Genomic DNA, 120587 nt, shown 5'->3' on the forward strand with positions numbered 1-120587 from the left:
CATCTACCACCCACATTTCTGTTCTACTTTTCAAATCCACCTGTGTGCTTTTGTGGCAAACACAATACATTCCTTTAAAAGCGCCCACTGAACTCGGTCAGTTTGTCATTATGTGCTCTCTGGCAGTGAATGCTAAAAGTTCAGCTACTATCGGGTTAGGGGAGGTCTGATGATATTTTTTCATATTTAAAGTGGGCCCGTGTGGTCACACAGGCTGGGAACCGCTGCACTATGGGATATGTGGGCGCTGTGGGAGTAGCACTGAGCTCTCTGGCTCTTAGTTTTCTTGTCTGTCAAATGGAGGTAAATCATAACTGCCTCTTTTTCTAAGGGCAAGAAACAGAATGTTCTGTATTCATGAGGAGACATGGAGGTGTGCCCTTGTGATTCTTGTCAACATGCGGCGGGGGGGGGGGAGGGCTGCTGTGAGGATCAGATGAGATAATAAATAGGCGGAGACAGGGAGAGGGAGCATTATTGCTGCTGTTTCTCTTTTTCTTTTCCTTGTTCCAGCTCCAGCTGGACCAGCCGAGGCCAGAACCCTAAAGCCTGGGAAGATCTTTCCAGGAGCAATGTGTTCTTCTGCCTTTACCCACCCCTAGTTGTTTTTCTGTGGGATGACAACAACGAGCTGTTCCTTTATGTGACTAACAAACAGCCACAGAAGTTCCTCTTATCTGCTCTAGCAACCGCTGTGGCCACCGAAGTGGCAGTGTTTGTCTCTGTTTAGTTGGGGTTGCCTAGGAAACAAAGCTGTTCTCTCTTTCCCACTATGTGACTGGGCAAGTCTTTTTCCCCTTTCTTGTAGGGAAGACGTGGATCACCAGAGAGGGCTGTGTGTTTGCTGGGCCATCTTCTGAGCTTCCTTTTTGCATCTGTTAGCTCTTGTTTGGCTGAAAATCACATGTGAGGAGTCTATAGAAGAGCTGAAGACTGAAAAAGTCCCTCAGCTCATCTTGAAAGGGGGAGTGTTTGGGAGTTAAGTGGGGACTGAGGATAGCCCGTCCACGTCAGGGGTGGCTGACTGGTCCAAAGTTGGCATCCGTTCAGTAGGTGTGAAATCTGGACACCATGACAAAATTGGCAGATGTAGACAATGAACTTGGCATCATGAGAAGGGAGGTTAGGAGTGGGTGGGAAATTGGGATTTGAGAGGCCACTAAGCAGGGGTTTGCAACACTCTGAAGAAGAGTTTTGCTGATTAGAAAAGAACAGGCCAACATGTATGAGCTTTACAGTAGAGGAAGCATGACATTTTGAATATACTTAGGCCATCATTGGCGCAAAGGATGGCGCCAAGACCCCCTGGTATCTGAGGTTTGTGGTTCACGAAAGTCCAGGTGTTCTGTTCAATTGCAAGGGGCAAAAGAATAGGTATATATGCTATGGGAAGCTGAGATCGAACAGGTCACTCACAGGTGTGCTAACCTCCACTGGGAACACAGTGGGCCTAGAACACAGCTAAGGGTCCAGGGTGGCTCCGGGTTAGGGTGTGGTAGACACCGAATGCTCATCGACAGCCAATGAGAGAAATGGCAGGACTCCGGCTGCCAGAGGACACGGGGCTTTGAAAGGGTGATGGGTGAGGACGAACACCAGAGAGGCAGAGAAAGGAAGCTAAAGTCAGGATCCTTACAGTTGGTCTTGCCCACACGACTGCTGGGTTTTGTGAGCGAACTTCCAGCAGTGACAAGTGGAACAGCAGGGACTGAGAGCAACTTTCCTCAGAGGAGAGAGATGGGGTTTTGGCCACCGCATACACTTTGCGTCCTTTTCTCACTAACGTCCTTTTAATCCTTTGCCAAGGTCGAGGGTCCCGTGTGGATTGGTATTAAGGCAAGTGTACTACGTGATCCCAATGATGATTTTCGAAGCAGAAAGAGGCCGACTCGTGCTTATCTGCTTCTTCTCTTCTTGCTCCCTCACACGTATACCCTGCCCTTTTCTTTTGGGACTTCTTGGGGTAGACTTCCTCCCATGTCAGCCCCTCAAGCTGAGGTTGTGTGTTATAAGTCACCTTGCCACTCACTCTGAACACGTCATATGAAAGCAGGGGTGTGACAGAGAGGGATGGAAGTACGGTTGAGTCCAATTTGCCCTAATGGCTGTGTGACTTTGGACAAGTGACTTAAACTGACTCTGTTTCCTCACTCGTACAAGTGGGGGTACTGTGACGGTTACAGAAGATCAGGGAGGTGGCACAGGCCTGCCCCTGAGGGGTTGCTGCCGAGTGGTCAGTGAGTCAGGAAACAGTGCTCCCAACCGTGCAAGGGGCCTTTACCACCCACTCCATTTATACTCAGTCAGACAACAGGTTTATTTTTAGAAAAAAAAAGAGCAAAGTTTATTGAAACTTCAAGCTACAACTGAAAAATCCAAATCCAAATCCTGGAGACATACGTCAGGATAAGGTGTCAGAAAGTGGAAAGTGTTCACTGCCTCAGAACCCCTCTCAGACAAGCTCCCTGAGCACATCGCCCAGGCACCGTCGGGTCAAAGCCATTCTCTTGTCCTTCCCTTGTCCACAAAAGGACACCAGGAAGCCAATCGTTCTCTTCACTCGAAAGTTTTCCACAAACATTTTAAAAATAAAGTTTTCGAATGACAATGTGAAGTCCCAGCTGATCTCTCAACCCCATTCTATGTAGTCAGCACCAGTGAATGGTGGGTTTGGCATTCAAAAGAGGACCTCACATGTTTTCAGGGGGCAGGTGGGGCAAGGGCTGCAGCAGCAAGGCATCCATGGCTGCATTCAGAGGCTGGCCCCCTCCCTGCCTTTACTCTTTAGTCTTACCTAACCTAGAGGACAAACTCGATCAATTTGGTAAACGAACACAGTCAAAGAATTAGCCTTAAGAGATAAGGGACCGGTCAATACTCCCAAAGCTGGTTAGGCCCTTCAACATGTAGGTGTATGTGTATATGAATACATCGCTACACTAAAGATATAGATCTAGCCCTATGGGTGTATATATACGCATGTATGGCTATATAGAAAACCTATGCCATTACTAACCAAACAGAACTTTGTAAGCAGTCATCCCAAAGCCGTAATCCCACACTGGGCTGTGCACAAAGCCATGCATTATACCGTATGAACCAACAGAAGGCTGATTTGGCTCAATCTCTCCCATCTGTGGCACTGCCTTGGCGAGGCAGGGGAGACAAGAGAGGTTGCCTCTGCTTAAAACACAAGTGGCTTCTTCATAGGAACAGTTGTTAGGTGAAGCTGTTGAAGATGTCCATGGAAATGAAAAGCAGAACCCCTTATGCTTTCTGGAGCAAACTGGCATCACATCTCAAACTACCTTTCTCCTTTGCCAGTAGCAGCTAAGTTGCCTGGGCCCTGGGAGCCCCCAGGGCGCGGTGGCATTAGAGGCTCACTGGCTTGGGGTGACGAAGCCCCATGCAACTCAGCCTTCAAAGACCTGCTCTTTGTCAGGGGTCTGTCACTGGAGTGGACCCAGGTGGCCATGTCCTTGGGACATCTCTTGGCACCAGCTATGCTAGGTGTAAAGTTCTCCACGTGAGATGATGCTTGGGGAGCCAAAAACAAACTGGAAAGAACTAGGTAGAACAAGTTTAGTGGCTCTGCCCACCCTGAGGACAGAGCCACTTACACCGCAGAACCACCAGGGGCCTCAGGCGATTGTGGGGTTTCGGGAGCCGGCTCTTCAGGGCTCAGCCGGGACTGGAACTTCTCCAGCTGCTCTGGGCTCGCCAGGGTCTTCAGGAGGGTGTTCTCACGCTCTAGCTGGGAGTTCTTCTCCACCAGCTCTCGGATCTGCTCCTTCAGGATCTCCACCTCCTCTCTCACAGCGTACATCAGATGATTCTTCACCAGATCCTGTCAGAAGAAATGACAACGAAGACATTCGTGAGCCGGCACGGTACCTCCGCAGCCCTTTCACCTCGCCGTCCAGGTGCCTGGGCTGTCCCTCATGCCACCGACCCCCAACTTTCCCTCAGCAGCCCCTCAGCATGCTGACCTTGCAGCCCCAGTCGTCCTGCACCCGTCTCGCTCAGGAGGGCTGAACGATCAAAGCCCCGCCTGAGTTGGGAGGCCCAGCTTTGGGCTACACAGGATCTTCCTTGCAAATTGCTTATCACTTCCAAAGCTGGCCGCTTAGGAACTTTCTGGGTGAGACTGCTGCTGGTTGCTGGTGGTGGTTATATCCCCACTGCCACGTAAAGTCCTGCTGCTGGCCCAGATCCCAGGGAGGACCTGCAACGCACCCCATGGCCCCACGCTGTTTGTCTGCTTTACACATCTTCACCGAGACAATAAAATTGGCCATTTTGGAGTCTCCTCCTCTCCACATGACCCAGCACACTGAGTTGCAGCTGTCCTGCAGCCTGGCACGACAAGACACTGGCCCTGGGGGAGGTACTGGATCGCTGCATCCTCTCAGAATTTGATGATTGCACTGGGGGAAGGGAACTGTGCCATTAGGCTCCAGGGCACAATTAAGTGGTTGCTAACTGCTGGATGCCTTAACCCCTTGCAGCCATGATGGATGCTGGGTAGAACATGCCCTCCACCTGGTGAGGAGACCAGGAGGGGTGGGGTGCTTTGTTTCCTGTTCTCTCCCAACTCCTGACCCCAGCCCAGGCTCTGCAGAAGCACTGCAGTGCGGCTGCATCCAATGAGCTCTGGCCCCTGCCAAATGTGAGATGCAGACAAATGCAAGTGTCTGAGCACACTGCCCTGAAAGAGGCCTGGGAGGGAGCCAGAGGCTGCTACGAAGTCCGGGGATGGGCAAGGGAGGGCGAAAGGAAGGAGCCAAGCGAGAGTAGACTGGAACTGCCCTCAGAGGTGCCACTCTGATGGGACTCTACTCAAGGCCTCCCCGGGAGAGGAAGCAGGCGCTTGGCTATGGGCTTTTCCATGCACCCCCTCAGTTCTGCCCTGAGTTACATAAGCAGCAGCCAGGTCTAGGGATGGGCATGACGCAGTGATGCCACTCACCATGGCCTGCTCAATCTTGTTGTCTATGGCCACCACGCTGGCTCCGGAGGCACTGCCAAGACAAAAAGCAAAGCGACCCGGTTACCCACTGCGTTCCACTCTGAGTACCTGGCAGCTGTGGCCAAAGTCCTCCATCTGCCCCCAGCTCTTCCTCTCCTCTGCCTCCGTGGCCCGCAGTTCCGGGCACCTTGTCCCCAGGTCCCTTCCTGGCCCCAGCAGGAAGCTGCACCTCCCCACCCGGGCTGGCTCCGCGCCGCCACCGCCGCCACCGCCCAGAGCTGGGCGTGCCGCAGCGCGCGGGTCCCGGGGCGCAGGGGCCGGCGTGGCCTGCTCAACAGCCCGGGCGACAGGCAAACAATGGGGGCTCGCGGCCCAGGGAGGCCCCCGCCGCCAGCCCGTTGCAGCGCTGGCCCAGAAGGTCCTGGGCAAACCTACCAAGCTCCGAAGCTAGCCAGGAATTCCCTCTCGGCTTGGAAGCTTCAGGCCTGCTCCCCAGCGGCGCCCAGCCCCCTGCCCAGCCCGGTCCGCCGCCCCTCTGCCTCCGCCTCCGCCTCGGGCTGCAGCTGCTCGTTCTCACGGCGCAGCGGCCGCAGGGACGCTCCGACCGCGGATCCCAGCGCGGCGGTGACCGCCCCTCCCTGCGTCCCCTACCCCCGCCCCTTCCCAGGATGCTGCACAGCGGGGAACCGGGACCGGCGGCGCGCGGCTCGCTCTGAGATCCTGCTAGCAGCTCATCCCCCGCCGGCGCCCGCTCTGGAGCTGCGGCCAGTGGTTACCTGTTATCCAGCTTAACGGAAACCACATCCCCTCCAAGCAGGGAAGAGAAGAAGGAGATGTTGAAATTGTGCAGCTGATAGACCGCCACCTCCATGGGGGTCTGATACATTTCGGTGTTCATAGCTGGGCTGCTAGGGAGCTCTGGCCGGGCTGGGCAGGCGGGAATGCTGAAGCGCTGCGCCGGGCTGGGCTGTGCGCGTCCGGCCCTGGGGTCAGGAAGGGGCGAAGGCTGCCGAACGTACCCAAAGCTAGGCAAGCACGCCGGACTTGAAGGGAAGTGAGTCGAGGGGTGTCACCTAATGTGTCACAAACTCCACAGCCTCCAGTCCAACCCAGACTCAGAGATATTTCGGCTCCTGCTTCGTTATATAGGAGCCGGTTGCGTCACATGGCGTCAGGGGCCATGCAAATGAGCCGTGTACTGGGCTTTGTGGCCCAGTGAAACCACATCCCCTCCCTGAACCTGAGGCTGGGACTGTAAACAGTTCAGCACTTTCTTGTGCCAACTGGCATCTCCGCAGAGGGCTCTGGAGATTGGTGAAAACCAAACTGGAGCTGATTTCTTAGAGAAATAAATACAAATGCCATAACAGGAGGAAGAAAGTGTGCAGTAGAGGGCAGCGCCGGTTTTAAAACCTCCTCTTCAGGGCTCAGCCAGCATACCCCCATGGTTTTGCAAGCTAACACACGCCACACTCCCTGGACACCACCCTCACCACCAGGAGCCCGGTCTTCTTCCCACCGCCTGCCTTCTCAGCCTCCCTCCTGCATGCATACTTTGTCACCCGCATGTCCCCTCACCCAGTCAGCTGGCCCTCTGGCCCGCCCTGACCCCAGCACCTATCCACTCAGCTCCTCCTTTGGATGCGCGTGTCTGTGTACTGACACACGCGCAGATCTGTGACACGCACGGGATGTGTGCACGGGTCTGAGCTACTCTGTGTGTACCAATGTGCATGCGTGAGCGAGAGAGTGTCCGGAGCTCGGATGAGCGGGGAAACACATACAGGGAGCAGCAGGGGCCTGGGTGGATGACAGGAGGCGGGGAGGAGGAGGGAGGGCCGTGAGCCCTGCAGTGACCACAAGATGCCAGCCCTTTTCTCTTGGGTCTCCCCACCCTACTCTGCAAAGAACACACCTTCAACATTATCCAGGATCTCATGTACCTATTTTTAAAGACAAGATTTTGTTACTTTCCTATAAACAGCAAAAGACAACAGCACTACAAACCAAACCATCCCAGGAAAACACCTACCCCGTGTTGGGTCCAGGCATACATAGGGTTAGAGGGTACTTCAGACACAAACAGATTTCCATGTCACAAGGACAATGAGATGAGCGTTGCCTCATATATGTAACTCTTAGTAGGCAACGCTCATCTCCATTGTCCTTGTCCTCACACGTATACACACACACATACATATATATATATATATATATATATATATATATATACATATATACATATACATACATATACATACATATATATATATTTCCATCAAAACATGTTTTCATTCTTTTCAGCCACAAGCCTAAAAAAAAATAAAAATCAGAGGCTTGAGGTCCTTTTCTCTGGCTCCTTCCTATGTGAGGCCACCTGGTGGACAGACGCAGAATTGCAGCCAGAAGGAGCAACCCGGGCATAATAAGGGACAGGTGATGCAACTGCGAGTACTATTTACACCAAGTCAGGGCCATAAGGAGACACTGGGTTCCGCCACATATACAGTAATTTGGTTGAAGTTAAGGCCAGTACCCGTGAATCGGGTTGTGATTTAGGCTGTGGTCCAAAGAAATCCCTTAATGTAATCTTGCTATTGGAAAAGTACTGTGGCTCTCTTATCAGCACAGAAGGTAATTATTACTTGCTTCGGGATATTTCTCCTAACCAGGTGCCTGGCACTGACACCCTGGCCAAGGCCCCGGCTAAGCCCAGTCTGAAGGCCTTGACGTTCTCTAGGCTGCCAGTGCAGTTATTCCACCGGACAGCCAACATTTTTTCACTTTGACGTGGGGCTCCCATTGGACCCCACTGGTGGTAATGCGTGAACAAGGGTCATTCTGTTTGCGAAGGGATGACAAATAGAACTATCCAAGCAAACCTACTGTACTAGGCCGGGGTGGTGTTTTTCTTTACCCCCGTTTAGGTGGGAGACAATCCCAATTTCAGAACATTAGGTTACGTTTTGGTCCCAAGCTGCCTGAACATTGCTGTTTGCACTGAGACCCATGTGTACTACACAGAACAAAGTGCAGACTATATTTACAGGCCATCAAGCACATTAGCTGAGAAAAAAACCACAAAACCTTTAATAAGGAGCTAAGTTGCTATTGGAATCTCCTGATACATTAGTCTGCCCTCAGTACCACATAGAGCTTTCTTGGTTCAGGAAGAGTGTCTCAGTTGATCTTTCACTGGCTTGTAAGTATTTCCTAAACTAACTATTGCTACCCACCCTGAGGTTCTGAGGGAGATGATGAAAAGAAAAAGGGAGAGAGAAATAAATTGGGTTGGCAGGGGAAAAAAAAAAAAAACCCAGCAGGAAAACAGGGCATAGGACCGAAGAAAAATTAGCTCCTTCAGGGGGGCCTCCTTTACATGGAGACAGAGGCAGAGAAATCCAGGTAGTTTGGGGAGGGAAAAGACAAGAGGTTAAGTTTGCTAGCTAGGCTGTGTTTGAACTGTATGCTAATTATACTATAAAATAAGCTGAGTTTGAGACTCGCTGACAAGAATAGCGACCATTAACCAAGCACCATCGGCTGTGCTGGCTGCGCCACAAACCCTGCGCGTGTAGGCGCTGTCACCATCACTTCAGAGAGGAAGAAACCGAGGGTCTGAGAGGCTATCTTGCCCAAGGTGGCGCAGCTAAGAAATTGTTGAACCGGGAGTCCAGCCCACATCTTCCTGACTGTGAGACCAAGCTCGTTCCTACTATACTTAACTAGTCCTCGTGGGGCAGGGAGTAGGTTTGTTAAATGAGTGAGTCCAGGCAGTTGGGGGATGGGTTGGAGGTGCCAGGAAAGTGGCGAGGAGGCAAGATAGGGTGAAGGGCAGAAGGACCTGTGGGACGCCTGCAGCACTAACTACTATTAGAGAGAGGTCCAGAGGCCGCCTCTGAGTTCCACGAGTGTAGCGGGCTTTTCTGACACTCACGGGAAGGGCGAGCAGCATCGGGGCACAGGAAGAATATCCAGAGTCCAATTTTTCCATAAGAGGGCTGTGCGCACCCACATCATTTGAAAGGCAGCCATGCAGGCCTCAAAGAAAGCGCTCTGTCTAGGGAATGGGAAACATTAATGCGACCGGGTGGCTTGCAAAATGGAGTACATCGTCCTGGGGTACAGGGTATCCCAAATAAGGCCTGAGTCTTGGAGTAATCCGCAGTCCAGTCAGATCTCCTGTTCCTAGGGCCCAGTAACTGGCACCTTAATGAATTCTTCCCCCCGCCCCATTCCTGCTATGCTCAGCTTTGAAGAGAATGAAGCCAACAACAAGAAAACAAGCTCATGTCAGGGGTTCAGTTGAAAACAACAACTTTGAGGGGATGCCCCAGGCTCAGCCACACTCTGGCATTCGCTCTACACCTCTGCTTTGCCAGGCGCCAGCAAGTGATCACTTCTTGGGGTCCTCCCTCGTCAAACAGGGGCTGGGTCCCAGGATCCCAGGGCTTGCTTAGGGTAAGAAAATGGACGCAGATGTCCCCATAGAAAATTTTTAAAATAAAGGAAGGTAGGAGGAGGAGACAAGAAGGAAGAACCCAAAAGGTTTTTTTCTGCTGAATGCTCAACGCACGAGAAAATTCCTCTGCCTGGAATAGCTGCGTCAAACCTTGCAGTGAGTCCTGTACGAGACAGATATCTATGATCTGATCTAACTTTTCTGAGTCAAGTGCAGATCCGTGAGGCTCTCAGCATCCTTATGTCTTGTGCATTTCGAGGTGAGCCCCAGGCAGAAAACAGTGGCCTAGGAATTCAACAGCCTGGCAACCTTGTGTAAATGTGTCCAAACTCCCTATGTCCCATCCTCCATTTACAAGGTAGGCTGGACCCAGAACCAGCCCAGCAAGAGCACCCAGCTGACGAGCCAGGTCCTTTGCTGGCTCTCAGATCTAGCCCTACGGCTCCGGGATTCAGCAATAACACAGACACAGCTAACCCTTCCTCTCTCAGGGGCGACCTTCTAGACGGAGGGTGGCATAATGAGGACCAGAACTACTTCCTCCATTTCAGGAGGCCCTGACAGCCAACTTGTCCCCTTGGAGCTGGAAGAAGTGTCTCAGCATTCCCACTGATCTGTTCCACTTCAAAAGCCAGACTCTCTAGACAAGAGCCCTTCCTGCTTTGGGTTCCCATGGGACAGTGGGACGGATACTGGGCAGCCAGGACCACTGAACCCGTGCGTAGGATCTCAGCCCGCTGCCAAAGGGTGGGGGGAGCAGACTCCGGGTGGGTGCGGTAGATAGGGGGTGGCGATGAGGGGGAACATCTTACTTCCCTCTTTGTCACACTCGGAGCATTGTGTACCATGCAGCCCAAAGGAAACTATTTATAGGCAGGTCTTCCTTATTTTCTACAGGGAATGTTCCACCCAAAGATTCAGTACCGTTGCCAGCAAAATACAGGGTCTAGTGTCAGGAGAAGCGGAAAAAGACACGATGTGAGAGGTGTGAGACAAGCCAGAAAGCAATCACTGGGTTAGGCACTGAAAAAGGAAATCCAAAAGGATATTGAGCATGGGAGCGTTAGCACAGTTAATGGGATACGGGATGGCTGCGAAACAGCCCTCCCCACTTACTCCTCCATGGAGGCCCCCTCCTGGCTGAAGCTCTGTCTACTTCTAATTACTTACTTGTCCCTTTTTCTGAAGAGGCTGGGGGAATAAGGAGGCTGAAACGCCATCGTTTAGTTTGTCCTTGCTTCTCTCTTATCTTCTCTCTTCCCCTCTGGTTCCACTCCAGTGTGGAAGACTATAGACGGGAAGACTGCTGCCACTTACATCGTAACTTTGGCTTTGTGGAAAATCCCCAAAGTCCAGAAGGAGGGAAGCAAGAAGGAAAGACTGTGACAGAGAAAGTGCCTTGTCCTCTGTGGGTCATGTGAGTGTCCCTGCATGACCAAGGCCAAGAACCCCAACTTTGGGGGGCAGGAGAACAGGGAGGAGATTGCGGACACAGATGCAGAAGGCGATGGTGGGAGGGAGCCCAAGGAGAACCCTGGCGGAGATGGACACGCTCTCTGGGAAAAGCAGCTGTAGCACCCGATTTGGGCCAAACCCTGGCACTGAGTGATGGCAGGAGCAATGAATTGTGCCTTTCAGCTCCGTCCCGGATAGGGTCCCATGTGAGCTTCACAAACAATCTCTGAGTGACACCAGGGATGACAGGCAGAACCAAACCCCATTTGGACCAGGCATTCTACCCCACTCACCCTCGTTCAGAGAAGTGAAAAAGGTGCTCTTGTCAAATCACCTTTGTCACCCCAACTTTGGTGGCTAACTATGGGAAGTTTGTCCCGGCGTCTCAGCAAGACTAGAAGAATTGGCAATGTGATCCGGAATGCAGTTTAGCTCCGGGGACCTTCAACTGCATGAACCTTGTGTCAATATTTATGCCTGTCTCCCTTCCCCTTATGTCTTGCAGCTGGGAAAATTTACCTCCATAATTTTTCCAAGCCCTCTCCTTTCTCATTTCCCACCCTCCCCATTACCCATCCACAAGTATGAAATAGATATTCCTGAAAAAGTGATTGTAAAAGTAACCCCCATAAATGGAATAACTTCCTCCCTGCTCCCCACACTGGTTGTCATTATTCAATTCAATTCAGTTCAACTCAATTCAATTCAAAGTTGCTGAAATGCCTATTCAAAGTGCAAGGTACATTTTAGGAAAGTCAAAAACAAACAAACTGGTAGTATAAGTCAAAAATCGTGCTTCCTTGCAGAATACCCTGGGCCTGTGACAACCTCAGAAGTCTCCCTACTGGTTAGATCTCAGTGAAATGTGTGCTTCAGGACAAAACCTAGGGCATAGGGGTGCTTGGGAGGGCAGTCCGGGCTTTGGGAGGACCACGCCACTGGCCCCGCTGGGCATCAGCTCCTTCTTCTGAATTGGGAGTGCTTTTTTTTCTCCCGCCCTGCCCTTTGGCCCTTGCCTGTCCAGATGGGGATAACACAGCAGCCACAAAGCTTAGAGTTGCTCTGGGACCTAAGGCTCCTCTGACATTGTGGCTGGTAGTGCCAGGGTCCCCGACTCCCATTTCCTTCCTTAACCCCTGGGGTTTGTCAACCAAGAGAAGGAGGCACATGTGTTTGTTCTTTGAGTTGCTAGTTCCTTCCTTCTGAGAAGGGAGTCTATGTTTAGTGCAGGAGTCACTTCTACCTACGAACGTCTTGGCCTCCCTTCTGTGGCCAGCTCCTCATCTTACTCTTGTTTCATCTCGCCCTCCCAGACCAGCAAGCATCTTTAGATGAGTAAACAGTCCCCCTCGTTCATGGCTCACACTCTGGGAACGCTCGCCCACTGCCGCCTTCCCAGAGAGAGGCTGGGAAAGAAAGCGGCAGGACCATGGCCGCTGCATACTTGCCTGCACCAGCCCTCCACCAGACAATCCGGGCCTCTCCCCAGCTCCTCTGCTCTATGGAGCAGTCCCAAGAGCCAAAATTCAAAGCCATTTTTTTCTGGCAGTTGTCAAGGTTACTCTGGGTGGTATGTGAAGGACGTGGGGCTATTGGCAATACTTGGAAGACAAGAGGCAGGAGGGCCTTGTCGGGGACATGAGGCCAGCAGACAAGGGGACTGTGGGAGGCCAGGGCCACTTTGGGTGACATCTGCAGTAGTACAGGTCCCCTGGAGAACAAAACCACGGTAATACGCCAGCCTTTTCAGGCCCTCGGGCTCCTGGGCCATGATGGGTAAGCGGGCTGAGGCTCCCAGCGCTCTCACACGGTACCACGAGGCGCTCTGAGGCTCTCGCTTACCTTACAGCAGAGCGACTCAGCGGGGCTCACTGGAGGACGCTCCTTGGTCCTCTGCTGTGGGACTCTGTGACTTGTGAAGAGGGGCTATGCAATGACAAGGGGCCTCTGGCCCTCTAGCACCAACCCCACCTGGGGCTTCCTGGGTGGAGAGAAGGCAGCCCAGCTGGGAGGCAGTGGCAGGAGTGGGCAGGAGACACACTACTCCCAGAACAGAAAGAAAGGAGAGAAATAAGGCCAGCTCCTCCCGGGGCAGCACGCCCCCCCCTTCCCCGCTCCAGCCATGGGAACAGTGCCAGGGAGCTCAGAGGAGTTCTGGGAGGGGTTAAGGAAGGCCTCCTGGCCCGGTTTGAGAATTGCTGACAGGGAATACACACACCTTATCAGGAAGAAAGAGAAGCATGAAAGCACACACACATTTATGCAAACACAGAAACAGGAAGGCAGAAAGGCATCATTCTCTCTCTCTCTCTCTCTCTCTCTCTCTCTCTCTCTCTCTCTCTCTCTCTCTGTCGCTCTCTCAGTCTCTCTCTCTCTTGCCAGCTTCCCTGTGACCCCAAAGGGGTAGTGAGGCAACAGGACACGGGAAAATAGCAAGGCAGGACACTCTAGACAAGGCCGTGAGTATCAAAAGTCACGGCCTCTGCTCTCTCTGACGTCCACAGCTGGCTGTGTGCTGTGCAGGGGTCAGAGGTGACAGGGTCCTAAGGGAAGCTTGGAGTGGCAGTCAGGTGGGCACGGGGGAGACAGCTTGCAGCCTTACGCTGTATACCAGGAACAGGAAGCCCTGGTGCTGCCAGGCCCACAGCATTCAAAGATGTCAATCACACATTAAAATGAAAGGGAAGTAAAAACAAGCGGCACTCGTGCACAATCAATCATATGAAGGCCTAAGAAATGATTCCCACAGGCTGCTGGTGAGGACAGCTTTAACTGGAGTCAGTCCCTGCGTAGATGCCATATGCGACTGGCTACCTGAGAAGTGTGATTTGAAGGGCACTGAGAATACATTCCTCTCAGCCCAAGCACTGGCCGACCTGACTCTGACATGCCTACAGACATCAGCCTCTGACTCACATCTTTGGGGTCTGACGAAACTTTTCACACTTTGAGGAATTAGAAATGCAAAAAGCCCTGGGAAAGTGCCACATTCTGCCATCAATAGTCACAAATACTTAACTATGAGCTAAATTATCGTATGACTTTCAAGAGTAGTCATCGGCAAATCAGTATCAGACTACTGGACACACAGCGGGTAAACTTTGTGGTGGGCTCTGGGGGGAGAGAAATGAGGTTCTTAACATCAGGATGGAGGAGGGGAGCTGGTGGAAAGTGCAGCTGTCCTGGGCTCAAGCCCCAGGACACCTAGTGGAATAAGTGTGTGGTGTGGGGGGGCATATTCAGGCACTAGGGATGCAGCTCTTCCGGCCCTGGTCTGTGGAAGTCCCTCTGGGAATCACTGGCCTGAAGGTGAGCCCCCCTAGTGCCACCGTCACCAAGACCCACTTTGGATGACACACCATGATGGGGTGCAGCATATTCTGGGCCGAATGTCTGTTTGGCCATCTCTTTTCCTTTCACTCCTGAACTTGATCAGAACATGAATGAGAGCTGCTTTTAGAAGGAAACTTCAAACTTGCTCTGATTTATAAATTAATCTTTGGCAAATTTGGCCCCTGTTATGAGGAACACATCGCTTTTACTTCACAGCTGTCGGTGGCCTGGGAGCTTGGGGACATGAGGGAGGGCATCACAGGGCAGGTAGGAAGAAGAACCTGGGGAGAAGGCGAGAACTGGGAGGGGCTGATTCCTCTTCACTGCACCAGCCCTGCCTATCTTCTACAAACGCTAGCCCTCCTCCGGGCTGGTGGCTGTCACTACCCGGTCAAATGTGGGTCCATTTTGAGATTGGCTGCAAAGTTGGGACTCATTCCCCTTCAGGAACCTGCTGGAGCTGACTACATGCCCATCCCCACCCTGATTCAAGCCTTGCACTCCTCTGCCCCTGCCATCCTTACCCCATCCCTTGGCTTGTGAGCACCCCCCTTGCCAGGAGGCCCCAATGCTCGCAGACCCCTCTCCCAGGGGACTGCAGAAGGGGAATTCGCTGCTCCCTGTGGTACACATCCAGCCTGCATTTTGTTATTTTATTTTATTTTATTTTATTTTGATGTTTAATTTATACTGCCTGCTAGGTTTGGGGCTTAAATAAACAAAGTCTATGCCTCCCCCAAGGCCTGGACTTCCTGGTTGCCTGTCAGCAACACAATGACCCTTTTAACCTCTCCTCTGGTCCTTGAGACAGGCAGTGTTGGGGGTGGGGCTGGAAAAGGACCATATTTTGAGCAAAAAGCCGGGAAATTCTCAGTGCCAGCCTAAAATACAGCCCCTCGTCCCCTTCTTGACAACATCAATGTTAATTCCTGATGCCACCTTACCAAGTATAGACTTCTTTTAAAGGCCACGGCAAGACCTTAAGGGTAAAACACAGAAATGTAAAATTCAAAGTGTTTGTATTTATTTTTTGTTGTTGTTGAAAAATCTACTTACAGATGTCTTTGTACCACTAAGCAAAGACAGAAGGGTCCAGGTCTTTGGGGGCAGAGCTGTGGCAGCAAAGTGGTCTTCCAGGCTTACAGCCTAAGCTGAGAGTGGTGGGCCTGCCCGGGAAAGGCCTCCTGCCAAAGCTCAGACACCTTCCAAATTAAGTGAAACACTGGCCCCTATGTCCCGGGACAGTGCTCTAACAGCAAAGTAATGAATCCTGGTCAACTGTTCTGACATCCTGTTATTTGCTAAAACTAATAATACCATGGAGTTTGTTGACAGAATTGCAGAAGAGCTAAAGTAAATATGGAAACTGAGGAATGGCCAAGTACGACAGTTACTAGCTCAGCAGGTGAGAAGAAGGGAGTTTCACAGCTACTCCTTGGGCGTCTTGCAGCACCAGGGCCTGAGCACGGCTGGGAGATAATTCAGAGGCATGTGCCATGTCACCCAGCAATCTCTCTCTGACAATACACTGCTGCAGTAGCCGGCTTGGCCCCTGGAGCTGGTCCTGAGCTCTCAGACAGAACTTACAGGCATGACGCATTTTACTGCCCTTCGCAGATAGTACATTTTTTACAAATTGAATGTCTGTGGCAACCCTGTGTCGACCAAGTCTATGGTGCCATTTTCCAGCCGGCTCAGATGATGGTTAACATTTTTTAGCAATAAAGTACTTTTTTAATTAAGGTATGTGCATTGTTGTCTTAGACCTAATGCTCTTGTTCACTGAATAGACTACAGTATACTGTAAACATACTTTGATATGTACTCGGGAACGACAAATTTGTGTGACTCTCTTTATTGTGATATTCACTTCATTGTGGCAATGGAACTGAACCTGCAATATGTCTGAGGTATACCTGTAATGATAAGAAGAACTGAGAGAGATTCCCCTAGTGCATATGCCAGGGGAGGTGCTGCCTGAGAAACACAGCTCTAGCACCCATTCTAAATGAACTTGGTTAAGTGGGAAGAAAATATGTTCTTTTTCCAACTTGGGCACTAGCCAGCTTGGGGTGGGGGGTGGGGGGGTGCTGCTAAGAGAGTTTCTAAAGCCCCTATACTGCCAGTTCTTTATTCATGAAATGGGAATGATGCTTCCCTCCCCAACATACATACTACAGAAGGCGTATATGTTTATGGATACCCTAAAGTCTAGAAACAGAGACAATACTGTATTTTTTTGCAGACTGATGATGTCCTTGACAACGATACATGTATTTGCCCGTGTTTCCAGACGTGGCGGATATGCGGTAGGCAGCATAGCTGAGTTCTTTGGGAAGCAAGAAGAATATGATATGCTCCCTGATGAGCAAAGGCCCTGGCCCCCAAACACTGCTGGCAAAATGGCTCCCCAAGTCAACAGCCCTATCGATGCGGTTTCAAAGTCCAGCACTGCTAACTTTCTGTCCGGTTCCAATTGTTGTTTCTGTGGTTTCGCAAGTTATCAACAGTGCTCATGGGGAGGGGGTGGTTAGAGGGATTGATGTGAAAATGGAATCAGTACTTCAATTTAGTCTCTTGACGATCTTAGCAGTCTTTCCCTGTAAGTAGGATCTGAAACCTGCACCAGGTTTGGCTGTGAGAGCCTCTTCTCCAGTGGCACAAGCACTCAATAATCAGCAGGACCTCTAGTCTTGCAAGCGGTACTGAAGGCACAGCCAGAGAAGACCATGAGCGGAAGTGGGCAGTACAGAAGGTTTTAAGTGGGCTTCCTAGACCAGAATACAAGCTCTGCGAGAGCAGGGGCTTACCTTATTCATCACTGTGCTTGCAGGGTCTGGACCAGGGCCTGACATACGGCCTCAAGGAGGTAAATATGTGCTTAATAAATAAATACAATGTTCTGGATAAATGTTAGAACTTTGCTAATGGCCCCCTGTGGGCAAGAACGATAGGCAAATTCATGAATTCGCCTTGTGTTAACATTTTAATTTGGGGATGCTCATTGTCTGAGAGCAACCTTGCAGTTAAAAACACGAAACGCCAGTGAAAATCAAACATACTTGGGAAACCGAACCCAAACACAATTTAATTGAGTAAGTGGCCACTAATGACCTGGAACCAAGGCCCAACTTCTTCAATAAAAGGGATAATTCACCCGTGTATGTGTATGCTTCTGGTTCTCCACTAACACTAAGACTTTGGTCAGTTTCCATCTTTAACTGGAGGGGTTGGGTTAGTTGAGAACAGGACACCCACAGGGAGCAGTGGGGGCTGATGAAGCCCAGGAGTAGGGCAGCCAAGTCTCAGCTGGCAGCGACATCAAAGACGGATTTCGGACTAGCAGGACTGATTTTGAGCGAGTGACAGCCATATAACTGGAACGACTGGGGGTGGGGGGGGGGGAGAAACCATCCTGACTAAAAATACCCTGATGCCCGCCAAGAGAAAGGGCATTCTCACCATGAATGTCACCCTTGCATTTGAAATCTTGAGGATCCCTTTAAAAATAAAAAGTCTTTCTCGGAAGGAAACTGTTTAGTTTTTCTCAGGAAAGAAACATGATGACCTGCTCAGATGTGACCCGAATAGTGGGGTGTTTCTAGGAGAAGTGACCCAGGCGGACTAAGTGGAGACTGGGGGTTTGCTGCCTGGAGCAGGACCTCACAATGGGTCCTGGCTAACTGGTGGCCTTGCGCTTTCAGGGGACAGGCAAATGTGCCCCAATATTGCTGGACTAGCTGTCAAGAAATCAAACTGCCTGAGTGTCCAGGGAATCTCATTCGCCTGCTCATCAAAGCCTGTCTCCTGGACAGGTCCTCCTTAAGTTCTGCTTACTCATTTACACTTTGGCACAGGTGAGAACTTGACCCCTAGGAAGGCTCTGTGCTCGATGAAGGGTTGATGGGTTCTCCTTCCCTGGGGTAACTTTTTCTTTCTTTTTCGTTTTCTTTTCTTTTACCAAGAGCCTCCAGTTAACCCACAGGAATGAGTTTGAGTTGGGGCAATGCCAGGCAGAAGGGGAGAATGCTGGGGGGAACTTTGTTTGGACGCTTTCCGCCACTCCCTGTTAGCAGTTACCTTCTCTGCCTGTGCAGCAGGCAGCCCTGGCAGCAGACGCAATTGTCATAGCAGGACAGCCCTTGCCTCTCAGCACCCCTCCTTCTTACCCTTGTAAAACTGGGGCTTCGGACTCTCACTGTCTTGACCAGGGGATGGCCAACCGCCTGCCACCGGGCAGAGCTGGCCCAATGGAGGGAGGCCAGGGAGTAGGGCTGGGCAGCCCCCCACCACCTCCATGGCCCTATTGTGAGGCGCTGACAGCTGGGAGAGGACCTGAAACCAGTTAGCCTGGGGCTCCCAGCCAGCAGTGTATTTTCATCTTGTTTTGACTGGGATTGTCCTCCCCTGTGTAAACACGTCCATGGCAGGGAGAAGAAAATATAGACCAGCTTAAATAGGTGGACGGCATGCACACCAGCCATGAACCCCCAGCACGGGGAATGGCCTGCAGGTGGGCCTTGCTTTAAGCAAATCTGACAGAATCAAACCTCGATTCAATAAGACGGCTAGGATGGACTGCTGTTTGGTCTTGACCTATCACTGACCTATCTCCAAGCCACATCTGGCCTATGTAATAACACCAGTAACTCCCACATACTGGTTATTGAGTGGGCACCATGCCAAGAGCCTTACATACATTAGCGTTTTGAGCCTCGACAATGGTTGCATAACTGATGGCAGGAACTCGGTATCATATTGTCCTTAGGCCCATTTCCTCAGGTGAAGAAACTGAGGCTCATAGAGGTTAAGTGACTTGTCAAGTGTCACCCAGCTAGGGTCATAGGCCAGATATGAATCTCTGGTATGTGATTCTAAAGCTCTGGGCTGTTTCTAGCAGGGCATTTCACTTAGTTTTGAGATTTCCAGGCAGGGCTGCATTCTAAGCATGAATGTCCCTACCCACTGAACCCCCTTCGTCACTGCTACAGGGGAATTGGAAACAGGCCTTTATCAGGGTCAGGGCAGGGAAGCCCGCCAGTGGGGGCTGGATCTTTCCATTGACTACAGGATTCCCATTGCGATTCTCTGGAGAGGGGATACCCCCTAGCATGCCAGGATGGGACAGAACTGCATTTCAATTCAGGGGCTGGCAGACAATTTATTTAAGGGCAACTGCTTGACCAGATTCAGGGAAGGCCCCTCAGAAATCTACAAATTACTCAGTCTGGAGAAGGGACAAAAGACTCAGTATAATCCAGTATAAGGAAAAGACTAAAATGGAAACATGTATTTTGAAACCATATGTCACCAGTCACCGTGTCGGTACAGGGCTGGCCCCAAGGCTAAACTGTGAAGTAGGAGTCTGTCTTCAGAACCTTCCTGCTTCCTTCTCAGGTACCTTCCTCTTGCCTGTCCCCTCAGGTGACCTGTGCCTGACTTACATGGGACCCCTCTCTACTGTCTGTGGGGCAGCCTGCCCTCCCTAGCCATGCCCCCTTTAAGGGGGCTCCCAGTCTCTCTCCTCCAATCAAATGTGCCTGGCCTTTGGGCCAATCCTAAAGGACAAATCAGAGAAATGTGTGTAAATGGTAGGTAATGGTTTAACAGGTTTTGCCCAGTCAGATCACAGGGCCTTTAATCCAAAGATTTCCGTCAGTGATATAATTTCAGGTATGGGTTGGGGGCTGCAGGTGGGGTGGGAACAAGCTGAGGGGGCAACAGTGGGAAGGGGAGGTTGTTCATCAGTAATCTTCAAATCTTGCCAAGTGGGCCAGGTGCTACTCTGAATGTAGGTTAAGTCCGGCTCTACATAGAGGGATAAACACTATGTCCTTATACTCATGCTGTTTTCTTTCCAGAACATGGTGGAAAGAACACTGGAATAGTACTCAGGAGACCTGGGGTCTGACCCGGTTTTGCCCCTGCTACCAGAATAAACTTGGAAAAGTCCCATAACCATTCTGGGCCCTGGTTTTCCCTAAATGTAAAATGAGATGATCAGGCCTGCAAATTTACATTTATTTGGGTATTTATTGGATGAGTGATAGCCCGATTTAGACTGGGAGCTCCACGAAGCCGTATACCAAGGGCCTATAACAGTGTTTGCCACATAGTAAGCGTGCAACAATGGAATAATTGAATGAATGAATGAATGAATGAATGAATGAATGAACAGCAAAGTAACCTCTAAGGTTGCTGCTAGTCCTAACAGTCCTAGTCTCCATCTGTTCCGATGCGGCTATTTACAGTGGAGGGACCAGGCCAAGCGCTGGCTGAGGCCTTCAGGCCCTTGCCCTCAGGACCATGTGGTGCAGAGGCAGCCTGCACTGTGGAGGGGCCCCTGGGAACACAGACAGCAGGCCAGAGTTTCTATGTGGCCCCAAAGGCTTGAAAGATGCTGGATGGGGGTGGCGAGGGGTGTAGGAAGGACAATGTTGGTCAGGAGGATTCCAGATAGTCACTTTTACACAGTTTTCTATAAAACGGGAAGCCGAGATAAGAGACCTGATGGGTGTATGGGCTGAGGTAGGAAAGTGCCGAGTTGCATGGTGACTCAAGGTCAGGGGCTGGAATGGGGCCCAGAGCTCTCAAGCCTCAGCTCACCCCCTTGGGACTGGCCCCTGGCTCCTGGCCAGATCCCTGAATAGCTCCCCCGCTCCCACCAACCGATCCATAATTTCAGCTTCTTAGGCCAACCTGCTTCCTCAGCTGCCCTCCCCCACGGCTACATGGAAGTCTTCCCCTCCCCGGGCCTTCCTCCAAGGACTCCAGGTACAGTCACCCAATAGAGCCCTCTGAGGCCTGCTTCTGGCTGGACTTGTCCACCTTCTCGGTGTCGCCAGCATTCACGCTCTGATGCAACGCCTCTTCTTACGCAAAAGGGGACGGTTTGCCAGTGCTGCTCCCTCACCTCTCCTTTCCTCCTAACAACCCCCCTGCCCTGCCCTCCCCTCCCCCACCCACTCTGGCCAGGGCCCTCTGCTAGGAACACTCCCAGGCTTTATTCTAAGGCGCTGAGATATTCTCCTGTGCCCCCACTCTTTCCTCCAGCACCCTTCGACATCTTAACAGGGTCTACAGTTTCATGCCAAAAGAATGAATCTGTAAGAGTGTAATTGCAGGCATTAGTGACTGGAGAGAGAGATTTATTTGGCAGTGTTTTCCCCAGTGTTCCTGAGATAACACTGTGGAGGTGGTCACCTCCATACTCTGGATGCTCATTAGGCCAGTTCTGGCCTTCCCGGCCTTGGGAATCAGGAGATCCAAGTTCTTGCCGCCTCTCTGCCAGTAAAATTGTATGACCTTCGGCAAGTCACTTCATCTCTCCGAGTCTCAGTTTCTTCATCTGTCAAATAGGCATAATTACCCCATGCCCTATCCACCTTGACAGGGCTGTTGTGAAAATTAAAGGAGACTCTGTATGCGTGTGTGTGTGTGTGTGTGTGTGTGTTTGTGTGTGTGTGTGTGTCAGGGGGCGCTTTCTGAGTGGCAAGGTCCTGGACAGATATCAGGGACTATTATGTCTCCCCTCTGCTGTGCTAGAAGAACTCATTCTGGTTACTTAGTAGAGCCCTCTTTACAAAAAGAAAAGAAAAGAAAAACTGCCATTATCCCTTTGGTCTGCCCCCTTCCTCTCGTCCATCCTCTGCCTCTCCTCCAGGGCTTGGTCCTTAGCCAGATGTGGTCTCCACTGTGCTTTAACATCTCCCTCTCTACTTCTGTCCCCTCACCACCCATTCTGTCAGCCTCAGGCCTTTGTTCACCAACCGCCACTCTCCCCTCTCCAGGGCCGTCAGTATGCCAAACGACTCCGATCCCCCATGCCTGACTTCAGCCAGTCCCCATGGAAGCTTTGAAGAAGAAGAACTCTGGGGGGTGGGGATGGTAATGACTGAACTTGACAATTTGCTACAGAGGCTGAACACAATGTGAAACACCCTGCATGTGCTCAGAAACATACCATTGTTTGGTTACATGTGCTGGGGGAAACTTGGGGGTGGAGTCTGCTTTGGGGCACATGAAATCTCGCCAGATAGGCCATTGCTTGCTCTGCTACCTCTAGATTCAGCAGGCCCCACCCGCCTGCTCTTCCCACCCATCTTCCCTTTCACCTCTCAACCCAGAGAATGGGCTGGGCTCTTTCATCTCCAGCACCTGCATGCTAGAATGTGATTTCCAGCCTCCCTGGCCTAGTGCCACCAGTTTCTCTAGTGACCCCACCTTTCCCCCAAGGAACAAGAGGCTGGGAGCAGTTTGGGGCACCCTCTGAATTTCCCAGCATAAGCAATCAGCTCCCTCTGAAGGGCCGCACCCAAGAGTCTTTTCACCTGAGGAAACCTGGGTTTCCCTCCCCAGAATGAGGGGCCCCTGAGCTTTCCGAGTGGCCGGAGAATGACACCCACCACAGGTGAGCACAGCTCGAATAGAGCTGTTCCTCTATGACGTGATGCTCATCCCCTTGGCTGCAACGCCTCTCGGTCTGGCAAATACTGGAGGGAAGCTTTCACCCAAATTGTAGGGGCAGAGTCCTTGCTTTCATCCGAATGCTCAGGGCTTTGTTTCAACCTCTTCTCCTCAAAGGAGGACATTAGAAGCAAAAGGTGACCTTGCTATCTACCGTGTTTCCCCACAAATAAGACCTCGCCGGACAATTAGCTCTAAGGCGTCTTTTGGAGCAACAAATAAGACCCGATATTATATTATATTAATATTATCTAATATAGCATAATATAATGAAATATATTATTAAAAAATTATAATATTTATAATATTATATTACATATTATAAATATATATAAATATAATATTTATAATATGTAATATAATATTATATTATATTGTAATTATTATATTATATTATAATATTGTAATTGTATGACCTTCGGCAAGTCACTTCATCTCTCTGAGTGACTTGCCGAAGGTTGTAGAATTTTAATATTAGATAATATTTATAATATATAATATATTATAAATATTATAATATTGTAATATATTATAATATAATATAATATTAATATAATATTATACCAGGTCTTACATGAATTTTTGCTCCAAAAGACGTCTTAGAGCTGATTGCCCAGCTAGGTCTTATTTTCTGGGAAACACGGTAATAGGCCCTGTCAGGAAACTGGTGACAGGGTGGCAATGCATGGCCTCATTTTGTTGGTCCCCGCCACCTGTCTCCCTCCCTCTGTGCGCTGCTGGGGCCCCATGTTGGCAGGCAGGTCAGGAGGAGATGGAACTCTCCAGAGAGGCCACCAAGGGAAAGCTGGTTCCGTAATGGAGGTGACGAAGGTGGCCTCAGAGGCCCATGGGTCAGCAGCTGAAGTAGTGGCAGGATTCTGAGGCAAGCGAGGGAACAGGGCAGTTGCTAGTGCAGAGTTTAGATCTTTGATGACGGTGGGAGGTTGGTAGGAAAGATCACAAACTCTCACATTTATTAAACCAGTAATGATAAGAGTAATGATAACAGCTACTACTTATTTGAAGTTTCTTATGTGCCAGGCACTGTGCCAAGCTCCTTTTGTGCATTATTTCAATTATTCCTCACGACCTTATGTAAAAAGAAAAAAAAAAATTTTTTTTCTCTCACAGATGACAGATGAAGAACTAGAAACTCAGGGAGGTGGTGACCAGCCCAAAGTCACACAGATGGAGGTGGGATTTGAGGACTAGATGACTCTAGAACCCACACTCTTCACAACTACCCAGCATTCACTGCCCTGTGGCCAAAGGGTCCACTTGGCACCTTCTAGCATGGTTTGACCTCACAAGGCCCAGAGAGCCACAGTTACCTGGAATTGCTTTTTCTTCAGTCCATTTTTTCCCCCCTAAGAGGCCCACAATTCTAACCAAGGATTTGTTTCAGAGCATGCAATGGAGGGTGCAGGAGTCACACAAAAGAACTGGGCTCTGAATCGGGAGACTGACTTTTGCTATGAAGTTGTCATATGACAAGTATCTCTGGGTCTGGGCAGGGATCAGTGATGCATAACATCCAAGAGTATCGAACACTTAGTGAGGAGCCCCTGACCACCCTGTCTCCATGGAAGGACTGCCAGGTTGAAAGCGTTCCAGCTCCTCGCCCGCCACTTGGGGCTTAGCTTTGCGTGAGTCTGCTTGTAGCACTCATCACTACCCTCAGCATCTGGTCTGCGACCTAGTCAGGACCTCCGTGCCAGGCGGTGGTTCCTATAAGCAGGCCCTCCAAGCAAGCCCCTTTTCACCCAACATGCTTCAGTGTTCCTTCCAATCACTACCCTGAAATGACCTCGCCTTGCCTTTTCCTTCCTCTTCCCCTTCTCTTTCCTCTCCTATCGCCCCCCTCCCCCTGCCACCCACTGTTGCTCTAGGAACACCACCCTTCTTTTCTCCTCCTTGAACATGCAATTCTCCCCTTTGGCCTACTTGGCATCTTCCAGCCTCGTTTTGTTGTTTTGTTTTCCCACATATTCAGAGAGATGGAAGGAACCATACGGATGAACTAGTTCAATTCCTTCTTTTTGTGGGTAAGGGAACTGAAATTTGGATAGAGCAAATGACTTGCCCAGGGTCCCACAGCCAGGCTGGGGCAGAGCCAATATTCCATTCAGGTCTGTCTGATTCTGAGGCTGCTGCTCCTTTAATTTTCTTCCTTGCCCTTTAGGTAAGGCGTCAGCCTACCAGCCATGATCACCTGCCCCTTCTCCCAACCCACCCATGGTCTATGTCACACCACTGAGCACTGATTCTGTTCCCATGTGTGTACATAGATTTCCCAACAAGAACATAGTCTGGGGGCAGGGAGCTTGTACCTCCCACTTGAATGAGGTACAAAGAGGGTAAGTGACTTGCCTAAGGTCAGACAGCTCATTAGTGGTAGAATTAAGAACAGGATCGAGACCTCTGAATCTCCAGTTGGGGCACTTCCACTCCACCACGATGCACTGCACCGCTCTGCCATTTTCCCACTTCTGTGCTTTACTGGAACGTTTCATTCTTGCTCTTTCCTCTCTTGTTTATATTCTTCTCCCCTTCCTACTGGTGCAGTTTTCACAAACCTTGCTGGATTTTAGAGCTGGAAGAGACCTCAGGGATCATTCAGTTCCACGTACCACTAAACAGACGAGAAAACTGAGACCACGAGAGGGGAAATCATTTGCTTGAAATCAGAGAGCTAATTAGTGACCAAGCGGGATACAAGCCCAAGTCACCAACTCCTAGTTCAGTGCCCTTTCAATCCCTCTCTTCCTGTCTAAGCTTCCTGTGTAAGAGTCCTTCTTCCTTGTAAAGCCCTCTCCCCTGCCATCCAGGTCCAGTGAGATCTAAGAGTGCTTGAGCCCAGAGTCATACAGCGTCCCTCAGGAAAGGTGGAAGGAGCAGAGGCCTGTAACCACCCACATCCTCCCTCATCCCACCGGGGGAGGCCCTGGCCTGGCCTTGCCGAGAGTGGTGAGTATCAGGCATGTGCTGAGATAAAGCCATAGCCTCTCAGATTCTTGGTTCATGGCCTAGACAGTGGCGTCAAAGCCCAAGCCGGCTGCAAAACGAGGTCAGTTCACTGTCCTTCCAATGGAAAAATCTTGTAAAATCAATAGCACTTATAATGTCAACAGACCCAAAGACCTTTCCTCTGTTTGTTTTTTCCTCCTGGGCCACTCTTGTCTCACCTACCCTGCTGTGAAGCCATAGACAACACAGGAATCTGGCAAGCAAAGCTGCAAAGACCAGACCACGGCTCCCAGAGCCCCTGAACTGAAGTGGGAGGAGAGGGGGCATGCTGAGGTCTGAGTGACTTATGAAGACCCCGGCCGAGGCCGTCCTGGCTCCCTCAGGCGGTGCTAATCAAATCCAAGCTCCACCTTCTCAACAGGCACCTGGTTCGGAATAACCAGAAGCCTCCCAGAGTTCCAGGAGAGATTCTGGAGGCTCAGCCCCACCCTGGCTTTGCCACAGGACCTTCGCTAAGGAAGAGAGAACAACTAGAAAGCCAATTAGACACCACCATGGGGCCTTCCTGCACTGGAAAGTGTCTGAGGCCCTCAGACTACAGTGTATGCTGGCCCTTTTCCCAGACATCCTTCCCTCACCCTCTGTGGGTGTATCCTACCTCCTCTCCATACACACAGAGGGTGGCTGCCCCCATGCTGTTATCTGCAGGGTCACAAGCAGTCTTCTTCCTCCTGACCCTGATTGAGTCCTACCCCAGAGGCTAACATTTCTACGATTAAATGCAGTCTTTTATAGGAAAGGATTGTGAATTTATTCCAGGATTGTGGATTTATTTGACAAATATCTACTGAGCATCTAATCTGTGGCAGACACTGGTAGCTTCTATCAATTGTTTTATGCTGCTGAAGACTATATACCTCTTGAGTCCCCATTGAGAGGGCAGAAACAGCACATTTGCTGCTACCAGGCAGAGGAAGCTCAGGGAGGAGATATGAAGGCAGGTCCTGAGAGTAAGCACGGGCCTTGGTGTGGGTCTCTGGACATGAGGGATATTGAAGCATAGGTGCCTATGGCGATGAGCTGGGAGACACCTCTTCCCCACAAACTCCTAGGAATGGGGACAAACATCACACCCCAGGGAAGCCGTCCTGGGTGGCTACAAGAGGCCAAAGTGAGGACAACCGCAGGGCCTTCCCCAGCTAAGGAACAACTGTGCCCTCTGCCCTCAGTCCTCAAGCAGGGATCCTTGCCTGTTGGCCTTCCAAACAAGGCAAAGGACAGGACGATTTGGAATAAGCAGTTCTCTCTTTTCTAACATGTCCCCTGGGCACCTGAGTTCGGTTCCTCTGCTGCTTGACGTGTAGCCAAGGCCTTTAAAGGCACCCAGGTGGCTCTTCAGTACAAAGTTGTCCTGGTTAAACACTGCACCCCGACCTCCTGAAGGCATGAGCTACACTGTACAGCTCTTCTTCTAAGCAAGGTCTTGGCACTCTGCCTGCTCCCCCAACCCTGCCCTCTGGGTCATCTTGCTCAAGGACGCCCAGGGAATTGGTGGCAGGGGCTGGGAGTGGAGCCCAGGTTTCCTGGATCCTGGCCTGGCACTCTGGCCACCAGAGCCCACCACCTCTCCCTCTCCTCTCTTGCCCTTTGTGCTCTGTCTGTACCCTCTGGAGGCACATGCCCTGCACCCCACTAGCTTTCACTGGGCGAGATGTTTCTGTCCAACACCAGCTAGTGCTTCAGCCATATGGGGCATAGGGAGTCTGGCTGCCTGAGGGAGGGGAAGGGCAGGCCGCTTTGCTGGTCTGAGACCTGCAGAGCTGGGTCCCTAAGGCAGTTGTGTTCTTTTTTTTTTTTTGTCTGGTACCCTAAGTGCAGCCCCTACACTTGGTATCTCAGAGCTAGGGCCAGGTCACCGTGGAGCCCCTACTCCCAGGCTTGTTGCTATGACACATGGTTCTTTCTACAAGTGCTGAGCGGCATTGTCAGGGCCGGATGCAAACGGCACGCAGCAGAGTCTCGCTGTGAGCCAGTTGGCCAGCTGACATTTCAGGGTCCAAAGAGCTTGTGTGTACTGGACAAGCTGTTTATTGTGGTCTTGGCACTGCCCGGCCCTTCAGACAGCAACAAATGCTCCCAAACTGGGAAAGAGGAAATAAGGAATCATCCGTAGCCAAAGAAGACCTGGAATCTCTTCCCTCATGCCATTTGCTCCCTGCAGCTGACATGCTGCTGGTGCCAACCATCGGAAGTGCCCCCATGAGGGAACTGGAGGGGGCAAGCCCCACAAACTTCCATTCGTGAAAACCTAGATCACAAATCATGTACATGCCCACGTCAGCGTCCTTCTGACTGCCCAGCTCTCAGAGGCTGCTGCTGAGGGAGGATCGAGCAGTCAGTATTTGGACTAGGAGTGAGAAATGTTGGTGTCACAAGGCTTAAACAGGCAGAGGAACTGGTATCCCAAGGCTGCAGGCTCTAGACACACACACACACACACACACACACACACACACACGCACACACACACGGTCACTGTGGATCCTGAGAAAGAAAATACCTACCAACAAGGACTGCTAGTGGCTAACCTGGGCTCAAATTTAAAAACAGAGCCTAGCAGCCATTTCTACACAGGGGCCTCTTACGCATATTGCACTTTAGGGAGAAGCCTGCCCTGAACTGCCTGCCTGCGCTGCGTTCCTGCCATCTGAGCTAGCTTATAAAAGCGTTCCTGGAATCGTATTTCAACCAATAGGACGGAGGCTTTCCCCGTCTAATTGGAGCTGTGCAGCTACATTCCCCCATCCGAATCTTTATCAAAAAAATCAGAGCAACTCAATTCTGACCACTCAGCACAGTGCCTTTTGGACCAATCAAACTGCGAGGATTTGGAATCCTCATTTGTATGAGGACAGACCAATCAGGGGCCAGAGGTGGGGACTTCTGTCCATATAAGTCAGCTCCCCTCTGGCTTGGAGAGGGGCCCTAAGAGTGCACACTTTCCCTTTCCATGGCTTCCTTGGCTGGAACTGCAATACCAAAGATGAAACACCGAAGAGGTCTTACCGGACTAGAGAAGAGCAGACCAGACTGGCATGGAGTGGAGCAGAACAGAACTGTTTAGCAGAAAGGGCCTGGCCCAAGAGCCACCTAGTCCCAGGGACAACTCGCAGTCATGCTTCATAATTGAGCAGTAATACTATTGAGCTATTCCACAGCCATGCTGTATCATAACTAAGCTGTTTGCACTGAATAAAGTTTCCTTCTCATCACACCCCAAATTGGGTGCACCCTGTTGGTGCTGAATTGACACTAACGGCCATCGGTTAACATCATCAGCAGGGCATGATACAAATAGTCCTTGTGAGTCCTGGCCTGGTCTTTTCAGATACACTCAGAGTTGACAATATGCTGAGGGAAACGTGGCATGGGCATGTGTGTTAGAGCATATAGGGTGGGGTGGACAGGTGACAGAAAGAGGATCCCGAATGAGAGAACCCAGGAAGCCAGAGTTCAGAGAAGTTGTGGGGAAAGGGAAGCTTCCCAGAAAACATTTGGCCCCACCCATGCCTGGGATCCAGTCCAGTCAATCCTATGTCCTGAGGAGAAATGTTACTTAGTAGGGGCTGGATCAGAAATAAACGGTTCAACTCTGCCTCAGGCTCTCAACTTCCACACCTTGTTCCACCTGGGACTGTGGCTGCCAGGGCTGGACAAATGGAACTGCTGAAGTCTTCTGAGTGTCCTCGTCAGGGCCTCCACTTTGTCTATGATTTAGTACGTAGTCAGTCCTATCAGCCTTGCTGCACATGATAGATGTTTTCAACACACACACACACACACACACACACACACACACACACTCACACTCACACTCACACACTGCAGCAGTATCAAACACCAGCAGTTTGCATTCATCGAGTGCCTACTTTATACCAGGCATAGTTCAAAGCACTTCATATTCAATATACATATGCTCTCAATGAGTCTTCCCCAAGCCCTGGTGGGTTGGTATTGTTTGTATCACTGTCAGTTCACAAACGGGATAGTGAGCTCGGCTCAGAGAGACGAAATAACTTTCTCAAAGTCCCACCAGGTATAGTGAGTGGCTGAATAGGGATTCAAGGGCTGTCTGACTCCAAAGCCTGTGCTCATTACACTACAGAGCCCACGTGGCTAAGCATGTGAAAGGGTCCATCTGTATAAAAAGCCTCAGGGAAGGAAGGAAGACAGAGGTAAGACAGAAAGTCCAAGAACTTGGCCTTGGGAGAACCACGATGGTGAGAGAGGAAGGATCGGCAGCAGGAGGCCAAGCAGACGCCGGAAGCTAACACCACCTAAGTTTGGGCCTCACTCCTCTTGGTAAGCCCCACAGCCCCCAGCACGGTCCTGCCATCTCCCTGCTACTCACTCAGGGAAACCGCTAAAGAACGCATAGGCTCAACATGGCAGCTTGTTGAGAAGACACACAGACCAAGTTGCTGCCTCCTACTTGGTAAGACCAAAGCTTTAATGTGGTTCCCCCAGAGGCCAGGTCACAGACGTTGCTTTAGCCCCCAGCACATGGCAGGCAATGGGAGTATAGAGACGAACCCAACAGGACTCCTGCCCTTAACATGTGGCCAGTATGGCAGACCATTCTCCACTGGTTGCGCCTACAAATGCAGCTCAGAGCCGCCTTTCAGGGTTGTGATGGCCACTTCAGCTGGAAAACCAGGAACCTGAAATGGGTGAGGGCTGGGAGAAGGGGTGAAGCCACAGGAGGTTACCCTCACCCTCTCTCTCTTTAGCGTCTGCCAGTGGGCCCCCACTGCCAGGAAGGGAAGAACCCCCTTCTTCAGAGCTCTCCCCCACCCACACATCATCTCCTTCCTCCCTGGGAAGCCCAAGGCTTAGAGAAATGAATCCAAGTAATTAACTAATTAATGAATCTGGACGGCAAAGTTGCTGAGGTTGCTGGAAAACACCCTGTTGCCGCCAGCACACACAGCGAAGCCAGGCACTGCCTCCCACAGTGGGCAAAAAGGAGGCGACAGGGGGACTACTCGACTGTGTCTCCCCAAGACTCCAGCTGCAGCAGAAGCGGCTGCCACTGAGCAGCCCCTTGCCCAGTACCGGACACCCATGTCTGGGCAGCACCGCCCCCCCCAACAGCCCCCCCGCCCCTCCTCCAGCTGCGCCTGCACTCTGCTAGTTCCCCAGCATCCAGGGTACTCTCTGTGGTCCCAGAAAGCCTGTCTGTGGGCTCTCCCAACACGAAGTACAAGAATGCAGGAGATGGACAGATAGAGATAGGAGAAGGGGAGAGAAAAGGAGAAGGAGAGACCGAGAGGCACACACAGCTGGCAGGAGCCCATCTCCAGCTGTTGGGCGGGCTGTTTCCTTTGATAAAGCACTTGGCAGTACTCCCAGTTCTGTAGTTTCTGGCCTGTGAAAGCACACCCGGAGCACGAGCCTGCCTGTGGGAGGACTTCAGCCTTGCTTTGTTTTCTTTCTTTCTTTCCTTTTTTTTTAAGCTATAGAAAATGCTCCACCCCTTCCAAGGAACCTTGCCCCTCCTCCACACCTGGGCAAAGTGAAGTTGTACCAACAGGTGTGTGGGCTGGGTCACTGATTGTTGTCACAGAAAGTCAGTGCCACGGAACCACACTTGGGAATCTGGGACGGGTATGCAGTGAGGCCTCAGCGTATGTGTTTGTGAGTGCGTGCATGTGTGTGTGTGTGTGTGTGTGTGTGTGTGTGTGTGTGAGAGAGAGAGAGAGAGAGAGAGAGAGAGAGAGAGAGAGAGAGAGAGAGAGAGGTGCGTGCGTGCATGCGTGTGTGCGTGTGTGTCTGCCTGAGACGCTGTGCTTGTTTGTTGTGGCTGACACTGCCTTCTGTGTGGCACATCATCACTCTTCTCCCTGCCTAGGCTCCTTCCAGCTCACTGTTTCCCTGGAAAGGACTAGGAAATAGGGGGAGTCCCAGGGTCACGTGATCACACAGAACAACAAGCCCTCCCTCCAACCCCTGGTCCTGCAGCCTCCTGGAAGCCCGGCTCCTCCCTCCCTCATAAAATGAGGAGCCTGGCGTGAAGTCCTCTAAGATCCCTTGGAGGAACCAGAGCATGGCATGCCACAGAGCCCCCTGCCCCCTCCTTTCCCTCAGGCTCATTTATACCCTAATGACAAACCGCCCCCAGGCCCCCAATTTGAGCAGCCCCTGCAGGGCCTCCGTCAGTCCCAGTTTCCCAGATTCCTGAGGGGAACTTGATCTGGCCCAGGGGTCAGCATGGGCTCTTCACATCGTCCCCAGAAGTCACTGCTCCAGAGCCCCAGCACAGCACCCACTCCTGCACCCAGGCGGCCCCAAGGCGCCGGGCAGCTGGTGTGTTGGAGGGGCCCTCTCAGGGTCAGTTCACCAGGCTGCGACGGAGAGGAGGAGCCCTGCCTGGTCTGGCAGGAGAGGCGGCTCCCGCAGGAGTGACAGAACTTCCTCCACAGCCTGAGGGGGAAGCAGCCACTCCACCTGGAGCAACTCAGGGTGGCCATGAACCACTGCCCTGCCGCCCCACTGTGTTCACAGCCCAAACCAGAGTGGCTGCTGGCCCTTAGTGATGGGAGAAACCAGTCAGGAAGAAGCAAACACAACACAAAAACAAACACAGCTTGGGAACTTTGGACCAGCTTCCAAACTAAAAGTTTTCAAATGTCCCTTGCCCCCACCCCCCAAAAATGTGTTTACTATTGAAAAAAGGGAGGACAGTTAGACTCTGAGATGTGAGAGCCAGAAGGCACCTTAGAGATCATCTAGTCCGACCATTTCATTTTACATATATGGAAACTAAGGCCTCCAGTGAGACAGATTTCTGCTGCTTAGCAGAAAACCTGGCACTAGAAGTCAATGCACTGTCCCAAAGACTTCTGGGTCCTGGTCATGGCTAGAATAAGATAAACCAACTTAAGTCCCAAGCAGGAATTTGGGGGCCCAGAAGCTGTAGGCCCAGCTCCAGGTTGCAGTGGGCAGTGTGTCCTGGTGAGCTGAGGGTGGCCATGAGGGCAGTGTGGGGTTGTGACCTCTCTAGACCCCTTCTGCCTATCAACAGATATGCCTGCTGACATTACTGGGCCAAGTGGCATCACACCAGGGGCTCAATGTCAAGCATGGTTGGGTTGGGGACCCCTGCTCTTCCCTGTCTTTACATTTTCTAGAATATTCTTCCTACTGAGGGCTCAAGCTCTGAAAGGCGATAGAAGCCCAGCCCCAGTTTCTCCACTGGTTGGGGGGGCAGTGTGGGGGACAAACCCCGATATGTAGCCTTCAGCACTCCTTTGGGATTCAGAGCCCATGTTGTTCTTTTCCAGCCCAGATGGAATGCTCCAGTTGTGAACAGGAAGAAGAAGTGGGTGGGTGAGAGTGCCTACCGGCTTGAAGCAGGTGATAAACAATGGATAGCTTTCTTAACTTTGAGCAAGCTCTGGGGCCAGATTGTGGGCACACGGCAAGGTCCACAGGGCTGACCCTGGAATGCTCAGGCCAAAATGAAATCGAGGGTGTGTGCTGAAGCCATGGACTGGGGGTGAAGCCGAGTGGACCCCACCCTCTCTGACCTGGCCACCCCCCGCTACTAGAAGGCATCAACCCTTCACTATGACCAGTGTGAAAGCCGCACATGGCAGTTTTCTGAGACAGGGTGACGTGGCTATCTGGGAGAAGCTCTATTAAAGTACAGAGCTCAGCATGGAAAACAATCACGTCCACTGCTTTCAATCCTTAAAACACATGCTTTGGAACCTACTCCAGCCGCTTCAGTTAGTCTTGTTCTTGCTGGGGGCTGTGTTATTTAGGCAACAGAACAAAGTCCTATTGACCTTTCACTCATAAAGTTCTGCACCAAAATTCCGGACACTCACAACTGCCACTTCATTCCACCTATCATTTTACAGAGCCCATCGTTTTATAGGATATTTTGGTATGTGTCATTTTGCATCTGTGGACATATATCTTTCTAACTGTTCTTGAGCGATTTCTCTGCATGTATTTTATCTTCCCAACTTGACTCAAAGCTGCTGAAAGATGGAAAGCAGGCCTTTGGTGCTTTTCTCTCCCCTCCTGCCTTCCCCTGTGGCACTCAGCACAGTGGTGTGGCCAAGAAGATGGTCTCAATAGTGCTGTTCAACTCAGTCACAACAATTGGGGAGGCCAGTATAATTTCTGAATTCATTTGCAAGAGTATCCAGTGATGATGGAAATCTGCAGCTGGATGTATCGGCTGCAGCAAATAAAGAGCTATTCTTGAAGGGAGGGCCACCCAAAGCCAGCATGTCAGTTGACTTAACCACCCCCTCCCCGTCCCATCTTGATGAACTAACAAATAATCAGTCGGGAAAAGATGGGGTGCCTCGCACCAAGCGGCCATTAAACCCAGGAGCTGGACACTCCATTTCCCAGCATCCTCTATTGTGTTTCACCCATCTCTTTGGCAACAGGGTGTTAGGCTGCTTTCTAGGTTTGTTTCAGAAGTGGTGGTCTCCCTGAATCTAGCTGCCGGACTGACTATATCAGATCCAGAGTGAGTTACTGATAGGACATTATTTGAAATTAGAGATCATGTTTGTTCATTAGTGGGTATTAAAATATGTCTTGTTTATGGGTTTACCTAGGAGAAGATATAAGGGGACTGGTTTTGATGGTGGACACACGCATATGGATGGGAACTTTGAGTATTTGAGAATACTTTCCCTAAACACTCATTCCAATCAGAACTGTCTCTAGGTTGTCCTTCTCTCCTGTTTTACAAGTGGCCTCCCTGGCCAGAGTAAGACAGAAATCTTTCATTTCTGACAGGAAGAATACAAAGGGAGCCTGGAGACCTGCATTGTAGCTAAGACTGAATTGCTCTAAAGAGCTGAACTACTTACTATTAACCAAGTCATTAATTAGGATCATGTTTGCACTTCAATTGTCAGCCCCAAACATCTGTTTGTTTAAACTGAGGTCACTTTAGTTTATTACAGTTATAGCCACTGGTGAGATAATCCGCTTAGGTTTCACAAGTATGTGTGAATTGCCTACCTCAGCCCTTATTTTCACAGAATAAGAGTTCTCTTGAAGGCACAGGGTCAGACTAAAGATAATAAATGATTTTCCTTCTCAATAGAACTAAAAACAAGGTTTTAATTAATTCACCAGAATTCTAGGATTGAATATCTATATTACATTTCTTAATGATGTGACTCTGTCCAAGGGTGATCCACGGGATTCCCGTTGCTCCAAGAATAATCTTTAGGCAGACATATCATTGGCTCTGAGATTGTTTCCCAATCATTGAGTGCTGCCCTTCTCAACAGTGGAATCACCCTCACTTTGTTGGTAGAGACTGTAGGTGGCCTGGGAGAGGGGGCAGTGTGGGGCATGATACAGAAACAGAGAAAGAAGGGATACATGCTAGAAAACATCTCCTTAAGGAGGAGGAAACAGAGGCAGAGAACTTAAGGAGGTCCGTGAGTGGACAAAAGGGAATGGAGGCCAGGGAAGCCTAAGACTTGAGGATAATCCATACATACACACCTATACAACCCGTCACCAGACACACACACACACTCACATACCTTTTTCACATGTACCTTCCTCACTCTAACTCTCAAGTCTCATAAACTGGAATGGAGTCAAATGGAGCTACATACATGTCTCACACACACAAGCACACATAAGAACCTCCCAGATGCCATCCTCCCAGCTAACCCTTCACAAACACATGTATCTCTCCTCCCCACACACATAAATAGATTTACCATACATTTTGTCATACCTTTTTACCGTAAGATTTAAACATTTTTATGTATACCCACATTACCACCCGAACCCCCTCCATAAACCCAAGCCCTGACATATGTACACAGGTGCACATGCACACACGCATACACATCTTCCTTCTCAACAAAGGCAAAAGGAGGCTGTACTCAATAAATTCTAGTGCTTTCTTCCTTGGTGGATGGGATTGAAAGGGATGACTATATAGCTAGGTTAATAAGAGAAGTAATTTTTCTAATGGCTCTTCACATGGTAGAAAAGTCCATGAAGGACTTTTGAAATCCCTCACAGAGTTTACTCCCTTGGCCTATAGACAAGACACCAGCGGTAACCTTTAGTGACTGCCAAAAGCTTCTAAGCTTCTCTTAGTCCTGCTATGCTAGCTGACCTTTGCAAGGAATCCTGGGTATTTTGAAGTAAGAACATTTAGTATAAGAAACAAAACAACAAAACAAAACTCTTGCCCTGACATTTAAGAACAATACGAAAGTGTCTGTCCAAATTCACCTGGCAGGCCTGGCAAGAAGGGCAAGTTGAATTTAAAGTCTACTAGCTCTGGATGTCCTCTTGGAGCCTGCTCCCTTCCCCCTCACTACTCATGCCCTGCAACCTCAGCTTGTCCCCCGCCGGGCTGACTCTGTACTGGCCAAAGAAGACTAGAAGTGGGGAAAGCTTTTGGATTTGATTAGAAGGAAGTCATGGGCAAGTTTAGAGGGAGCAGTGAGTATCAGATCTAAGATCCAAGTGGCAGGCACCGTGATCTCCGCAGTGCCGTCCGCATAGGAAATCTAGAGTCCAGTGAGTATTTATCCAAGTCCTGCCAGCCTGCACATTAAAAAGTTCAAATGTGGCTCAGTGAAAAGCAATAAGATGTGTTACTGACACTGTTTCATTCTGAATAGTGTGTAGGACTAAAGGCTTTCTTGACTTGGTTCATTAGTTAGCTAACAAGCATTTTCCAAGCACCTACTGTGCATGGAGCACTCTCCCAGATACTCGGCTCTTGCTGTTGCTGCTACTGCTATTGAATTTCTGAATACAGCCTGTTGCCAGACATCCAATTTTCTGAGTGCTTGCTCTGACAGGGAACAATGACTAATGAACCAAACATCAGGGAGGGCCCTCTGATCTCCAGCACAGAACATGCCCATAAAGGCAGAGTCTAATTTGTTCAGCAAGCAGCTGCCAATTCTTCTGGGATCTTAATTACCTGGAGCAGTTTATATGGGTGAATCCCCTTGGGAGAGAAACCCTGAACCCTGCCTTTCTCACACTCTATCATACCCCAGGACCCATAAATGGCTTTAAGCCTCAGCCATTGCACATGGGTACAAAGTCCAGGCCACAGCAGTTCACCAGACAGACATTAGGACACTGCACACAACCTTCCTTCACACCTGTACACACAGTCCCCTAGAGAGAGGGAGAGAGAGAGAGAGAGGCAGCAGTTGGCAATAGTGGGAAGCACTCTGGACTGCAAGTCGGGAGATGTGGGTATCAACCCAGCTCTGCCTTGGCTTCTCTGCGTGACCTTGGGCAAGACTTTTTTTCTGTCTCTGGGCTTCTGTTTCCTCTCCTATAAAATGAGGGGTGGGACTAGATGATCTCTATGGGCCTTTCCAGTTCTAGGACTTGACATTCTGCTTTCTGAGCCTCAAGAAAGCTGTGTCCAATGGGGGTGAGGCAAGGAGGGGTCAGTGGACGGCTCAGGAGCCTGAGCCATCGCCATCACAGGGAAGGGGAAATCTCTCTGCCTCCTTGGGTCGGCCCTTCCCAAAGTCCATACTACTTCCAAAGAGTTTCACAAACCAGCCTGGCAGAGCCAGTGGCCCTGTGGGGTCTGCTGTTCCCTTCTGCCTCATCTCCCTCCCCTGTCATTCCTTTTATAACCTTTGTTTCAACCAACTCTCATTCTTTTTAACCAGCTCTTCAGCTCAAATTGACTAGTTCTCTTTAGCAAGCTCTTCAGAGAAGCCAGTGAGTAAATGGTTTCAAGAGTCTCCTGAGTCTGTAAAATGTAAATAACAGCCCCTGCCCTGGCGGCCTTCATAGGCTTTCCAAAGGATCAGATTAAGATACAGTCTGTGAAAATGCTTTGGGGATTGTCGAGTGCTACGCAAATGTGAGCGATTATTAGTAATGATGGGTGGGGAGGCAGACACGTGATACGAGGAGCAGAGCGCCAACTTACTTGCTATCCTTACCATCTTCCCTGGGTGAAGGCACTGGCATTGCCAGCCAGCCTGTAGCCAGGTCACCCATCAATCAGGATGGTTATTTGATTAGTGTTATCTGCCCCCTTCACTCTCCCCTAGAAGAGTTCTGAGGAAAGAGGACAAGGAAGGAGTGGGTTAATTGGGGTATGGAGAGACAAAGACCAAGAGGAGTGATTTAAAAAAAAAAAGTGGACCCCTTCTTTCAAACAGTCTCACATGGCAAATCCAATTTATAAAAAAGACGAGGCAGAGCTACTCTACTTGAAGTTGGGGTCAGTGGCATGGAGTTCCACTGGCTGGGCTCTCCACGTGCCCTTGAGATCAGTGTGGTGGGTCCCTAGGATTCCAGAGGAGCACACTGGAAAAACCGGGGTGTTGCGCAAGAGCTCTTGCGTGGCACCTGGTGCTCTGGGCATCCAGGAGGCAGCCACAGTCTGGGCACCGCAGGGCTGGGGGGACCGGGCACAGAGAAGGGGGTGAGAGAATGCTATGGAACGGCAGACAGGCTTGGGTGCAACACTTTTTTGTCTACTCAGCAGCTTTGTCTAGGGTTCCAGGCCTGCATTATCCGGTTACCCTAGAATGGGGTTGTAGCTTTGTGAATCAGTTCTGGAAGGCCTGTGAAACATGTGGACCTAGCAACGGGTGAAATGAAGGCCTGGACCAAATGAACGTGAGCAGTGTGCTCCCTTAGCTTCGAGGTGGAGGAATTGTTCCCCAGGGTGAGTCTGCTGAAGCAGTTCCTTCCAACTCATGGCCCGACCATGAATGGGCATCCCTGACCTGATTAGGAGGAAAAGGCCAGAAGGAATTGGCTGGACAGCTTTAGGTCTGCTCAGTGACCAGGCAGACAGATGTCTGCCAGCAGTCCAGGGGCTGAACGGAGAGCAGTGGCAGAAGTTTGGGTGGCCGAGCACAACAGCAGAGCCACTATTCCACACAGGGGTATTGGCCATGGCCACAACTGGGCCCAGAAGCTAGAGACACAGAATGCGGAGGGGAAGCTGGGCAGCTGGGGGTCGGGGGGAGGTGGGGAAACAGAGAACAGCTCCCTCCTGGAGCACTGGCTTCATTTCCCCACCCTCCCCACCCAGACAGGCTCAGCGACAGGGCACAGCTGACTGACGAGGCAGAAACTGATCAGATACTGCAGGTGGAAGCTGAAGGTTGCAGGCTGGCTCGGGATACGTGTGCCCCCGAGTTTCACAGCCAGGACATGGGTGGTTGCTGACTCCCTAAGGCAGATGGAACAGTGTCAGGGGTTTCATTAGAGTCACTGCACCGGGGAAGATATAGCAATGATAATAATAATAATAATAATAATAATAATAATAATAATAAATATCACCTAGGTGTAAATGATGCTGGCATCCTACAAACATCCGGTGCTGGTATTCCTATATTATTAAGGCCTTTTGCAAAAAGCCCAGCATCTTTCTCTAGGAGATTCTTATTCCACATGTGTCTTCCCCTGATTCCTTTTCCACATGTGGTGGCCCGGAGCTCCTTCTCAAATTACCCTGAGGTAGCTGCTACAGAGACACATTTGCTGTGCCAGGGCTGAGCAGGAAATGGGTAACCCAGAGCAGAGGATCAGCAGCAAAAGTCATTTGCGCTTGAAGGAAACAAGAGCATTTGGAATTCCGGTTGCCTGGGCAGAGGGGAAGAGGTCGTTACATCGGCCCAGACAGTCTTTGTCCCCGCTCTTCTGGAAGGGAGCAGTGGGACCATCTCGGAAAATGTGTTGGATGAGAGAATCGCTTGGCTAGGGGTTACTTCCCCTGCATAAGCCTGTGTGAGCACAGACATAGGGAAAGGAGGTGGAGAGGGGGGCTCCTGAGGGGCCTGGAGAGGAACAGCACTCAAGGAGGAAAGAAGAGCAAATGAGCCAAAAATAGCTTTGCAACAGACCCTTCTGAAGAAGGGCTGTAAGCCTAGGAGCTTCTCCCTCTAAGCAAGAATGGTTTTGCTATTGTAACCGCCTCCCTCTTGTTTTCTCAGGTATTTAAAAAGTCAACTGAGTCAGGTACACAGGAGGAGGGATTTCTAATTTCTCCCCTGCATCGTGTAAAAGTGCCTGTGAGGCTGGTGGGGGGAGGGCACAGAGGCCTGGGCGGCTTCAGCGACCTGATCTGCAGGCTAAGCTGACACCCCTCCCCCCCCCCCCCCCCCCCGCGCTGACACCCATCCCCTTGTGTCTGTCCATCTACGGGAGTGGGGGGAACACAGCCAGAACTCTCCCAGGCCCCTCTGCTAACGTCCGTCCACCACACACATCCCCAGGCATGGCCTTACACATAGATGGAGAGGGTAGCTGTCTGCTTCGTGTGATTTGAGAAGCTAGAGGTCAAAGGAACCTTGTCCAGACCCCACAGGTGGGCCCCAGTTCTCACTTGCCTTACTGTAGAATTGTGACTTAGGAGGGGAACGACATTCAGCTACGATCAGCTGTTTACGCTTTCGCTGGATTCATTGTATCACATTAGCAATGGCAGAAAGCAAGCCTCCTCCTAGGGAATGGTTAAGATGCTGGGAGATGAGGAAAGTTCTGGAACGTGAGCTATATCACCTTGTAGTTGAGAGCCCTGAGCAGCTGGGGATAATTTGAGGGAGCTTGTGCTACAAGGGGGAATGAGGGAGAAAAGAGAGTATCAAAAACAAATCCTCCCCAGGTCACCATGATCCAAGGGATGCTCTTGCTTCCTGTACCCCAGCTGACAATGTTTCAGATTTGGCAAGTGGGTTTAACACAAGGGAGATCCCACATCCTCTCTAGACAGTCATTTCCCAAGAATTCATACTCACCTCCTCCCAGTTAATGCAGGGACCATGAGGGTCCCTTAGTGCAGGTTGAGGAGGAACGAGGTCTGGAGTGGGGGTGCCATTCACCTTCCCTACTGGGCTTCAAGGCCTGGCACGGCTCACCCCTTGCTTCCTAAGAAGAGGGACAGTCCTTAATTTGTCATGGCAGGGGTGGTGGAATTTGCTCCCTTGGCCAAGCCCCTGCCCGGAGACAAAGAACAGGGAAGGAACACACAAAGAGCTGCACCTGGAGGCCAGGATTCTGTCTCCACTGATGCCAGGCACAGACGTGAGCAGAGTGGGTGCTCCCAAAGACAGCTGGCGTGGACTTTGCATCTGGGGTCCATTTGCACTGGAGAGGTTAGAAGCCATCTGGACAACTACAGCCCTAAAGATGGAGCACTGCTGCCCAGCTTAGAGTCCCCAGAGACACCGCGGGAGCCTAATGAGGTTGCCAAGGGAACGGGTCTGGCAGCCTCTTGGCAGGGGAAGGGATGTGGAGCAAAGACAGTCCCAGGCTCAGCAGAGGGCCCATAGCCAAGATACGCACGGCAGGCAAAAATGCAAAAATCAATTCACAAAGACAGCAAGCATTAAATCTAGGGAGAGCCTGACTGAGTGAGCCCCCTGGCCTGTGTAGGCTGTAGGGACTGGAGGAACTCCACCCACCCAGGTTGTCGCAGTGCCACTGTGGCGACATGGCATCAGCCTCCAGCTGCCGGGGCTAGCTCGAGGGGCTGGGACTCGTCCGTTTGGCCTCTAAGTGCCATGCAAAAAGCAGCACAAGCCTCTGCTCTCCTTCCTTCACCTACAGCTCGGCCCCTGGCACGGTGCACCTGGCCAGCACTGCTGTTTTCTTACGTGTGCCCTGAGCCAGGAAGAAGACAGTGAGGGAGGAAGGGCGCGAGGAGGGAGAAGGTACTCCAGGAAGGGAGGAAGGGCTGGGATGCCAGCCTCCTGAGGTAGCACAGATTCTGAATGAATACACTACTGACTGTGAAAGGTAGCAGTGCTGCCTCTTCCAATTCTAGCACTTCTGGGAGTCATTTCTCAGCTCACACTTCCCTCCTCTGACAGATACATAAATCCTTGGCTGAAGAGGTTGCCGTGCCCCTTCCTGTCTCAGACGTGATTTTCCTCAGATGAATCGCACCACCTCCTTCCGACTTGCATAGGTCAGACGACTAGACCAGGCACAGTGATATAGCCATCAAGCCATGTTGAGGAGGGAGAAGGGAACCAAGATTCCCTGCTGACTCTCTGGCCCTGTGTCTCCCCAAATCAAAGTAGGTATCAGTGGACAGGCCCCTTAGACCTTCCTGGACAAGTCCATGGCATAATATGCATATGACACATTTCATAGACCCAGGAAGGACTTCTGTATGTCTGAAAACCAACTTCCAAGTATTTCTGGGTGGCTTTTCCACTTGTGAATTGTCTCTGGCAATGCTTGGGCTCAGCTTAGCTTCTCCCTACATCCAGTTTTCCCTCCTGGTTTCCATATACTCTGGGATGCAAGCTCATTTTCCTATCAGTCCAAATAATTAGGAAGAAATAACTACTGAAAAATATTAGACCCATAGTGCAATTTCCAAGAGCTGTACATGATTTTAAAAATATTATCTTCTATTTTGATTACCCATGCAACACGTCCGATGTTCCCCGCAGCCACGTGAAATTCAACTATGATTATATTTGGTATCTGTGTGTGAGTGGATGATTTATTTTCGCAAGGACCTTCTTTTCTGTATGTTCGTCTTGGACTGCTGTCAAAGTCACCCCGCATGCCTGAGTACCCAGAGACTAGGCAGAAAGGATGGGGAACCTGGGATTTAGTGATGGCTATGGATAGCCCACAAAAGGGATAATGAATAAAGGAATAATCAAAATGTGACTCTATCCAGATACAAGAATGGGACTGTGTGGGTGAGTAGGGCGGCTGAAGACAGAGACTGCAGTGAACCGTTAGTACACAATTCAGTATCATTAAGGAACAAACATGATCCTGGGTGCTCTAAATAGGAAAAAGGCACATAGGAACTATGAGGTCATCTTCCGTCTCTATTCCATGGCCATCGGCCACTAATGAAACCCTACACTGCTCCAGTCTCCTATAAGACAGCTAGCTCAGGGTGTTAGGGCAGGTGATTGGGTCCAGTTAGCTTTGCTCCTTTCCTAACCTGCCATCTTGCGAATGTGTGTCACTGGTCAGAGGAGAGATTGCGGTGGTTGGCTGAATGCAAAGGTGTGCCTGCTCGTCTGGTGGGCAATTTGGAGATTGTCTAAAGGATGGAGAAAAATGGAAGCTGGTCCAAAGACTTTATTTTTTAAATCGATCTAGCTAATTTGGAAAAGAATGCTGACAAGGTATATAAATAAGCACTACCATTTAAGCATATTAAGTGGTGCACAAGAAGGCTAGAGGACAGGATTTAGGAGGAACAGTCTTAGAGAGCAGAGGTTGTTAAACATGGGCCTGTACAACCAAAAGGATGGTGTGGTATTTCCTTTCTTAGAGGTGTTGGAAGCTCAGCTGTCCCTGCTGGAGCCTTTTGCTAAAGACAGTTCCAGGGATACAACAATATAGGAAAGTCACGCAAGGTTGCTGAGGCACAACCCAGCCGGAAGGCAGGAGACCAGACCCCAAACCTCTCTCACCTCCCTTGCTTCCTTTCAGGGCTTACCCTCATAACCTGCAAGGTGAGTCCTGGGAGGAAGCAAGACTAATGAACATGGCCTCTATCTCATGGCAGTGGAAGGAGGAAGTAGACCAAAGAGCCCATCACAAACTTTCAAAGGAAGTGGCAACCCTTCTATCCAGTGTGATTTTATACAGTTGTCCCACAAAATATGTCCGAATCTGTCTGGAAATTGGCCCAAGTTCATGTGAAATTACTTCAGTGACATTATTTCCTGCCCTTCTCCTGTGGTTTTGTGCACTCAGAGAAAGATTGTAACCTTTTTGACTTGCTTCCTGGAAATACCTCCTTACGTTGGAGTTGAATACGCCCATGAACAATGCTGAGAAGAAATCCGTGGAAGCTGGTGAGGACAGACAGCCCCACCACCCTTTCAGCGGCTGCTTCCCCATGTGCGCGGGAGTGTGGCAGAGACAGACAGTGGCCTGGAGCAAGGGAAAGGCCTGCTGCTAATCTGGAGTGTTGAGTGTCACGGGGGCAGAGCAGGACAACGGGGATATAAAAATAGCAGGGTGTCCTTACGCTTGCAATAGGGCTGTCAGAGGGGGCCTTCAAACTAGGCATACATGGATAAGCCGATCTCCAACCACACCATGCGGCCTCCATGACCCCCTGGCTCCTCTCGCCTGCCTCTGCTAACACGGTGGGGTCTATGGCCCCCATCCAGAGGTTTGCTGACCCCTGTCAAGATGTTGGCCATATATTAGTGCTGTCGGTAGGCTATTTATTTCCTATTTTCTCTAAAATAACTTAAAGCAGATTCACTTCTTAAAAATGTCTCCACCTTAGAAATATTTTTGAAATCACAGGGTGTATGGATTAGATACATTTTCCCCTAATACATGTTAAATAAATAAATAGCTATAAAAATAGAAAAACAAAGTTGGTCCACCTACCACCTAAAATCAGCTTGCACACCACCAGTGTATGTTTACCACGCTTAGGGAAACAGTGGTCTCTGTATAGTGCACGCAGATGGTCCCCAACTCCAACAAGCAGGGCTTTATTTCCTCCTCCAATGTAAAGCCGGCAGGGCTTTAGGCCGCCCGAATGGCTGGGATACCATCCTGAGCCTGCCTCTCTCGCCTTCCTCTCAGGGCTAGGGCCCTGGCCCTTATTATTTCCCTCCTTTCAGGTGCCAGCCCCAGCCAAGGCTGGAGTTTACAACAGAACACAGGGCCCTTATTCTCAGTCAAGTGCTCCTTCCCTCGAGCTATTTCCCCTGCTGAGAATTGCACACTAGACCTCACTTAACTCGGACAGTGCCCTCTGTGGAGTGGACTTCCTCCGCCTTGGCCCTAGGGCTTGCTTCGGCTGGAGTGCCCCCAGCCCACATCAGTAGCCCCAGCAACCTGCAGCAGCCGGGGGAGCCAGGATCACATGGGGCCCCTAGTTGGAACACAGACTTCCCTGGGAAGCCAGTGACCCCTGCCGGGTCCTTGAGCCTGATCCCCTGGTGGTCAGGAGACAAAGGAGGCCCTCAGCAGGAACACGCTAAGTGGGGGCAAAGCATTCTTCGAGGCAGAAAGACGTGTGCGATATTGGCTAAACCCAAGGACCATCCAACAATCAGGGCTGACCAACAAGGGAGCCAGCTTGCAAGCCCTCAAGCCAAGTGGGCGTGCCTAACCCCTGGGGATGCTTTAGAAGAGATTCCTGTGTCAGCTGGAGAGTTAAGGTCCTTCAGGGGCTTACATATGTTTGTTGTTGTTATTATAAATAGATAATCACCCCACCCTTCCCTCCACCCTCCTTAATCTCACCAGGCTGCTCTTGCTTTCAGAGTCTCTGGATACAAAGTTCTTAGAGGAGCAGAAAGGCTCCCAGCGAGTTGGGGCTGAGGCTGGGAGCTCCATGCACTGGGCTCTAGGAGCTCCCAAAGCCCCCTAGCTTCCACCACCACTAGGGAGACACCTTCTAGTCCATGGAACCCTCTGGGGAGAAGAGCATGCTAGGTGAGGATCCAAACTTTGCAATCTTTAAAGGACATATGTAGATTCTTATTTGTGTCCTTGTTTGTTTAGAGGTGTCAACTCTATTGGTGAGGGTGGTGGCACAGTCCAGCTCCCTCTTTCTTGTTGTCCTCCCCTCTTTTCCCCTCCCTTTCTCCCTTCATCTCCCCTTTCTGCAGCCTCTAAGGCGCCAAGGAGGACCGTAAGGGCTCGGTATAGTGCAGCCCTATTCCCTGAGGGAATTCTGAGATCTCTTTCAACCTTAGGAATCTATGATGGATTGAGTGGCAAGAAATGATTATTGAACAAACTGAGCTAAGAAGAAAGAGGGCTGGCAGCGAGGGAGTGGGGTGTGCGGTGGTCAGGGTGAGGGTGCTAGGGCAGCGGGAGGGTGTCTGGACAGGTGGAGGTGGTTCTTTTTCTAGTCACTCTCCCCACTGCAGTCTCCACAGTAGTGGAGACGATGGTGGGTACATGGTTGGCAGGGGACATTGAAGATGGTCTGCCACGTAGGGAACACCAAGTTCTTACGCATGGGATGGCAAGGAACTCTCTGGTTAGTGAAATGTTACCTACTATGGCTTATAGATGCTCACCATATAGCCCAGAGAAGGATGACCAACTCTGAAGAAATCTGAATGCCGTGAAATGCACCAAACACCAACACTCACCAAGCAGATTGGTTTTTGGTAGCTCCTCTGTGCATCAGTGGGGGGAGAGTAGCTATATATAGTAGCCACCAAATTCTCAAAGGTCCCCGCACTGAGTCATGCATTGGTGGGTTTGGTGAGAGAGGGGATTTACCAAGAAAGGAGGTTTCTAAGATAAGTGGCCAGTCTCATCCCTCTCAGGCTCTATTTTAGATCTGGACGTGAACATCCAAGATGTGAAAATGCCCCCAATTTGATTGAGAATTTCTGCAAAGACACACATGAAGAACTCAGAAAACACATTCTGGGTTAAATACCTGAGTTTTGAGGATGAAGGAGCCACTGGGAGACATTTGGTGGAAGGGCTCATTAGCAACTGTGCATTGACCACACCCCCAAACACCCTGGTTCTCCTCACTCCCTCATTCCAAGCCCATCATTCTTGAGTTTTGAACATTGACCCTAATGTTCCATTCAGCCTGGACTCCCTCTTGGGGTCATGACTTTTAGCACATTTACCACCTTCTCCTGTTTTTCCTGGTTCATGTGAACCCTCTCCCCCCCACCCCCACCATTCTAACAATCAGGGGTTTCAATGACTTTCCGTGCATCCCATCCACACAGGTGTGGTCTTCCAGAATTATCTGAGTTGGAAGAGACCTTAGAGACCATCTTGTCTGTCCCCTCCCCCATTTTGTAAGTAGGGAAAGCAGCCCACAGAAGGGCAGGGAGTTACTTACTCAAGCTCAAGCATCAGATTGGTGGCAAAGTCGGGACTCGAACCCAGATCTTCTGGATCCAAATCTGACCCACTTTCCACCACCTCGAGCTGTAGCTCCTCCAGGAACTGTGCCTCCTCCATGAGTTCAGAGTCCTCCCCAAGCTGGGGCTCCTCCACAAGCTGGGGCTCCTCCAGCCTTTCCCCCTTCATCTCACCACTGCCCAGGGAAGCCTTGATTGCCTGGCTGGGGCTGGTTCCCTTCTCTCTCTCTCTCTCTCTCTCTCTCTCTCTCTCTCTCTCTCTCTCTCTCTCCCCTTCCCTCCCCCTCCCCCTTTCCCTCTCCCTCTCCCTCTCCCTCTCTTTCTCCAGCGCTTTCTCTCCCTCTCCCTCTCTAGCTCTCTCTCTCCTCACTCTATAGCTGCCGGGCTAGGGCGGCAACAACTGAAAACTCTTTCCCAGGCTCGGAAGAAAAAGTGCTCAGGGAGTCCCGTGGCCAGCCTGGGCTGGCTCGGCTGTGGAGGCGGGAGGAAGTTCCCGGCTCTGAGCGCCTTGGGGGCTCCCAGGCTCTGAGGGAAGGCTGGAGCTCCTGGGGCGAACGCTGCCCTCCAGATCTTCTGCCGAGGCCGGGCCAGCTTCCTAAACTAACTCCCAGACTGAAGGGGAGGGCCGGATCCTCCGGGGGAGCCCAGACGGCGGCTCTGCCAGCCAGCCCCTGTGGTTGGAACTTTCAAAAAGACCAATGTTTCAGCAACTGATTTCTTTTCCAACCCGAAACAGCAGGCCTTTCTGTCCCCCTTGCATGACTGTGGCTGTGGCATGCAGCCCCAGCCTGAGCAGAAGCAGAATTCCAGGGCTGGGGCTCCATAACACCCAAACCACTGGTCAATTCCATTAAATAAAATCAAACAAAAAAACACCGTTTTTGGCATCAGGTGGACCCAAAGCTGGTCTCCTGGCATGGAGAAATTGTGTACCTACTGGGATGGGATGTGCACAGCTGTCTAGAGATGAGAAGTCAGAAGGCCATTGGATCAGAGAATCAGGAGATATGGTTTCTCTTTTTAGCTGGTCACTAATTGGCTGTTTGGTTTTGGGCATGTACCCACCCCACTCTGGGCCTCAGTTTCCTCGTCTGTAATGGGAGGGAGTCAGACTGAAGGCCTGCAAAAGCGCTACGAGTTCTGAGCCTCTGTGTATCCATTTAAGATGCACGTGGAGGCAGAAGGTGCAGGCAGCCAACACCAGGAGGGAGAAAGCTCCGGGTCTTGAAGAGGCAGCACCCAGCTCCACTGCGCTCTGGGATCCTTCTCCATTTGCTAGCTGTGCCAGCAGGATGACCTTGTGATTCTGTAGGTTTTGATGTCTGGTAAAAATTCCAAAGCTCCTGGCAGCTCGCCCCCGCACCCCCTTCCCCCCCCCCCCAGTGGAAGAAAACCTTCTCAGTCATATCTGAGTGTGAATGAAGAATGTTCAGAGAGCAAGCAAGCCTTGACAGGGAGAGAGCGGCCAGGCTGGGTGGCAGGTGTTAGCTGGCTCTGAGCAGGAGAGGGTTCCTGACTGATGGAGCAAGGGAAGGGTCAGTGAGGGCACTGGTGACAGAGGGAGGCAAGGCAAGTCAGGGAAGCTTTTGTTCTGGCTCCACATATGGCTTGCCTAAGATAACGAAGGCTTCCGTCTTACTGAGCGCTTCCTGGGAGCGTCCTCTCACTTAACCTTCACAACCACACTTCCCCCATTTTCTAGATGAAGAAGCTGAGGTCCAGAGTTGTCACTAGCCAAGTCAGAGAGTCTGTCAGTGGTAGGCCCTGCGCCTCACGAACGAACACACGGTGGCTAATGTCTTTCTCTGCTCCTCAGCGGCCCCTCCAGGGCCTTCCGAAAGCAGAGAAGCCCCTCCCAGCTCCCTCACAAGTGCCAGCACCTCCCAATCCCGCTCTAGGCTCCTGGCTTCCCAGCATTCAACAGTCCAGTGCACACCTTGCCGCGAATGCTAGAACATGCTAGCAAAGCCTCCCACATTTGAATAGGAGACAGAAGACACAGCATTTTGGAGACATGGTTGTTTCTGGGGGCCAGTTTCAAGTATAATTTCTGGTGCATTAGTTCTTGATTCTCTTCACTGACCTTCACCCTGTTCATCTGGCAAATGATGAGTTCTTCAGCCTTCCTGATCCTGATTTTCAGCTGATAGGCCATTATGGGCCTTAGCGAATCACTCTGCCTAAATCAAGGCTGCTTGATCTTGGCAATGAGAACATTTCCTTGGGGGTTTGCTGCTATCCGAGTGCCTCAGTGAGCCGGACGGGCTTCAAAATCCACATGTTGGGGCATTAATAGTGACTGGGTCCATTTTCCCTTCCTTCGCTATGGATTTGGGGCAAGAATTCCCCCCAGAGGGGCACATGCAGTGCCCATGGTTTTAACAAGGTGACTTCTTTTCTTTTTGAGGATTTTGTCACCCGGGGGAAGCCCCCTTAGCGTATATTGTCGCAGCTTCCTGCAACTTTCCTTCATTACAATGTATTGCAATGATATGATTATTTGTGTGCTGATTATTTGACATCTGTCTCCACCACTAGAGTGTAAGTTTCCTGCCTCAGGATCCTGCCTGGTTTGTTGACTGACACTGTAGCTCCTTTGTCTGATGTTTGCTGTGTACATGAAAGGAGAGATCCTCCTCCTCTCCAAGTACCTGGGGGGGGGGCAGTTTTACTCCAGTGCCCCCAGGGTGCTCCCCAAAATTGTTCAACTGTGGAAGGTGGGTGCCCCACTAAGGCTAATTTGGCCAGGAAATGAGAAGGGAGAAGGATGCGGGAACGGACCCTACCAGCTCCTTAGTCGTAACCTCCAATGGAATTTCATAGACACTTTTATCAGGAAAGTATTTTCATGAAAACACTTTCATCTACACATATCACACATGCACTTTCCTTTTCCTTAGGAAGCACCTGCTTCTGACTCCTTTGCTTTCCCCACCTGTCTGTCTCCTTCTGTCCATGGTCCTTATAACCAGCCCGCTCACAGTTTTATCCAGTTCTTTATTGCTACTATCACCACCTTCCCCATATTTATAAATTCATATAACATCCCATGGTAATTTTATCTAGCTTCTCTGAATGCTTGCAGTCAGGAAGTACTTTCGGCTATCTAATCTCAATTCTTCATGCTACAGTAGAGGCCTGTTTCCTCTTGTTCTGTTCCTAGTGTGGTTTGGAAACAGCTAGTCACCATCTCTGAGTTGTGACTTTTCTTATATTTGAAGATCAACCTCTCTTTTCTCTCTCTACCACCCTCCACTCCACCTTTGAACTCGTCTTAGATCACTCATCTTAGTTCCTACAGCCTGGCCCCACAGCCCTCTGAAGTCCCAGGTTTCCCTCCTGTTGGCTAAAGAAGTCTTATCAGCCTTATCTGGACCCTATACAATCAGACTCCCTTGGAGCACGCTGAGCGCTCAGCTGTCACTTGCCTTGACATTGTGTGGAATTTTCCCTCTGCCATGAAAGCTCTTTGGAGCCCCTCGATCAATTTCTTTGCCCCTCTCAGAGGTGTAGCCTCCCTTCCCTTCTGCACTCAGGCTGTTTTTCAGACAAATATCTGACATTTGAAGACCAGAAAATTTACACCTAGAGCCTCAGAAAGGCGTGCAGCCCAAAGCACTGTCCCCACTGCCTCTGTACAATGAGAAACATTCATAGTAACTTAGAAGGAGGCCTGCAAAGGGCAAAGAAAGCCCAGACGACCCTCCCCTTTCTTTTTCCTTTACAGTAAATAATTTACAAAAACAACCCCCCCCCCCCCCCCGCTATACCCACTTTATCACCAGTTCCCAGGGCCAGTCTTTACACATTTCCATACTGTCATGGACTATTTTTAGCAAAGGATTAAGTACTAGTTGCCCTGTGGGCTTGAAACTCATTTCTTCCTCTTGTCAGAATATTGTCAGCCCTCTACTTTTTGACCTGCTGGCCACAAAGATATTATCATGGGTGTGAGCAGCTACCTACATGATATGATTTCAGGGGATCTTTTGAAACTCCTCTGTCTAAAAATGTCTCATTTGGCCTGGGTCTGATGATTAGAATTTCAGCATTCGAGATTCATTTCTTTAGCTCAAGTATCACTTCCTCAGGAAGGCTTGCCTGATCCTTTGTTATGCTCTCTGACACAAGCTCATTCCTTTTCCCTCTTGGCACTTAGTTTGAAATTACACATTCATTAGTGTGACTATTTGGTTAATGTCCATCTCCCCCACTCCACTGACTATTCCATGATGGCTGTGACCGTGCCTTTTGTGAGTTTCCCATTCTATTCCCAGTGTCTAACACTGAGCCTGGCACATGGAAGGTGTGCAAGATTTGTTGTTGACTGAATCTGTTCGTGAACTTAAGTGTGAATTCTCCAGAGCACCGGTGGGAAACGGATGCGCAGGATAGTACCTGTGGGAAAGGGCCCCGGAAAGCCAAGGTGCACTGCTGAGCATAAGCAACACCCTCCTTCCTAAGGTGACCTGAGGCTGGTTCCTTTTCCTACCCCAGTTCCCTCTCCTTTCCTGTCTTCTTGAGGCTTCCCTTGTTGCTCAGCCCTGCTCCAGGGCCTTCATTTATTGGGCATCTGGGATAAAAGGGTTTGACCCACGTGCGAACAAGGCTAAAATGACACCCTGAGGGGCCACCAGCAACTTTTTTTCCAGAGAGACTTGGGCAAATGGTATATACAAAAAAAAATGTGTACACATTTTAAGAAAGGAAAACTGTATTAAAATTGTAATACTCAATACATATTGATAACAAAAGATGAATACAAGTCACTTTGACTTCTGCAATAACAAGAGGTGCTCAAAGTGGTTACCATCAGCGTAATTTTAATACAGTTTTTTTCCTTTCTTAAAATGTGTATACATTTTTTTGGCACCATCTGTATATTCTCATGGGAGCACCGTGATACCCCACCGGAGTTACCCACCTCAAAAGGGCCCTAGTAGAGACTGAGGCCAGAGGTGCACAGGTATGAAGCCATATCCCAGGCTCCTCTGGTGCCAGCCCCAGACTGCACTACCAAGCTCAACCCTCCCGGTCCCAGTGGGCTTTCTCCAGGCACCAAGGGAGGTGCCTTCCTGCTCCCAGGTCCTGAAAGGCCTCCATCCATCCAGGGCTAGCCCGGGTCCTTAAGCAGAGACTGCTAGGGGCCAGCTTGCTCCGAGTCTGAGATGGGCATGGGAAGAGGGCCAGAGTGGGCCTTTTTCTCATTCCTGAACCTTGGTGACTCTGAGTTCCAGCCCAGAAAAAATGGAAAGTATTCCTCGCTATCCCCACCCAAGGCCAGCCCCTTTCTACCCATGAGCCCCACTGGATGGCAAGGTCCCCCTCCCCTCTCCTGACCAGAAAGCCTGCAGCCACTTACCACAATGCCAAAGCCAACCCATTCTTTAAGGCTCTGCTAGAAGCTGCCACCATAAAGAGACTCTCCCTTCCTAGTTTGCTTTGGCACTGCCCACGCTCTGGCCCTGCAGACCCCAGGCACCATAAGCTTGAAGCTTTTCCCTCAAGGAGCAAGAGCCCCAGGGGCACTACTTTGTTCCCCACCTGCCATGGGTAGAGCTGCTCCCCTCCCCTGGCTACACTCTCAGCTCCCCACGGCCCTGTCCTAGTCTCTGCCACCTCCCGTGTCCTCTACCATGCTCAGCAGGGAGGCCTTCGATAAATCCATAGTAAGTACTCAATAAATTGCAGGCCCTTGGTCAAATAGGAGGGATGGACTCACTGAAGTGCTTGGTCACTCAGTACAAGGCTGAATGAGGTGCTGCCATCATTCATTTGCTGTGCACCTGAGCAGGCAGAGTATGTTGCCTTAACACTGAGCAGGGTTTTTTTTCTATTCTTTTTTTCCCTGTTTGTTTCTTTTTTCACTCGGCACTGACTATGAACTGAAAGAGCAAGGAGGATAGGGAGAAGTGAGTGGCTGGAAGCCTGGGAGAGGTCTCGAGGAAGGGAAATGCTGCATTTCCACCTCAGGCCCCCGGTATTGACCGAATTCTGGCTGTGAGCAAGGGGACTTGGGAAGCCCAGCTCTCTCAAGCACTGAGATGATGGTCTTGAACTTGTCTGAGGATGAATGTGTCTGAGCTTTGGATGCAACCAGACCTACTGGTTATCCCCACGCTACGTTTTTTTTTTTTTTTTTTTTTACTTTATTTCCTGTTTCTTCTTTCTCTGCCTGGAGAGCAGCATCCCGAGCCACCCTCAGCCTGTGAGGCATTTACCCGCCAGCAAACAATGGGACAGGCTGGGTAAAGGCAAGGGAAGGCACGAAGAGGACCTACTGGTTTAGTCACAAACTTTGAGCCAATGGAATATTAGATTCATGGGGCTATTCTGTGATAGTCAAATGAGCTTATTAGAAAAACATGTCATAGAATCCAGGCAGCCTGACTTCACTGGGGGCTCAGTTGTACCAAGGCAGTAATGTAATTTAATGAATAGGCCAGGAAGACAGCTGAGAATCATCGAGAATTCAGGCTGGCCTGGGAACTTGGAGACTTCATGGAGAATGGGCTGGGAACTGGCTCTTTTAGGGCCTTCTTTAAACAGCTCCTCCAGCTTCCAATAAACCCTTCTGCCTGGGGTCCCCAGAGTAGTTCCTGAACCAACAAGCAGATAAAAAAGGAAGAGGGACTTCTGAGACCTGTTCTGTACCTCCCCGAGGCAGCAGGTTGTCCCTTTAGCAAGGTACATCAGCCGATAGCAGGGGGCTCCCTCCCCCGACAAGCCCTAAACCACACTCAGCCCACAGCAGCTCACCTGCCTGCCTACATTTACTGCTGACTGTGGGAGTTCCAGGGGGATCACCTTTGCAGCCTAGTACTTGTCTCTGAGCAGACTGCTTGCCTGACACTAGGGAGAGCAGGCTTTTCCTTTGGGAGTATGATGAGCTCAATTTAGACCCCCAGCAGGCTTCTGAATCCTGGCCCCAGAGAGGCCTGCCACTGAACAAGCAGAAGCTTGATGCTTCAGTAACCTATCTCTGTTACATAAGGCACTGTGCGCGATATGAGTCAGAGCCCTCAGGCTGGCCTAGGCCCAGTCTAGTCTGGGAGTGAGGTTAAATGGGAGGTGTGTGTGTGTGTGCGTGGGGGGGTGGGGTGTAAGCCAGGAAGGAGCCGCTGGAACCATCTCCCTTCCTCTCACTTCTCACCCACTTCCTCAGGGATAACTGTAGCCAATCACTGGCCTAGAGAGCTCAGGGGAAATCCCAAATCCCGGCCAGACCCCTAAGCTGTGAGCAGCTGCTCTCCATCTCCCCTGAAGAGAAGACAAGAGGAAGCGAGGTGAATACCCAAGGCTGTTCGTGAGTAAATTCTTCCTTCGAGGAAGAATGGGGTATGTCCCTGTGGTGCTCTGTCCACAGGCAAGGGCCTGATTTCAGGCTGGGCCTATTTGAAGCAAGTGGCTCCCAGGGGAGGAAGGCTGATAGCGTGCCTGGGGCATCAATGACCAAACAGGCTTCCAGCTCTTGTTTCCCCTTAGGCTAGTGTCTGCACAATGGAAAGCTTCCCATTCAGTCTCCTGTGCTGGCGGTGATCTCACACCTCTTACACTGTTTCCAAAAGAGCGATAGCTACTTTGGGGCAGGGATTCCCAGCTAGAAGGTAGAAGTGAATTAGTCTTGCCTGCTGATAAGATTCTCTCCTGCTTGAGTCCAGATTTGCAAAAGCTTGCTTTCTACTCTCACAGACCCCCATCTCATCCCCACCCAGACGCCTTAACTAAGCTCGACAATGGCCTCCAACAGCCATTTTCCCTACCCTGCCTCCTTACCTAACCTGCTTTGAGACTTGAGATCTAGCCTTCTGACCTTCACAAGGTTCCCATTAGTCCATGGGGTTGTGTAGAGGGCCTGCTCTGAAAAAGCTGCGACACACAGTGAAGCCGTAACCCTTCTCCCATTATTGCAAGTATTGGGACAGCACAGCATGTCTTGGGCCATTATTGCTCTCTTCATCTAAAAGGGACATTTTGTCTTTTTGACCCCTGTGGTCATGGAATGCTCTCCCTTGAGTGCACCAAGCACACAGAGTGCCCCACCAAATGGCCCCAAGCTTCAGTCCCACTCAGCGTGTTGGCTTCTCTGGGGCTCAAGAGGCTATATTGCATGAGACCAACCACTTAGTTATGTAAACTCAGCCAGCCATTGCCGATCACGGCTTTGTAGTTATATTGAGGGATGTCTTACATAAGAGGAGAAAGTTCAGGTAGAAGCAGAATTGCGATGAGCAAACACAGCACAACGGCCACCACCAGGTGCAGACATGACCACCCTCATTCCTCCCAACCAGCCCAGAATGTGGGGGCAAGGGCTCTGCTGAGCTCCATCACTCAGGGGACCCAGAGACCCTAGCAGTCATGGCCAGACACATCCATCTCCATTGACTCAGACTCCCTGGCCTTCAGGACCTGTTCTGGAAAGGAGCCAACGCTCTACCTGGAATTGAGAGTTTGTTAGTTTATCTGGAAGTGCAAATATAAGCAAGAGTGTTAACCTTCTCTTCAGGAGGAGAGGGAAAATAAGGTCACCCTGGAAAGAGTTATTTTCTGAGGTGTGGACTCACATGGGTCCACTCCTGGCAAACTGGAGAAGCAGGTAAAAGTCATGCTCTGGTCCTGCCACTTTTCTTTAAGAGCATGAACCTTCCACCAAGGCCTCCCAAGCTCTCATGCTGTCCAGAGCCCCATACTGCAGCAGGCCTTTCATGGACTATAGCCTCGATCCCTACCTCTCGTCTCCAAACTTGGCTTTCCCCCGTCCCATTCCCAGAGAACCCTACTCCCTGTGAGCTGTCACCATGAATGAAGGATGAACAAATCCACATAAAGCAGTCAATGATGAGTAAAGATGTCACTCGTTAGTCCTTTAAAAAGTGAGCCCTGGGACACAAACCAGGGTAGACCCTGGTCATTCATGAGAGAGACATACTAAGAATTTTGCCTGTCCCTTATTCATGAGCATCCAGAAAACACATCATTTCTCCCATAAAACTTGTATTTCCATCACTTTGTTAAACTTCTTAGCTCTCTTTACATTATAATCACTGGCACCAGCAGCTGACTCAGGTAGGGGGGGCGTTCTCCTCAAAGAAACAGACATTTGCTCCTTTCATGAGTTACTATATTTCTATGGACTGACTATGACCAGAGGACCACAAAATTGGGTTGAAAAGTAGGTGCTGGGCAATTCCAGTCCTAGGAAGAGACCCAAAAGAATCGAAAGAAGGGACTCCAAAAGATAATTGTACACCAATGTTCATAGCAGCATTCCTCACCAAAGCCAACAGGTGGAAATAACCCAAGTGTCCATGGAAGAATGAATGGATAAACAAAATGTAGAATATCTATACACTCGAATATTATTCAGTCATAAAAAGAAATGAAGCACTGACACATGCTACAACATGGACGAACCTTTAAAACATGATGCTAAGTGAAAGAAGCCAGATACAAAAGGCCACATATAATATGATTCTACTTATATGAAATAACTAGAATAGGCAAATTCAGAGACAGAAAATAGACTAGAGATTATCAGGGGCTGGGGCCAGGGGAGAAGGGGGAGGTTATTGTTTAATAGCTACAGAGTTTCTGTTTGGGATGATGGCGAAGTTCTGGAATTGGATAGTGGTGATGATTGCACAACACTGTGAGTGTACCTAATGCCACGGAATGATATACTTAGCATGGTTAGAGTGACACATTTTGTTATATACAATTTACTGCTCTCTGTATAATATATGCATATGTATACACAGATAGTTTATATACATTATATATATATATATATATGGTAGGTGTGCTGGTGGAGCACTAGAGTCACTCATAGGCCGCTTAGCACATAGAATTCCCATCTGTGCCTTAGCAAAAAGACAGTTTCTTTTATATCGAGATTCTGATGAGGTATCCAAACCAGGAATGTTAAGTTGCAAATGCATTTGTGTTTTTAATAGGAAATGTGCCTTAATCTAAGAGTGCCTATTCTTTGTCAGACCACTAAGCACTCAGGAAATAGTTATTTTAAATTACCTTGGGCTAGGGAAGAACTTTTGAAGCTTGATACCAAAAGCAAAAATCACAAAGGCAAAGAAAGGCAGGCTTAACCACACAGAAACTCAAAACCTCTCAACAGCAAAGAACTCCATCGTCAAAATCAAATGTCAAATTAGTTGACAAAGGGTTGCAATCTCTAATTCAGGGTTTCTCACGGTGTGGTCCACATACCACTGTGCTATGGGAGAGGCGTTTTAGATGGTACCTGGACAGAGAACTGAATCCTAGAGTATGAATTTAGGCACGAAAGCAGGCAGGCGGGAGAGTAGTTTTGCCCCTCAAGTCACACCATGTAAGTGGCTACGTCCTCAGAAGTCAGGTCCAGGAATATACATTTATGAAATCATGAATTCTAAGACTCACTTAGAGAAGCACGAATATTTATTTATGCAATAAATTTTTCTTGGAAACTTGATCTCTCCCCTTACTACTATATATCAACCCAACAGGGAAGGTTAAATGAATCTAGCACACATAAAACAATTAGAAATCTTTGCTATTGTTATTTTCTGAGCATCTAAGTGTGGGAACTAGTTGGTGCCAGTTGAGAAGCTTAAAGGTAGGCTCCGAGGGCTTTTAGAGCTGAAAGGGAGCTCCAATTCCGAATATCTCAGACTATCCTGGGCAGGTGTGCTCAGGGACCAAAGGCAGGATAGAGCTGATTAAGAAGTTAAGGGGGGTGGGGGTGGGAGATGAGGGTAAAGGGATCAAATATATGGTGATGGAAGGAGAACTGACTCTGGGTGATGAACACACAATGGGATTTATAGATGATGTAATACAGAATTGTACACCTGAAATCTATGTAATTTTACTAACAATTGTCATCCCAATAATAATAAAAAAAAGTTTTAAAAAAAGAAGTTTTGGATAAAATCTTAGAAATAAATTTGAGGTTACAACAACAACAGAATACGGCAAAAGCTCCCCTTTCCGCTTGCTACACCGTACTGATCAGAGAATTAAGGCCCCTCAAATTTCACCTTTGCCAGTTCTTTTCATAGGCTACATTTACATTGGAAGTTTTAGCTGTTTGCCCAGCATATTTTATTTGCCGCCTAAATTTTCCAGTTTTAGAAGTATATTCAAATGATAAGGTGGAGACCCTAATAATAGGGTGACAAAGTATCCCCGTTTCCCGGGGCTGTTCAAGTTTGAGCATCAAAAGGCCTGTGTCCCTAAACAGGATACTTGGTCACCCTACCTAATAAGCACATTTTAACCATTTGGTTAGTCTCTTGGCTAATATTTACCTCTGCTTAACAATTCTTTCTTAATAGACAAGTCTTTAGTGTCTGACTGATCTTTAGAGTTTTGCTCTGCTTTTCGTTGTGAGGCATTGGGCAAGTTCCTTAATTTTCCCAAGCCTCAATTTCCTTCATTATAAAATGAAGAAGGGTGACAATAGCACCCATTTCATTGTGTTGGTATAAATATTAAATGAAATCATGCAGACATAATGCTTAGTGCATACTGCAAATGCCCAGTAAGTGTTAGCTATTAATCTATTATAGTTACTAGTTACCTAACATAAGATCGAAGGGATGGTGTTCAAAACACACCTCCCAATTGTTTAGCGACACCATTTACATACCAACAAGCTGCACACCCCTTCCCGATTCGCGTGCATATACACAGCACTAAGCATCAGGACTTCTTCCAGGCTATTAGAGTTACACATGTGATTCAAACCGAAAACAAAATCACATTTAAATCTTAATAAGGATTTCCCAAGACTAGTTTAAAGTTGTAAAATCTTTACATTTTATAATTGTTACACTAACGATTAAGCAGTCATCTAACCAAAACCAAACCAAACCAAAATCCTTTATTGAGTAATGGCTGTATAACTGGAAATCCAGGGAAAACCAAGTGAGTATAAAACACAACCCTACCCTCAAATTGCTTATATTCTGTGTTCCAAGGACACCAAGAGCTAAGTTTGGAGGGAGGGACAGGTCAAAGCAGACAAACCAGATAGAAATCAAGAATGTGCCCTGCCCTTCCCTCCCAAGAATATAGTAGCTCTTCCAGTAGGGAAATGGGCTGCAATTGGGCTGCGGGGGGGGGGGGGGGGGGGGCTGGAAAGCCAAGGAGAGTCTCTTTTCCGGGAGAAGAGGTGGCCTTCAAAGTAGACAAATTAAAAGAAAAAGACACCCAAGCAGGAATTTGAAATATCACATCATTAAATAGAATAGAAGTAAAAATGATGGCATTTAAAATGTCAAATCATTAAATGGAACAGAAGTAAAACTGATGGCTTAGGTATAAAGATAGAAACCCAGGGAATAAATGAAGAAAGAGGAAATTTTCACTCAGGAGAAGACTGTCCAGCTTAGATACTGGAGAAGTGCCGTGACCAAGCAATAACAGTCTCCTACTATTACTAAGGAGCATGTCGCTCTGGGCAAATCCTAAACCAAATTCAGAATCCCCAATCCCTAAGGTCCTAGTTGCCAAGAAAAAACTGCAAGAATGCTTCATCTTGCTAGAACTGGAAGGCTATCACCACAGGACCCTGTCACTCCCCAGCCTCAAGGAAGGGCTTGCTGTTCACTGCTTAGCTATTTGGAACCAACCAAGAGTCGCTATGATCCCAGGAGGCAGGGTGCTCAGGTTCATTCACCTTCCCAATAGTTCGCCCTGCTCCCTCCACCAGTGCCCCCATCCCTACTCTGTAGCATTTCTAGGCATTGCGAAGAACCAAGCATCAATAAACAGGTGTCAATGGACCAGGTGACAAAGGAGGTCTTTCTGTTCAAGAAACCCAGACAACCAGAAAGCCTCCCAAGGTGTGGCACAAGAGAACACTTTGATCTTCAGCTCTCAGCCTCACACCTCACTCACCTAGATCTGACTTTCGAAGGCCCAGAGCCTAGGAACCAAGCTGGGGAAGTGTCCCCCTCTTACACATCATCAAGGACATTTGGGGCAGTTTCTCTCCCAGTTGAAAGAGTGCAAATGTGACAGGTGCTGTTTCCAAGTGTCTCTGCCAAGCCACCCCTCCCCCCCCCCACACCCCGCTTCTCTCCTACCAAGCCCAGCTGGATTGTTAGGAGCCTGTCGGGGCTTTTGCTCGGCAGGGTTACAGCATCTGTGGTCTGAATACACTTGTAGTAATCTTTCACCAGAAATGAAGATTCCTTAGAAATCTGTTCATACGCGGCCTGGTTTCTTTGAGAAAATGAGATAAATTGATGCCTAAAGTGAAATAATAGATGAGAAAGGGCTTTGATGGCATTGAAAATGCCTGAGAAATACAACTTGTTATGATAATGCTAAAAAGTCAGCAGCCCTGCTGCCCCTCCTGGAACTTCTGGAGCTGAGGAGGCAAACAGTCTGAGCACTGACTGAGGGTAGTTCCTGCCTATCTCGATAGCCTTCAAAATGTTCTATTGGTGCCTCTCTGAAAAGCCGTCCAATTATTCAAATATTCTACATGTGCTCACAATTTCTTATTAGCTTGTCTGAGCACACACCACCTGCCCATGACCTGGAATCTCAGAACCAGAAGGAACCTTAGAGACCAGAGAGGTCAGGTGACTTGCTGAGGCTCACACAGTGAGGTAGAGCCATGACTTGTACTCCACACACTCCAGGTCTCCCACAGCAGGGTTCTCTTTTTTGTATATAACCTGCATCTTTGAGAAAAAATAAAATCCACCCTGTCCACACACATGCACGCACGCTGGTGCCCTGTTCCAATGGCTCCAAGAACACCAAACTCACAGGGGGGTGGCTGGCTTTCCTGAAGTTGTCTCCTTTGCCTCAAAATGGCCACAGTTGTCCCACCAAAGACTAGCTCTTACCAAAGTGTCTCAGACTAGAGGACAGCAGCCACTTTGGGGCTTCCCACTATGTTTCTCCCCTCCCTTCTCCTGTCCTTGCCCTTCAGCAGGATTTCTAGAAAGTCTGAACACACACGTGTGATGACATGGATTCATCCACTCTCTCATCCTAGGAAGTTCTCTGAGGTTGCTTTTAGCCATCATCGGAAATTGAAGGCTGTGATCCATAGAGGGGGTGGGGGTCCTCCCATCCAGAGTCCCAAAGAATTCTCACCGGTCTCTTAATTTTTCTTGTTCCCCAGCCTCCCACACGTCAGCAGCTGTTTCATTTGTCTTGACATTTTGCTTGTCCTCACTGTCAGTCAGGGCCACTCAGTAATTTAGACGCCCTTGCAGTTTCAGTCAGAGTTTGCATAGGTAGTTAGAAATGGGCTTCTGAGAACGCTGGGACCCAGATCCCAAGAGCATCCCCCCGCAGAATCTCCAAAGTGATGGCGGAATTTGTGCATTGGAGGAAGGGGTGCCGCCAGCGACCCCAGACCATCCAGGACTCTGGTTACCTTCTAGACTCCAGCACCTCCCTAGGAAAGCCTCTGCAGGAACCCTTCAAAACAGAGCTCCCACCTGCCAGGAGTCCCCTCAACCCCATAAGGATCCTGGGGAGCTTTGGGGTCCAGTCACAGCAACCTGTGAGCCCGACCTCCCCAGTGTCCCAGTGGCCCCTTCTGTCAGGTGAGAGTCCAGCAGAGGCTGGTGCGACACCAGACGCGCGCCCACCCATCTGGCCGGCCACCCACCTGTGGAAGAAGAGCAGGATGGACAGCATGGTCTGGTCGATGTTGCGGTTGCAGATGCCCTCGTTGAGCAGGTAGCAGGGGTCCCGCAGCACCGGCTCTAGCGAATCCTGCCGCATTATGCTGTTGAGCTTGTCGGTGTTGAGGTTCTCGAAGATCAGCTTCTCTTGCAACTGCCGAAAGTTGCTCACGGTAGGGCTGCCGGGGTTGTTGTTCTCCCCGCTGCTGTCTCCCAGCCCGCTCCGGTGGGCCAGGTCCAGACAACAGTTGCAGCAGTCGAGACCGACAGGTGAGCGGCAGTCGGTCTTGGGCCGGGCCATCTTCTCAGGCTCGGGGGAAGCCTGACCTGCCAGGTCGGGGGCGGCTGGCAGGTGCGCGCCCGCCGGGCTGTCCTGAGGGGACTCCAGGGTGTCTGGAAAAGACAAGCTGCGAGAAGAGTTGGAAATTAGCGCCTCCAGCCAACCACCCTCGGATCGGCCCCCTTCTGGCTGTGCTGCTCTGGGTACGAACAGAAACAGCTGGATAAACAGTTCGGAGCGGATCCTTGGGGCTCACTTCCTTCTCTTCCTCCTCCTCCTTTTCCCCCTTCACTAGAGGCCCGGGCCGTCCTCCGAGGTGCCGCACGCGGCCCCAACGTTGTCCCAAGTTTCCCAAGTGTGATCGGGGCTCGGGGCGGACCTGTGGCAGCAGGAAGGGCGGGCAGCACGGCCGAGGGAAAGTCGAGGCGCGCCCTCGTCGTTCCCTCCTCCTTGATCCCTCCCTCCCTGGCTCGCTGGCTCGCCCTCTCTCGGGTTCCCCTGGGCTGTGCCGGCTGAACAGTGGCAGGAGCGGAGCGCGAGTGAGCCAGAGAACGAGCTGCACGCCCAGCAGCCCGCACGGGGCCGTGACAGCCAGTAAATTACCCCCGGGGGGGCGGCAGAGACTGCTCCTGCGCCGCTATCCCGGCGGGCTCCGGCCCCACGGCCTGCCCCCAACCCCCAGCCCCGCCTCACCCACACGCCCTCACACCCACACGGTGGCTCACACCTTCGCCCGCTCTCCGGGGAGCCCGGCCCCGCTCTCCCTCCCACCGGGCGCCCAGCGCCTGGGCTCGGGTTCTCTCGCCGTTCACGGCGCATCCTCCGCCAGAAATCTACCAACCGCCGGACTGGGGCCGCTGCGCCGCCCCGCTCTCGAGCTCGGCGGGAGGGCAAATGTCCCTCGTCCCACCGCGGACGGGTCCCCCTACAGGAGAGACGCCGCCCTCGAGAGCCCGTCTAGTTACAGTCTTAACACCGCCGCCCTCCACAAGTCTCTTTTCGGCGGTTGCGAAGCAAAAGCCTGGTTTTGAAGGGTGAAGGAAACGGCTGCCCCTGAAGAGAGTCTGAGCGTGCCAGGCACACATCAGGAGGACCCAATAAACGCCTCAAACAAAACTCACAGAAGCACGCTCAAACTCTCCTCGGTTTTTGGCCCTTTCTTCTCACTTCACTTATGTCCGCCCCCCCCCCACACACACACTCGCTCTCTCCTCTCTTCCCTGAACCCCAACGGCGATCTCCGTCCTAGCTTCCGGGAATGCCAGCTCCCCCGGCCGGCTCCCCGCTGCCCGGCCCCTTCTCCCTCCCTCGCTCTTCTCTCTTCCCCATTCGCCCCCTTCCCCCGGCCCCGCTCCCTTCCCTCTGCTCTTCTTATCCCCGTCTTTCTTCTCTCTCTCTCTCTCTCTCTCTCTCTCTCTCTCTCTTTACCCGTTTCGCTCTTCCCTTTCTTTTTCGCCCCCTTTCTTTCCTTATTTCTTTTTCTCCTTTTCCGTATTTCCTCATCTACCCCTTCTCGCGCCGGTTCTTTTTCTCTCCTCAAGGTCTTCCCCCTTCGTTTCCCTCATTTTATTTTCCCCTCGCTTTCCTCACCTCAGCACTCCCTCTTTCTCCTCAGTTTTGTCCATTTCTCCTCACTTGATTTTAGCTTCCCCTATTTTCCCAAACTTGCTCTTTCTTTTCTGACCCTTACCCTCTCAAGACACGTAGTGACGCGATTTGTGAGCACTGGGGGGTGTCGAGAAACTGCCGGTTGTGGCTAGAGCTGAGGTAAGGTGAAAGGGCAGATTTGCGGAGAGCGAGGCAGGCCGGTGCCCCGGGTCATACCCGCGCTTTACGAGATGTGGGGATGTTCTGGGGGGGCAAGCGGTAGACTTCCAGGACTTACACACGTGGAATACTTTGACTATATAGAATTCAATAATTATTGGTTCCTGAAAAGAGTTCAAAATATTCATGATGTTCAGTTTTCACATAAAACTCAAATGGATTTTCGTTTCAGTCAGCACTCCCCACCCCCCTTCAGTTCGCTTCATTCACAAGCCCACGACCTTAGCCATAGAGCAGTACGTACTGCCACCTTGTGGTCAAGACGTCGAACACTTTCTGCCTGCGGCGCCGAGTTAGATCTTAGGGAGCCGCCACCGGGGCTGCCTCCTACTGGAATCCACACCGCATTGGTTCTGAGAGCAGCAGGAAAAAGAAGGTGGATACTTTACACTACCAAGTTGAACACCTGGACATTAACCAGGGCAGAGCCACCCTCTTTCTCGTGGAGCTTCGCTTGCCTGAGTCCCTGTAGGTCGGGCTTCCACAGATTTGAAATTCCTTCCAGGTGCCGCAATCATCAACCCTGTGATTAGGAGCAAAGGGCTGCCGACAAATGCCTGTTCCCAAGTGGTCTTATGCTGTTTCCCCGAAAATAAGACCTAACCGGAAAATAAACCCTAGCGTGATCTTTCAGGATGACATACCCTGAACATAAGCCCTAATGCAACTTTTGGAGCAAAAATTAATATAAGACACGGTCTTATTTTCGAGGAAACACGGTATATGGGATCTATAAGGCTCTGTGTGTCTTATATGCGCCTCCCCCCTCCTCTTCCTCCTTCCCCCCTCCCCCTCCCCACTTACTCCCCCCACCAGTTTGCAGAAATAGAGGGAGGGTAGTACTCTACTCTGCTGTAGGGCCCAGAAAACCAGAAACAAGCTACAACCCTGGCTCCTGACAGAACCCCAAATCAGAGACGAAAGAGGCATTTGGAGGTCACTGACCAGACCAGTGCAAAGAATACGGTCCTTGAATTCTCACTGACTGTTGAGGATTCGGTTTGCTCTCTCAACAGCCAACCCTTTAGATGAATTAATTTTCCCTTCTTTTTTGTTGCCTTTTTTTTTAACTGATGTGTTAATTTCCCCTTCTCTTCTTTATTGACTTTTTTTTAATGTTCTTGGGTAAAAGCCAGAGGAGGTAGTAGAATATGAAATTTCATATGTGTTGTGTAGACTTATAGCCTACTGAATTGTTTTTAATTACAGTGTTTATGATTTTCCCTCTTGTTTATAGTTAATTTATGTTAAACGTTATAACAAAATATATTAGTTCTATAAATGTTTATTTAAGTTGTGTTTTGAGAACTGCTGGGGCCTTTTGCGTCTAGACTTGCCTGTGTCCTCTTATCTTTGTGCATAACCTTGAGGCCCTGGTGGAAGTATTTCCTTCTTGGCATTTGGCACCATTAAACTCAAGATTTTGTCCCCTTGACATTTCTCCTGTTGTAGTCCTTGCTCTCAAGCAGTATTGTTAATAATTCATTACAGCTTTGCATACTATATCCAGGTTGATGAAGAGCAAATATAACTTAGATATAGAAAAATCTAGATAGTTCAGAGATAGAGTTCAGAAAGCTGTCACGTGTTTGCATACAAGTCCGGCTTGTATTGGCATATAGCCTACCTCCATGGGAAGGCTGGCTGGACAGGGCTTTCTCAGCTCCTCTCTGTGGACGCTTGCTTTCTTCACATATATTGTGTTGGATAGAGAGACTTCCAAGCAGCAAAAAGCTTTCTACATAAACCCAGCCAGCAGAGGGGGTTTCCACTTCCAGACAGAGCTGCTGGCTTTCTGGGTGGAGCAGAAAGCAGATACACAGGACACCTCCTTCTCTGATGGAGTGATTCCACACTTACTCTGCACTTGCCCTGTGCCAGGTACGGGGTTAGTGGAGATTCAGAGGTAAAGAAGACACAGACCAAGCCCACAAAGAACTCGGTCTAACTGGCAAAACAGATACACAAACAAATAAAAACAGTACTAATGGGAAGTGATGATGGAGACCTGGTGTGTGGGAGGAGGGGGTGGGGAGCACCTGCTGTGGGAAGGTGGAGGAGAGGTTAGCTCTGGATGGCAGGAAGGGCAATCAAGGTGGACAGAGTGGAGAACAGAGGCCTGAAGGTGAGAACAGCATGTATTCTGGGGGCCAGGTGTGGATCACAAAGCAGGTCACTGTTGCTGGAGAAAAAGATGTGAGAGATGGAACAGTGAGAGTGGAGGCTGGGAAGAGATCAGGGACCAGAACTCAGGGAACCTCGTGTGATACATTAAGGGAATCCTCCCACTTCACAAGTTTGCCATGCATTTAGCAATCATTAAGAAGAACAGAAAAAAAAAAAAAGAACAGATATCATTTATTGAATCTCAGCTATATGCCATGTACTTTACATGTACTATCTCATTTAGTCCCCAAAACAACCCTATGAAGTAGGTATTATGATTCCAGTGATGAAATGGTCTTGGGAAAAGATAAAGAAGCTCTCAGGTCACATAAGTAATAAGTAGTGGTGTTTGGATTTGAACCTACAGTTTTCTGACTTCAAAGCTTGTGCCTTTAACCATTCGATGACTTTTTAATGATGGGTTTACCAAACATTTACAAAGCATAACATCTGTTTTAAAAGATTGTGTACTCAAAAAATACAGTTCAAGGATTTACTGACTAATATATTTAAAGGCTTTTTCTTTATGCTGTGGAGAACCGGGAAGGAAATTGACAAATCCAGTATAATAATTAATATTATAATAGCTGAATTTTTTATTATCTACCGTGTGCCAGGCACTGTGCCAAGTGCTTTACATGGTACGTATCATCCAATTTAATTACCACAACCATCCTGTGAGTTAGATAATCCAATCATCCCCACCTAAGAGATGAGGAGACTCAGGCACAGAGAGGTTATATAGCACATCTAGAGAATAGGTAGCTGCCCTCTATGCACTTGCAGTCTAGTTAGGTCCAAGTTAAGGTGCACAACAGTGATTTTTCAGGCAAGGTAATTTCCCTGCCATCGATATTCAATTTGATCAACCATTCTTACCTGAGGAAAGCACGTTACCCTTCTTGAAACTGCATAATTGTTCATCACAGATTTGTACACTATTATAGCTAATAAGGGTTTAAAAATATCTACATCAGGGGTTCTTAACCATTTTGTGTGTGCTAGGACCCCTTTGACAGTATAGTGAAGCCTATGGACCCCTTCTCAGATCAAGGTGTCAAAACAATGTTTTTATATATGTTGTGCGGGGCGGCCTGCAGGGTCTCTGTTCCTGCTCCCCACATAAGAACGCAGGACATGGTGAGGCCAAAAAGGAACACCCACGGAGCCATAGATAGGGGAGTCATACCACTATAGTCTCACTGGAGACTGGATTCACACGACGTGTGACCTGCTGTCCGCTTTTCTGCCAACCGTCCGACTCCCCTCCCCAGCGCAGCCGCGGCAGTTATATCAGTGGCCAACTGGCTAATCGGCTACAGCTGATGGCCAACTAGCCACAGCCGATGGCCATCCAATCACAGTTGATGGCCATTTACTACCTGACCCAGCATCTTTCTATGTGAGGCCGAGAGCCTGGAAACTGCTCTCCAGGGCTTTGTCCCCACACTCCACCCCTACAGGGTCTTGCCTCACAATCCACCTGACAAGCGTCTTCTGCGAAAGTCCTTGTGCCATATTAGGCTGCAGGCACCCGACGACACAACACCCAAAAACTTGACGGATAAGCCAGGGCCTTGGACCTTTTCCTCATTCACCGCCCAGCCGCGTGACTTCAGGTGGCGGAGAAGAGAGGGAGCTGCTTGCTCTAAATCTGGAAGAGAATCTGATGTAAATAAAATGTCATCGACATAATGAAACAAGGCCACAGAGGATGGGCGATCCCACTGTGCCAAATCCTGGGCAACGAGCCCGTGGTAGATAGTGGGGCTGTGCAAGTATCCCTGTGGAAGGACTTGAAAAGTCCACTGCCGTCCATCCCACGTAAAAGCAAACTGCTCTTGACACTCGGGTGCAATGTCAATGGAGAAAAAAGCATTGGCCAAGTCCACTACATAGTGATATGTCCCCAGGCGGACAGTCAGACGATCCATTAAATCGTGAATTGAAGGCACTGCAGCGTGCAAGGGTGGCGTCACCTTATTTAACTCCCTATAGTCCACAGTCATTCGCCAGGTCCCATCTGGCTTCTTGACAGGCCATACTGGGGAGTTAAAGGGACTGTGCGTTGGCCTCACAATATGTGCCTTCTCCAATTCCAATACTGTACGACCAATCTCCTCCTGTCCTCTTGGCAGGCATTACTGTCACACTGTAACCACGCGCTGGGGCTGGGGCAACGCTTGAGGAGGGTGGTGAGCATGCCCGCGTGTCACCGCTTTCACCACCCTGATCCGGAGACGGAACTCTCCTACCGACGTCTGTAAGCTGAGGCCATGTAGCACGTCCACCCCTAGAATATATTCCGGAACGGGGGAGACATAAACCTTGTAGGTATGAGGAGGGAGCCTTCCTATACCCAGTGGTAAGGAAACGGCTTTCACAGTCACAGTTTTTCCCCCGTAGCCATCAATGCAGATTGCTGGTCCAGGGAACAGTTCTGGGTTCCCATAAACGAGACTGCAGTCAGCACCAGTGTCAACTAGAGCCAAAACCCTCTGTACATTCGAAGGGGACCAATGTATGGACAGTTCCACGTGGGGCCTCCGGTCCCTGCTCGTCCCCTCTGACCGGGTACCTTGGCCCCACCCCTAATCAAGCTGCAAGGAGTCGGCCTCAAGCGGCTGCATGAAGTCCTGGAGGGACACGGGTCGCGCTTTGCCAGACTCCTCCTTTATGCTTCTCCGGAATTGTTGTTCCGGACGCAACTGTTTCCCAAGTTCAAGCAGGAGTGCGTTGGGTTGCTGGTCTATTTTTTCCTGATCAACCCCTGCTGCCACGAGATCACGCCACATCTGTGCGTGTGTTACTCTCTGAGGCCCGCGACCTCGCCCCTTTACCTTTGGTGTGGGCTTCCAGGTCTCAACTGTGCGGACCTCCTGTCTTAACTTCCTTCGCCTCCGGCTTTCAACATCCCCTAGGCTGGCCATGGCAGTTGTAACTTCATGGATCCGTCGCCCTACATACGGTGTAAGAATAGCAACCAAGGATCCAAAAGCACTCGCAGGTGCAGTATCCAAAACCAGATCTCTCATGCTGGCAGTAAAAAGCTCGTCATCTGGGCCCTGCATGTTGAGGTTAAAAATAGCATGTCTCATACCCATTTCACGGATTATTTGCGTAAGTTCTGTATATGACTGCCATTGACTCACAGTGTCTGGCAGCTCGCCAGCCTGTTCCCATACGGTGCGTACCGCAGCCGTGAGCCACGCCATTAGAGAATGGTTGCCCTGGTTGTTGGCCAACCTATGGCAGTTTTGTAACCTTTGTCGCAGGGACGGATGCACTGTCACGAAGGCTAGCTTTTCCATCTCGCCTGGGGAGCAGAGAATGCTGTCTGCTCCCTCATCCCATAAACGTAACAGCCAAACCGAGATTGGCTCTCCAGGGCGCTGTCTGTACCGCCTCCCCAGCTCCTGCAACTCAGTGGGAGTGTATGGGGTGTAGGTAGTGAACTCAGTCACATCTGGGTTGCCGGCAGCAACGCCCCCGGGGCCCAAAGGTTGCTCATGCTTTACCTTGTGCTTCATGATGGGCCGGGCTTGGGGGTTGGGAGGTACATTTTCTCCACTTGCTTCCTCTGCCTCAGAGTCTCCACCTTGGGGCCCCTGTTCTAACAGGCGGACCTGGGCTTCCAGCGTGTCCAACCGGGACACCTGGTCAGGCACCTGGGCCCTTTCATTAAGCACATTTTCCGTGTTGAGACTCAAAGCCGTGAGGAACATCCAGCCCACACGGCCGGCTGTAGCCCTCTCCTCCGGCAACTGCTCAGCCAGAGCCTGTAGGGCCCTCTCCACGCTGGCTGGAGAGCCGTCCATCTCCTCCCACCCCTCCTTGGGGGTCCAACTCTTGAGAACAGTGGCCACCGAACACCATATACTGTGTGGGGGCCATACATCCTCCTGCCCAGAGTCAGACGCCATTCCTACCTGGTCGGAATCTTGCTCACCGTGGCAGGTGTCTGAGTGGGTGGAGGCCTCCTTGTAAGCTATCCACAAGCTTCGGATCCTAAGGCCGCAGCAGACCAACAAAAGGAGGACACCGCCTTCTATGCCCAAGAAGGTGGTGTGCCAGCTGGAGGCTCGAGTCTCCCAGGCAGACCGCGCCTCCCGTTCCCGGTGTCGCTCCTCATGGGCGTCCCGAAGCTGGGCTCTCACACGAACAAACCGCTCCACCATGCTTTGGTAGGTTTTGGCCTGCACCGCACTCTGCTTACGAAGCTGAGCTTTTATACGTGTAAACTGCTCCAGTACATTCCGGAGTGTTTCAGCCGACACCATACCCTGCTCGCTGCGCCATTTGTCGTGCGGGACGGCCTGCGGGGTCTCTGCTCCCGCTCCCCACACAAGAACGCAGGATATGGTGAGGCCAAAAAGGAACACCCACGGAGCCATAGGTAGGGGAGTCATACCACTACGGTCTCACTGGAGGCTGGGTTCACTGGACGTGCGACCTGCTGTTCGTTTTGTCTGCAACCCACCGACGACTCTCTTTCACTCTCCTCCACTCTCCTCGGCTCTCCTTCGTAGCCGCAGCAGTTATATTAGTGGCTAATGGCTCAATGGCTACAGCTGACGGCCAATCAGCCACAGCTGATGGCCATCTACTACCCGAGCCAGCACCCCTCCACGTGAGGCCGAGAGCCTGTAAACTTCTTTCTGGGGCTCTGCCCCCACACCCTGCTTACGAAACTGAGCTTTTATACGTATAAACTGCTCTAGTACATTCCTGAGAGTTTCGGCCGACACCACACCCTGCTCGCTGAGCCATTTGTCACGCAGGGCAGCATGTGGGGTCTCAGCTCCCACTCCCCACATAAGAACGCAGGATGTGGCTAGGCCAAAAAGGAACACCCACGGAGCCACAGGTAGGGGAGTCATACCACTATAGTCTCACTAGAGGCTGGATTCACACGGCATGTGACCTGCTGTCTGCTTTTCTGCCAACAGACCGGCTCTCTTCGACTCCCCTTGACTCTCCTTGACTCGACCTCCCCAACGCAGCTGCGGCAGTTATACTAGTGGCCAACGGCTCAATGGTTACAGCTGACAGCCAACTAGCCACAGCTGACCGCCATCTACTACCCGAGGCAGCACATTTCCATGTGAGGCTGAGAGCCTGGAAACTGCTCTTTGGGGCTTTGTCCCCACAACATATATAAAATAAAGTGAGTAGAATTACAAAGGAACTCAAGTATACTGTTATGCAATTATCAAAATATTAAAGAAAAAATTACTTGTTATACAAGTACTTGTCATTAATATAGTAAATAACAAGTTCTAGATGCAGCTCTGATAACCATGGTAACTTCCAGGTAATGATGAGTGTAAAAATAAAGACACCTGTATTGACAGTAATGTGACATGAAATTGTTTTCTACTGGTAACAAAGTCACAGATGCTGCTTGTACTACTGTGATCTGTTCTCTGCATTTATAATTGAAGGAAATATAAATTTCAGCTAGAGGTTGGTGAAAATAAAGAGGTAATATTTTTTCCACTGAAGCTTATTATCCTCTGAATTTTTAAGAATCTTTGTTCTAGACCAACCACCTTATAATATTAATAACAATAACTAACATGAATGAGCCTTTACTATAGGCACTGTGCTAAGGGGCTTTACAACTGTTTTCCATTTATTCCTCACAGTAAGCCTATGAGGTGGCCTCGCTTTATAGCTTTTGGAGAAATCTAATTAATTTTCCAAGGTTACACAGCTGGCAAGTGGAAAGGAACGACAGAAATGAATTTTCTTACAGTTCTGGAGGCTAGAAGTCCGAGATCAAGGTGTCGGCAAGATTGGTTTCTACTGAGGCTGCTTTCCTTGCCTTATAGATGGCCGTCTTCACATTGTCTTTCCTTGCATGTGTCTGTGTCCAAATTTTCTTTTCTTATAAGGACACCGATCATATTGGATTAGGACTCACCTTATTGATCTCATTTTAACTTACCTCTTTAAAGATCCCTTTTCCAAAGATAGTCACATTCTGAGGTACTGGAGGATAGTACTTCAACATATGGATTTGCCGGGGGGTGCACAATATAGCCCATAACAGATCCCAACTACAAGGATTCAGAATCAGTGGGTCTGGGGTGGGGACAAGGGAATCTAGAATTTTAAAAAGTCCCCAGGTTATTCTTATAGACAGCCAGGTTTAGGAGCTGTCGTGTTCCCAACCACAAACTTTTTTTTGCACAATACGTGGGTGTAGCAGATGCTCAATAAATATTTGTTGGTTGATTGACCAAGGGGAAATAAAATACGGAGGTGCGCAACTGGGGGAAATTTACAGTGTCCTTAGGGATCATCAAGTAGAAGTTAGTTTGAGGTCTCAAACAGTACAGATGCCGTGTTTGCAGACAGGGAGCTGGACCAGATGATCTCAATGTCCATCCCTTCTTTCAGTTTTTCTGTATGCAAAAATAACAAGATGCAAATTTATGTGCAAGTAATAAGAGAGCATTCACTAAGAGCTAATTTGAATGGAAATGAAAACAGAAGTAAGTCTCAATTATATATAGGATATTTGAGTCTTTGTAATTGTGAATATATTTCTGTATGGAGTTTTGCTTATGCATGGATATTGTGTGTGTGTGTGTGTGTGTGTGTGTGTGTGTGTGTATGTGTGTGTGAGGATGTTTGAATATGGCTGTGTATAAGTCAGAGGGATTTGTATAGATGGATGTATGAAATGACATGTGTACCAGGTTTCTTAATCTCAGATGAGGGCCATTTTATTCTTCTACCATAAAGCTCAATAAATGGTTACCATTATAATAATTTTTAAAAAAGTAGTCATAATGGTATAAGGTCCTGACACTCAAGAATCTCTAGTGGTTTTTTTTTTTTTTTTTTACATCTTCTTTAAATACTGATTTATTTTACTACAGTTTGGTTTTCCATCCTCCTATTATAACTGGGGTATATTCTACTCAGAGCTGCCACATTTTTCCCTTGTTTAAATTAAAATATATTCCCTGTGAAAGGATTTCACTTAAATTGTTGACAGTGTTTACTTCTAAGGCAGGGGTGAGATTAGGTATGGGGGAAGGAGTAAAGGAAAGGGACTTTGTCGTTTTATCATTTGCCCCAAAATTAGTATGTTTTGCTTAAATAAGTTAAAGATTTTTATTATAAAAGTAATATAAAATTATTTCAGAAAATTGCTAGTGCAGGATGGTATGACGAAGCCTGAAAATTCACCCACAATTCTGCCATCTAAGAGCAACTTTTATCTCAACCTTTCTCTTTATAGAACTGTTTCATGGAGGTCATATATTATTGCATCATAACATCTGCAGTGTTTTCTTCTGGAGCTCATAGTCTGGTCTTGAGAGAGAGAGACAGAGACAGAGACAGAGAGAGAGACAGAGAGAGACAGAAAGAGAGAGACAGAGAAAGAGAGAGACAGAGAGAGAGACAGAGAGAGAGACAGAGAGAGACAGAGAGAGAGAGAGAGAGAGAGAGAGAGAGAGAGAGAGAGAGAGAGAGAGAGAGGAGATAAAAGTTGCAATAGAAGGAAGTACAGGGTGGTGATGGAAGTAATGCAGAGTGGGTGTACCTAACCCAGATTGGAAGGGTCAAGAAAGGCTTCCTGGAAGATGTGATACCTGAACTGAGCCTTGAAGGATGAATTGGGAAGGCTGAGCCCATTTTCTAGTGCCTAGTAGGCATTCACCTAATGAGATAGTGGATATAACTTAACACATAGTAAGCTTAGTGGCTTAACACATAGTAAGAGCTCAACAAATTATAAATACCATTATTATTACCTGATCCTTTCAAACAAACTTGAATGACAACTTGTGTTTGCTATGAAGAATACATGAGATAATGCGTGTAAGTTATGTAAGGTAGTGCCTGACGCATAATAAGTGCACAGTACATGGGGCAGTTGATAGTGTTGTTGTTGGTGGTTTTATTATGTTTTAGGTTCTACTGCACTGAGATGGAATCTTCTGTCTCTGATCTTCTGGGTTGTCTGACTGCAGTTTGTCCTGTTACATTATTTCAGGTATGATGTCTCCAAGCATGCTTATGTTTGGAGGTTTTCATCATATAATAACAACTGTTGGCCCAACCGTCTCTACCACCATCGCTGACCAGGTGGTATACTCAAGTTATAGTCTCCAAAAGCATATAGAAAATAGCAGAGCTGACATTGAAAGAAGTGGAACAGAACCCTGGTTGCCTCAGAAAGTATTTTCTTTGTAGTAAACAGATAGTCTCTGGTTTTCTGATTAGTACAACCCTGGTATTGCTATGATGAAGACAGCTAGTAGAAGTGAATCAAAAACTTTCCACATCTTTCTCGCCACTTTCATTGTCTGGATCAGAGGGTAGAGTGTACATAGGCCGCAAGTATGCTCCTTCGTCCTACCCCATCTTCTCTCAAAAGCCAGCAGAAACTCCTTCCCCACTAGCAGTTGGCAGTCGCTTCCCCCCACCCCGCCCCATTTCCATAGCTAGTGCAGCTTTTCAGTGTTTTTGCAGAACTTCATGGATATTTTAATGGGCATTTGTAAATGGTGGGTATTAGACATTGGTAGCTTGCTGCCCTCTTAACCCAGAGTTCCCCTGGATACAACCCATCTTCTCGCTAAAGACTTCAGTGAGAAGGTATAAAAGTCCTTTGCTTTCCCATGGTCCTTTGTTACCAGCTTTCCACCCCTCTCCATCCCGGGGAGCCTGTTTTCACCAGTCATCTCATTTTACCCAATACAGGAGTCCTCTTCCTTTTTGTAAGGAAAAACTAGGTTGTACCTTCCCGAAGTCTTGACTTCTTCTGGAAAGAAGGGGGTTACAGGCAGAGTGAACCTGACCGAGCCTGAGGGCTGGCTGTCAGGATGTGGGGGTGAGGAGAATTGGGGGGGGCGGGTATACTGCTTTCTGTCTTCCTATCTGAGCTGAGAATCCAGGCAAAGTGTAGAGAGCAGGGAAGGAAGAAGGTAACCATCTTGCAGAGACAGCTTGTAAGGCCTTGATATTGTTTGTAGATCCTAAGATGATTAGGGGCCCCTTATCTAACATAGTAGAAAAATGTTTTGTGTTGTTGTTGTTCTTTCTTTAATACCGTTCCTGAGGTGTATCCCCCTTCCTGTATTAGCTTTCTAAATCTTGATACTGGGTACTCAGAATGAACTATTTGCCCTACTTTACACTCCTTGGAGCATTCTTATTTACCTTTCTGTCACCTCTGGAATTCTGGACTTGGTTTATCTAGCCCTTTGTCACCACTCCAATATGTTGACATACAGGCAGCCTCCAACTTGTATGCCGTCTGAGATTCAAAGTTCATTCTGAAGTCAATTGTTTGGAAGGTGACATGCATTTTTCCATAGGCGAAAAATGTGTTATAAATGGTTGTTACGTTTCCAGGTCAGCCCACAAAAGATTATTTTTTAGCTTTAATGTACTAGAACTGTGCACCATTTGCAATAAAAAGGTAGAACTCTTACTAATTCAGCAAAAACAGAAAGATGGGCCAATGGAATAAGAAATGCTTTAGCATGATTGCTGGCTGGCGCTGGAATCAAGGAGGCTGAATTGGATGAGGTAGAAGGGGCTTTCATGGACGCTCTCACAGGGACTTTGTGGACTTTGGAAGGCTGTAGAGTCATAACACTAGTTCTTTATTGTTCTAACTTCATTTCAAAATGGATGGCTTTCAATAATAATAACAACTATATGCTGAGCACTTACTGTGTGTCCGGCACTGTGTCAGGTCGTTGGCATACCTGCTCCTCATTTCAGCACTCTGAGGTAAATGTTGGAATGATCTTTATTTTACAGATGAGCAGACTGAGGCTCAGAAAGTCAATGAGCTTGATGAAGGTTGCTCAGACACCACAACTGGAAACCAAGTCAGTGGTTTCACACTCTCCAAGCCCATGCTTTACCATCTGTACCCAGCCACCCTTTTCCTTATCTGGGTACATCATGAGCACTACTTTTAGGGCTGTCAGCCATGATTAGAGTTGTTTGTTATCTCACAAAGGAAACAAAGATCAGAGAAATCAAGAGAGGTGGAGGGAGAGGAAAAAAGGAAGGAGGAAGGGAGAGAGCTTTGCTAGACAAAAGTTCAACTAAGAAACCAGGTACAGCAGTGCTTCTCAACTGTACTATGTACACAAATCACCAGATGCTTGTTAAAATGCAGATTATTATTCAGCAGGTCTGGGGAGGGGCCTGAGATTCTGCATTCCTAACAAGCTCCCAGGTGATGTTGCTCCTGTTGGTTCATGGGCAATACTTTGAATAGTAAGGCCATCCATATAGTGCAAATGATAAACAGACAAAACATTTAAGCATCGTTAATACCTTGCAATACCTGTTAATACCTTGCTGAATCGGGATCAGCTTCTAGACTAAATGGTCACCTATTATTCTCATTTCTCCTGGAGGCTGCCCCACGCCATTGTCTTTGCTTTGGAGCTGCCTGTCTGTTTCAGCTTATGCTTAACTGATCTTTTAAATACAGGTGTTAAAGACGTACGAGCATCTTCTACCACTCTGAGCCTTAAGCAGCCTCAATCAGGCATTAGTTTCTCTCAGCACAAGCTAGATCTCTGGCCATGGGGTTTTAGGCCTCAGCAGCTGTTCTCAGCTCTCTCGCTACTACTAGGAACAGTATTAGGAAGGTAAGGCATGTAACACTGCTGTCCCAACTCTTTCTAATTTCCTTTCTCAGAGTTACTGACTTCATCTAGAGCAGGAAATAACCTGGCTTTTTAAAGAGTCCAGATCCTTATTTCTTCTGTATAGTTGAAATAATACCAAGCATTAGTTTAAGGCAGCCATTGAAAAGGTTCTTTGCAGAGTCCTCCCACCAATTCCAGAAGGCCAGTAAAATTTGTTTCCTGGAAGGTTATTTGCTTTATCTTGCCGCCTTCTTTCCTCTCTCCCCTTAGGATTTTGATTGTGATCATTTTGAGCCATTCTTCAAGTTCTTCTTCTATTTTTAGATTCTCTGACTCATTCTTCCCCAATAGCAAGCGTCTGGGAGGGCCTTCTATTCTAGCCAAGCTCTACTTTTTAAAGTAGGAAATAGTCTCTCACAGTGTCTACAAATCAACTTGATGATCTGTGGCCCACAATGGCTTGATTGCTTTTCCATCTTCTCTCTCTCGAACTGTGGCCTTTCTAACTCCTTTCACAGCTATGTGTTCATCCAGCCTCCACTTGTATACACTAGCTAAGTTCACATTTCATCATCGGACAAATGAAAGACTGCTGAAAAACACTTGCAATCTTCTCTGTAACTTCTATCCATTATTCTAACTTTTACCGTATGGAGCAGAAATAACCTTTCAAATGTTTCACGATTGCTGTCATACCCTCCTTTAACCATCTCTTTGCTACACTAAATGTTACGCAGGAGACCCTGCTCGCTGCACCATTTGTCATGCCGGGTTACAGGCGGGGTCTCTTCTGGGGTCTCTAGTCCCGCTCTCTGCATAAGAACGCAGGATATGGTGAGGCCAAAAAGGAACAACCACGGAGCCATAGATAGGGGAGTCATACCACTATATTCTCCCTGGCGGCTTGGTTGGAGACACAGGAAGCAGGAGCCACACGATCCACAACCTGCCGTCCACTTACTTCTCTCTGCCAACCCACCTCACTTGCTGGCTGCAATCTGCCGTGCTAACTGCAATCCACTCTTGTTAGCTCAGCCACCATCTTCTTGCTAGCCCCCATTTGCTGCTAGCCTAGCCACAGCAGTTATATTAGTGGCCAGGGGCTCACTGGTTACAGCTGATGGCCAACTAGCCACAGCTGATGGCCATTCAATCACAGTTGATGGCCATTTACTATCTGAGCCAGCACCTTTCCACGTGAGGCTGAGAGCCTGAAAACTGCACTCCTGGCTCTGTGCACACACTAAACTTACTCAATTTCTAATCAGTCCTCGGTGGTTTTTGACTTTTCTCTAGATGCACTACAGTTTGTAAATGTTCACTTTAAAATAAGGTCCCTAGAAATGGACATACTGCTCATGTGTGGTTTGACTAGCACTGAGTTCATTAGGACAGTCCTTTCCTGTGATCTTCTAATGCAATTTTATGATCATGTTGGCTTAAAAAGGAGTGTCACGTCTTCACATTTATTGAGCACCTACTTTAGGTCAGACACTTAACATCTACTAAGAAACCTCTCCAAAGTTTCAGCGGTAGAGGTCCCTTGTTCTCTCTTACCCTGTGGGGTCAGGAGGTGGTATAGCTACTGTGGGGACAGAGCCAGGAGTGCAGTTTCCAGGCTCTCGGCCTCACGTGGAAAGGTGCTGGCTCAGGTAGTAGATGGCTGTCAGCTGTGGCTAGTTGGCTGTCAGCTGTAACCATTGAGCCGTTGGCCACTAGTATAACTGCCGCGGCTGCGCTGGGGAGTCGAGTCAAGGAGAATCGAGGGGAGTAGAGGAGAGTTGGTCGGTTGGCAGAAAAGAGGACAGCAGGTCACACGTCGTGTGAATCCAGCCTCCAGTGAGACTAGAGTGGTATGACTCCCCTACCTATGGCTCCGTGGGTGTTCCTTTTTGGCCTCACCACGTCCTGCTTTCTTATGTGGGGAGTGGGAGCAGAGACCCCGCAGGCCGCCCCGTGTGACAGCTACCCTCTCCCATTCCTCCCTACTGTTATCTACTCTCTCTTATTGAGGACCTCAGCACCTCACTTGTAGTCTCCCCAACTCTGGCCACCATCCTGAGTGACTTTAATGTCCTTGTCAATGACCCATATACATGGGTAAATGACCCTTCATCATGTCAATCATTTTCACCTCCACTCCACTTCACCAATCTATTATTATGATCCACTCTATTCTCAGAAGATGACCTCACCTCTTATTCCATTATGCAAACCCAAGCCATCAGGTGATAACTTTCATTTTCCTGCCCTCACCCCACCCTACCACAGCGCTGTGTCCCTACACGTCCTAACCTCTTTTCTTTTTATCTTGCAGGAGTAGACATAGCTTCTCCCATTCAAGGTTACTACATCTGCTTATGCTTTGGAACCCATTGTCTCCCACCTCCTTGGGGATCTTTCTTTATCAGTTATCCCCTCTCTCATCTGTATCTTCAACCACTCTTACCCTTTCTACTGGCTGCTTCCCATTAGCATTTAGTATGCTCAACTTTCTCCCATTAAAAAAAGAAACAAAACTCTCCGTCAACTCTGTCCCCAATTGGTTCTCACCCTATTTTTCCCCTTCCATTATCACAGAAGCTCTTCAATAGAGTAGTCTACACTCGCTGTCACCATTTCCTCACCCCCGCCATTCAAAACTCAGGCCCACCTCCACCCCCCAGTCTGGCTTTTCTGACCCCAGAACACGACTGTTACTGCTCTTATTAAGGAAGCCAGTGACATCTTGATTGCCAAATCCAACTATCAGTTTTTAGTCTTTATTTTACTGGGCCCTTCTCTGCTGCATTTAACATAATTGATCACTCTCACTCCACTTCTGTCCTCATGCCTCTCTTGAAAGTGCCTACTCTTTGGCTTTGGTGGTGCTGCTCCCCTCCTGGTTCTCCTCCTTCCTCTCCTGGTTACCCCTTCCTCTCTGGTTACCCCTTCTTGTGCTCCTTTGTGGACTCTTCCTCTGCCACCCCTTAAATGCTGGTCTTCCCCGGGATTTTTCTCCTTTTATACCTTTTCCCTGGATCACCTCATCTATCCCCATGATTTTATCTTGTGTTGTTGACTCCCTAATCTATATCTGTAGCCCCAGACCTCTCTTGTGAGCTTCAAACCTGAATACTCAATTGCAACAAAACATATGGGACACGGTGTATCTTGCAGGTACTTCAAAAACAAACTCAGTATGTCACAAATTCATCTGCCTGACTCTTATGTGCCACTCCTCCTTTACACCCCACTATCTCCATTTTAGTGACTCAGACCTCTATCTACACAGTTGTCTAGGCCTGAAACATGGGAGTCATCTTAGACTCTTTGTTCAGCCAATCACCAAGACCTATTACCGTGTTTCCCCCAAAATAAGACCTAGCTGGACCATCAGCTCTAATGCGTCTTTGGGAGCAAAATTTTTTTTAATTGAAGTTTATTGGGGTGACAATTGTTAGTAAAGTTACATAGATTTCAGGTGTACAATTCTGTATTACATCATCTATAAATCCATATATTTGATCCCCTTTACCCTCATCTACCACCCCCTCCCCCATTACCGTCTGGTAGGAGCAAAAATTAATATAAGACCCAGTCTTATTTTGCTATAAGACCAGGTATAATATGATATAATATAATATAATACCAGGTCTTATATTAATTTCTGATCCAAAGGATGCATTAGAGCTGATTGTCTGGCTAGGTCTTATTTTGGGGGAAACATAGTAAGTGTGCCTTCTAAGCATCTATCTGGTATGTCTTTTCTTTGTGTTATACCACATTAGTCCAGACTCCCCATCATCTCTCTTTTTAAAATGACTTAAATAACTTCTCAACTGGTCTCCCTGCCTCTTGGCCTACTCCCCTTTAATCTGTTCTCCACACTGGTGCTAGAATGAGTTTTCTGTAATGCAAATCAGATCACATCACTCCTCAGTTTCAAGCCCTATCATGGCTCCCCACTGCTTACTGGTAGAGTCCAAGCTGCTATACAAGCCTTACAAGGCCTTTCACAACCTGTCCTTGCCCGTCCTTCCAGTCTTATCTCCTATGATCTTTTCCTTATCCTCTTGCCCAAATAATATCAAACGGAACACCATATCATGCCTCCATACCTTTGTTCACACTGTCCTCTCTGCCTAGAATGACCCGTTGTCTTCCAGCCAAACCCTTATTCAGCTTTCAAATTCAGACTTGGAGTCGGTATAGATAGATACACAAGAAATTAATGACAGTGATTTGCCTCTGCAGAGAACTGGGTGGCTGGGCACAGGGATGGGAGGCAGACTTCTTTGCCCATCCTTTTGTACTTGTATTTTGCATCATGAACCTGAATTGGTTATTCAAAAAACAAATATGAAGTGATCATTTTTTTGTAGACCCAGGGTCCATGTCTTCTAGAAAGTTGTCTCCCCCCCATCTTCCCCCTCTGTAATTTTCCCTCCCTTCTCTGTGCTACCTCTGGGTCTAGTATATATTCCTGTAAGTAGAATAATCACATTATGTTGTAATTTATCATTTAAGTTGTCTGTCTCCCCAGATTGTGAGTTCCTTGAGGGCAGAGGCTGCATGCATCTCACTTCGCCTGAATCTAGCACAGTGCTCCCTAAATGTTCATTGAATGAATGAAGAAATGAATGAAGTATGAGATGGCCCAATTATAACCCAGGGCTCCCAACCCAGTGCTCTTTCTACATCTCCCTCACTCTGTCCCTTTGCCATGTATTGAGTCTAAAAGTAGTACTTTATATGTATCCCATTTTTTAAATTAATGTTTGTTGGGGGTGACAATTGTTAGCAAAGTTACATAGATTTTACGTGTACAATTCTATAATACATCATCTATAAATCCCATTGTGTGTTCACCACCCAGAGTCAGTTCCCCTTCCATCACAACATATTTGATCCCTTTTACCCTCATCTCCCACCCTTACCCTCTGGTAACCACTAAACTATTGTCTATGTCTATGAGTTTTTGTTTCTTCATTTGTTTGTCTTGTTCCTTTGTTGTTTTCAGTTTTATATACCACATATCAGTGAAATCACATGGTTCTCTGCTTTTTCTGTCTGACTTATTTCGCTTAGCATAATAATCTCAAGATCCATCCATATTGTCGCAAATGGCACTATTTCATCTTTTCTTATGGCAGAGTAGTATTCTATTGTGTATATACACCACAACTTCTTTATCCAATAATCTATCAGAAGGCAGGGTGGAGATTCCTCAAAAAATTAAGAATAGAATTACCCTATGACACACTAATCCCTCTCTTGGGTATCTACCCCAAAAATCGGAAAACATTTATCTGTCAAGATGTATATGTTCAATGTTCATTTCAGCTTTCTTTACAGTGGCCAAGACATGGATACAACCAAAGTGTCCTTTGATAGATGATTGGATAAAGAAGTTGTGGTATGTGTATTCTTAAGTGTTATCCATCACTTTGTCAGTTTGGGTTCAAAATTATCCAAGGCTAAGAATCAACATAGTTAAAATGGCCATATTACACAAAGGAATATACAGATTTAATGCAATCCCCATCAATATTCCAATGGCGTTTTTTAAAGAAATAGAACAAAAAATCATCAGATTTGTTTGGAACCACAAAAGACACTGAATAGCCAAAGCAATCTTAAGGAAAAAGAACAATACTGGAGGTATCACACTTCCTGACTTTGGCTTGTACTACAGGGCTACAATAATCAAAACAGCATGGTATTGGCAGAAAAACAGACACATAGACCAATGGAATAGAATTGAGAACCCAGAAATAAAACCACATAAATATGGACAGATAATTTTTGACAAAGAAGCTAAAAATATACAATGGAGGAAAGACAGCCTCTTCCATAAATGGTGCTGGGAGAATTGGATAGCCACGTGCAAAAGAATGAAACTGGACTGCTATCTGTCACCATGTACCAAATTTAATTCAAAATGGATCAAAGACTTAAGCATAAGACCTGACACAATAAACTGCATAGAAGAAAACATAGGTACTAAACTTATGGACCTTGGATTCAAAGAGCATTTTATGAATTTGCCTCCAAAGGCAATGGAAGTAAAGCTAAAATAAACGAATGGGACTATATGTAACTTAAAAGCTTTTGCACAGCAAAAGAAACCATCAACACAATAAAGAGGCAACCAACTGATTGGGAGAAGATTTTTGCAAACAGTGCCTCCGATAAGGGGCTAATATCCAAAATATACAAGGAACTAATGCAACTTAACAACAAAAAAGCAAACAACCAAATTGAAAAATGGGCAGAGGACCTAAAGAGACATTTCTCCAAAGAGGACATACAAATGGCAAATAGACATATGAAAAAATGCTCAACATCACTAATCATCAGAGAAATGCAAATCAAAACCACAATGAGATATCACCTCACCCCAGTCAGAATGGCTATCATCAACAAGACAAATAGTAACAAGTGTTGGAGAGGCTGTGGAGAAAAGGGAACCCTCATACGCTGTTGGTGGGAATGCAGACTGGTGCATCCGTCATGGAAGGCAGTGTGGAGTTTCCTCAAAAAATTACGAATAGAATTACCATATGACCCAGCACTCCCTCTCCTGGGTATCTACCCAAAAAATCTGAAAACATTTAGAGATAAAGACACGTGTGCTCCAATGTTCATTGCAGCTTTGTTTACTGTGGCCAAGACATGGAAACAACCAAAATGTCCTTCGATAGATGAATGGATAAAGAAGTTGTGGTATATATACACAATGGAATACTATTCGGCGGTAAGAAAAGATGACATAGGACCATTTGTGACAGCATGGATGGATCTTGAGAGTATAATGCTAAGCGAAATAAGTCAGACAGAAAAAGCAGAGAACCATATGATTTCACTGATATGTGGTATATAAACCAAAAACAACAAAAGAACAAGACAAACAAATGAGAAACAAAAACTCATAGACAGACAATAGTTTCGTGGTTACCAGAGGGTAAGGGGGTGGAGGGTGGGAGCTGAGGGTAAGGGGGATGAAATATGTGGTGATGGAAGGAGAACTGACTCTGGGTGGTGAACACAATGGGATTTATAGAGGGTGTAATACAGAATTGTACACCTGAAATCTATGTAATTTCACTAACAATTGTCACCCCAATCAATTTTAAAAAAAGATCACTTTTAAAAGCAATTCAGTAAGTGGTTATGTTGTAGAGATCACTAATGCACACTTATGGGACAAATAAAAAGACTGTCCTTATGTTATGCAAATAGGTACTTGAGGCTTGGCGTTCAATTTCCAGAGGCAACATGGTACACTGATAGTAAAAGTGTTGCATCTCAATCTCAAACAAGTTAGACAAAAATGGCAACGCTGTGCTGTGGAAACCTATGACAGTTGATTCACAAAGCAGCTTCCAGATTGATGAAAGCATCGATATCCAGACTTTGGGTAGTCCATATAAAATGATAAGTGACAAAAAAACCAACTAATCTTTATAAATTCAACATACATCATGTTATATGTGGTTTTAAATATGTATGTGTACCTAAATTTATAAATTAAACATTATGAGTAAGCAAAAAAATTATCCAAGGCTGCCCAGATCCTTTCTTTTTTATTTCTATTTTTAAAAATTTACTTTATTGGGGGGTAACATTGGTTAATAACATTATATAAACTTCAGGTGTACAGCTTTAAAATATATGACATCTATGTATCTTATTGTGCGCTTACAACCCCGAAGTTTAGTGTCCTTCTGTCATGTTGTATTTGATCCCTTTTACCCTCCAGATTGGTTAAAGGCTCTCTTGCCTTAATGTTATTGGCATATTTCATATGTATTTATATGTCCTATTCTGAGTCACCGAATTACAGAATTGAAATAATTTGTCTAATACTTCCTGTATATTGAACACTTACAGTGTGTTCAGCACTGTGCTAGGTGTTTTTCCATATGCCATTGTCATAGCTTATGCTGCAAGGGAGGTATTGTGACCCCTGGTTTACAGATGAGTGCACTGAAGTCAGTATGGTTAAGCGCTTTACCCAGGGTCACATGGTAAGTGGTGAAATTGAGATTTGAACTGAGGTTGTTTTTTTTTACTTCAAAATTCATGCTTGATTCCTAACACTACCCTAGTTAAAAGGGGCCTCTCCACTGTTTGACTACCGGGCAAGGGGTACCCCAACGTTGGTTTGAACCCCTTAGTGCCTAGCGCTCATTGCTCCCCAAGGCAGCCCATTCCGGCTTTGGACTGCTCTGACTTTTTCAAAAGCTCTTGTTTGTAGCAAGCCAAAATTATAAATGAGCCGAACAAGGCACAGCCAAGAATAGAGCCTTTGGCTCACTGCTAGAACTTCCCTTCTAGTCTGACACCAAACCATTTGTTTGTTCAACTAGTTACAGACTCATCTCAACAAACAGCTGAAGCACACAGCCTATATTTTGCCATCTCGTCTACAATGAAATTATAGGAAAGTTTGTACAACGCCTGGGTGAAATGAAAGCTACTATAGCTATCACACTCCCTGCCCTGATCTGCCAATCTAGTAGCCAGATAAAAAAAAAAAAAAAAAAAAGAAAGAAATGAAATCTGGGAAAGATATTTATTTTTTAACGGGACAATTTGTCAATGACTCAAAGTAATGGGTTTCCAGTGGCAGACTTTCAGACATCATCGACAGGCTGTCAGAAAGATGCTTTGTGGACAGTGGGCTTCCCACTGCTCTTCAAATGACATCTAAATAGGCAGTGGTCCCCATTTTCATTGCTTTGAATTGTACAGCACTGTCGTTCACACCTGGTTTTATTTAGGCTTCCATTTCAGTTTTCTATGCTTTTAGTTTTCTTTGACTATATTCTGCCCTTGCACATGTTTTCTCTGTCTGGTTCATTCCCTAAATTTCTACATCCTCCCCCATCACACACACACACACACACACACACACACACACACACCCTCACCCTCACCCTCCTTGTCCTTTGAGAATCAGTGCATGCAGCCTCTCCTCTGGAAGCCTTCTCTGATGTCCCCAAACTGAATAATTGCTTCTCCTTCTAGGTGATGTAGTAATAAGTGCACACGGTGTCTATCATGAAGTAGATCCCAAGAAAATTTTAGTCCCCTTCTCTCTTTCCTCCATGTACATCTCTAAAGTAGTATTGATCAAAGTGTATTATGTTTCTTATTTAGTTGTCTGGCTTAATCATCCAATTCTGAACTTGTGTGTTCGTTCATTCAACAGATATTTATTGCATGTCTACGGTGTGCACAAATCATTGTTCATGCTAGGTGCTTGGAATACAATGATTTCTGAAAATTGTAGTTTCACTGTGTCTTTTTCATTGATGTATTATTCATAGCACCTCGCTTAGTGACAGACAAATAAAGAGTGCTCATTAAATGTTTGTTAAATGAAGGCATTTCTTCATCAGAGTTTCTTCAAGTGTAGTCCTTGGACAACTTGCATCTGGATCACTGAGGGGTGCAGGTTAAACATTAATGTCAGTTCCTGCGTCTTGCTCTAGATCTACTGAGTCAGAATCTCTTAAGTGTGGGCTGCAAGAAGCTTCATTTCATCGTGTTGCGCAGGTTTTTCTTTCACACTAAAATTTGGGTATCATTACAAACTAGGAGAGGTGGGGGGAACTGATGCCTATTTTTGAAAAGTACAGCTAATGGGGTCATTTTAATGCCTCTGACCCCAGTAGGAAAATTTAGTAAAGGGGGGGAAAGGGCATTCATTTAAATTCTCTGGGAAGATTTTTTTTTAATTTATTTTTTAAATTTATTGGGGTGACATTGTTAGTAAAATTACATAGATTTCAGGTGTACAATTCTGTATTACATCATCTATAAATCCCACTGCGTGTTCACCACCCAGAGTCAGTTCTCCTTCCATCACCATATATTCGATCCCCCTTACCCTCATCTCCCACCCCCCACCCCCCTTACCCTCTGGTAACCTCTAAACTATTGTCTGTGTCTTTTTAAAATGGACTTGGAATGTCCAAATAATTAAATAAAAGTCCTTCTAAAGTCTAAAATGACAAGTGGGGTTATTGCTAATAAAATCTAATCTTAATTTAGGTCAAGTTCATGATGCCAGAGAGTTCTCATTTTTATAGAGCTACTTGTATACTTGATAGTATATATAGAGACTCTTTGTCTAAACTAGCAATACAATATATTGATTCCCATATGATAGACTTGAATCACGAATGCATTATTTTAAATTGTGAAAGTGTGTCACAACTGGATTTGTACTTGACCATGATTATAGACGTGATTTACCTGACATCTAGTCCTTGACCAGGAATGATAGCAGTGCTCATTCTCCATGAAAATTGTACTGTTTTATGCCATATTTTCCAAGAGCATATTGTTATTAAATGTATTCTTTGGTAATAGATTAGGTACGGAAGATCTGAGTCAACCAAAGACAGCATAACTTCCCTTTCAGGAAAAGTTGCAAAGTTACATTTTATGACCATGTTTCTGGGACCTGGAACTTTCCATTTTGGGTTTGCCTTGACCTGCTCCTCCTGGTCAAGAGCTGAGGTGTCTATGCATCTGGGCACAAACCTCTTAAATATCCACAGGTTTGTGTTTCTGCTTCCACCTTCATAACTTTATTGTTTTATAAATTTAGGGTTTTACTGGTGTCACTGCTGCCAAGTTGGATCACAGCCTGCTGCCCTCACAGCACCTGCTGAGCAACACATCCAACAACCTGAAGATTTTGTGCAGGTTCCTACCTGAAGCTGAGCGAGTACCAGGACTACAAGTTCAGTGGTGATAATGAAGAGCCTGAAAATTTACTGAAGGAAAGCTGCACGCTCTATGTGGGGAATCTTTCCTTCTATACAACCGAAGAGCAAATATTTGAGCTCTTTAGTAGATGTGGTGATGTCAGGAATGTTTTTATGGGCTTGGATAAAATAAAGAAAAAGGCATGTGGTTTCTGTTTTGTGGAATACTATAACACAGCTCATGCTGAAAATGCCATGTGGTTCCTAAATGGGACCTTCTGAGATGATCGTATCATCTGCACAGATTGGGATCTAGGCTTTAGAGAGGGCAGACAGTATGACCGTGGCCAGCCTGGGGGCCGGCCAGGTAAGAGAGGAATCTGGTGAGAACTTTGATGCAGGTAGAGGAGGTTTTGGACAACAAGCTCAGGCCTGTCATAAGACAGGAACCTGCCAGTGAAAAACCTGCTGCACTAGCCCCTCAAAAAGCCTTTGAAAGAACAACTCCAGGTGAGCAAATAGCCCATCGCATAACAAGTTTATTTACTTTGTGTGCTGAGCAGAAACCCCTTTGATGTATTTTTCCTCTCTGCAAAGTTATTAAATGGCATACACGCAAATATTCTTTTATTCTTGTCTTAATTTTGAAGGTGGCTGTCAGATTACCAGTTTGACAATCAGGTTGTCAAAAATGAAGTGTTCTTCAGGAATAAATTAGGTATGTAGGATCTGAGTCAACCAAAACATGATTTCACTTTCAGAAATACTTCAGTTGGGCTTTATGACCTTGTTCCTAGGACCCCAAAATTATCAATGTTTAGAGCTTGCATAAAGTAAAGTCAGACAAATGGAAAAATTTAAAAATTATCAAAGAATACAAGCACATTATCTAAGAACATAGAAAAAATCAGAAGTGTTTATAATGAAAGCAAAAATCCTCCTGTTGCAGCTCTTCCTACCCTAGACTTATTCCCTGGGCAATAACGTTTCATTTTTTTTTTTAGCAGTTTTCTCTTTCTTTCCTTCCTTCCTTCCTTCCTTCCTTCCTTCCTTCCTTCCTTCCTTCCTTCCTTCCTTCCTTCCTGGTAGTTTCCTCCATATTTCTAAATAACATGACGCTTGTAGTATTTATTTTCATTTTAAACATCATCTGTTGATTTCCTGCTTTCACAAATAAGGATTTAGCTCACTTGCACTCTTACTTGCATGTCTCTCCATCCTCTCAATATTGTTTACAACACTTTACTTTTTCTATTGGTATATGACATAGGTTAGGCTATGCTGTAGTAATAAACAACCCAAAAAGTCTCAGTGGCTTAACATCACTAAAGTGTGTTCTTCACAGTACATTTCCATTGCTGACTCCCTGGGGGCTCTTCTCCATGCCATGACCATCCTCCTTCTGGGGCCCAGATGGCAGAGCCCAGGATTACACTGTCATTAGTGTAAATCAGTTGTAGTAATTCTCTCCCTCTTGCTAGTGATGGTTTAGGAATCATGGCTTAAGCCAATCAAAGGTTGACAATCCCGTGATGGTAGTTAATAATAAGTTCAGGGTATACAATGGCCAATGAGGACACAACAAGACTGAAATGAAGTATTTTTAGTTTATCCTTGAAGGAGAGGTTGTTTCTCTCCTTCTACTGGATGTGACTAAGTGTGTGTGTGTGTGTGTGTGTGTGTGTGTGTGTGTGTGTATATATATATATATATATATATATATATATATATATATATATATATATATATATATATATATAAAGCCAGCCCTAGGATGAATTGGGCACTTTAGATCGTGAAAAAAGAGTCTGAAGAAACTGTGTCTTTCACGAAATTATCCCATGGCTGAATCAACTAACTTTGCAGCACACAGTATGCCTGGATGTCCTATTGTGTGAGATAATACATTATTTCATTGCGTAAGCCAGTTTGTTAACATCAGCTGAAAGCACTCTGATACCAAATATAATACTTTTTCTTAATTTTATCCTTGGATAAAGGATTTAAATTGCTCCTTTGTGAACCCAAGCATATATCCCCCGGGTTCATGATTTTTCATCTGGAAAGTTAGATAATATCATCTTTTTACTCCTGACTCCTTCATCCTGTGATCTGAGGTCATCCTCTCTGCTCAGTAAGATTCTTTCCTGGCAAGAGGAGGAAAGGGAATACCAATTTTTATGCAGTGACTATTATGTGCTGGGCACTTTGCTAGAGGCTTTAAAACACAATCTCATTTATTCTTAACAACAATTCTGTGCCCATTTCCTAGGTGAGGAAACTGAGGATAGGATAGGAAAGGTCACCAACTAGTAAGTGGCACAGCTGGGGGTCAAATCAAGGGCGTGTACATCAAAGTTGGTGCCCTTAATCACTTTTCTCTTTCCCTTCCCTTCAGTCAGGCCACTAGGTCCAAATTTCTCTATGAGTTTCCTTTTTCTCAGGAAATTATCCCACTGAGTACATCACATCTGAGCTCTCTCTCCCCAAACCAAGTGTTTCTCAAGTGTGTTCTCCTTTCTGCCTTGACATCCACGATCACTCAGGCTCTATATCTAATGCAACCCAGTCATACTTATCTTTACTCTTTACTCTTTGGGAGAAAGAGGAGCATCTGACTTGTGATTCTGGCCAATTTAGCTCACTCTACATACAGCAATGGAGTTTGCTAATTTTTTAGCATCTCCCCTTTGTAGCTTCCCTAAAATAGAAAAAAAGGGATTTAAAGTCATGGGGTTAAAACACATTTTTATCACAGGATGTTTCTGGAGCAGAACCTTGGAGTATCTCTCAGCCACTCCTTCTTTGATGAGGCTGATCTGTAGAGAAAACAAGGAAATGGGAGTAGAATTTTGGATTTCTTGAGATTTTAACAAAGCATTAAACAAGGTCTTTCCTAGAACCCTTAGCTTACTGACCTTGCAGTGCCGTTTAATAGTGCTGCTCTTTTCTTTCTTGTTTTGGATTCCATGGAACCACGCTTTCCTGGTTCCCTTCGCACCTCTATGACTATTTTTACTCTACCCTTCATGTAGTCCTCCTCCTCTATTGACGTGTGGTTGACCAGGATTCCATTCTGAGTCCTTGGTTCTTCCCACTTTTCAAATTCTTCCACATGGTTCCATCCATTCTCATTGTCTCCATTTTTACCTTTGCTCTGATGACACTCAAATCTATTTTTCCAGGCCAGAAACTTTATCCCAAACCTGAAAAATCTCACAGGTACTTCAAATTTAACACATCCAAAAACAAACTCATTATCTCCTCCCCAAACTTGTTTTTATATTCCCTGTCTCAGATGGCACCCCCCAGTCACCACCACACCAGAAACCTGCAAGTCACTTTCGCCTCTTACTTCCCTCATAGCTTACCACTGACCCCATCTTGGCGATTTTACTTCTCAAATATTTCTCGACTCATGACATACCTAGTAGCTGTAACTAACTCATAGCTGGCCTCTTTGCCTCCAGTTTTGACCCTATCCAATTCTCCACACAGCCACCAGAACTAGCTTTTTAAAGTGCAAGTATGATCATTTAACAACACATTGCTTACAAGAGTTCAAGCCATGTCAGGACCATACAGATCTCCTCAAACTTGCCGGCTTCATTTCCCAGCTTCACATCTCACTCACAGCTAATGTTTTGGCAATACCAAGCTGCTTGCAGCCTTGCATTTCTCCAAATGCTTCTATTTCTTTGCTCATGCTGCAGGCCTTGCTTTGATGTCCACCTCCCCCCCCCATTCACCCTTTGCCTGGCTGGCTAGTTGTCATTCTGTCAGACTCACCCCAGGCATCATCTCCTCAAGGAACCTTTCCCTTAACATTCCCTTTCCTGGGTTGGGTTAGATGTCCCTCTCCTGTGCTTTCAAAACATCCTGAACTTGCCTCTATCACAGCACTCGTCCCACCATATTTTTCCTGCCTGTTTATATACCTGTATCCCTCATTAGACTATGAGCTTCCTGAGGGCATGGACTATGCTTTACTCAAAATTTTATCTGTCCCATCATGTACAGTGTCTGGCACATCATAAGAATCCAATTAATGTTTGATGAATCAGCTATTTTATGGCCATAACACACAGCTGGCTCACTGAGTTGATTTGTAAAATCCTTAATTCTTTTCCACTCAAACGATCGTTACATAGTGTGGTAAGTGCAATGATAGAGATAAAACAAAAGAACAGAAAAGGGACTCCTAACTTGGCCTGAGATGAGGGGAGCTAGAGAAAATGTACTAATTGAAACTTAGGCTATAGTGATAGAAACAGAGTATGTGGAACCAGGGAGGAGATAGTGCAGGTCTATTCTGCATGGTCAAAACACGCCTAAACAACATTTCAATTAGTGAGCTAAGTTGGATTGGTCAAAAAATGCCAGTGGATGGATCTTGAGAGAGTAATGCTGAGCGAAACAAGTCAGACAGAAAAAGCAGAGAACCATGTGATTTCACTGATATGTGGTATATAAACCAAAAACAACAAAAGAACAAGACAAACAAATGAGAAACAGAAACTCATAGACACGGACAATAGTTTAGTGGTTGCCAGAGGGTAAGGGGGGTGGGGGGGGAGGTGAGGGTAAGGGGGATCGAATATATGGTGATGGAAGGAGAACTGACTCTGGGTGATGAACACACAATGGGATTTATAGATGATGTAATACAGAATTGTACACCTGAAATCTATGTAATTTTACTAACAATTGTCACCCCAATAAATTTAATTTAAAAAAAAAAAAAAATGCCAGTGGTTTGGAAAAAATAAAGCCAAACCTCAGGAATGGTTGAAGGAACAGGAAAGGTTCAACCAGGATAAGGGAAGACTATGAGGGATTTGATGGTTTTCTTCAAATATTTGAAAGGCTGTGTTATAGGTTGAGTTGTGTCCCTGCGAAAGATATGTTGGAGTCCTAGCCCCTGGAATATCAGAATGTAACCTTATTTGAGAATGGCGTCTTTGCAGATGCAGTTAGTTCAGATGAGGTCATATTGGAATAAGGTGGGCCTTGAATCCAATATGACTGGTGTCCTCACATGAAAAGGGAACTTTGGTCACAGACAAAGAGGGAAGACAGCCATACAAAGACAGGGGCAGAGATTGGAATTGCACTGTCACAAACCAAAGGACAGGAGCCCCCAGAAGCTGGGATAGGCAAGGAAGGATTCTCCCATAGAGACTTCAAATGAAACACAGCCCTGCCAACACCTTGGTTTCAGACTTCCAGCCTCCAGAAATGTGAGACAATACATTTATGTTGTTTCAACCACCCGCTTTATGGTACTTTGTTACAGCAGTCACAGGAAATTAATACAGACTATCATGGAGCAGATTTGTTCTGTGTAAGACCCAATGGATGGAAGATACAGGGAGACAGAAATGCTTTTTTATATTGAATGGAAACCTCATAGTCATGCTACCCAAAGATAAATTGAGCTGCTGTGCAAGCTGGCTAGCTCCCCATCACTGGAGGTCCAGGATGGAGATTTGTGTGACAGAATAATAATAATAATAATAATAATAATAATAATAATACAATTTCAACCTCTATCCTAATTTGAGCAAGCCATCTTCAAAAAGTTGTTTATGAGGCAATTGGAGATATTTGAATGCTGACTGGATATTTGCTCATGTTAGGGATTTGATGTTAAAAATTTTAAGTGAAAATAATGGCACAATGTTTAGAATGAGAGAGAGAGATGGAGAGAGAAGAGGAGGAGGAGACACCTCTTTTAGAGATACACTCTGAAGTGTTTGCAGAGGAAATTGCATGGTGTGTAGGATTTGCTTTAAAGTAATCTGGAGGAGGGAGAGATGAAGCCATGTACAGATGAAACATGATTGGCCATGTGTTGATAATTGTTGAGATTGTAAGATGAACACATGGAGGTTCACTTACAGTATCCTCTCTACTTTGTGTGTATTTGAAATGGTCCATAATCAAATGTTTAAAAAAATAGCTACCAGCTACCACGTACTGTGCACTTATGATGTCCAGGAAGAGTGCTGAGTGCTTTTAAAGTATTATTTAATTTAATTTAATCATAGCCCATAAAAAGACTTAAATAAAAAAGCAATATATTTCTGTATAGGAGGGCACAGAACTGTGAAGATGTTCTCTTTGAATTCATCGGCAAAATCAAGATGAAGAGCGAGTTTAATTTGTTTAGATTGCTTGAATTTTCAAAAGAATATCTGCGTCAATTTATATACTGAAAAAGATCTCCACAAGATTTTTTTTAAAGAGTTTATTGGGGAAGGGAAACAGGACTTTATTGGGGAACAGTGTGTACTTCCAGGCCTTTTTTCCAAGTCAAGTTGTTGTCCTTTCAATCTTAGTTGTGGAGGGTGCCGTTCAACTTCAAGGTGTTGTCCTTTCAGTCTTAGTTGTGGAGGGTGCAGCTCAGCTCCAGGTCCAGTTGCCGTTTCTAGTTGCAGGGGGCGCAACCCACCATCCCTTGCAGGAGTCGAACCGGCAACCTTGTGGTTGAGAGGACGCACTCCAACCAACTGAGCCATCTAGGAGCTCAGTGGCAGCTCAGCTCAAGGTGCCGTGTTCAATCTTAGTTGCAGGGGGCGGAGCCCACAATCCCTGCGGGACTCGAGGAATTGAACTGGCAACCTTGTGGTTGAGAGCCCACTGGCCCATGTGGGAATCGAACCGGCAGCCTTCGGAGTTAGGAGCATGGAGCTCTAATCGCCTGAGCCACGGGGCTGGCCCTCCACAAGATTTTTTTGAGCACTAATTATTCAATTTTATAAATTAGGAAACTGAGGATCAGAAAGTGAGGTAAATTGCCCAAGGTTGCCCAACTACTAAGTAGCAGAAGTAATATTTAAACCCAGGATTCCCTGTCACTACTGTTTTGTGCTTTTAATGCCCTTGCTACTCAAAGTGTGGCCCAGGGACCAGCAACATCGTGTCACAGGAGAGTTTCCTAGAAATGCAGCATTTCAGGCCCCCTACCCAGACTTACCAAGTGAGCTTGAAAAGAATTGCATATGCTATACTGTCATCTAGGGTATTTAAACACTGGCAGGATAATTAGACCCAATCAATGGTTCTAAACTCTGGTTGTTCATCTGAACTAACTGAGGAAAATTTTAGAAATACTGATCTCAGATTGTACTGTATTGTACCTCTGGGGTGGGGCCTGAGAATCTATATTTATAGGCTCCCACACACAGATGAGCTATCAGGGTTGGGAAGCACTGGAAAATGAGACCTATAAAGATCTTTTTCTACTCTTAGATTATCTAATTCCTGATAAGTTTGCAAGAGAGGATGAAGAACTCAGTTATGTGCAACTGTGGAAAATTACTTACCAGTTCACTGAAGATACTCATTTAGAAGGGCCTTTAAATTTTCTTCTTTGGAAACATAAGCTTCAAGGAGTGAAAATGGACTCCAGATAGACAGAATGAGAGGATTAGCAAATATATCAAAATATGTGACAATTAATATATAAATCTTATATTTTATTTCAAGGAATTGTCAATGCATACATACACAATAATATTAGGTACAAGCCTGTGACTAGAAAGCAGTTAGATTGGTTTTCATTGGTGCCTTACATAAATCAAACTCATTATACTAGTGTTAAGTTTTTCAGTGTATCTCGAGCCCCTTTCCTCAAGGAGCCCACCGTCTAGTAGGGGAAACACAAGTGAACAGACAATTACAATAAAGTGTGATAAAGTACTGAGCTATGATAAATACAAGCTACTACTGAGCATGTAGGATAGGATCCTAACAGGCAGTGGAATTGGGAGGGGGGTAGTCAGGAAAAGATGAATCTTGAAAGCAGAGTAGAATTGATTCAGGAGAGAAGGGCATTTCAGAAAAATGGCACAGCATGCACAACGGCACAGAAGCCAACAGGAATATGGTAACTTCAATGAACGCATATCATACGTACGTAGGCTGAGCAAGAGGTGGAAGGAAGAGGCTGAAGAAATAGTCTGAGGATAGATCTCAAAGGGTTCTATATGACATTCAAGGAGTAAGGACATTATCCAGAAGCTATGGGCAATCTTTGAATGGTTTTAAACAAGGAAATGACATGATGAGATTTGTATTTTGGAAAAATTACCCAGATGTCTGTGGGAAAGATAGATTCAAAGGTGTCGGGACTGAAGCAGAAAAGTTGTTGAGAAACAATTGGCAATATGTTAAGCACCATATAACAAAGAGAGCACACATATGAAAGAGATTTGGAAAGTGGAATAGAACTTGGTGACAACAGAAGTGAAAGAGAAGAGTCAGGTTTCTGGTTAAAATCTGTCCTCAAGTAGCCCACAGTGTAATATATGTATATACTTAGAGATGGTGATGCCACTAATAAGGATAGGGAATGTGGAAGGAGGAGCAGACTTTGGGGGAGAAATGGGGATGAGGAGCTCAGAAGAGAGATAAGGACTGAAGAAGTAGATGTGGAAATCATGAGCATGCACTTTGGAATTATGAGAGCAGGTTAAGTTCACCTAGGAAGACACTCCAGATGTGAGGTGAAATGTCTGCCGAGGACAGAACCCTGCGGAAGTGGAACGTCAACATTTGGGGAGTGGCAGATGAAGAAGAACCCCGGAAGGCAGGGAGAGGCACAGCCAGAGAGGCAGGAAAAGCAGGACAGTGTAGTACCATGGAGCTAAGTGGACTCATTTTGTATTGCTGCTGTGTCAAATTGCCACAAACTTAGTGGCTTAAAACAACACACATTTATTATCTTCCACTTCTGGATATTAGAAATGTAAAATGAGTCTCGCTGGGCTAAATCAGGATACCCACAGGGCTGGTTCTTTCTGGAGGCTCGAGGGAATAATCCATCTGCTTGCCTTTGCCACCTTCTAGAGACTGCCTGCATTCCTCAGCTGGTGGATTCTTCCTTTATCTTGAAAGCCAGCCATGGAGTGTTATAACTTCTCCTTTACTGTCTCTGCCTCTGTTGTCACATCACCTTCTCTGACTGCTCTTCTGACTCTCTCTTATAAAGACCCGTGTGGTTAGGTTGGGTCCACATAAATAATACAGGATAATCTCCGTATCTCAAGATCCTTACAGACAGCTCAGTTCCTCCCCATATGTCCCTGGGACCTTTCAAGCTGCTGCCCCAGAGGTGGAGCTCAGAGCGAGTGAGTCTGTCAGCGAGTAAGTCTGTGTGTGGGCCCTTTAAGAGGAATGTCTGGGACTCCAGCCATCCGCCACCCTCTGTCTCATGCAGCCACAATCTACTGGTTTTCACAGCCAGAAGCTGTGGAGACTTCCCTTCCTGGCAGTGGAGCCCTGGCCTGGGGAGCCTGGTGTGGTGTGGGGCTGGGACCCCTCGCTTTTCAGGGGGGGGTCCTCCACAGTTGAGATATCCCTCCCAATTTCTAACCACCACATGTGGGTGTGGGACCAACCCATTCAATATCTCCACCCCTCTTACCAGTCTTGACCTGTTTTCTTTTGTATATCCTTATAGGACTTCTGTTCAACTATAGATTTCAGGTGATTCTCAGTGACAGTTGTTCTGTAGTTTAGTTGTAATTTTCAGGTGGTGGTAAGAAGAGGCGAGCACATTGTTTACCTATTCTGCCATCTTGACCAGAAAGTAACAAGGTACTCAAAGAATGTTGGGGGCATGTCAAATGGATACAAGAGCCAACATGAAGAGATTTCCACTGGCCAAGTCTGGAAAATTTGAGCATTAAAATAATCATAATAAAGGATGATAACCCTTTGAATAATATAAAAAATCTATGAGTCCACACTGATGGAAATAAACAAATGGAAGAGAAGGGAAAGCTCATGTTTACAGTAATAATAAATATAAGAGAGCTGGTGAAATTAGAAAAATTAAGTTTTGCTCCAAAAGACGCATTACAGCTGATGGTCCGGCTAGGTCTTATTTTCAGGGAAACACGGTACTAGATGAAAGTCTGAGGAGTGAAAAGGTATGTATATAGGTTCATTGTCTCCCTAGATATCTATTAGTACAAGAGGGAAAATGAACTTTATAGTGGAAAAACCTAGCAAACATGATCTTCACCAAGTGATCAAAGTTAACATGTCCAGTAATGGGACAAATCCGCATCACGTACCTACTTACAACACAGCACTTCTGTGACATTCCTTCCAAAAGTGCATAATAGAAATCTAATCATGAGGAAAACTCACATACACCTGATTGAGGGACAGTCTACAAAACAGCTGGCCTGTACTCTTCAAAATTGTCAATGTCATGAAACCCAAGGACTGTAAAAATTATTCCAGATTAAAGGAGACATGAAAGCTGAGTGCTACTCATGAACCGAAATTTTCTTCTGCTATAGAGAACATTATAGGGACAACGAATTCAGTGAAATCTGAATTAAGAAATTATGTTGGTAGATTAGTTAATACTTTATCGATGTTAATTTCCTGAATTTGATCATTGTGCTTAGGTTATGTAAGACAGTGTCCTTATTCTTAGGAAACATACTGAAGTATTTAAAGGTAAATGGTATCATGTCTGCAGCTTACTCTTAAATATTTCAGAACAAAAAAGTGTGTGTGTGTGTGTGTGTGTGTGAGTGTGTGTGGAGAGAGAGAGAGAGAGAGAGAGAGAGAGAGAGAGAGAGAGAGAGAGAGAGAGAGGAGGAAGCAAAATGTGGTATAATGGTAACATTTGGGGAATTTGGGTGAAGGGCAAAATGGGATTTTTAAAAACTCTTATTGCAACTTCTCTATAAGTCTGAACTTATGTCAAAATAAAAAGTTAAGAGAAAAAAAAAGTGATTCTGAGATGAAGAAGTGGAACGGCAACTTCTTCTCAACCAGTTTTACTTTACTTGTAACTTCTTTCAACAAGTTTGCCTGTTAAGGCAAGTTCAGAGGAAGGACAGGGGTGGTAATGTTTGTATCTGCTGCTGTGGTACAGATGGGACAGATTTGTGCCAGTTTATAGCGTCAGAGGAAACCTCAAGTAGAAATAGGGCAAAGATACCAGAGAGGGACTATTGCCGGCATGGGGCGAACTCCACATTGATGGAGCATTAGTCTTAGGAGAATGGATAGATTCCCACATAAGAAGAAAGAAAACATGGAACTCTGCATATGTAAGTAAGTTTGCATGTAAGAGGCTGCTGAGAGAGATTTCCCTCCTGACAGCTTATTTTCTTTGTGAGTAGAAGGCAAAGTCATCTACAAAATGTGAGAAGTGAGGTACCTACTTTGGAAAATAATGTACAGCCAAAATATCTGTTCTGAGAAATAGGAGAGGGAGCTAAAGAGGGAATGTTGAGTTATCTCATACACGTATTGCTGAGGGCCCAGCTGAGGTTTCAGGGGAGTTAAAATCCAAACACAAAAGCTGGCTTCTTTACAAAAGAGCAAACATACTGATGGACTCACACAATGTAGATGACTATGCCTCGTACTCCACAAAGTTAGCGCTTCAGCATTCACATGGATGAACCACTAATTGTCAGTTTCTTGACCTATTCATCTCCTGTGATCTTTTCCCCCGACTCCAACTCAGCCACCTACTCCTATGGTTACACCCTGGACCATATCATCACAAAAATTCTATCATCTCTGTTACTTTGATTTGAAACATCCCACTCCTCTGTTACCCATCCTCACTGCCAATACAAGTGAGCGCGCACGCTCATTACACACACACACAGCCTGTCTAAGACCTCCAATCCATTGGCCATCACTTCTCACTATCCATCAGCCTCCTTCCTGACTTCATTTCATTCCTTAACCAGCCCTGTATCCATGTTTCATCGTTGCAAATACACTCAATTCCCTTGGTTAGATTTCTGTATTGACGCTACTGGCAAAACTCCAACCCTGAATGAACTCTGCAATCTGCCTTTTTGGGGCGTGCACTCAAGCTGCTGAATAGTGCAGGAGAGTATCACACAACCAAGCTCATTTGCTTCACTTTCAGTTCGTGAACTTAATCCTCGAGAGAGCACTCAGTCCCTTCACTGTACTCAGAATCCCATTCCTTTTCTTTTCCTCAAGGAATCTTCTCCTTCAGCTATCTCCTTTCTCTTCTGCAACATCAGTATCTCCCTCTCTTTTGGATCATTTCCATCAGAGTCCAAGAATGTTCTAGTACTGCTGATCTTAAAATATAAACACTCTCCCTTGAGTGTATATCCACCTCCAAACTTTCATCCCATTTATCTATTCCCTTTTATAGCCAAGTTTTCACATCTAGAGCTCTTCACACATGGCCTCCACTTCCTGCCTTCCCATTAAATCCTTGATGCATTGCAATCAGACTTCCACATCTCCCATTCCACTAAAACAGCTCTTGTCACCAATTACCTAGATATTGTCGAATCTAATGGGCACTTATTCGTCCTCATCTTACTCACCCTCTCAGCCGCATTCACCATTGTTGACTATGCCTTCCATTTTGAAATACACATCTCTCTTTTCTTTCTTGACACCACAATCTCGTGGTTTTCCTCGTAACTTCTTAGCCACTACTCATTCCCCTTTGCTATCGTCTCCTCCTTTAGCTCATTTTAAAATATTGGTATTTGTCAGTGATCTGTCCTATACCCTTTTCTCTTTGCATTCTATAGTCTCTCATTGAGTGATCTCATCCATCCCCATAGATTTCAATAGCATTTTAATTCTGATGACCTCCAAATTTAAATTTCCAAATCAGAGTTCTCCTCTGAGTTCCAATTGTCTACTTGACACCTATATAGAGCTATCCCACAAAGATATCACACTTACCATCAAGCTTATTGCCTAAGCCAAAAATCTATGCATCATCATGATTCTTCCTTTTCCTTTATCCTGTCCATATCTCACCCATAGGCAGACTATATTTTCGTTACATACCTTAAAGCTAGCCGCACTTCTCTATCTTCATTGTCATCACTCTAACCTGGCCACTTTCAACTCTAGCCTAGACTGCAATATGACCTGAGTTCTCCACTTGCATTCTTGCCCCCTCTAATCCATTCTTCCACAAGGGCAAAAGTGACCCTTTTAAAATGAAAGGTTATGTGACTATACTGCTTAAAACCCTTTAGAGTATCTAGAAAAAATACAAATTCTTTAACAATTGGCTGGAGCTTGGATAATATAGTTTCCGTCTTTCTGGCCTCATCTCCCTTCTTTCAGCCCCCACCCCCAGTCTCCTTTAAATGCTTGAAACACACTAAGCTCTTTCTCAAGTTAGGTTCTTTGCACTTGCCCTTCCCTTTGCCTAGTACACTCTTACCACCATTCCTTTATATCCTTTAAGTCTGAACTCAAATGTCAACTCCTTAGAGACGCCTCCCCTGGCTACTCTAAAGTAGATCCCTATGTTATTCTTCCTAGCCTCTTGTTTGTTTCCTTTGTAGAACTTACTATAATTTATAATTATTCTATTTATTTCCTTTTTTAGCCTGTCTCCTCTTTGAGCAGAATTCAGCAGGGATGGTTCTGGGGCAGCTTGACTGGGTCTGGAGGACCCCAGATGTCCCCACCAACATGACGGGATTTGGTGTTGGCTGTCAACTGAGATACTTTAATTCTCCTCGTTGCTTCTTTCTCCAGCAGGAGAGCTTGAACTTCTCCATATAGCAGCTGTGTTCCAAGAAGGTGAAAACAGAAGCTGCAAGACCTCTGTAGGCTTAGCTTTGACAGTTTTACAAGATCACTCTTCTCTCATTCTATTAATCAAAACAAGTCACAGTGCCATACTAGATTCAAGCAGAGAGGGGGAAAATTCCTCCTCTTGATAGGAGGAGTAGCTGTCACATTAAAAAGAGCATACTGGATGGGAGGAATTGTTACAGTCATATACTCTATCACACTCAAATATTCAGATGGCTCAGTCCTTAACCTCTTAAAGATTTTTGGGGCGGCTGGATGACTTAGTTGGTTACAGTGTGAGTTCTGAACAACAGGGTCGCCAGTTCGATTCCCACATGGGTCAGTGAGCTGCGCCCTCCACAACTAGATTGAAGACAACCAGCTGCCGCTGAGCTGCCAGAGGAGCGGCCAGATGGCTTAGTTGGTTAGAGTGTGAGCTCTTAACAACAAGGTTGCCAGTTCAATTCCAGCATGGTTTGGTGGGCTTCACCACCCACAACTAAAGATTGAAAATGGCGACTGGACTTGGAGCTGAGCTGTGCCCTCCATAACTACCATGTTTCCCTGAAAATAAGACCTAGCTGAACCATCAGCTCTAATGCGTCCTTTGGAGCAAAAATTAATATAAGACCGGGTCTTATATTATGTTAGATAAGACCCGGTCTTATATTAAAATAAGACCGGGTCTTAAATTAATTTTTGCTCCAAAAGATGCATTATAGCTGATGGTCCAGCTAGGTCTTATTTTCAGGGAGGCACGATATTTTGAAGGACAACTACTTGGAGCTGATGGGCCCTGGAGAAACACACTGTCCCCCAATATTCCCCAATAAAAAAAACTTAGAAAAAAAGATTTTTGCTCAAGTGACACCTTCTCAGTGAGGCCTTTCATGACCATTCTATATGAAATTATAATCCAACACTGCATATTCTCTATCGCGTTTCCTTGTTTTATTTTAACACTTCAGACATTGTTGCCACCCTATATACACATATGTATGTGTGTATATATATATTTATATATAAACATATGTATATACATATATATATACATATATATGTATATATGTATATGTATATGTATATATCTATATCTATATCTATATCTATATCTATATCTATATCTATATCTATATATATATCTTATTTATTGTAAGTAATACAAGTTCCAAGAAGGCTGGAATTTTTGTTTATTTTGTTCATCAATGTATTCCCAGAACCTACAGAGTGTCTGATGCATAGTAGGCACTCAATAATTATTACTTAATGAATATGAGTTCGAAAATAATAAAAACCAAAAACAAAATCTTTTTTTTGTTAGTTTCAGGTGTACAAAACAACGTAACAGTTAGACATTTACATCCCTCACAATGTGATAATGCCCTCTCCCAATCTATTACCCCTCTGACATCATATATAGCTGTTACAATTCCATTGACTCTATTCCCTATGCTGTACTCCATATCCTGTGACTATATATATATATAAAATTATAGTTGACATTCAATATTATTCAGTTTCAGGTGTACAGCACAGGGGTCAAGCATCTACACCGTCCAAACCACATTTTTTGTTTGTTTGTTTTTCCTGAAATACTTAGATATTTACTATAATCATATTATAAGATTTTTAACTCACTAGTTTTCCCTCTTTGGTAAGCCCTGAATCGTTGTTATCTGCCCAACAGCAAATGAACCTGTACAATAAAGCAATGAGCTTTATTTTAGGAAAGCATGGGTTATGTCATTAAGGGAATTTGGGCAGGGTGGGGGGATCCTATAAGATGAGATGCAAGTTCTTATGAGATGAAATGCAAGACCATTTTCAGCTCATCATTTTGTACCTTGTGTCCAATTAACACTCACTGGAGACAACTAGTTGAAGTTCCAGGGGCATTTTGTTTTTAATATGGAAAATTGGTGAAGATAAAATTTCATTGACCAGATGCAAAAAGAAAGCCAAGAGCATCCATAGGACAGAGAAATTGTCTTTCAGAGAGAAGGTGATCTAAAGGTAGCATTATATATCAATTCCAGTTATCCCTGGATTGAGATTGGAGATTGGACCAATGCCCTAGCCTTGCCCAGACAGAGACAACTGCTCTATGACAGAATGCAACAAAGAGTCCAAATATCTGACTAAGTGCAATGGAAATAATTAAAATTGGGAGATTTGAAAGCAAGTAAATACGTAGTTGCTTTAAATTGAATGGTCTACTCAAGACACTGATGTTTAAGCTGAATTCTGAACAAAAAGGAATGAACTATGTAACTATCTTGGCAAAGGACACTCCACGTCAGCCAACTATGGCCCTTGAACCAAATCCCATCTATAACCTGTTTTTGTAAGTAAAGTTTTATTGTTTATGCATTGTGTATGGTTGTTTTTGCGTAAAGCTGAGTAGTTGTGACAGAGGCCATATTACTCTCATAGCCTAAAATATTTACTGTTTGGCTAGTCACAGGAAAAGTTTGCTTACCTGTGCTCTAGGCAGAGGGAATAGCAGATGCAAAGGCCTTAGGATCGATGAGCTTGGAGAGTTCAAGGAACAGAAAGAAGTACTGAAATGGGTAAGAAGAAGAGTGGTATGAATCTTTCTTCAGATCAATATTAATCCCACTGGTCTGTAGTTTGTAGGATTCACATTTATTCCCCTTTTGAAAGCCATTCAGCTCAAGCATTTGAAGATCTGATACTCATACTTCTCCCATGTGTACGATTTCCCAAGATCACTGACAGTGGTTCATTGATTTTATTTGCAGGTTCTCAGTAGCCTAGGGAGTACATAATTCAGGCCAGAAGATTTGAACTAATTTAGAGCATCACTCTTAACCCATTGCAGGTCAGTATCCTCTTAACAGGTCGATATTAACAGAAGGCACTATCTCCAATCAAGTGTCTTATTTTAAACTTGAATCCCACTTGACTTCATTTCAGTGATATTTTTGAGTTGAAATTTATTGTCACAGATCTTAAGTTAATTCTGATTTATATACATTCTCTATATCTTTAGACATCTATATCTATCTATGACTGTGTTTCTAAAACTATATTTTTGAGAGACACTAGCGTCCTGTGAGATATTAATAAGTGAGTAGAACATGAAAATTCCATGCTCAAATATATTTGGGAAATGTTAAACAAAGATAAAATAGGTTTTATTTCTGGCAGGGCTTCTTAAAGCCTTAATATGTTAATGTGTGCTGTGAGTCTCTGGGAAGAAGAGTCAGTGTGCAGCATTTCCTAAACTTATTTGATCAATTCTTTCTTCTCAGAACATAGTTAACATCTTGAGGGACACTAGTGTTTCTTGCGTCAGTTTGAGAATTGCCGGCATAAAGGCAGTTGAGGCCCTGAGTAATGTGTCTGGCCTCCCAGCATGAATCTGCTATAAATGCACTAGTTTTGCCAAGAGGTCCTTTTCCACATGTGATAATTACATTGTAGATTGAAGACTGGGGTAAATCTGTCAGGGTAGTGAAGGTCATCTCTGGGCCACACTCTTTCTTGTGTATTGCCATTCATTCAGCAAATATTAGTACCTACTATAAGCCAGGCACTAGGTGTTGAAGATACACCAGTGATGGGGACAGACAAGGTTCTTGTTCTCATGGAATGCATATGCTACTATGTGTGTGTGTGTGCACACACGCACATGTGTGCATGCATGTGCACACATGCACATGAACACTGAGTGGCATACAATAAAAACATATGGTAAGTGCCCCCCCCAAGGAGCCCCACACTAGGCTCCTCAGTCCAGAACACCAGTGCCAGGAAGAGGAGCTCCCACAACATCTGGCTGTGAAAATCAGCAAGGATTCTGTCCATCCAGGTGAGATGGAAGGCTGCTGGAAACACAGGTGTCCTCTGAAAGGGTCCGCACACAGACTCACTCGCTCACAGGTGGTCACCCTGGGCTCCAGTGGAGGTATGGTGACTCAGGGGTGCTGGAGACATACAAGGAGAAGCTGAGTTGTGTGGCTTCTAGGCAAAGGCTGGAGGGACAACCACCATTGTCTCTATGTTGAGACCTCCTGCCATGCAGCTGGAGGATAGGCACCATATTTCCTGTGTTGAAACTCCCCCCACCCCAGAGCCAAGTCTGAATCTAGATTAACTTGGCAAAAACTACTTGCCCTACCCTGGTGACTCCCTGAGACCCCATCTTAGCCAACTCACCTATCACCTGAGGATCTTTTAGCAGGTGAGCCCTATGGGAAGCCGACAAGCAGCAGCAGGCCTTGGTGTGCCCATTTGCTGAGCGATCCTGGGCCCGATACTGGTGGCAGCCTGCCTTAGTTCACAGTATAGTTTCTCCCATGGACCTCTAGGCCCAGCACAGGGAGCGACCAACTGCAGATCTCTTTGCAATTCTTACTAGGTAGTGCTGGCTGGTGCAGTGGCTGAACTTGGCATGCACTAGAGCCCCTCCCAAGAAGCTCCAGAACCAACACACCTGGAGGCTAGCTTCAGACCACAACAGAGCACCACCTGATTAGCTCCACAAGTGGCATTCCAAAAGGGTGGTCTCAAAAGGCACTACAGCCCACTGGGGTAAACCCTGCTTCCATGGGGTCGGCCCTCATACAGCATCTCTTACACTGTAGACAAGGTGTGGGGACAGAGCCAGGAGTTCAGTTTCCAGGCTCTTGGCATCACATGGAAAGTTGTGATTGGACGGCCATTAGCTGTGGCTAGTTGGCCGTCAGCTGTAACCAGTGAGCCACTGGCCACTAATATAACTGCCATGGCTATGCTAGCAGAAAAAATGAGGGCTAGCAAGAAGATGGTGGCTGAGCTAGCAAGAGCAGATTGCAGTTAGCACAGCGGATTGCAGCTAGCCAGTGAGGTTGGTTGGCAGAGAGAAGTGGATGGCAGGTGGCGGATCCTGGGGCTCCTGCTTCCTGTGTCCCCAACCCAGCCACCAGCGAGAATATAGTGGTATGACTCCCCTATCTATGGCTCCGTGGGTGTTCCTTTTTGGCCTCGCCGTATCCTGCATTCTTATGTGGGGAGTGGGACCTGATACCCTGCCTGACACCCCACATGACACCTGGCGCAGCGAGCAGGGTACGGTGCTGGCCAAAGCTTTCCAAAAGGTGGTGGAGCAGTTTATATGTATGACAGCTCAGTCTCAGGAAGACCAGGAGGAGCAGCTGCCGGAGAGCTCGACCCTCATTGGAGGGGTGGGAAGATATGGACGGTTCCCCAATCAGCATAGGCCGGAGAAAGTGAAGGTCGTTGCAGCCCTGTGGGCTGGGAAGTGCTTGCTGAGGCCCTCACCCCCAGGTTGGGGAGGACTTGGAGCCCTCGCCCTGAGGAGAGGGCACACATTGTGAGGCTAATGTGCAGCCCTCGCGACTGACTGTGGACTATGGGGAACTGCTATCCATCCCTGATTTGATGGACCGCTTGACTATTTGCTTACGAACATGCCACCATGTAGTGGAACTGGTGGATGTTTGCTTCCTGTGTCTTGACCAGCCGCCATTGAGAATATGTAAGCACCTTGACTGTGAGTCGCTGTTGTTCCAGAACGGTACCCTGAGAGGCCCAGAGAGAGTGGCAGTGTACTGAGAACCCTGGGCGAGCCCAGGAAGTCTGGCTGTGCCCAGAAAGACTGGTGGTGCCCTGAGAAACCCTGGCTGTGTCCGGGGAGACTGGTGGTACCCAAAGAAGCCCAGGAAGTCTGGCTGTGCCCAGAAAGACTGATGGTGCCCTGAGAAACCCTGGCTGTGTCTAGAGAGCCTGGCTCTGTCCAGGATATTGCATTCACCTCCAGGCTCCTTGCACAGGGTCCCTCGTGGAAGACATTTGTCACATAGATTATGAGGCGAGACCTTGTAGGGGTGGAGTATGGGGACAGAGCCAGGCAGGAGTGCAGTTTCCAGACTCTTGGCCTCATGTGGAAAGGTGCTGGCTCAAGTAGTAAATGGCCATCAACTGTGATTGGATGGCCATCAGCTGTGGCTAGTTAGCCATCAGTTGTAACCAGTGAGCCATTGGCCACTAATATAACTGCTGTGGCTACACTAGCAGCAAATGGGGGCTAGCAAGAAGATGGTGGCTGAGCTAGCAAGAACGGATTGCAACTAGCAAGTGAGGTTGGTTGGCAGAGAGAAGTGGACAGCAGGTTGCAGATAGTGTGGCTCCTGCTTCCTGTGTCTCCAACCCAGCTGCCAGCAAGAATATAGTGGTATGACTCCCCTATCTATGGCTCTGTGGGTGTTCCTTTTTGGCCTCACCATATCCTGCGTTCTAATGCGGGAAGCAGGACCAGAGACCTCAGTTGGGACCCCACCTGACACCCTGTGTGATACAAGGGCAATACTCATAGCCAGTCAGCCTGAGGGTCAATCCCACCCACTGAAGTACAAACAGTAAGTAAGGCTCAACTACAACAAGAGGGCATGGAGATTATGCCAATGGGTCCTAAAGGACACCTACTACATAAGACCACCCTGCCAAGACTAGGATACGTAGCATCTCTACATAATACATAGAAACAAACAGAGATAGGCAGCCCAAAATGAGGAAACAAAGAAATATATCCCAAATGAAAGAGCAGGAGAAAACTCCAGAAAAAGAACTGAACAAAATGGAGGCAAGCAATCTACGAGATACAGAGTTCACAACAATGGTTATAAGGATATTCAAGAGGGTTACATCATAGAAATGGCAGCGTGAGGTAAGCCTCTTGAAATCTCCCTTTGAATTTACAACAAATTGAACAGCTATAATTCCACACAGGACTCCCTGTGCAGCAGACAGGCAAGACTAAGAGACGTACAACTGAAATCATCTAAAGGTGGGCAAATTGGGCAAGTGGGAGAGGAGGGAAGGGGGACGTGTGGAGATGCAGGCCACGCAGGCCACAGGACACAGACCGGAGCTCCGAGCTCCAAGCTCCCTGCATTCTGGAGCTACTGCAGTCATAAGAGAGGGAAGAATTTAGACTGCTAGCGCTCCCCTTATGGCCCACAGTCCTGCCTAAGGGATCAGCATATAACACGTGTGAACCCTATGCTCATGGCAGAGACCTCAGTACAAAGACTGAAGGAAGAAGGGCAAAAACAGTGGTTTAAGGCCTCGCTGCCAAGCAGAGGATGGAAGACATAGGCACGGAGCCTAGCTGCTGCATCCCCACCCTCCCAGAGCTCGCCCCACCCCCACCTTCCCAGTGCTAAAGTAGAATAGTAGCAGTGTCAGATCAAAAGAACAGAATATTTGCAGTTCTGAGAACTGCGACCCTGCAGTCACAGATTCACCGTCCGACTAGTTCTGGAGAAGGGGAGGCAGCCTTGAGCACAAGACAGGCTGTGCTGACGGTTACTGCCATAGCTCATAGCCACCTCCCACAGCCCAACCTGGCCCTGCCCCCACTTAACTAGTGGATCCCTGCAGGGGTAAACAGAGCAGCTGAAACACACAGGCTCTGAAACTGGTACAGGAAGAGCTTTGGAACTTCAGAAGCTCTACACATTGCCCCAGGGAGGTGGTGCCCTGAGACCCAGGAGACCTGTCACAGAGGAGAAGCCCCCCTTCCAGGGAACACCCACATCATGTGAGAAGCCAGAACAGTGCAGAGAAAAATACAATACTACAGCATGAGAGAGAATTAAAGGCTTCAGCGGGAGAGAAAATAAAACATTCCACCAATACCTACGTGAACGCACAAGAAAGACCTCTTCCTATCAACCTGTAGAACCTACTCCTGTAGATGGCTAGGAAGAAAAATAATAATTCATGAATTGCCATGAACAACCAAGGTAACAAGGCAGCTCAGAAAGAAAATGAAAAGTCTCCAGAGAGTGAACTTAAAGACATGGAAATATGTGACTCAAATGACAGAGAATTCAAGATTGCAGTTCTTAAAAAACTCAACGAGATGCAAGAAAACACCGGCAGTTTAATGAACTCAGAAACATAATCAAAGAACAACATGAACATTTTACCAAAGAGACTGAAATTTAAAAAAGGACAAAATAGAATTTCTGGAGATTAAGAACGCAATAGAAGAAATGAAGAATGAAATAGCCAGCTTAGGTAATAGAGTTGACCAGATGGTGGAAAGAATCAGTGACATTGAAGATAGAAATCTGGAAATGACACAGATGGAAGAAGAGAGAGACTTGAGCGTTAAAAGAAATGAAAGAACTCTGCAAGAACTTTCTGACTCTACCAGAAAGAGCAATATAAGAATAATGGGCATACCCGAAGGAGAAGAAAGGGAGAAGGGACCAGAGAGTATATTCAAACAAGTAGTCGACGAGAACTTCCAACACTTGTGGAAAGAACTGGATCCTGGAATCCAAGAAGCAAATAGAACACCTAATTACCTCAATCCCAACAGGCCTTCTCCAAGGCACATTGTAGTGAAGTTGTCAAAAATTAACGACGAAGAAAGAATCCTCAAAGAAGCCAGGGAAAAGAAGACAGTAACCTACAAAGTTGCCATTCAATTATCATCAGATTTTTCAGCAGAAACTCTACAAGCTAGGAGGAGGGAGTAGAGTCAAATATTCAAACAATTGAAAGAGAGAAATTATAAGCCAAGAATAATATATGCAGTAAAGATATCTTTTAGATACAAAAAAGGAATAAAGACTTTTCCAGACATACAGAAGCTGAGGGAATTTTCTATCACATGACCTGTACTACAAGAAATACTGCAGGAGGATATTCAATCCGAAACAAAAAAGCAAAAGAGTACAAAACCAATGAGTAGTATTACGAACAGACAGACAGAAGCAGGAAATGGCAACCCCTATACCAAATAGGACACTATACACTTAAACATAACATACAGGGTAAAGAAAAGAAAAAAACACTTAAAAAGGAAAAAAGACAACTTGCTACTGCAGCGCAGAAAACAACTCACAGCATAAATAGGGATAATTGCTGACAACAAAACCATAAAAAGGGAAAGAGTAAAAGTCTCAACTGGCACAAGGGAATGGAGAAAGCAAGCATGCTGAAGAAAATGGAATACTCTAAATATGAAAATTTCTTTACATAAATTTAATGGTAACCACTCAAAAAAAAAAAAAATTCCAGAACTGAAATACATAACATAAAAAAAGATGAAGCAGAGGGAGTAATCATAGAATAATACCAAACTGAACTAAAAGACAGGTACAAAAATGAAAAGAAACAATGGAGACCCTGTCCTACCAGAAAACCAAACGTAAAACTACAGGAGATCCTCATATGTCAATAATCACCCTAAATGTAAATGGACTGAACTCACCACTAAAAAGGCACAGAGTAACAGATGGGATTAAAACAAACAAACAAACAAACAAAAAACCAAAAAAAACAAAAAACAAAAAAAACTAAGCCCAACCATAGGCTGCCTCCAAAAGACACATCTCAGCTACAAGGACAAATATAGACTCAAAATGAAAGGGTGGAAATTGACATTCCAAGCAAATGGTATCCAGAGAAAATCAGATGTAGCTATATCTATATCAGATGAAACAGACTTCAGGATAAAAAAGGTAACAAGAGACAAGGATGGACATTTCATAATCCTGATAAAGGGGACTATACAACAAGAAGACATAGCAGTCATCAATATTTATGCCCCCAGTCAGGGAGCACTGCAGTATACAAAGCAACTACTAACAGAACTTAAGGGAGAAATTGACCAAAACACAACTATAGTAGGGGACCGAAATACATCATTAACAGCTATGGATAGATCATTCAAACAGAAAAGCAATAAATATCAGCCCTAAATGACACATTAGATGAAATGGACATAATTGACATTCATAGAACACTTCATCCTAGAACATCAGACTATACAGTCTTTTCTAGTGTACATGGAACATTCTCAAGGACAGATGATATATTGGGACATAAAACTAGCCTCAGCAAATGTTAAGAAGATTGAAATCATACCAAGAATGTTCTCTGATCACAAGGCTTTGAAATTGGATATCAACTGCAAAAAGAAAGGAGGAAAACCCACAAATATGTGGAGATTAAACAACATACTTTTAAAGGACGACTGGGTCAAAGAAGAAATAAGAGGAGAGATCAAAAGATACATAGAAACAGATGGTAATGAAAATACATCCTACCAAAATTTTTAGGGTGCAATGAAAGCAGTTTTAAGAAGGAAATTTATATCATTACAGACCTATCTCAAAAAAGAAGACAAATCCCAGATCAGATAAATACCTCAAGTTACACCATAAAGAACTAGAAAAAGAAGAACAAATGAAACCCAAAGTCAGCAGAAGGAAGGACAGAATAAAAATCAGAGCAGAACTAAATGAAATAGAGAACAAAAAGACAATAGAAAAAAAATTAATGCAACAAAGAGCAGGTTCTTCGGAAAGATTAATAAAATTGAAAACCCTTGGCTAGACACACTAAGATAAAAAGAGAAAAAACACAAATAAACAAAATCAGAAATGAAAGAGGAAAGGTTACCATGGATGCCACAGAAATACAAAGGATCATCCAAGAATACTATGAAGGACTATATGCCACCAAATTCAATAACCTAGAAGAAATGGTCATGTTCTTAGAAACATAAAGCCTTCCTAGGCAGAATCATGAAGAACCGGAAAATCTAAATCAACAGTAATGAAATTAAATCAGTTATCTGAAACCTTCCCAAAAGCAAAAGTCCGGGACCAGATGGCTTCACTAGTGAATTCTACCAAGCATTCAAAGAGGATCTAACACCTGTCCTCCTCAAACTCTTCCAAAAAATTGAAGAAGAGACAGTACTCCCTCACTCATTTTATGAGGCCAACATTACCCTGATACCAAAACCTGGGAAGGATAACACAAGAAAAGAAAATTATAGACCAATATCTCTAATGAATATAGACGCAAAAATCCTAAAGAAACTTCTAGCAAATCGAATGCAACAATGCATTAAAAAGATTATACATCACGACCAAGTGGGGTTCATCCCAGGGACACAAGTATGGTTCAACCCATGCAAATCAATCAATGTGATACACCACATAAACAAAATAAAGGACAAAAATCATATGATTATATCAATAGATGCAGAAAAAGCAGTTGACAAGATAGAACATCTGTTTAGGATTAGAATACTTAATAAAATGGTTATAGAGGCAAATACCTCAACATAATAAAGGCCATATATGACAAACCCTCAGCTAATATCATAATCAACAGTGAAAAACTGAAGCCCTTTGCTCTACGTTCAGGAACACGACAAGCCTGTCCCCTATCACCTCTGCTTTTCAATATAGTATTGGAAATCCTACCCAGAGCAATCAGGCAAGAGAAATAAATAAAGGACATCTGAATTGGGAATGAAGAAGTTAAATTGTCACTTTTTGCAGATGACATGTTGCTATATATAGAAAACCCTAAAGGCTCCACCAAAAAGCTACTAGAAACATAAACGCATACAGTAAAGTTGCCAGCTACAATATCAATGTACAAAAGTCCATTGCATTCCTAGATACTAAGAATGAAATCTCAGGAAAAAAAATTTTTTAAAAATTATTTTTGCAGTTGCAACATAAAGAATAAAATACCTAGGAATAAACTTAACCAAGGATGTGAAAGACCTACACGCTGAAAACTATAAGACATTTTTAAAAAGAAATTGAAGAAGACACAAAGAAATGGAAAGACATTCTGTGTTCATGAATTGGAAGAATCAACATAATTAAAATGGCCATATTACCCAAAGCAATATACAGATTTAATGCAATCCCCATAAAAATCCCAATGATATTTATTAAAGAAACAGAACAAAACGTCAGATTTGTGTGGAACCACCAAAGAACCCGAATAGCCAAAGCAATCCTGAGAAAAAAGAACAATGCTGGAGGTATCACACTCCCTGACTTCAGCTTGTACTTCAGGGCAACAATAATCAAAACAGTATGGTATGGGCAGAAAAACAGACACAAAGACTAGTGGAATAGAATTGAGAACCGACGTAAATATGGACAGATAATTTTCGACAAAGAAACCAAAAGCATACAGTGGAGAAAGCACACCTTCTTCAATAAATAGTGCTGGGAGATATGGAAAGCCACATGCAAAAGAATGAAAGTTGACTGCTATCTGTCACCGTGTGCCAAAATTAACTCAAAATGGATCAAAGACCTAAACATAAGACCTGAAACAATAAGATGCATAGAAGGAAGCATAGGTACTAAACTTATGGACTTTGGGTTCAAAGAGGATTTTATGAATTTGACTCCAAAGGCAAGGGAAGTAAAAGCTAAAATAAATGAATGGGACTATATCAAAATAAAAAGCTTCTGCACAGAAAAAGAGACCGTTGACAAAGGAAAGAGGCAACCAGCCAAATGAGAGAAGGTTTTTGCAAAGAACGCCTCTGATAAGGGGCTAATATCCAAAATATATAAAGAACTCATACAACTCTACAACAACAACAACAACAACAAAACAATCCAATTTAAAAATGGGCAGAGGACTTGAAGAGACATTTCTCCAAAGAGGACAATAGAGATGGCCAATAGTTATATGAAAAAAAAAAAGTTCAACATCACTAATCATCAGAGAAATGCAAATAAAAACCACAGTGAGATATCACTTCACCCCAGTCAGAATGACTATCATCGAAAAGACAAATAGTAACAAGTGTTGGAGAGGCTGTGGGGAAAAAGGAAACCTTGTACATTGTTGGTGGGAATGCAGACTGGTGCAGCCGCTATGGAAGGCAGTGTGGAGGTTCCTCAAAAAATTAAGAATAGAATTACCGTGTGACCCAGCAATCCCTCTCTTGGGTATTTACCCAAAAAATATGAAAACATTTATCCATAAAGATGTACGTGCTCCAATGTTCATTGTAGCGTTATTTATGGTGGCCAAGACATGGAAACAACCAAAGCGTCATTCGATAGATGATTGGATAAAGAAGATGTAGTATATAGTATACACAATAGAATACTGTTCTGCCATAAGAAAAGATGAAATAATGCCATTTGTGACAACGTGGATGGATGTTGACATTATTAAGCTAAGTGAAATAAATCAGAAAAAGTCAAGAACCATATGATTTCACTGATATGTGGTATATAAACCAAAAACAACAAAAGAACAAGACAAACAAATGAGAAACAGAAACTCATAGACACAGACAATAGTTTAGTGGTTACCAGAGGGTAAGGGGGGAGGGGGCGGTAGATAAGGGTAAAAGGAATAAAATATATGATGATGGAAGGAGAACTGACTCTGGGTGGTTTACACACAATGTGATATATAGATGACGTATTACAGAATTGTACACCTGAAACCTATGTAACTTTACTAACAATTGTCATCCCAATAAACTTTAATTAAAAAATAATCCTTATGTCAAGGAAGCATATTTTTGGGTGGCATGTTTTGGTGCCCTTCATTTTGAACCTTTGAAATTTCTCCAAGAACACACAATGAGATATAGATATAGATATAGATGATGTATATGATGAGTTGTACACCTGAAACCTATGTAACTTTACTAACAATTGTCACCCCAAGAAACTTTAATTGAATAAATAAGGATACTCAAAAAACTTACTGAGAACTTCAACAGAGATAGTAAGCATAAAAAAGGACATAGAAACCATAAAAAGGAACCAGTCAGAAATGAGGAATACAATAATTGTAATGAAGAATATGCTGGAAGGAATCAACAGAGCAGATGCAGAGTTCAAAACAGTGGTTATAAGGTTCCTCTATGATCTCAGGGTGAGCTTATAGCCTTTTTTCCCCCTTCTTCCGTCCCCCCGCCACTCCATTTCAAGCCATTTTTCTCAATCTAGTTGTGTAGGACACAGCTTCCTGACCCATGCTGGTATTATGAGCCTTGCGCTCCCTCTTGCCTTCGGTTGCCGAACGTCGGTCCAGCTGCTCACAGCAGCTCATGGCAGCTCAGCCGCGTCAGCTGGTGGCAGCCCAGCTCCAGGGAGAACTGTTGTCCCCAAAGAGATAGGAAACATAAAAATGGACATAGAAAACATAAAAACGAACCAGTCAGAAATAAAGAATACAATAACAAAAGTGAAGAATAGGAGGTGTGATCAAACAATACAGTGGATGTTCACGAGGTGTATTCAACAAATACAGTGAATGTTTAAATCAAAAAAATTATTACCGTAAAAGACACATTGCTATTAATCCCCCTCAAAATATTCCGCCTTGCTTCAAATGTACTTATCCCATTGTTCTTGCCACTTTCTAAAGCAGTTCTGTAAGTCCTCTTTCGTGAGTGTCTTTAGTTGTGTTGTCGTGGCTGCATTAATGTTCTGAATCAATTGAAATCATTTATCTTTCATGGTCATTTTGACTTTGGGGAAGAGCCAAATGTTGCACAGTGCCAGATCTGGTTAATAAGGTGGACGATGTTTATATTTGACAGAAATTGCTGTACCAGGAGCAATGTTTGACATGGAGCCTTTCTCATACATTAGAGGGAATCCAAAGTAGATTAGATGAAATAGAGGATCGAAACAGCAGTCTGGAAGATAAGGCAGCAGAAAGCACCCAATCAGAATGGCAAAAGGAAAAAAGAAAAAAAAATGCAGATAGTTTAAGGAGCCTCTGGGACAACATCAAGCACACCAACATTTGCATCATAGAGGTACCAGAAGGAGAAGAGAGAGCGCAAGGTATTGAAAACCTAGCTGAAGAAATAATAATGGAAAACTTCCCTAACTGGTGAAGGAAATAGATACAGAAGCACAGGAAGCTCAGAGAATCCCAAATAGGATGAACCCAAAGAGGCCAACACCGAGACACATCATAATTAAAATGGCAAAGGTTAAAGACAAACAGAGAATCTTACAAGCAGGAAGACAAAAACAGTTAGCTACCTACAAGGGAGCTCCCATGAAACTGTCAGCTGATTTCTCAACAGAAACTTTGCAGGCCAAAACAGAGTGGCACAAAATATTCAAAGTGATGAAAAGCAAGGACTTACAATCAAGATTACTCTACTCAGCAAGGTAATCATTTAGAATTGAAGGACAGATAAAGAGCTTCCTAGACAAGAAAAACCTAAAGGAGTTCATCATCAACAACCAGTATTATAAGAAATCTTAAAGGGACTTCTTTAAGAAGAAGAAGAAAGATAAAAAATGTGAATAATAAAATGGCAATAAGCACCTATCTATCAACAATTACTTTAAATGTAAATGGATTAAATGCTCCAATGAAAAGATAGTGGGGCTGAATGGATAAGAGAACAAAGTCCCTACATAAGGTGCCTATAGGAGACTCACTTCAGATCAAAAGACAAATACACTGAAAGGAAAGGGAAAATGGAAATGAAAAAAAGAAAAAAGCTGGGGTAGCAATACTTATACCAGACAAAATAGCCTTTTTTCCGCCTTTTTCCACCTCCACCCCACCCCGCTCCACTCTGGTTCAAGCCGTTGTTTCCCAGTCCAGTTGTGTAGGACACAGCTCCCTGGCCCGGGAAGCCCATGACAGCCCAGCTCCAGGGAGAGCCATTGTTCACAATCTTAACTGTGGAGGACACAGCTCACTGGCCCATGTGGGAATCAAACCGGTGACCTTGGCGTTAGGAGCACCATGCTCCAACCACCTGAGCCACGGAGCCGGGCCCCAAAATAGACTTTAGAAAGAGACAAAGAAGGACGCGGCAATTTCACTTCTGGGTATTTATCTGAAGAAACCCAAAACACTAATTTGTAAGGATATATGCACCATATGTGCATTTCAGCATTATTTACAATAGCCAAGATATGGAAGCAATCTAAGTGTCCATCAACAGACGAATGGATAAAGAAGAAGTGGTGCATATATACAATGGAATATTACTCAGCCATAAAAAGAATGAAAAGTTTCCATTTGCAACAATATGGATGGACCTAGAGGGCATTATATTAAGTGAAATAAGTCAGACAAATACCCTATGATTTCATTTATATGTGGAATCTAAAAAACTGAAAAATGAACAAACAAAACAGAAACAAACTCATACAGAGAACATTTTGATGGTTGCCAGATGGGAAGGGGGTTGGGGAATGAGTGAAAAAGAGGAAGGGATTAAAAAGTACAAATTGGTAGGCGCAAAATAGTCATGGGGATGTAAAGTACAGTATAGGGAAAATAGTTAATAATACTGTAATAACTATGTATGGTATCAGATGGGTACTAGATTTATCAGGGTGATCACTTCATAAATGTCTAATCAGTATGTTCCACACCTGCAACTAATATAATATTGTATGTCAACTGTAATTGAAAAACAAAAACACTTTAAAAAATATATGGTACTTTTAGCTAGTGATAGGTACCCTGAAGGAAATGAATAGGGCGGTAGTTTAGAGAATCAAGTGAAGCGTTACTTTAGATAGGGGGGTTAGGGAAGGTTTCTCCAGTAGGTGATGTATAACCTGAGGGAAGGAATTAGACAACAATGTGAAGAGTGAAAAGGAAGAGCACTCCTGCAGAGAGGAAAGTGAACATGCAAAGTTCCTGGGGTGGCCAAGAGTTTGTGGTTCAATGGGTGTCAGAAGGCCAGTGTATTTGGATTGTAGTGAGCAAGGAATGAGTGAACAAGTGTAGTAAGAGTAGAACAAGATGAGACTGAAGAGGTAGTCAGGGGCCAGCTACTGCAGAGTCTTACGGAGCATGTTAAGTACTTTGAATTTTACTTCAATGGCAGTGAGAGGAAGGAGTAAAATGATTAGATTTCCATTTCGAAAAAAAATCACTCTGGCTGCAGTATTGATTGCACGGGGGGAAAGTGGGAATGGGACACCAACATAAGACTTGATAGATTAAACACAGGATGTTGGGGAGAGGAAGGTATCAAGGGTGACGTCCCAGGATCTGGGGTAAGCAGTGAACCGTGAGGAAAGATGGGAAGTGTAGAAAATAAGAATTCTTTTTTGGTCACATTAAGTTAGCGCTGTCTGTAAGGCATCTGGGTAGAGATATAAAATACATGGATACGCAAGTTGACTCAGGAAAGAGGTTTGAGCTGGAGAGATAAAATGGGGATTGTACTTAAAACCATGGGACTGGCTGGAGGAGGTCACCTAGGGAGTGGGTATAGATGGAAAAGAGAAGCAAGAACTGAGCCTCGGGCACCCCAAACTTGAGAGACAGAAGAGCGGGAGGAGGAAACAGCAGAGCCTGAGGAACAGGAAGTGAGATGGGAGAAAAACCAGGAGGATGTGGCATCACAGAAGCCAGACTCCAAGTGACTTGGGGTGCTGGTTACGAAGGCATGGCCAGCAGGTAGGTTTAGGCTTGGATCTGTAGACTAATTAAGACTCCAGGAAAATATTTACCAATGTAATATAGATACCAAACATATTTGTTTATTGTAACAAACACAATAATTCAGATAAATTACAAAATTAATTTAAAAATACCGAAATATGGATCAGAGAAGAATAAAAAATACCAGGAATATGCCATTTCTCCATACTGAAAACACTTATTTTGAACCACTGTCTCTTAAGCAGCCGACATGGCCTGTTCACAACTAGTTTTAGAACAATGTCCTATTGATAAGCCCACGCCAAAAGTACTTCTCACCATCCTGTTAAGCCCCCTGGTTAGAAAAACCTTCAGGTCAACTTCTGGATTTCACACAACTAGCTGCTTCTTTTGAGAACAGTATGAAAGTTCCCTTCTGCAGAAGGAACAATTCTCTTGTGCAACAAAATCTCCCTTCTGTGATTTTTTATTTCTGAAACAGACTGGGCTCTGTGCTTCTCTCTGTAGAAAGTATCTGGAGCCATTCCCCCTCTCCCTCCCCGCCTTCTTAGCTGGAAAAAAGAGCCCATGAGCTGTCCCTTTCATGCTCTAGGACTGTAGTGTGGTAAGTCTGCCTCAGATTAATTCAATTAAACACCTCAAGCTGAATCTGTCAAACGTCTTTTTTCCCCCATGGGACTGATTTATTTTGTTAATAGGATCAACACATGTTATATAAAAAGGTAACCATTAAATAATTATAAACAAATAATTTCATCACATGCTCCCAGCCAATTTTGCATCGCCTGCCAGATACAAAACATTTATTTTCATACATTTACAGCGACAATGTGCATAAAACCACTGGAAGTGGGGATATTTTCAAAGCAGCTGCTTATGTGATGTGATTATCAAAATCTCCCCAGCCCCCATCCCAACCCACACACTATTAGTCATTCCTTTCAGTTAATACATCGAAAATCTCTGTTAAAATTAAAACATTATCTACTAATAGAGAGACAAATGAAGCTATTCATATTAAGCTCAAATTACTAATCCTTAATCAATAAGGTCCTTTATGAAAGGGACCCAGAAGCTATTAAGTTTTGAGAAGGGAAAGGAAAGGTCCAGAATATGGGCTGCTACCTGGGGAGGGAAGGGTGTGGCATACAGGCACTCTGTATAATGCTCCGGTCAGCCAGGGACTTCTTTGAAAGCACTGGCAGCTCAGGTGGAGGGGACACCGCTAAAAAATGAAGGACAGGGTGGTTTCTAAAGGACAAGACAGGGCATTAAAAGCAAATCTCCCCTAAGTGCTAGTTCTGCCAAGAGCTGGCTGGCTTGGCTTGGGTGTGTCCGTGATGAAAGTAGTCAGTTCTTCACATGTTAGAAAACTCTCCAGCTCTCTGTGGGGATCATATCAAGTGAGGTTAAAGAATTCTAAGGGATCAATTGACTCAACTTAGTTGTTTGTTTTTTTTAACTTTTTTAAACTACAAAAGAAATTCTCATGGTAGAATATTCAGTTATAAAATATACAGAATCAAACCTAAAAGATCTGCTTCAACACCCACCACAACTCCAGGCTCACACTATTTACAGTGTGCCCCAGGTTCTTTTCTATGCATTCATGGGTATATATATATAAAATGTCTTACACAAATACAATAATATCTATCTGTTCATACACTTCCTTGTTCTTTTATTTTTTTAAATTTGCTTTATTGTGGGAAAAATATACATACAATAGTCCCCGTTTATCCATGGGGGATATGTTCCAAGAACTCCAGTGGGTGCCTGAAGGTATGGATTGTACTGAACTCTATATATACTGTTTTTTTCTATACATACATATCTACGATAAAGTTTAATTTACAGATTAAGCCCAGTAATAGTTTAACAACAATAATTACTAATAAAATAGAACAATTATAACAATACTGTAATGAAAGTTATGTAAATGTGGTCTATCTCTCTCAAAATATCTTGTACGGTACTCACCCTTCTTTTTGTAATGATGTGAGATGATACAACTCCTACATGATGAGATGACGTGAGGTGGAATTTTCCGTTTAATATTTGCAGACCATAGTTGACCATGGGTAGCTGAAACCATGGAGAGCTAAACCTTGGATAAAGGGGGAGGGTACTATAACATAAAGTTTACTGTTTTAACCATTTTTGAGTGTGCAATTCAGTGGCATTAAGCACATTCACAACGTTGTGTAACCATTCTTACCCTCTAATTCCAGAACGTTTTCATCATTCTAAATAGAAACTCTGTACCCATTAAACAACAACTCCCCATTCTCCCCTTCCTTCAATCCCTGGTAACCTCTATTCTACTTTCAGTCTCTATGCTCTTCCTTCTTTTAAAATTGTTTTTGAAAAGGTAATACATAGACATTATACAAAATTCTAACAATAGGAAAGGGTATATCAATGTTAAATACTTCTCCCTCCTCTGCTGGATCCACAGTGTAATCAGTTTTTTAGGTATTTTTACTGAAGAGTCTACCTATATAGAAGCATATGTGGACATATACCCTCCCCATTTTTTTACAAAGTAGTAGCAAACCATACACAGCTTGCTTTTTTCATTTGACAATATCTGATATATATATATATATATATATATATATATATATATATATATATGTATATGTATATATAATGCCTATATATAATTCTTATTTATCCACTCATCTGTTATACTAGGATCGGTTTACTTCTGACCCATTAATTTTTTTCAAAATTAATTAATTGTTTACTGTGGCAAAAAACCCCACATAACGTAAAATTCACCCTCCCAACAATTTCAAACTGTACAGTACAATATTGTCAACCACATGCACATTGTTGTGCAATAGATTGCCTAGAAACCCCTGCCACCCCATCCTGCATGACTAAACTCTACACCCACAGAAACACAACTCCCACCTCTCCACCCCACCAGCCCCTGGAAACCACCATTCTACTTTCTGTTTCTATGAGTTTGACTACTTTAGATAC

The 120587-nt window shown here is 46.3% G+C and overlaps 2 protein-coding genes across 4 annotated transcripts; one reads left to right on the forward strand and one right to left on the reverse strand.

The window, feature by feature from the left end:
• Positions 1-2315: 2315 nt before the first annotated feature.
• TSC22D3 (TSC22 domain family member 3) lies at positions 2316-62566 on the reverse strand. Of its 3 annotated transcripts, XR_012493558.2 has the most exons (5): positions 62190-62566; positions 61167-61589; positions 4970-5021; positions 3990-4225; positions 3710-3847 (listed from the first exon to the last, which is right to left on the reverse strand). XR_012493558.2 is itself a non-coding variant. In XM_019715202.3 (4 exons), the coding sequence occupies exons 1-4, from the start codon at positions 62279-62281 to the stop codon at positions 3617-3619; spliced, it is 798 nt and encodes a 265-aa protein (XP_019570761.1). In that variant the 5' UTR covers positions 62282-62491; the 3' UTR covers positions 2316-3616. The 3 variants fall into 3 exon arrangements, 2 of the variants coding, with proteins under 2 accessions (XP_019570761.1, XP_019570763.1); XM_019715202.3 differs by lacking the exon at positions 3990-4225 and having other exon boundaries at positions 2316-3847; positions 62190-62491; XM_019715204.2 differs by lacking the exons at positions 3990-4225; positions 62190-62566 and adding an exon at positions 61842-62118 and having other exon boundaries at positions 2316-3847.
• A 24050-nt stretch (positions 62567-86616) lies between these two features.
• On the forward strand, positions 86617-87261 carry NCBP2L (nuclear cap binding protein subunit 2 like). The gene is given in 3 exon segments (XM_088794758.1): positions 86617-86651; positions 86789-87158; positions 87160-87261. Coding segments are annotated over 3 exon segments (507 nt in total).
• Positions 87262-120587: the final 33326 nt, after the last annotated feature.

Source organism: Rhinolophus sinicus, chromosome 18, assembly GCF_057876585.1.
Source record: "Rhinolophus sinicus isolate RSI-liver-muscle chromosome 18, RSI-T2T, whole genome shotgun sequence".
Taxonomy (NCBI): domain Eukaryota; kingdom Metazoa; phylum Chordata; class Mammalia; order Chiroptera; family Rhinolophidae; genus Rhinolophus; species Rhinolophus sinicus.

Bases quoted from the DNA above. Each gene is read 5' to 3' on its own strand.
- TSC22D3 (XM_019715202.3), bottom strand. From the start codon at position 62,281: ATGCGCCGTGAACGGCGAGAGAACCCGAGCCCAGGCGCTGGGCGCCCG. The intron at 61,590-62,189 runs GTGTGAGCCACC...CTCTTCTCGCAG, and splicing joins TCCCCGGAGAGCGGGCGAAG to CTTGTCTTTTCCAGACACCC. The intron at 3,848-4,969 runs GTGAGTGGCATC...TTCTTCTGACAG, and splicing joins ACAAGATTGAGCAGGCCATG to GATCTGGTGAAGAATCATCT.